The sequence below is a fragment of the Monodelphis domestica genome, chromosome 7, assembly GCF_027887165.1.
Source record: "Monodelphis domestica isolate mMonDom1 chromosome 7, mMonDom1.pri, whole genome shotgun sequence".
Lineage (NCBI taxonomy): Eukaryota > Metazoa > Chordata > Mammalia > Didelphimorphia > Didelphidae > Monodelphis > Monodelphis domestica.
Genome location: NC_077233.1, coordinates 285416971 through 285560006, shown reverse-complemented (window position 1 = coordinate 285560006; position 143036 = coordinate 285416971). Strand labels below are relative to the sequence as shown.

The 143036-nt window shown below is 38.3% G+C and overlaps 1 protein-coding gene and 2 long non-coding RNA genes across 3 annotated transcripts in view; 1 reads left to right on the top strand and 2 right to left on the bottom strand.

The window, feature by feature from the left end:
* Positions 1 to 21361: 21361 nt before the first annotated feature.
* DTWD2 (DTW domain containing 2) lies at positions 21362 to 117313 on the top strand. Its single transcript, XM_001378375.4, has 6 exons — positions 21362 to 22249; positions 47157 to 47247; positions 49906 to 50000; positions 63081 to 63273; positions 101946 to 102074; positions 115257 to 117313. The coding sequence occupies exons 1-6, from the start codon at positions 22014 to 22016 to the stop codon at positions 115425 to 115427; spliced, it is 915 nt and encodes a 304-aa protein (XP_001378412.1). The 5' UTR covers positions 21362 to 22013; the 3' UTR covers positions 115428 to 117313.
* Positions 111391 to 118357, bottom strand: LOC130455355 (uncharacterized). The gene is made up of 3 exons (XR_008913271.1): positions 117874 to 118357; positions 115034 to 115109; positions 111391 to 114306 (listed from the first exon to the last, which is right to left on the bottom strand). It is a non-coding gene; the product is annotated as an uncharacterized LOC130455355 (long non-coding RNA).
* Positions 118358 to 130096: 11739 nt separating this feature from the next.
* The window catches only part of LOC130455354 (uncharacterized), a 21063-nt gene continuing 8123 nt past the window's right edge, over positions 130097 to 143036 (bottom strand). Inside the window, exon 2 of the long non-coding RNA XR_008913270.1 lies at positions 130097 to 130326. This is a non-coding gene — a long non-coding RNA (uncharacterized LOC130455354). The remainder of the gene's footprint in view (positions 130327 to 143036) is intronic.

The following is a 143036-nucleotide window of genomic DNA, read 5'->3' as shown; positions in this document are numbered from 1 at the left end:
AAAATAATCACAGATTTGCCAAGTGCTTCCCTTGGGTTATGCTCACAGTAATATTATCATAGAATCACAGAATTCCAGAATTTTAATTTGAAGGTAACTCTAACATGAAGTAGGATATGAAAGTGCATAAAAGATGTTCCAAGTGCTCTGAGGGAGGAATTACTCTTTAGCAAGTGCAGTTCTGGGAAAGTTTAGAATAGAAAAGGTAGCATTTAAGCGAGCCTTGATGGATAGAAGAGACTTAAATCAATGGGGATCTAAGGGATAACAGGAGCACGAAGCCCAGAGGAAGGAAAGGGCTACTTGGGAATCGTCAATAATTCGAATTGGTTAGGGAAGAGAACTTCAAGAAAGGAAGTAATAGGGGAAAGACTGGAAGCAAAGATTGGATTTCGAATCTTAGTAGGCAATAAGTAACCATTGAGAGTTTTGAGCAGGGAAATGAAATGATTAGGAGAGAGAGAGAGGTCAGGGTTGAACATACAGATTTGGTGTTAATCTGCAAGAAAAAACAGTTGAATCCAAGGGAATGAATGAGTTTGCCAAGGGAGGTAAAAATATTAAAAAATATAAATCTAATAAATAAATAAAAATCTAATAAATAAATAATTTTAAAAAAGACCATTGGATCAAAGAGCATATTAGAAAGATGGCATGCTCCACAATTCTTTTTTATGGAGCCCCCCTGTCCTTAGTGCCCCCAGCCTTTCCAGCTTCTCCTTGGCTCTCACTGCACAATCTCTGAAAGCTTAGAGCCCTTTCTCTAGCTGCTGAATGGGCTGGACCAATCCACTTGCAATCTGACTACTTTGGCGGGCTAGTTTATATAGCATAGTCAACAACTTCCAGGGAATGTTGGCCTTGGCCTTTCTTTATCTTCCCAGGCAGCGTCCTGTAGCATCCACCAACCTCGTCCATCTTCCTGAGTGGGAGCCTGCTACCTGCTGGTCCCAAAGAAAGGACTCCCCATATCCTGATTTGCTCTCTGGCAACAGGTTGGCAGGCAAATAAGCTCCATCCAGTGATCTGACCCATATATATGGGGATCTTCCCTCAACTGAGTAAGGATGGGAGCCATGAAGCTCTGAGGCCATCTCGCCATCTTGTTCCAAATTGCCACGACTAGCAAATAGAGTCACGGCTCTCCAGCAAGAACTCTCTTGATTCAGGTTTGATATTAGGATGAACGGAGGCAATTGAGAGTCCATGAGCATTGACCAAAAGGAGGAGGTTTATTTTGCCCCAACATAAGAGGTCATAATGACATTTTGCTTCTCTAGATGTCTCCCGTTGGAAGCTGTATCCAGTCAGGAAGTGATCTGGTCATGGCACTGAGATGGCACAGGCACCTCCCCACTTGGAGAAGTCCCAAGGCCAGGATCTTTTATGCTCTCAGACCAGGAAGTGGCTTCATAGGAGCTGGAGTCTCTCAGATTACACAGAGGGGTGGGTGGGTGGGTGGAGGGAACAACCTGTGTCAGGGAAGTCATAGCAGGAAAATGCTGGTCCAATCCCAGCAACCCAATTGTGAGCTTGCCCCTTGTTCCAGTACACTGCTGCTGGATTCAAGCACTGTCAGCCAGCTGGAAAGACCTGTAGGCTGGGAGAAAACTCTGGACTTGCTGCCCTGGTCATTCTGCTGCAGGTTTCAGACAAGACTAGAGGCTGTGTCTGAGAGCAGCCCTGTTCCTAGGGTCCGAGCCCCTCAGCTGCTGCTGGCTGCTGAACCTGCTCTTTGCCTGCTGCTTAGCCCAGGGTCAGCAATAGCTCCTGGTCCTGGACTGCCCCCTGTTCTTTAGGTCCTTTCCTCAGTCCTCCTTGTATCTGTGAGCCAGCATTGTGGATGAGTGGCAGAGTTGAGAGCTGTTCCCTGCTCCAGCTTCCTGCACAGTCAAATCCTTGTTGCTGGGTCTGTGACCTCTCCTTGCTTTGTTTCACAGCCATCCTCAGTGTCTACAGACTATTTCCATCTCTATCTATGCTGATCAGGACTGGAGAAATGACTCACTGTCCTTTTGTCTTGGCTTTCCCTCATTAGGACTCAGTCTGGTGCATTTCCTAGATCATGGAAAGTAGTTGTCTGGCTACTTGAGCTATACTGTTTCCTCCTACTGCACCATCTTGACTGCATTCCTTCACTTCTACCATCAGCCTTCTTCAAACCTATGTAGTTGTGGCTGAAGAGAGTTGAAAAAAATCATAAAACTAAGTTAGCTCAGTCCACGCTAAGTTTTCTACATAATCACAGTTGAACCCTTGGCTATCCCACTCACTGCAAACTTTTTCATTCTTCCTCTAATGGCCATTACAACCTCTCTCTCCCCAGCAGAAGACATCAACCCATATTTCACTGGACAAGTTGAGGACATTCATAGGAGCTCCCTCTGTTCCCTTCCTCCTTTTCCTCGCCTCAAATCCTCAGGCATTTCCCCTCACTATCTCTTCCCTCATTTCTGTCTCTGATGAAAAGATGGCCCTTCTTCTTTCCAAGTCAAATTCAGCATGTGCCTTTGATCTCATTCTCTTCCTTCTCTTCCGTTTTCTCCTGCAGGTTGTCCCCCTAACATTGCTAATAGTTGCTAGTTTTCAGTCTCCATAGACTGCTCTTTCTCTCCTGCCTACAAACATGCCCATGTCTTCCTCATTCTTTTAAAACAACAACAACAACAACACCACATCCTCATTTTACCCAATCAGCTTTAACTAGCTTCCTAATTCTCTCCTTTTTTTCTGCTAAATTTGAGACAGTCAACCTCCTACAACAGGGAAACAGTAATGAGTCAATAAACATGTGTTAAGTGCTTCCTAAATTCTGGGCATTGGGTTACGCTCTGGGGGTGCAAATTACCCCCTTCCCCTCAAAAAAAGAATTCTAGCCCTCAAAACATTACAGCCTAATGGGGGAAGACAACATATGAAAGGAAGTTGCAGGGCATGATGGGGCCAAAAGAGGGCAGCCAGATGGGAAATAAAGATGGCCTGGGCACAATCCACAAACAGAAGTTCAGAGAGGAGCTCAGCTCTCCTCTCTAATCAAATGGGCACTAGTTACAGAGGGTCCTGAGGATGGTGATCTGAAAGATGGTGAGGTTCTTGAGAACATGGTACAAAAGCATGGAGTTAGGAGAAAAATTGCACAAGGTTTCTCCACAAATTCTCCCCTCTTTTGCTTCTAAACTCTGCAATTTGGCTTCCAATCTCAAGTGAAGCAGAAACTTTTCTTAAGTTACGAATAATTTCTTAAATGCCAAATTTAAAGGCTTTCCCCCCTCAATCCTTATCCATCTTGACTTCCTTATTGCCACTGTTGATTATATTCTCTTTCTGAAAATCCTCTCTCTAGGCTTTGAGATCCTAATCTTTCCCAGGTTTTCCTATAACTCCCACCACCCCTTCTCAGTGTCCTTTGCTTTTCTTTATCTGTATCACATCCACTAACCATGATTGTACTTCAAGGTTCTAGGACTCCTTTTCTCCTTTCTTCCTTACTTGGTGATCTCAGGAATTCCCATGGGTTCGATGATTGTGTCTATGCAGATGCTTCCCAGATATCTGATATCTAGCCCTAATTTCTCATCTGCACTAAAATTTCCAAATGTTTCTTTGACAAACTGAACTAGATGTCTACCATTGGTATGTCAAACACAGAATGCCCAAAGCAGAATTCATTATCTTTACCCCAAATCTTCTCTTCTTCCCAACTTCCTTATTGTCAAGGGTACCTCTGTCATTAAGACTTAGAATCATCACACTCTCGTCCTTATTTTCACTCATTCCACATATATAATCTGTTGTCCAATCTTTTTTTATCCTATCTTCCTATCTCATGCTTGCTTCCCCTTCCCACCATTCACACAGCCACAATCTCATTTGTTGTTCATTAGTTGTTTTCAGCTATGTCAGACTCTTTGGGATCCCATACTAGATACTAGAGTGGTTTGCCATTTCCTTTTCCAGTTTATTTTTCCAGATGAGGAAACTGAGGCAAACAGGATTAAATAATTTGTCCAGGATCATAGAGCTAGTGTCTGAGATTGGATTTGAACTCTGGTCTTCCTGATTCCAAGGCAAGTGCTCTATACATTGTGCCACCTAGCTGCCCAACCACCATATTGCAGGCTTTCGAGACCTCTTGTCTGCATTATGATAGTCTTCTAATTGCGTGCCTTGCCTCCAGCCTCTCCCCACTCAAATATACCATCCCTTCAACTACCAATGTGATTTCTAAAAGAAGTCCAGGCTTGACTATGTCATACCCCTCTTTAATTGCCTCCAATGGCCCTCTCTTACCTCCAGCACCAAATATAAATGGGCCATTTCCCACTTCACCTTCTCAGCTGGCCCTTCCTACGTTTCCAGTCTTGTTCTTCCTTTCCCGTACTGGAGATCCCCATCAGCCTTACTGTGTTTCACACAGTCTTCATCTCTTGACTGACCAACATGTCATTGTTACATTGTCATATTTTACACCAATTCCTCCGCTGCTCTGTTTGGATGCTGTCCTCACTGGAGTGGCCACTAGCACGGGCAGTGCCAAGGCAGGTCCAGTGTAGCCTTGGATCACTGTGATCTACAATGAAAGGGGCCTCTTCATGTTGTACTAACCAGCATACAGAAGTCTTTGGACAATTACTTTCCAGGGAGGCCCAAGGCAGGACATTGTTGGATCATGCCTTGCCTGTAGAGATACACTAGATGAAACATTTTGAACTCTGCTCAGGAAAAAACGTTGGCCATCCTTCAGCAGAACTCTCTGAAGGGGCCAAGAGTTTCCTTTCCTTCCTTTCCCCAAGCCTGGGGCGTTCTTAGGGTTGGCAAGCTGGGGGATAGCATGGAGCGGTGCCACAGGATGAGTTTAACCCTTGCCCTGGGATAGACTGAATAGAAGAGAATTAGGGGGGAAACTAAGACTCTGGTCACGAATGTCAGTTCTTGGTGGTCCAAGTACAAAAAGTCGGAGTTTGAGGAGTCAACATTTTCTTCCTCAGGCTTTTAAGGGGATGACCAGCACGATCAATGTAGAAGCAGAGAAACTGCCAATCAATGCTCTGTGCTGGCTGAAGGGTCTTTCCCTACTAGGACTAGATACATCATTTCTTCTACTAGTAAATGGTCAGCTGTGTCACGTTTTGTTCTAGTTTAAAATCTGAAGCACCTTCATCAGGCCCAACCTACAGAACAATACAGGCCTTTCCATAGATAAATGGTCAAGGGATGGGAACAAGTAGTTCTCAATATTTTTTAAATGCCTGAAATTGCTCATAGAAAATGCAAATAAAACAATTCTGAGATTCTGCCTCACATTCATCACTCATCATCAAAGATGAGGAAAGCAAAGATGACGATTTTTGGATAGGGATATTGGAGGATAGGAACAGCAGTAATGGGACTCTGAAAGGATGACAGCCATTTGGGAAGACGTTTCAGAACCATATTCCAAAAGCCACCCTAATAGGCTTATCTTTTGACATAGTAATACTACTACTACTACTACTAGACATAAAATCTGAAGAGGTCAAGGAAAGATGGAAAGGATGTCTACCCGCCAAAGTATGTACAGCATTAATTTTTATAGTATCAAAGAACTAAAACCAAAGTAGGTGCCCAAAATTGGGGTAAGGGTTGAACAAATTATCACAATGAACTATATTTGTGCCATAAGAAATGTTGAAAGAGATGGATCTAAAAGGGTTTGCATTGGGGACATCTGGGTAGCTCAGTGGATTGAGAGCCAGGCCTAAAGATGAGGGGGGGGGGAGGGTTCTAAGTTCAAATCTGGCCTCAGACACTTAACAGATGTGTGACACTGGACAAGTCACTTAACCCCCATTGCCTAACCCTTACCACTCTTCTGCCTTGGAACCAATACACATATTTATTCCAAGATGGAAGGTAAGGGTTAAAAATAAATAAATAAAAGGGCTTGCATGAATTGATAAGAAGAAGAATTACAACACTGCAAAAGAAAATAACTGTGAACAGCTTGAGAAATATGATCACTGAAATGACCAGTCCAGTGACTGATGCTTCCCTCCCCTTGGCTAAGAGTAGTACAGAATGAGACACGAGCCTTCAGAGATGGCAAATTTGTGGGTTAGTTTGCCTTACTGTACTCCTTTATTACAAGTGAAGGCTTATTTTTGATATATATTTGGACAGGCAGATTCATGGGGTGAGATGGGGAATTAATGACATTAATACAAAAAGGAAAAGAAAATGTCCATGAAACATTTAAAAATAGAGGAAAAAACAAAAGCCAGAAGGTAAGACAACCATATCAACGTTAGAAATACTGTGACATATTTAATATACATTTAAAGTTGTATGTAAGATTTACTATGTTAACTAATATTTTTCTTATTTGTAGATTTTGTCAAATTCATAATGAAAATGAAATTAAAAAATGAGAGAATTATTGAATCCTGTTAGTTTGACAGGTACAGTCACCTATTGGATGGGGGCTTAAACAGCTGATTTTGCACTGTTGTCATTTTGTGTCTATTTCACACCATAGTGTTAGCCTATTGGATAGGAAGCCACCTTAATGACCTTTCAGTTGAGAATGGGAGATTGTTAAAGTCTAGTAATGTGTGCCACCTGCTGGTCAAAAACTACACTACAGTCTTCCTCAGTTCAATATTGACTCTGATTTAAAGCAAGAAAGGATTTTGAAGGGCCTCTAGTCCAATTATCTTGCTTTTTAGACAGGCAACCTGAGACCTAGAGAGTTTTAAATACTTACTTGCTTAAGGTTAGAGTCGTGAGGAAGTGAGCGGAGTGGGATTCTAACTCAAATCTTGTTAGCCTCTATCCAGCACTCTTCCCCGTATCATCCTACCTCTCTCTCACGACAGCTTGCTCTTTTCTGGACTTAGCAGTGAGCAGAAGAACAAGCCAAGACTGGTTGCATTTATTACAAAGTGGAACGCTTTTTGTACCCCATGTAGCATCACCAAAAAACAGAGCCCACATTTAAATATAGAAGAAGTAGGGGGGAAAGTGTGTAGATTGACAATGAATTGCCTTCTTAAAGAGGTTAAAGTGTAGCTTCATGAATATTGTAGCTTCATTTTCACATGAAATATGATGAAGAAGATATGGCCAATTTTCCTTGCATGTCAACCTGCAAAATGGGTTAGTTAAGGCGTAAACATTGTTCCTCAGGTCAGTTAGGATGAGTAGTAGGTTGAGTCAAGTCTAAGACAAAAGTCCTCCCAGCAGATTTCCTTCTGGAGGCCAACTTCCTGGGAAGATTGCAGTTTCCTTCAAGTTACTCTTGCCACCATTACAGTGTAAAGGAATGAGTCAGGAAGAAATTGACATCCTACTCGAGGACATATGTGAGGTGGGATTGAGGGGTGGAAAGCATTCGATTCATTGGTGGCTAACCAACAACAGAAACAGCGGCAAGGAGAGAAGGTGGAGGAAGAAGAAGAAGATACTATAATGAATGGTGAGGAGTAGCAGAAGTGGGGAAGGAGACACTCTATTATCAGGGTAGGGAAAGAAAAGGAGCTACTTAGGTGGAGAAACTGTTTCTATTTGCAGCTGTCAGTCATAATAGGTAGCTTTTTGCACTCAGTAGGGAGAGCTAAGAATCCTGTCTCAGATAATTACTTTATGAAAATCACTTGAACTCTCTGAGCTTCCATTTTCTCTTTTGTTAAATGGAGAGACTACATCTACCTTCTGAGGATGGAATGAGATGATGGATCTAAAGTGCTCTATATGTGTAAGTTACTATTAGTAAAAAATTCTTGGAGGTGGTGACTTCTGGTTTATATTGTAGCACGGTATTCTTAGAGTATGAGTTGAGGTCCTTAGGAGAACATCATTTCGTTTTGCTTTGGAGGAGCCCAAACCCAAACTACCACTCCCAAAGTCCAATGACAAATTCTGGTAGATTTTGCATTTCACTTTCTAGCAGAACAGCAGGGCCTTTTCCAATGCTGAAATGCACTTCCTGGTTCCTTCCTTTTCTTAGTAAAACCGGAAAACAGAATTGTTCTCAGTTCCATAATTTGTAGGGCCCGTCTCTCCTTTTCATTTTGGGATTAATAATGCCACCAGTAAACAGAACTTGATCCATTCTTTGCACTAGCCTAACATATCCTTCATTGGTTGGTATTTTAATGATAGGCGTATCTCAATATAGAATGTATCCATCTCGAAGCATTAAGCATCTTTATTGTGGCAATTCTAATGAAATCAAACAGAATTTGATTTAGTACATTAAGGTGAAGAGTCGGCTTGGTTAGGGCTGCAGACACAGACGTGAATGACGGTGGCTTTGAAGTATCTCTTGTTCTGAGCCTCCTTTCTTCATCTGTAAATATAATAGAAATGAAATAATTCGTAAAGCCATTGATACAGGCTTCCTCTAGACACCTCCGAAGCCCAGATTGGGTCCCAGTCCGAGAGTACATAAGAGGCTCATTTTCTTCCTTGCATTCCTGCAGTGCTAAGAGAAGGTGACTTTGAGCTGAAAGGAATCCTCCCTCTGGCCTCTCTCCTCATTCTTGATGAGCACAGATGAGCACCTCCCCGCTTATTCTTGATAAACATCTCTTTAATATCCCAGATATCTGATTATTCCCTAAACTGAATAGTTCACCCCCTTTTGACGTTGAGGCCTAGGACATGGCCACAGGACCCATCTTGGGTTCCAGAGACCCAGGAACATGCCATCATCTTCCTTACTCCAGTCACATAGACCCTGTTTTGAAAAGGGTAAATAAAGCCCAGAACACATCTCCTCTAGGAGGCAGCATTCTACCCACTTTACCTCCCTCAGTCATTCCATTTGACTTACATTCAAAGCAGTAAATGTCATTTCCTTTTAAGCTAGCTGTTGGCGTCTGTCATTCTTGACAAGGGCAGCCTGTCCAGATCCAGAGTTTTATCTTCAAGATCTCCCTCTATCAACGCTAGCTCCTTCTACTCCTGTTAGTGCTCTGACTACTACTAGCCAAAGTACTTCACAGGACTCGTGCTAGGAAAGCATAATATAAATTTGAGCTGGTTTGATCTTTTCTTTTTTTGGACTTGACAGATTTAAGAATTCTCAAATAGTAGTAAAGTCAATAAATACATTTCTCTGCCTCCAGCCCACCAAGGATGTAAATTTACATCTTTATTTTTTTAGGCATAATATTGTCATCTTGATAAAACACAGAACAGCCAAAGCAGTGACAAAAAGCACAGTTTAAATCAGGACAAGAGAGACACTCACATTGTCACCCCCCCCCCCCCCCCCCCCACCACCACACTGAGCCACCCAGCTCAGAGGCTCTGGGAACAATGTTTGAGGAGGGAGGGAAGGCCAGGAATGGGAATTTCCCTGCAACTAAAGAACTTGGGGTTCTCTTTATACATGAGAGAAGATAACCAAAGAGAAACAACTGACCAGTTACAAGGGGCTAAGGAAAGAGATGGTAGCCTGAGGCTAGGGTTGCTAGGAGAAGCCTAAATACATAAGAGAAACTAAGAAAACAAAAAAGGGCACTTAAGACTTGACTCCCTCTACCTCTTCTATTCAGGGTGCTCAAAGGGTGGCTTGATGACCTGTTGTTCAGTCTGGGTCATAGGTGAGTCTGGGAGTTTCTCGAAAGCATCTTCCCATGGGACAAGAGTAAATTTAAGGTTTCATAAGACATCGTCACTATATTATCCATCATTAATATTCTTATGAATAAGTTGTTAACTGGGTTTTGGGGAGCCTCACATTTGCCTCTGTCCCTTGAGCAATTGCCTTGGGGGAAGTCCCAGACTGACCTAGTCTCAGACTAAACAAAAAACCTTGAAGTACTTAGTGATCCTAGTTTAGGTGGGACTAACAGATATAATCAAATCTTAAGTACCCTTTTTGTCTCAGAAGTTCCTCCCATTGTATCAGACACCTGTCCCAGATAGCCCAGCCTCTAGTAGTTTAGGACACTCCCTAACTCCTACAGCCTCTTTCCCAAGGCTGCTTGTAACAAGCAAGTGTATGTTTTCTGTCCTTAATTCCCCAAAAGGTACATAAGACCCCTGTGTTCATTATTCTTTGGAGAATCATCTTTGGAGGCGGGTTCTCCCAGGGACACTGTCCCCAGAGCCCCCGAGCTTTGGCTCTGTGTGGCAGCCCATTATTAAGGACCTTGTCTCTTATCCTAAGTAGAGATTTGGTTTTTATGACTACTTTAGTGGTTCTGTGTTTTTCCGAGTTGACAGAAATGGAGGCACCAGCAAGATTCAAAGTTAGGGCTGCCCGAGCCCCCTAACAGACTCCAGATGGGTGGTGCCCATAGGAACCTCCTGAGTTCCAGTCCAGACTCAACTCAGCAGCCCGGCTGGGTAAGTGGAAACTCTCAAATCTCCCTGGGGCCCAAAGCGAATAAAAAAGCATTTATTAAGTATATGGTGTGTGCAAAGCACTTAGCTAAGGAATGGGAATAAATGCAAAAAAGCAGATCCTGCCTCTTCTCTCAGGGAATTCCCATTCTAATAGAGGAGACAACATAGAGGAAGTTTCAGTTACAAATTAGAAGCTTCTGTGACTCTTGGGTACAGTGGCAAAGCAACTGGCAATATACCATTTCCACTGATAAAATCAGTTTCTGATGTTGAACTATTTGATAGTACCTAAGACTCTGATGTAAGGACTTGCTTTCTGGACCCTCGGCATCTGGGAGATACATTATCTGCAGGATTCCAGGGTGTTTTTCCAAAGGTATTTCCCAGGGCTGAGTTGGAAGCACTTTTTTTTTAAAAGCACTCGCTATGGTCCATGGGGATTTGGATTCGTAGGACTCTTGGATATACCTCCCCATCAGCAGCAGTTGGTCAGTTTTTGCTAGTGGTAAAGGTGGGCCCTTTTCCCACAGGGATTACTTTCTTTGAAGGTGGCCATGGTCAGGCTGGAAACAGAGCTATGATCTGGATGCTACAACTTTCCCCAGTTCTTGGTTTCTGAATCCTGGGCTCTTTCTGTGAGGGTCTTATTTTCACATTAGTTTAGGTATGTCCCTGAGAAGTTCTTTAAAGTTAACATCACCCCTTTAAAAATTCTCTGAGGATATATTAAGGGTTTTTTTTCATCTCAAGAAACTGAAAATTAACATTTCTTTTAGTAAGCTACCAGCATAGCAAATAGTGTGATAGGTCTGGAGTCAGGAAGACTAGAGTTCAAATCCAGGCTCAGACCCTTACTGGCTGTGGAGTCTAAACAAATCACTTAATGTCTACTTGCTTCAGTTTATTCAATTGCCAAATGGGGATAATAGAATTTATCTTGAAGATAGTCATCAGGATCAAATGAGATATTTGTTAAAGCACTTAGCCTGGTGTGTGGCACATTGTAGGCACTATAAAAATGGTTATTCCTCACCCAATCTTCCACAATTTACTTTTTCTCTAAATTTAAATTACTTAACACAATTAAAAATAATAATGACATTCTTTTTTTGGGGTGGAGGCTGAATAGATGATTTTAATTGGTCTCTTATAGGAAAACCTAAAGAAACTTCTTCCATGTAAGAAATAGCAGTGTGACTTCTCAAACAAGAAAATGATCTATGAAGGAAGAAGGAATGGGGAGGGACAATAAGAAGAAGCAAAGGAACAGCATTTAAAGATAGCTAGGAATAGCAATGAGACCAGAAGCTCACTGTATGAATGAAATTAATATTCTCTTCCCACCTCTGAGGGGGATTTGACAGCCATTTTCTGCACATGTAACTGTATGGAAATATGGAAGTACAGGTGATCACCCCAAGGGGATCTTAAGTAGAATTCTTCTGTGAAGACTGTACACTCCCAGTACTCAGTTCATGTAGAATGGAGGAGAGGCAATTCTGCATGTTGGGAATAGGATAAAAGACTGCTAAAATGAACACTTTGCACTCAGTCTTATTTGTGGATTCCCATTCTTGCAATGAAATAAAGCTTTCATCTGCATCTGTGAATCTGTCTTTTTGTAATTATCTTTTGTCTCTAACACTCCACAACATAAATCTGCAACTACATTTTAGATACGATTTGATTTTCTGTATAAGTTTTAGAGTTTCACAGTTAGTATTAGAAGTAGAAATTGAAAAACTAGGTCATCCTGAGTCACTGATGCTTCTTCCCATGTGTGAAGATTGGATTTAGCTATCTCCTTATTGTAACAATGAAGGTACTTAGCTCTTCTTTTATTGGGAAGATTGAATTGTAATCCACAATCTATTTTTAGATGTTAATCCCCAAAAGGTGGTAACTCAGTATTTGAAATATATCTACCCATTTTAACTGTAAAAAGGTGTTAACTAACTACAAAAGGTGACCTAACCAAAAAAGGTATTAAGTAACCAAAAAAGGTATAATCTAACCAAAGAAGGTGTGAACTAAAGAGTGGGCAGTCCTGGAGAGGAGCATCTGCTGTGATTGATAGATGTGAAAGTTAGGGAGGTGACACAAGAGAAAAAGATCTTTAAAAAGAGGACCAGAAGCCAGAAGATATTTTCGATTTGAGTTAGATCGAACTCTCACTCGGAGGAGAGACTGGAAGACAAGATACTCAGACTTGGAGTGAAGACATTTGGCTGTGGAACTGGACCCCTGGAGGAGCTCGTGCAGGAGACCTCAAACTGCTTTCCTTTTATATGGTCACCATTGGTGAGTAAAAGACTGACTCAGTAACCCTGCCTTTCTTGGAGGTATAAACCTCCCATCCCCTAGAGACTTTTTCCCCTGATTAGGGCCCTAGAATCTCTACCTGGCTCAGAGGAAGCCGGAATTCTCATTCTTGTTCTCTCTCTCTCTCTCTCTCTCTCTCTCTCTCTCTCTCTCTCTCTCTCTCTCTCTCTCTCTCTCTCTCTCTCATATCTTCCCTGTATTGTAAATAAACCTCCATAAATTCCATTTACTTTAGTAATTCATTTGGGATTTAGAAATTAAATCCCTGGTGACCACAATATATTTCAGTCCAACCACAAATAAATTTAACACATGGTATAGGGCTATGTATATGTACCCATAGCACAAATACATAAACATTTGATATATTATATATACCCATATAAATTCTATTCTGTTTTTTAAAATGACAAGAGCAAAGTGAAGAAAATTCTCAAGATATCTATTGTATAACATACCATTGGAGTATAGATGAACAGGATGGCAATTTTTTGGAATGTGGATAATAATAGAGGACTAAACTGGATAATATAGGGATTCTATGTTGCATTACTATCCATGATTTTGAATTTGGTCCAAATTATAGGCTATTTGTTTTCAAGGACCAATTTAAAGGTACAGGGAGGCTCATTATCATCAGGTAAATTTTTTTTCATTGTAACAACTCATAAAACAAAGAAAAATACAGAAAGGTCCTCAGTCTAAAGCAGTCCCCTTCTGTTTCTGCAGAGATTGTTGGTAGGGTATTCAAAGGCAGTACACAACATACTAACAATTGGAGTTTTGGGGCTGTCTAGAAATATTAACTTATTTGCTGGTATTCTAAATGATGGTTATTGTCCAATAAACAACAAAAGGACATAATATATGAAGAATTCTTCTATCAAAGCTTCACAGAATTACAGGTAGAAGGCACCTTGGATGTCATCTGGTTTAATTAATCTTTCATATATGAGAACCCAGTCCCAAAACAATTTGCTCAAGGACACACAGATAGTAAATGGCAGTCAAAAATTAAACCCAGATCCAATAGTGACATTTTTCATATAAGTGAAACTGGAAGATATAAAGAAGTAGCAGATGGGAAAATTCCCAAGGTTTTCTTGGAAAAGGAAAGGAATTTTCCAAGTTGATTTTATCTTGTTTATTCAAAGTCGAATGCTATTTCACAAGATACTAATATTATAGTACTCATATTATAAGCATAAGCAAAAAGACCACCATAAGATAACTGAAGAAGCTAGATTGACAATTTGTGAAATTGGGGCAGGCACATTTAATTCTTTGTACGTGCTGGGAAAGATAACTTGCAATAAAAATTAAGTATATGTTAAGCATAAGGGATATAGAGATAAAAAAGCACCTAAAGACGCAACTAGAAAAAGAGGTATAGAGGTGATTGGTATAGGAACTGGGGACGGGATGGTATAAGCAGGCAAGTGGCATGGGGCAGGGGAAAGCAGGGGTGTTGTGGGCGAGCTTAATAGTATTTGATTCAGAAGGGTGCCCATTTAAAGAATTACCAGGCTCTGATGAATCTTTAAAAACAGAAATTTGTTGAGCGAACGGCCTGGAGGCAGGTGCAGTTGAAGTCGGCTTCCCTGAAGAGAAAAGGTCCAGGATTTTTATACCTTAAAGGATCATAGACTATGTGATCCGGAAAGGAAGGAGGAGAGAGGGACAAACAAGGAGGATAAAGTGATATTCTTGTGTGATGTACCTTGGTTTCTGGGGTAGAAGCACAAGTATATATTGTTTATAACATATTAAACTCTGATCATAAAGGTAGGTGAATTGTGTATCTCAGAGAATCAAGTGATATTTGAGTTGCAAACAAAAGGTATACATCTGTGCTAAAGTTCTCATCATAAAACTAGGGAAAATATATCTAAAATAGAAGGCAATGTATCTCTCAGAGAATTCTTTGTTTATGTAGTTCTCTTTGGTTATACCAGAGCCAGCCTTCTTCTACCACCAGCATTCCTAGAGTCCAGGATTGAGGAATTCCTCATGTACTCTTTTTGACCTGAGATTCCTCTAGAGCAGTGATGATGAACCTATGGCATGGGTGCCAAAGATGGCATGCAGAACACTCTCTATGGGCATGTGGCTGCCCTCCTCCCTGCCCAGAGTTCATTACTAGACAGGCAGAGTGACTTTGGACAGAGTTCCTCCCCTTCCCCTCCCACCAAACCTGATGACAATTTTTCACATCAGCCACCCCTCTGCCCAGCAAACCAATGGGAGCTCTTTTTTCCTCCTGTGAAAGGGAATTTTTTATTCCTTTTGTCTATTTTAAGTTAATCAATTAAGAACCTAAAGTATCCCTACTTAATACTTAGTAAGTCTCTAACAAAGAAAGTTCATGCCCTAACAGGCCATAAGCTCTGTCCCACCCCACCCCCAGTAGTGCTATGCAAATTGAAAGGCAGTGAATGATTTCTGAGATGTGATGAGGAGAGCTGATGGGTGGAGAAAATTGTATATAAGTAGGAGCCTGAGAGAGATTCTCTCTTGATTCATGAGCTCTTCATTGCTTGGTGGATTCTTTGGCTCTTCATTCATGGTGGCCTTTAGCCTGGGGAGCATGAGCTCTGGTGCTATTCTTGGCAGACTTGGCCTTGTGTGTGCTGAAGTTTCTTGGCAGTTTTTTCAGTCTTTGGCTTTTCAGATTTTGGCTTCTTGATCTGGACTTTGGATTCTGATGAAATAAGAATCTGGATTTGCATTCAAGGTCTCAAGGCACTAGGATTAGGACTCAGGGTATTTTTTAACTAGGTGATATTTTTCTATCTCCTTCCTATATTTCCCACTTTAATATCTACACCTTACTCTTGTGCAAGGAAATTTCTTTATCTTAACTCAATCAAGTAGAAAGTTCCTCCCATTTAACTCAGTCAGAAATTTGTGAATCCTTTGATAAGAGTTTATACTCTCAGAGGACAAAGGTGGATCCCAAAGACACTGCCCCCCTGGGCAGTGCTAGGGAAATTGAGAGACTTTGATTGGTTTCTGTGAAGAGGGGGAGAGACAGGAAATGATGCAGAAAAAGGGTTATAAAAAGAGACCAATAGGATCTGGGACACCATTCCCTTCCTTGGTTTTTGAAGAGTCTGATTCCTTGGCTTTCTTTGCTGCCTTGGCTTGTGGAAAGACTGGTTCTGGAGATTCCTTCCTCAGTTTGTGGAGAGACTCTTTCCCTGGATTCTGCATTGGTTTGCTGGAGACTACCAGACTTTTAAGTGGAGATTGGGACTTGAGGAAGCCCTCGCCAGGGCGCTGATCCGGACTTCACTGGAGAAGCACTTAGGGCTAGGCCACTTTTACTTTCTCTACCTCATTATAAATAAAAGCTGCTAACAGTCATTTTGACTTAAGGGATAATATTTTATAAATGGTGACCACTTTTATAACTCTTATGTTGAGTGAAAATGCAATTCTATTTCTCACACTGTAAAGCCATTAACAGCCTACTGACTCATAGTTTAATTTTTATAAATGGTGACCACAACAATTCTTTTTTTTGTCAAACCAAAAATTTTAAACTATTACATTTGGCCAACCAATTTCAATTATTATACTCCCCTGTGTGGCACTCAGTGGGGAGGAAAGGCATGGACACACAGTCTGGGGGATGTAGGGGGTGGGCCTGGTACTCTGCCTCTAAAAGGTTTACTATAACTGCTCTAGAGACTTGGGGTCCCCTAGGGGAACACTGCATCCCCGTTCCATCTATCCCCTCTCCAAGTTCTAAGGAAAAAGGGCAGTGACCTAGCTTCTGTATAAGGGTGTGTTGAGTTGTCTACCAGGGAGAGAGTGGTTGTGAGCACAGTGGTCTTTAAGGCATGGCTTTGATTTAAGATTGGTCCTAGAAGCAGCCAGAGATCTGAAACGCCTGCCTTGGTGACTATTTCTCCTTAATTGCCAGGTGGAGTGCAGGTGGGATGGTTCAATCTCTAAGGCAGGAGGCCTTGTAGGAGAGGTAAGAACGTAAGCAAAAGACTGAAGCAACTGATATAAACGGAATAAATTAGTACAATAAGCAATTGATAATATTGACTAACATCAGGCTTCTTTGCATTTGAATAACTTGTGTTCAGTGCCACAAACTCCATTTCAGAAATCATCTTCTGACAGTCAAGGACAGGTCTCCTTGGTAGATTTGCTTCCTTTGTTCCAAGTTTTTGTAGAGAGCCTTGAAATGTCCTGCTAAAATCTTTTGCAAAGCAGATCTCAATTCAGATTAGTACAGCTTTTATTAACACATAAATAACAACAATCTTGCAAACAGATTTCTCTACCCTAGGTTTTGTAAGAAATACAGAAAGTTCTCAGCCATAATTCTGACCCTAAAATCCAAATTTCAATTGTGGTAATTTAAAGCTGTTTTGGCAGATGTTCCTTCAGGTCCTTGACAACAGAAAATGGATCCCTGATGAATGCAACCCTATATATTTTAAGTAGGTTAGCTAGCAGTGGATACATTCTAATCTTTAACTATTGATTGACTTGATTGTTTGGGATATGGAATGTTCACATCTTCATTTTACAATTTGCATTATGCTCATATCTTCCACTGAGCACTTGCTCTGATTATAGAAATTTGTCATAACAGGCAAAAAGCAGGGAACTGATTAAACACACATCAGCACTGGTTATAGAGTGAATTGACTCTGTTTGACTTCAGGTGTGAATCAGAGTTATCAGGCATTCATGCAGTAACCAGAGGTAGAAATCATCAGAATCAGGTGGGCTTGCCAAATTAGATCGATTCTATCAACTCTTCAACTTTTATGAGGACCTGCACCTGTAACCATTCACATTCCTCTAAGTCAGTGGTTCTCAACCTCTCAATTTGTAGCAAAGAGAATACCTAATGCATATCAGGTATTTATATTCCAAATCATAACTGTAACAAAATTACAGTTTTGAAGTAGCCACCAAAATAATTTTTTGGTTTGGGGTCACTGCAACATGAGGAACTGTATTGCAGGGTCACAGCATTAGAAAGGTTGAGAACCATTGCTCTAAGTGCATTATGGCTTTTCTTGACGATCCAACAATACTTTAATTAATTGAGATCCCAAGAGCTTTGACGTCAAACAGCAAATCTTACCAATCACAGCTTAGAGCTGAAAAGTTTACATTCTCAGTAATCCAGTTTCATTGTCTTGAAAATCCATAACCCAAAGAAACTTTTTTTTTTGCAGGGTTGGTGATTCTGCTAACTAGACCAACAAGTTAAAGGAAAATCAACAAGGTTTTTTCTTTTCATTTTTCCAGCCAGGGACTATATCACTATTATAGATCTATCTATGAGTTCTCAAGGGGCTTAGGCTTGTCTCACCTCATCTGTTAAAAAGTTGTAGATAAAATAGATAGGTGATATGTTTACTTTATAGAAATATTCACATTAAAACTAGTATTTTTTTATTTCCAAAAAATACTTTCTCCCTTTTTCACTGTCAGGGAAGGGTTAATAATACTGCAGAGAGTTTATCTTACATTACCTTAAACCTTTCTCTGTAGGATTAGTAGTGGCTTTATCTCCCACCTGCTTGCCATACTGGGAGAAGGTTCTTAGTTGCTTTAAATTCAGGTTAATACCTTTAACTTATTAGCATCAAAACATTCACATATTTACCTTAATTATTACTCAATAACCCCAAAATTCAGATTTTGCACATTTCAAACATTATATCTTAGCACACTAATTTGTCTAATTCATGTCAGACATTAGTCTGTAGTACAAATTGGTAAACTGAGATAACTTCTTATGATTAAACAAAATTCATGATACATACCAGTTGCATTAGATGCATGTTTACATATAAACAATGAAATCGTTATTCTAAAAGTATATATTTTAACAGCAATCCATATAGCATTTAGCCTTATTCCATATAGCATTTTACAGCATAGATGTTCCATCTCAAATTTACACATTTGGAACTTTTTCCTTTCTAATGCTGATATTTTAATTTGAGTACTTTTCCTAGATTGTGAAAAGTCTTAGTGCTTGAGCATCTCTTTCTTCTATAAAGATAGTCCTAAATTTCTGATGTTATTGAATTATTGCAAGCACCCAGTAATATGAGTTTCTCTCATCTTTTTACTGGCCTGTTAGCTGCTTTGTTGACCTTAAAACAAACTTTAGTCTCTCTGGGCTGATATATGGGAGAAGCAAAAATAATCACATAACCATGGATTAGAGTTGGGAGCACTGGGCAAAATGGACCAGACAGAGAATGAAGAGTGCTTTGTGGGGCAGGAGTGTGAGATTCATTTTTATAGGTTTGAAGGTTTTTTTTTGGAAGAAACAGACTCTTATCTGTGTCATCTTATTCATTAACATATCCAAATCATTTCAGAGTTGTTAATAAAACTGTAACGTTAACCTATCTATATTATCTTAAAATTATCAGCACTTTTGATGTTCTACAGATGTTTGGAACCTGTCTGAGATTTACATGTAATCTGATAATATAGGATATGATTTCTAAATGATGCTATTTTGATCTTTGGGAGAGTTTGTATGTGACTTCCAGGTTCCCTTTTTCAATCTTATTTCCTTACCCTTTGCCCCTTTCTACTGGCTACTTATAAATTTCCTTTACTAAAGACAAGTGGAGAGTGTTTAAGGAGACCAGAACAAGATACAATTTTAACAAACCTATGTGCTGACATCTATTGCAAAGAATGAAGAGGTAAAGTTCACAAAAACTTCAAAAAGACTCTCCAAATGAAATCAACATATACTTTAATACTTGGGGACGGTGCAAAATGGGCAGGGAGGTACATGGTTAAAAAGAATTGAAAAACTAAACATTGTAAACCAAGTAACATCCTTACACTTATATAACATGGATACTTTCTTCAAGAAGAGAATCAGGCTCTGAACAAAGTAAAATACCAAATGATACTAAGAAATGTGAAACTATGTCTTAATAATTAGGAAATGTTCCATTACAGCTATGGGGGCCATTTCTGAATCATTTGCCTGTATAGTCAGACTATGTAGGTGTTATAGGAAAACTATGTTCTATTGAAATCTGCAACGCACAAAGCAGCAGGGTAGTTAATAAAAGGCCAGGATCAGTCATGAAGACCTAGGTTCAAGCCTTGCCTTTAACACATAATTACTGTATTGCTCATGGCCAAGTCATTTAAATTCTGTGTCCCAGGCAGTTACAAGTCTGTACTGGCAGGAGTTTTCTTATCTGGTATTTCCTACATCAATGAAATCATAGTTAAGGTCTACACAATAAAAGTACCAGGAGTTTTAAAGGCCAAAATGAAAGATCTTGTTCTCAAGAAGCTTACCTTTTACTGTCAGAATTTTAAGATGTATTTTACTGATGTGGAAACCAGGCTTTCTTAATATACCAAATTCATAAGGAAGCAAATGTAGAAGTTGACAGGCAACTTCTAATTGGAAGGATATTGAGATTCTTATAATCAACATTATCTTTTATTTCAGCCCTGTCTCTAGCCCTAGTTAGAAGAAATGAGGATCATAGAAATACCCACATTGATAAAATCATGGGTTTATTTGAATATTGTAAGATAAGATCAGAGATTTAAGGTTGGAATTAACTTTAAAGTCATCAAGTCTAATTCCCTAATTTTACAGATGAGTTATACAGTGATCTGCCCTGGGTACAATTTGAAGCTATCTTTCTGATGCCAAGCCCAGAAATGTTTTCACTCATAAACCAAACAATTATTAAACACATGCTACTTTACTAGGTACTGGGCAAAAAAAGACTGCTCTCAAGTATACATTATTCCAGCTGGGGGTTAGGAGGAGACTGGTAAATAACTAGTTCTGAAGAAGTTTCATAGGGCTGACGGAAATAACATGAAAGGGAAGACATTATTAGCAGCTTGGGGGACTAAGAAAAGTCTCTCTGAAGAAAGTGTTATTTGAGATGTCTTGAAGAGAACCAGGTAAAACAAAAAAACAAACAAAAAAAAAGAGAGAGAAAAGGGAGGCAAAGCATTCCAGGCACAAAGAACTGGCAATTCAAAGGCAGAGATAGGGTGTAATGTTAGAAGAACTGCAACCAGACCAATATTGGGAGACTGTAAAGTGAGGAGGGGACTGAGAGAAGACTGGGAAGATTTTAAGAGGCCAAGATTATACGATGTTTAAAATGTCAAAGAGAGGTTAAAACAGAGTCATTGAAGCTGATGGGGAGAATCTAGAAGTTGAGAGACCAGTTGAAAGGCTATTGGAGTAGTTTTAAGTCTGGAGCTATAAAGATGAAATCTCTTTTCCCAGAGTTTACATTTTACTACTTTAAGAGATGATGAGGATCTAAGCTGTGGGACTGGTGAGAAGGGGACACTTGAAGAGATATTCTGACAGCAGAAAAGACAAGATTTGGCAAAGGTCTGTTTAAGTAGAGTGAGTGAGAAATTCAGGATGAAGGTGATTGGCGGGGAAATAGTAATAGAAGTTCAAAAGGAGAAAGTACTTTCAAACAAGAAAAGTTGTTTTGGACCTGTTGAGTAGAAGATAATTTGAGATGTGACTAGGTGACATAGTAGGGCTATTAAAAAAAAAATTGTGACGTTCTTTCAAATTTTCTGGGTGTGGAGTTACTTCCTTACTCATCCAGCACGGGTGGACAGGTCCTCTGGATTTTGAGCCCAGTCTTTCTTTTTCCCTCCACTATACCACTGGGCTCCGCCTGAAGTTGGTTCATTGAATGAATAGGTTACTGACAACTCCTTCCGAGATGATGGCTACCTGTTTCTGCGGAGCGGAGTACTGGATTTGGAGGCAGTGCCAAAGAAATGGAATTCGATCTTGACTATAAGCCTGTGTGACCTTTGGGGCATTAACTTCTGGGAGCCTCAGTTTCCTCCTGTGTAGAATATGAAGATGGGAACAGCGGATGGCTAAGCTCACGTCAGCTCTACATCTAGAGATAACCTTTCAGGGTTTTCTTGTTTCCTCGTTTATAGAAGGAGAGCTTTGGGCATCACTCCCTTTCCAACTCCTGACTAGTGACTCAGTAACCAGATGATCAGGAATTTGCAAACTCTCCTCCGAAGGCTGTGCTAGGACAAAGGGGCCACCAGCCCTACTCAGATTAGTCGGGTTTGCACGCGTCCAGGCAGCAAATCGCTCTCCCGGAATCAAGGCGTCAGCATCGGGGGCGCGCCTCCCGCTCGAGTCCGAGAGAGGCTGAGAGCCGAGCGCGGGCCTACGAAGGGCTGCCCAAAGAACCCGCCTCCCTTCGCCTGACGTGACTGAGCCCGCGCGGCAGAGCGCTTTCCCTGGCCCTCTGGCGCCATCTGCAGGTCCCAGCTCCTCGTCACCGCAGGCCGACTGCCTGGAGCGCGTCATGGAGAGGAAAGTGGCGGTTGGTGGCTCAGAGGAGGCTGCGTCGGTGGGGTCTGGTGCCGGGGCGCCGGAGCCCCTTAGGCCGTGGGAGACGGTCAGGGAAAGCGAAAGCACCGTGGAGTCAGCTTCGACGACACTCTCCCTCCCAGACCCAGGGAATGGCGGCGACAGCGCAGATGGGCTCTGGGAGCTGCCGGTAGAGCACGCCCTGAGGAGGCCGGAGTGCAACCGCTGCAGGTGACCCGGGGTAGCAAGCTGTATGAGGCGGGGCCTGAACGGTCGCGAGGGGAGGGCTCTGGGAAGGAGGTGCGCGCGCTACTTACTCCCCCCTCCCCCCAGGGAAAAGCGTGTTGCGGGCTACTAGTGCGTGATGGCTCAGGCCCAACCCCCTCTTCCTGCCCCTCCCACCGCGCCTGGGGAAGCGCTTCTATCGGAAGGGGCGTTTAGTCTCCTTCCCTCCTTCGCTACCTCCGTACTATGCCTGGGCTGCTTCCTTTTAAGTCCTATCGGTTCAGACCAACTGACTCCCTAACCCCGCCATTGAAGCGATGGAAAGAGGAGCCCAGGGTATTTAAGGGAGTTAGTCACAAGGTCACTCAGGTAGGACGTGCCGGAGGCGGGGCTTGTGCCCAGGCCCCTCCCCTGGGCTCTGCTCGCGTTCTTGTGCTTCCTGGAGCATCTTGTGAGCTTCATACATTTATAACTGGAAGAGACATTTATTTTACGTGGGAGGGAACATGGGGCCAAGAAAATGCATTAGGTGCAAGTTTTCCTTCTCCATTTTTTTAGACTCAGCACATGTAGTGTCCCAAGGCTTAGTGCGGGTTTAAAAACCGTTTGGACCGTCTTGGATCAGGCAGTAATTCGCAGAATCGGTTCCGACTTTAATTTTTAGGGAGAATTGCAATCACTTAATTAAGGTCGCCACTTCTCAATTTTAAAGTATTTTGAAATAAGCACATTAAATTATATATAATGTGATTGTAACGCTAACGAATGTTATTGGATTCAAATTCTCTGGATATTTGTAATCCTTAAAATAGTATACATGGCATGTTCTATGTGCATATGTATTTATATTCATTTGTTTATACATCTCCATGTATACATGCATCAAGGTGTGTACAGATTTATGCATAATCTAAGCATACATATGTATGTATGCCAGAAGAGCAAGCTTGGTTGCAGTTTGATAGTTTTAAAAATAGCTTGCTTTGTCAATGAAACCAGTGAAAATTGCTCCTTCCACCCATGTGGTAAGGGAGTACAGAATGGCAGCTCCCACATTGGTCCCTCCATCTTAAGTGATCTGGACATGTACCAAATCCCTATTATAACTGCTAATTATTAGTTGAATTCAAGTAGACAAATCCCTTATCCTTTTTGAGTCACAGTTTCCTCATCTCTAAAATGGATGTATAATTACATTTGTAACACCTTTACAGACAGGGTGCAAGGAGAGTACTTTATTTTTATTTTTTAAAAATTTATTTAGTCAATTTAGAACATTATTCCTTGGTTAGAAGAATGACATTATTTCCCTTCCTTCCCTCCCCTCACCCTTCACGTAACCTACACGCAATTTCATTGGGTATTACACGTGTCCTTGATCAGAACCCATTTCCATGTTGTTGATGTTTGCACTAGGATGTTCATTTAGAGTCTACATCCCCAACCATATCCCTTCGACCCATGTAATCAAGCAGTTGTTTTTCTTCTGTGTTTCTACTCCCACAGTTTTTCCTCTGAATGTGGATAGTGTTGTTTCTCCTAGAGTCCTCCAAGTTGTTCAGGAACATTGCATTCCACTAATGGAGAAGTCCATTACATTTGATTGTACCACAGTGTATGCGTCTCTGTGTACAATGTTCTCCTGGTTCTGCCCCTTTTGCTCTGCATCACTTCCTGGAGGCTCTTCCAGTTCCCATGGAGTTCCTCCACTTTATTATTCCTTTGAGCACAATAGTATTCCCTCACCAACATATACCCCAATTTGTTCAGCCATTCCCCAATTGAAGGGCATCCCCTCATTTTCCATTTTTTTGCCACCACAAAGAGCACAGCTATGAATGTTCTTGTACAAGTCTTTTTCCTTATTATCTCTTTGGGGTACAAGTCCAGCAGTGCTATGGCTGGATCAAAGGGCAGACAGTCTTTTATCGCCTTTGGGCATAGTTCCAAATTGCCCTCCAGAATGGTTGGATCAGTTCACAACTCCACCAGCAATGAATTAATGTCCCTACTTTGTCACATCCCCTCCAACATTCATTACTTTCCTTTGCTGTCATGCTAGCCAATCTGCTAGGTGTGAGGTGATACCTCAGAGTTGTTTTGATTTGCATTTCTCTGATTATAAGAAATTTAGAACATGTTTTCATGTGCTTATTAATAGTTTTTAATTCTTTGAAAATTGCCTATTCATGTCCCTTGCCCATTTATCAACTGGAGAATGGCTTGATTTTTTTGTACAATTGATTTAGTTCTTTATAAATTTGAGTAATTAGACCTTTGTCAGAGGTTTTTGTAATGAAGATTGTTTCCCAATTTGTTGCTTCCCTTCTAATTTTGGTTGCATTCGTTTTGTTTGTACAAAAACTTTTTAATTTGATGTAATAAAAATTATTGATTTTACATTTTGTGATTTTTTTTCTAGCTCTTGCTTGGTTTTAAAGTCTTTTCTTTCCCAAAGATCTGACAGGTATACTATTCTGTGTTCACCTAATTTGCTTAAAGTTTCCTTCTTTATGTTCAGGTCATTCACCCATTCTGAGTTTATCTTGGTGTAGGGTGTGAGGTGTTGATCCAAACCTAATCTCTCCTATACTGCCTTCCAATTTTCCCAGCAGTTTTTATCTAGGAGAGTACTTTGAAAACTAAAGTGAACTATAATTATCACTATTATAAAAATGAAAATATAATGAAAAATAAATACTGGGAAGCACCTATATGAGCCATACTAGCATTTATGGTAGAAAGTTGTAAACAAAATCTCAGGGTCCAGGCTTGATCCAGCTCTGCCAAAAGACCTATGTGTCAGTTGGTGTATAAAGAAAGTCAGATTACACAGACTCCTCTGCTCCTTAAAACAGGAGTAGTGTTCTGAATATCTTTTCTTAAGTGCCAAGATACTTCAGAGGATTCTACTTGCAATATGATTGATACATTCTCATATACAACTATTTAATCAGTGAATATTTGGGATTTACTGATTATCTAATAGGATCATATGCAGAGAATATACAGTTATAGTGAGGCACAAGATAGTGAATTATAAACTGAAGTTGCTTAATTAGATTATCTTTTACATGATTATGCAGGGTGGCTTACTGGATGGTCTGCTTGGAAACCAGGATAGGGAATGAAATTCTCTGAAAGCTATATTTTTAGTTTAAAATATTAATTTATTAGTCTTCTGCCCAAGAAAATCCAACTATCCAGTGGACTTGTGTCTGAATCACAGTCTGAATGAGAAAATGAGAGAGAAAGAGAAACAGGGAGAGTGTGAATAGAGGCAAACACAGGGGAAAGGAAGAAAGAATGTGAGAGAGAAGAAAGACCAGAAGTGGGGGCAAAAGCAAAAAGTAGGGACTAGGTTAAAAAAAAAAAGACTGACTTCCTGTCTCATAAGCCAATATATATCCCTTCTGACATTTTTCAGGCCCTCCCAAGGTCATCTCCAATTGGAGATCACTCACAGAGGAAGTGGAATCAGAGCAGAGCCCCTTCTTTACAGGAAAGGGTGTGTTCCAGGGATGCCAGGAGGTTTACTATGGAACTGGACAGTTCAGATGCTCCAGCATGGTGCATTTTTGCCTAATCAAGCCCTTGTTTACAGATAAATAGGGATTGGGCCTCCACCCCTGCCTGCTTGTTTTCACATCTAGATAAAAAAAAAGGACCTGACCAAGTTTTGTAGTCTGGAGGAGAGATGGCTTTGTAGTTTTTAAAATCAAACTGTTATTGGGGGCCAAAGGGAGAACTATTTCTCAAGAAGCATCCCAATTCAATATTAATTTTCCACACCAGGAAGACCACCGTTCCAGCCTGGTCCCTGACCTGACTGTCCGTCTCTCAGTCTCCTCAAAGGAGCTCTATGAGTATAAATTTCAGTGAAACTGTTGAGCTGCTTTGGTAGACTGAGTTTACTCACTCAAAAGTATACTAATAAGGTGATAGATCGAATCCCTGTAGCTATGGGGGGGGGGGGGGAGGGGGGGGAGAGGGGAAGGGCGTGTAGTAGGGAGAGGAATGGATTTAGAGGCAGATGATTTGAGTTAATTTCTGCAAATTTTTAGCTAATATGACCCGGGAAAGTCATTTTAATTCTGTTTTCATCTGGAAAATGAGGAAGTTGAATTAGATAGTATTTACGGTTTCTTCCAGCTCTTTGAACATAATTTCTTATATACCTGGGTTAGTGTTAAAGGTATTTTGGGCAAGGCACAAAGAAGTATTGGACAGTTTTCTTTATTGACCCTAACAATAGGCTAGCTACGTGCAAGAGGGTCATGACTTGTCAACCTCAATAAAACAGCATTACTAAAGTAGTCATAATAAAGGGTCTTTCCTCTGGACTCCTCACGGCACTGGAACCTTGGGGCACCTAAGATAGGCAGAGGGGAGCAGGCTTTTATAGAATCTGGACAGTGCCTGTTAGGCTGTTAGGGAGCTTCTAGAGGAAGAGCCTGGGAAGGGCAGCCATCAGCTGAGGAGGTAGGGAAGAGGCCTAGTTCTCAGCTAAGGCCTAGCTCTGGAAACGAAGGTAGTCTGCAGCTAAATGCCACCCAACATCACTACAGAATAACCCGACCCATATCTGTGCTGCGGTCCTTCGGTTCCTGGTACTGGCCCTGCTCCTCCTCACTACTTTATATCAGAGTAGCTAATGCTGACGTCCTTACAACACCCATCCCGTGAGAGATCCGGGGCCCACTCTTCTGGCGGGGAGGCAAAGACTAGGACTTCTGGTTTATAGTCTGGTCCTACATGCCTTCGGGGTACAGTAACACTTTTTGTCCTTTGTCTCTTCCAAATAGCCCTCCGCTCCCCCCACCCAAGGACTGTCTGTGTTGAGCTTCTCATATCCCCACGTTCAAGGTGCTCAATTAATAACTTTAAGATCATTTAAGTTTGGGAAGCTCCTCTAGAAGCTACCAAAGGGTGTGTTTGGGGGGGTTCGGTAGGGGGCCACAGAGCTCTGAGCTGAGGGGCAGGACCAAGCAGGGAGAGCACATGGACTGCAGAGTTGACAGAGGCGTTAGTTAGCAGTTAAAAGTCAGAGTGAGAACTGACTTGAGGCATTCCCTGGAAGTCCTAAATTTATCCCTCGTGGATAAGGGGAAACGACTGTACAACACAATACTGCAGACTATAATAGTACGGCATAATAATAGATAATGTACCTTATTATGAATACTGGTGATATATTAGGATGTGCTTAATTCATAATTAAATTTTACTTACTTATGTATGAGAAAATCCTGTTGTCGCTGGGGCCATCAGTTATAGGCTTAATCGTCATGGCTTTAGCCATCCATACAATTCCTGCCACACAGGCTTGGCAAGTTTTGTCCTAAAAGGCAGGGAAGTTGCTCCTAAGACTTGATTGCTTCGAGGGACACACCTTAGGCTTCTTGGTTGCCTCTTGTGTAAAAAGGGCCATTGAAACTACTCTCTTCAGGTACCAGACATCTCATAGCTGCTTCAGCCCTTGTTCTCGTGATTGATTCAGCCTTTGACATTGTGGATGACTCTCCTCCTCGATATTCCTTTTCTCTGAGGTTTCGGACGCCACTCTCGTCTGGTTTTCCCCGCCTAATATGACCTTTCCCTCACCGTCTGCCTTTGCTGGATCCTCCAGATCACGCCTTCTAAATTGCGGGTGTCTCAGAGTCCTGTCCCGAGTCCTCTTCCTCCTCTCCTATTATTTCACTTGGTTATTTCATTAGGTCCCATGGATTTCATTAGCCTCTCTAGGCTCATGATTCTCACATCTATCTTTCTTGCCTCAATCCCTGTGCTGACTGTGACTGTCTCCAGCTGCCTTCCTCACATCACAAAATGGAGGTCCAGTAGACATCTTGAACTCAGTGTCTGAACTAGACCCCACTATCTTTGCCCCTAAATCCTCCCCTACCCCCATTCCCTGCTCCCCTCAGAGAGCAGCACTGTCCTCCCAGGCCCTTGGGCTCGCAACCTAGAAGTCATCCTGGCTTCTTCACGGCTCTCACTTCCTGTATCCACGCTGTTTCCAAGGCCTGTTGATTTCATTTTTGCAACACGTCTCCTCGAACGCTGCTACTGCTCTAGTGCAGACCCTCATCACCCCGTGCCTTGATGATTACAGTAGTCTGCTGGTGGGTAGGCCTGCCTTAAGACCCTCCCCACTCCAATTCATTCTCCTTTTAACCACTCACATGATTTTCCTAAAATGCAGATCCATTTGTGTCTCTCCCCACTCCACAAATTCCAGGGATTTCCCATTGCCTCCAGTAGCAAGTAAAAAAATTCCTTCTCTGTCATTCAAAGCCCATCATGACCTAGTCCTTCCTATCTTTCCAACTGTTTTACATCGCAGCACATATTCTTTGTTTTAAAAAAATGTATTTATTTAGAATATTTTTCCATGGTTACATGATTCATGTTCTTTCCCTCCCCTCTTCCCTTCCCCCTCCCAGAGCTGATGAGCAATTCCACTGGGTTATACATGTGTTATTGTTCAAAACCTATTTCTATAGTATTAATATTTGCAGTAGAGTGATCATTTAAAGCCCAAACCCCCAATCATATACTCTTTGAACCATGTGATTGATCATGTTTTTCTTCTGGGTTTCTACTCTCACAGTTCTTTCTCATAATTGCTCAAGATTGTCCTGGGTTATTGCATGCTACTAGTAAAGAAGTCTATTACATTTGATTTATAGCACCTATTCTTTGATCCAGTGACACTAGATCTGTTCCGTGAACAAGACACTCCATTTCTTAGCTCCGTTTTTTTCCGACTATTCCACTTGCTTGGAACTCTCTCCTCTCTGCTGTCCTCCCTGGTTTCCTTTAAATCCCAACTAAAATCTCTTCTATAGGAAATCTTCTCTAACCCCTTTTAATTCCATTGCCTTCCTCTATTAATTATTTCTTATTTATCTTGCATATTACTTTGCATATATTTCTTTGCATGTTGTTTCCCACCCCCCACCCCCATCCCCATTAAATCATAAGCTGTTGAGAGCAGGGACTGTCTTTTGCTTCTTTATCTCCAGGGCTTAGCAAACTTCTCAGCACATAGTAGATATAAGTGTTTACTGATTTATATGGTTTCAGACACTAGCTCTGTGACCCAAGGCGTCATCTTAATCTCAATTTCTTTTTCTGCAAATGATGATGCTAATAGAACTGATCTCCCAGGATAAAATAAGATATTTGTCAAGTATATACAAAGTGTAAAGATTTTGCAAGCCAAGTATTTTATAAATGCTTGATATTGTTGTTATTTTTCTTAGTGATCTTGCCCCTTTTGAGTCAAAGGCTGATATTTAGTTGCCCCTTCCTTCTACTCTCATTGGAGGAGGAGCTTTTCATAAGAGTATCATCAACTGGTCCAGATCATCTGTTAGAGTGCTGACGTGCTGGTCACTGAACAGTCTCTCTGCTGCATTTTTGTTGCTGTTCAGTCATTCAGTCATGCCTGACTCTTTGTGGTCCCTTAGACTATAGCGTACCCAGGCCAAACCTCCACTGTCCCCAAAAGTCTGTCCAAGTTCATGCTCATGATACTATCAGTCTCTCCTTTTCTCCTTTATTTTTTATTTTCCTTCTTTCCTCAGCTGTTTGTAAAGCCTTGTCAGATAGCCATTTTGGTTTCTTTCTTGTCTTTTTCTTTGGGGTGTTTTTTGTTGCTGTCTGTACAGTATTGTGAACCCCTGTCCGTGGTTCTTCAGGAACTCAATCTACCAGATCTAATCCTTTAAACCTATTCATTACTTCCACTTCATAGTCATGAGGAATGCTATTTTAGTCATATCTGTATGGTCTTATGGTTTTTCCCATTTTCTTCAATTTAAGTATGAAATTCTCAATAGCAAATAATATTTTTTTGTGTGTGTATAATGATCCCTAGGTCAATAGAGGTGATGGACTTCTGCCCTTTTGTTATTGGTGATCCAAATGCTACAGATGAAAAAAAGGAAGTTATAGTCTAACAAGAGACACAAGGATAAACACGCAGACACATATTATGAGTGTACATATATACATACATACATATATGTACACATACATATGTCTTCAAATATTTGAAGGGCTTTCAAGTAGAAAATAAGATAAAAAGGTAACCCGACAAGATGAACTTGTTCTGCTTCTCCCAGAAACCAGAAGTAGGGAACATGGGTAGGAATGACAAATTACAAAGAAAGAAATTTTAAATTTATTAAAAAGAAAAAAATTTAGGTTTGAGGTAAGAAAAAACTTTCTAATAATTAGCTCCATCAAAAAGGGAATGAAGTTTATTGAGGCAGTTAGTAGGCTCCTTCTGGGAAATCCTTCTTTTTAAAACCCGTACTTTCCGTCTTAGAATAAATACTGTGTATTGGTTCAAACACAGAAGACTGATAAGGGCTAGGCAATGGGGTTTAAGTGACTTGCCCAGGGTCACATAGCTAGGAAGTGTCTGAGGCCACATTTAAACCTGGGACTTCCTGTCTCTGAGCCTTTTAATGTTGTCTGTGACTAATAATAATAATAATAATAATATTTGTATAGCTCCCACTCTTTTGTGTCTTTATTTGATCAGAGAAGACTTCTTTAGTAAAGAATAGTTTTTTTCCCCATTTCAAAATTAGAGAATTCATAATTATGTACTGCATCTTATGTTCTTCATATACCTTCCCATCACTTCTAGTTCACATCAGATTGCTGACTTAAAATGAAAACACTTTAAATTATTTCACTTAATCTCATGGAATTTGTAAGGATCAAATGAGATATTATGATTCATTGTTATTCAATTTTGGTAAGTTAGGGGTTCAAATCCTTCTTTTAACAGTTAATAGCATTGTGTTTCTGTTGTTGAACTATCAAAAGAGTCATAAATAATATATAATAATAGCTCAGTCCATCTAATAATGTGGTCAAGATTGTTTATAAGAATGATAATAATAATAGCTAACATTTATAAAGTGCCTGCTATATGCTAGGCACTGTGCTAAATAGTTTACAAATATTATCTTGTTTGATCCTCACACTAACCTTGGCACGTAGGTACTATTATTATTCCCATTTTATCAGTGAGCCAAACAGATGAATAAGTTACTTGCTGAGGGTCATACAGCTAGTGAGTGCGTGATACCAGATTTGAACTTAGTTCTTTCTAACTCCAGGTCCGGTGCTCTAACCACTGAACAACAGGTCTAGCAAATTAAAAGTAGTTTGTTATAATAATTAAATAGTTACTGAATTTAAAACTTTTCTCTTATTAAGCAGTGATTGTTTCTTGTTTCCTCTTCTAGTAATCATGATTTTGGAGCCATTTTTAAATTTACTTAGCATTCAGTGGCACAGAGATTTTTTTTAAACAAGGACAATTAGATTCATGTACTTAGATTTCAGAGCATTACATAGGCTTTCTTACTTATATAATACTTAAACATTATAGCAAAAGCTCTGAACTACAGAAATGTTTTAATTTAGTTTGTTTTATAATTTAATTTTGTATAAATGGAAATGTTATCTCGAATCTTGGAAATTATATGCTACCTAAATATTATTTTTATTCTGTGCTGCGGGTTGCATGTAAATGCATTTTAAGATAATTATAGAATCCTGTTGAACTAAATGAAAGGGAACTAACCATAGTGAAGAAAAGAAAGAAACCAGAACCAGACGCAAAAATCTGAATGATTTCTTGGCAGGTCCTCTGAAAAGAAACCATTTTATGAATTATTAATACATTTTGAATGAGTTGCCCTCTGTCTTTTTTCATCTTAAATTTTGATCTTGTCTATTGCATTTTTACTTCAGTAAGAAGGACTCCCTTAGGAAAGAATAGTTTTTGTTTTTTTTTCCATGGCAAGATGAAAGGATTTGTAATTAGACACTGTGTCGTGTATATCTTGTATAGCTTTCTTCTAACTCCTATTTCAGTTACCTACATTTAGGTGATACTCAATAAGTATAGATTGAGTGCTTGCTTAGAGCAAACATTTTGTTTAAATAGATGATAATTAGAAACTTCCATGATTTAAAGTCTTACTGCTTTCTCTGTTTAGGCCATGCAATTTTGGACAATTGCTATTTTTTCTTGGTTAAGTAGATCTAAGATATGATCTAAGACCTAAGATATGATTGGTTGAAAATGCCCCTATTTTTTGACATGGTCCTCTGGTCTTGAAAGAATTAAGGCTTACACTCACTGAGGTAAAAGGTGAATAAAAAATATTATATATATATTCCAAATTCCTATGTAGACATTTATATAGTAAACAGCTGGGAAATATATATTCTTTGTTTTGGAAGGGTCATCAACTAAACTTAACTCTAGTTCTTAATCTTTTTTACTCATTTGATTTTGAGGACTGATTTTCTCCCATTTTTTTCCTTAGTAGAAAAGTCCAGTGTATTAAAATTGCCACTTTGGGAGGGAGGATAAAATTACTGTGATGTTCAGTCATTTTCAGTTGTGTCTGACTATGATCCCATCGAGGTTTTCCTGGCAAAGATACTGGAGTGATTTGCCATTTTTCCTTCAGCTCATTTATAGGTGAGGAAACTGAGGCAAATAAAGGTAAATGACTCGCCCAGGTTCACACAGCTAATGTGTGTTTGAGGCAAGATTTGATCTCAGGAAGTTGAATCTTTCTGACTCCACCTACCTGATAAAACTTAAGAGACTCTGTAATATTATGGAGAAAAAGAGGACTCTAAGAGTCAAGCAAGTTTTAAGACATAATATAAAAAGGTTTTTTATGTAATGCATCTTATTCATAGCACCTCCATTCTAACTCCCTTTCTACCCCATCGAAGCACTCTTGCTTTCTGTGTCTTATTTAGCCTTTGTTATTGCCTCCCTACTGCCTACTGAATATATCTCCACACTGGAAATTAATCCTTGTTCCCAGGACCCTGTTTTTAGTTGAGAATTTTTATTTTCACTTTTTCTTATGTGACTTAAACTATCTTGAGATGGGTTTATGTAAATCTCTTTATGGTGAATTTGCGGGACAAAAAGAAGGTTTGTAAGTGTATTCCGTTCCCTTACTTGTTTTTATCTTCCTTTTTAGAAGCCGTACTCTAAGGGCTGGGCAATGGGGGTTAAGTGACATGCCCAGGGCCACACAGCTAGGAAGTGGCAGAGGCCAGGCTTGAACCCAGGAGTTCCATTTCCTTACTTCTGGCTATGTTTGTAGAATGTAGTGATCTAGACTGTCAACTCTTTGAAGGCCAAACCCTTTTCCTCATTGTTGGTTTGTCTTCCTCATACCTTATACCGTGCCTGGTACATAGTAGGCACTTAATCAATGAATATTGACTGACTGACTCCACCTTAAATTCAGTTATAAGATGAATGAAGGTAGCGTCAGCATGGAATCTAGAACCCCAAACGTGTGGCCTAGTGGGATCTGCTGAACCCCAAGTTTTAGGACTAGCTGATAGGTTGGAGACCCCAAAGCTTGTCCTTGTTCCCTGCTCCCATGAGAATCTACCCTGAAGGGAATCCCCGGCGGGCAGTTTCAGACTGAGTGGGGGACCCTCAGGGGACTGACAGTCCTAGTTGGGTGGGACTAAGGGTGTGCGAGGGCCCTTTTGGTCTTAGGCAGTCTCCCCCATTGTATCAGACCCTTTCCCAAGAAGATCCACACCAGGGCAGGAACCGTCCTTTACTATCCATTGGAAGCAGCCCCTTCTCTTAGACCCCAGCCTCTAGATTCTTTCCCAGCTTGATTGTGTCCTGGGGTGTACTTGAACATTTCCTTTGTAGCTCTAGTGATGCCAGTCATCTTTCCCTGCCCCTGGGTCCCCCCACATGGTCTAGAGGCTCCCCAAATCCTTTTGCTCCCTGGAGCCCATCTAGTGTGCTGGCCGTCCCAGGGGTCAGTGACCGGAGCGGCCAGAGTTCACTCCTCGGACTCTGTGCAGTCGCGTGTGGCGCAGCTCTGTGCCGGGGCCTCCTCGCGCCGAACCCCTTTTGCCCTTGATTAAAGAGTGATTTTGACTCTTTAATAGTTCTGTGTTTTTTCCCCAGTGGACAGTAGTAATGAACGGGTTTTCTTGAACATAATGGTTGGTACCTTTGGCCATTGTGTCACATATTGATGTTGTAGCGTGATTTTATCTCTCCATTTCTCAGAGATTAAATTTATTACTTCTAAGATTGAGACTTTCTTTGTGATTATGCAAAGCATTTGGGAAAATAATTTTATTTTTTGTTTTCATTTTATGTTTTAAATATTCTCAAACTAAAAGGCTTGGCTTTTTTATGTTATATAAGACAGTTAAAAAGCAACAATAGAGGGCGCTGTGGTATTTAGCTTTTCATATTTGGTTTCATTCTAGCCAAAAAATTATTGACATTTTTATGTATCATGTAATGTGGCTATTCAAACACCCCAGTAAAAAAATATGAAACTATTTCATTGTTCACTGCTTTTCCAAGATCTTAGGACCTAAAAAATTCTGTTGTGTACTAGGAAAGTTAAGATGGCTTATCTCTCTCAAACTCCCAATCATTTAGTGGAAAAATAAAATTATTTTTCATAATAGAAATACTTTAACATAAACAAACAATTCACTGATTTCTCAAGACAGTGTGAGCTTATTCATATTAAAAAAATTTCTGTGGGAAAAAATTTTCTAGGTATAAATACTTACCATTTTAGTGAATATTTTTTGCTCCCTAAAGTGTTAAAACATCTTGTTTAATTAAAAATACTATTTTATTAAGTTCTTGGTATCACCAACCTCATTTCATACATAATTTTGATTGCCTACATCCTGTCAACTATAGGTTGCTAAGACTGACATTATAAATTTGTGTCTTTCAGAAAATATTTGTATTTATTCTTATATCCTTAATGAGAAGTGAAAGAAGAAAAAAAAATTGCTTTCCAAGGAAATTTTGAGGTTTCATCTTTACTTTCAGAGTATAATTAAAATTGAATGTAAGATAGATTTAAAAAAAAAAACAAAAAACAAAAAACCCTTACCTTCCATCTTGGAATTAATACTGTGTATTAGTTCCAAGGCAGAAAGAAGAGTGGTAAGAGGCAGTGGGGTTTAAGTGACTTGCCCAGGGCCACACAGCTGGTTAGTGTGTAGGGTAGAATTTTGAAAAATCATCAATGAATAGGAATAAAGCATTTAACAGTCTGTAAGCACACATGTATTTAAGAGTAGCCCATTTCAGTATCACCTCACACCTAGCAGATTGGCTAACATGACAGTTATGGAAAGTAATGAATGCTGGAGGGGATGTGGCAAAGTCGGGACATTAATTTGTTGCTGGTAGAGTTGTGAACTGATCCAACCATTCTGGAGGGCAATTTGGAACTATGCCCAAAGGGCGATAAAAGACTGTCTGCCCTTTGATCCAGCCATAGCACTGCTGGGTTTGTGCCCCAAAGAGATAATGGACAAAAAGACTTGTACAAAAATATTCATAGCTGCGCTCTTTGTGGTGGCCAAAAATTGGAAAATGAGGGGATGCCCTTCAATTGTGGAATGGCTGAACAAATTGTGGTACATGTTGGTGATGGAATCCTATTGTGCTCAGAGGAATAATAAAGTGGAGGATTTCCATGTGAACTGGAACAACCTCCAGGAAGTGATGCAGAGCAAGAGAAGCAGAACCAGGAGAACATTGTACACAGAGACAAACACACTGTGGTATAATCGAACGTAATGGACTTCTCCATTAGTGGCGGTGTAATGTCCCTGAACAATCTGCAGGGATCCAGGAGAAAAAAACACTATCCATAAGCAGAGGACAAACTGAGGGAGTAGAAACACCGAGGAAAAGCAACTGCCTGACTACAATGGCTGAGGGGACATGACAGAGGAAAGACTCTGAGCGAACACTGATGCAAATCCTAACAACATGGCAATGGGTTCGAGTCAAGAGCACATGTGATACCAGTGGAATCACGCGTCGGCCACGGGGGGTGGGAGGGAGGAAAAGAAAATGATCTTTGTCTTTAATGAAAAATGCATGGAAATGATCAAATAAAATACTATAAAATAAAAAAAAAGAATAGAGGGGACTTTCCTAAAAATAATAAACAGTATATATCTAAAAAAAAAAAAGAATAGCCCATTTCTATGGTTATGCTATAATAAACTAGTAGAAAAATTTGCAGTCATATAATTTCTAAGTATTCCTAATACTTTCCAACAATTTATTAGTCCTACCTGAAAAACCTCTTTGGCCTTTACCATTTCCATGAGTGAGGAAAGATAAAACTTAGTGACATTCTCGAGTGACCCTTGCAGTACTTCTCAACTCACAGACCTGCTTTCAATAGACTAATTCCATCTTCTAGTGATTAAATAGTATTCTGACTAGCCTAATGATATTCTAGAAAGTTTTTATCTAAAAGTAATTTTAATGATTTCACCCATCAAAATATAGAGCTTAAATTATATATAATCATGCAATATAATGATATATAAATACATTTTATATATAAATTTGTTTATTATTGAATTTTTGTTCATTTTATATATATAATCAGGAAGTTGCTAACTTGGAAGTGACAGGCCTCTTTGAACTTGTGATCGAGGAGACGACAGCTGGCATTGGCCGGCATATGCCATGTATTAAAAAAAAGATTGATGCCTTAAAAAGCCCAGCCATTTCTGGAACTAACCCTTCTTCTCCTCCCCCCAAATTGAACATTTCCTTGTAACCAAGGAAGAATCAAGCAAGGCCGTTCCAGGGCGGAGGCCACATCTGACAGTGTCACAACACCCCGAACGTCTTCTCGCGCTCTATCACCGGACCCCGGACTTGCCAGTGACTCGGAGTCTCGCTGACTTCGGGCGGCTTCTTGTACTTGGCGGTGGGCCTGCCTCTGCTTTCCTTCGGCTGTAATTATGCTCCTTCGCCTTATGTCATATCAGCCTGCCCGCGTTCTCATCTTTGCCCTCCCGTGGTACCGACATGCTCTGTTCCGTGGATATTCCGCATGTTGTTCAGCCTGCAGAGAAGGAGAGGGTAGAAGCTCCCGCCAGTTCTTTGGGGGAACCTAGGCCAGGAGCCTCGGGACGTCTTCACGGATTAAATCCTGAAGACACACAAACAATTCCGCGAGGACATATTGAGAGACTGAGTGGGAGTGCTTGTGGATCAGTAGCAGGTGGTTGGAGACGCCAGCCACCTAGGAGGGCCCAAAGCGAAGAGCCCAGCTAAGTGTCTGCTGGGGCTCAGAAGCCGCTCTAAGCTGGACAGTGCTGTGGACAGAGTGCGCTCTTGAGCCAGGAAGACTTGGCTCTAAGTCGGGCCTCTCAGCTTTTTAGTCGGTTGGCTCTGTCACGCCCCCTCGTCTCTAAAGTGGGCCAACAACAGTGCGGGCACTCTGCAGGTGCTCTGACGACCAGATGCGATCATGCTTTGCACGCGCTAAGTTATGTACAAAGTAGGTTTCTCAGCTTGTGTGGATCCAGACCCAGGACCGAACCAGGATCAGTGTGGCACTGCTGGCTCTGGTGCTAGTTAGTGTGGATTTCCCTCTGTCTGCCTTCCTGCCCGCAGAGACAGCCTTGACCCCAGGGGCCGCCATCCCCAGGCCAGTGCAGGCACCTGTCGGCCTTGGGGCGGTCAGGAACACGCTGGGGAGGGGAGCCTCCCCATGAAGCCGCCCTCCGACTTCCCCAGAGATCCCAGTGGGTGGAGCAGTCAAAGGGAACCCGGCCTGAGTCTGAGGGAAGGAGCGCCCAAGGGAGAAGGAAGACCCCAAGACCGAGAAAGGGCCGACGTTGGGGTAACAGCAGCAGAGGGGGAGGGACAGGACGATCCACAGGTCTGGCAAATTCACACTACGAGGTCACCAGATGCCAGGTGGGCTCCTGAGGCCAAAAGTCTAGCCAGCGCCGGATCAGGAGTCCTTATGGCCTGTTTGATACAGATGTTCATTGATTGGTATTGGCAAGAGGGTAGCCTCTGGGATGGGTTAAGAATTGGACTGTGTTGATGTTTTAATTTAGCTCAAGTAAAAGATTATAGTAATTTGATATTTGATCCAGGGGGCAGCTGGGTGGTTCAGTGGATGGAGAGTCAGGCCTAGAGACAGGGGTCCTGGGTTCAAATCTGGCCTCAGACACTTCCCAGCTGGGTGACCCTGGGCAAGTCACTTGACCCCCATGGCCTAGCCCTTACCACTCTTCTGCCTTGGAAACAACACACAGTATTGACTCCAAGAAGGAAGGAGAGGGTTTAAAAAAAAAAGAAAAAATATCAGTCAGCTTTTTGAGCACTCCTAAATAGTATCAAGATTAATATATGCCTGAATTCCTACACCTAATGTAAGTGAAATAAAGATGTTCTAGCTGCCTACAGTGTCTGCCTCAGTTTCCCCAATTGTAAAATGTAGATAATAGCACCTACTTCAGATTGTCCTGAGTATCAAATGAAATAAGTGCTTCATATACCCAGATACACAGAAGGAGCTTAATAAATGTTTATGAACTGATTGAACACAATGGTCTTGAGTATTTCCACATCCCTGTGGCTTTTAACCTTATCTGCTCCATTAAAGCTCTTGAAAATTCTACCTCGTACATAAAAAAGAGGAAAAGAGATCATGATTTGTTAAGTATCTAGTACCAGGTTCTATGCTAAGCACTTTGCAAACATTGTCTCATTTGATTTTTATAATGATCCTGTGAAATAGGCGCTCGTATTATTTCCGTTTTACAGTTAAGGAAACAAACAGAAGTTAAGTGACTTGCCCAGGGTCACCTAGCTAATAACTATCCGAGGTCAGATTTGAACCTTCCTGCTCTGATCTGCCAAGGCCCTGGGTGCAATGCAACCTAGAAATCTGCCCTTTAAATTCCTAGTTGCTTGCCCCTCCCAGACTTCCTTTTTTTTTTTGTAATGTGCATAAACCTTACCTGTGACTACAATGAACAAGTTAAAAAAACCAATCTATAGTGCTGAAAAGAGGAGAGTCAAAGAAGGAATAGACCACTGCTTGGGAGAGGGATAGGAATGATAAAAGATTCTTATCTTGCTTCTGTCTCTCAGGGAGTGTGATTGTTGGACTAAAAAAGGACAGAATCAAAATGGCTAGTCGGGAATTGACATACATGAGAAGTCCTAAAATAGTAAGAGACTATGTAGCTCTCCTTGAGGGGCCACTGACCCAGATGGACTGCGGCCCTGGTCAGCTGCTGAAAGAAAGGATGGCCGCCACTTCTGGGTTCCTGTCAGTCGTGGAAAGACTTGGAGAATAGGTGTGGCATTACGGGTTTGACTTAAAAAGCCGGGAAATAACCTCTGCAGGTTATAGGCCGGTGTGCCGACATTACAGTCCCTGCGCATTTTTATCTGATTCCAGTCGTGCTACGTCTTCAGAATCCTGATCACAAGACGGGGTTGTTGTGAGGATCTAATAGATAATAAGCGTGCAGCACTTAGCACAGAGTCTGGCATGTAGAAAGAGCTATAGTATCGGTTAGCTGTTTTATCATTGATTATTACTTGTCATCTGCTCTCAGCCTTTCTGAACACCAGGACAATTGCAGATATGCTTTGGGAGAGGAAATTTCCTTAGCCCAAGTTCCCAATACCAATGAAATGCTAGATCAGAACGGGTTCCCGGTAGTTAGAATGAACATGCAATTCGTTCTTCTGATGATGCTTTTATTTACTTTGCATGATTTCACAGAGGTCTTTCCAGATTTCTTTACATTTTTATACTTGTCAATCTTAACTGGCTTCTGAGGAGTCTTAGATCTTATTTATTGGCAATTGCTAGCTTTGCTAATAAATTGTGTCCAAACTCTGTGCCTCAGTTTCTCTTAATCATGGATTTTTATTGTGACAATACATTGATGTACCATTGTTTATTTTATCCATTATTGTTGAACCTTTAGGCAGTTTCCAGTTTTTTACATGCTAGCTTTTTTGTTGTTGTTGTTTTTGATAATACTTTTGTGATATATTTAGAATAATTAAATTCTTGAGTTCAAGAAAAGAAGGTGGGAAGGTAGGATACAAGCAAGTAGGTCACATAGAAATGATTAATGTCTGAGGTTGGATTTGGACTGAAGTTTTCTTGACCTTAGGCCTACCACTCTAACAATTGATTATATCACCAAGTTGTCTATTGTACACTGCTAAATTTTTCTCCAAAGACATTTTCACAGATTTGTAATTCCACCAACAATGAATGGATTTACCCATTTTTCTAAAACCTCGGTAGCATTATCCTATAGATTTTTACATAAACAATCTGTAATGTTTATGCTAAATATTTTTTCTTACTCTGTTATTGAAAATTATTCCAGCTATACTATTCCTCATTTTTAATAATATTTAATAATGAAGGTATATGTCAAAATTCATTTAATTATACCTAATTTTCATAATTTTAAGTGCATACTCACATCAAGTACACATTAGACAGAATTTTTGCTACTAGATAGTATTATAAAATAGTCATTAAATCATAGTTACTCAGAATGAAAATAATTCCCAAATTCACTAATGTATTGTTGCTCTGTTTTTTAAAATTATATTTTAAAGTTATGATAGAAGAATAAATGATCAAGAATATAAAAAGTATTAATGAAAAAACCCATAAAAGAAGTCTAGCAATACCATATTTTAAATTGTATTATAAAGCAGTAATGATCAAAACCATCTGATACTGGCTAAGAAATAGAAAGATAGATCTGAGGAATAGAACAAATATACAACACATGGCAGTAAAAGATTATAGTAATTTGATATTTGACAAAACCATAGATCCAGGGGGTAGCTGGGTGGCTCAGTGGATTGAGAGCTAGGTCCAGAGACGGGAAAGTCCTGGCTTCAAATCTGGCCTCAGACACTTCCTAGCTGTATGACCCTGGGCAAGTCACTTGACCCCCATTGCCTAGCCCTTACCACTCTTCTGCCTTGGAACTAATACATAATATTGATTCTAAGGTGGAAGTTAAGGGTTTAAAAATAAATAAACAAAAAATGAAATAAAATATATAGTGAACTCTGTCAAATATATAAAAACAAGAGCCATGACCCAAATGATAAATGAGCAAAAGATATGAACGGATAATTGTCAGATTAAGATATCCATGCCATACATGGGTATTTGGGAAAATGTGCAAGATCACTACTGATTAGAGAAATGCAAACCAAAACAACTCTAAGATATCACCTGTTGAAAAGGGTATAAGTCCTTATTGGTTATTGGTATTGGTATTACCAGTAGTTGTCACTTATGTGTTCAGGCTCTTGAGTTTGACCATTGAAAAAATGGCTGCTCAAGTAGTTGAAGAAAACTACTGGTCCTGGTCAGGCCAGTTATATAAAATCTATTATAACTATTAAAATTTATATAAAAGGGAAAGTAAAATAAATATTGATAAGAAATATTCCTATAAACTAATAAATTCTATATAAATTTCCAACTCAATCTTTCCCACGAGGGAAGCCTTCTTGATCACCAAATGGCAATCCTCCATAAGCTATACTGTCTAACTAAAATATAAATTCTAACTTACTAAACTCATTTCCAAAAATTTATGAACTTAATGTTTATAGAGATCTGCCAAACTTCCTTTCTCTTCAGCCAAAGATCAAACTGTGAGTCTGAGTAACAAGCTGTTTTCTCAGTAGCTGCCTTTTGGCGCCACCAGAGGAGTTCTAAAGAACTGCTTAGTAACTTTCTTGCTCTCTGATGTGACAACTTTCCAACTTCTTCAAATCAAGATATTTCAAATCATCTACACACTCTCCAAGACTGATCAGAGGAAAGCCAGGAACAACCAACTTCTGGGTCTCTGACCTAACTGACATGCTCAAGGCACACTGCAAAATTCTCTTCCTCTGACCTCATCAGGGTTCAATGGTAATTCTTAAAGCAGCCCTAGGAAGTCTCAATCACTTTTATAAACCTTACATCTGACTACACTCTATTCTTAAGCTAATTATACCTACTTTACAATTATCATTACATACCTCACATCCATCAAACTGGCTAAAATGACAAAAGGGCAGAGTGACAAATGTTGGAGGGATGTGGAAGAACGGGGACACTAATATACTGTTGGTAGAGCTGTGAACTGATCCAACCATTTTGGAGAACGATTTGGAATTATACCCTGAAGGTTATAAAACTGTGTATGCTCTTAGACCCAGCAGTACTATTGCTGGATCTGTTTCCCAAGGAGTTCAGGGAAAGAAGATAAGAACCTATATATTCTAAAATATTTGTAGCAGCTCTCTTTGTGGTGGCAAAGAATTGAAAAGTGAGGGGATGCCCATCAGTTGGGGAATGGCTGAACAAATTGTAGTTTGTAATTATGATGGAATACTACTGTGACATAAGAAATGATGAACAAACTGATTTAAAAAAAATTTGGAAAGAAATACATGAGATAATGAACAGTGAAATGAGTAGAACCAGACGAACACTCACAGAACTAATGCTGGAAGAATAACTGTGAATGTTACCCTCAGAAAGTGAACAGAAAGGTGTGAAACATGAAAGATTTAATTTATATGAACATGTTGGTCTCCCTGATGATATCTTTTGAGATACAGGGAGGGAGGGGAGAGGCTAGGGCACTTGTATATGGTATTTATCATGTAGATATGAAGAAAAGTAAGTTAAACATATAGGGGATTTGTGATTTCATCTGTGTACCATTTTTTCTTTGCATATGGAAATGGCTTGTATTGTTTGGTTTTGTTAGTATTTGGAATAATAAAAAAATTAGGAAAAAAGGCTTTTGTTATTAATAAGAAATTTGTGCTGTTTTGTGAGCTTTCTCCCTCCTTTAACTCTCCATAGTGCTTTTTTCTTCAGATTTACAGTAAATACTAGGATTAAGTATTTTTTTTGAGGCAATCATGGTGCACTCTTACATCAAGTGTCTATGATTTCATCAGTGTGAGTATTCCATCTGTTCATACTTATTATGAAAATCCCTCTCTGCTTTTTAGTAGGTGATTTAATGAATTGATGTTTGAAAAAAATATTACTCATTGGCCAGCTCTGATAATGAACCTCTCTGAACTTTCCTAGGCTGATACTTGGATGACTGATGTAGTTTATTGGTTTTTATTTAAAATCTTGCTAGTTTGAAAGGACATGCCAGAATTTATCCTCCACCAACTGTGAATTTTAAAACTATTCCACCCTACTCAGACCATACTTTAGAAGATCTGATTTAGCTATTTCCTGATTAGTAACCAATGGAGATACTTGGTCTAACAGAATCAAGTCTTGGGAACTCTACATTTCTCCACCCTACTTAGTTTAACAAGGTCAGGAATGTCTGCACCATACTCAGGGATTAAGTATCTGAGAAAATGGCCTTCAACAGACATGCAGAAACAGCAGACAGTCCCCTGGGCTGTCCTAAGTCAAGCTAAGATAACATTGGTACAGATGAGACGCAGGAAAGTGACATAAAACTTTCTGTATAGGGCATGTCAGCATGTCACTTCCTCTCTTTGGCCTCTTTTCCTGGAGAGGCGTCTCTGGCTGGCAGTGTGCTAAGTGTTCTGACATCTTGGCGTGGTGGCAGCTATTTGTCTGGGTTTTGGTGGTGAGTTTTCCCTTGAGCTAATTCAGGTTCAGGCATCTTGGCTGAGTCCTCTTGGAGTTCAGGCTGATTCCTTCCTCTTTTTCTCTCCAAAACCTTACCTCTTGGAGCCTCTAATCTTCCTGCCTGGCACAAGCCATGCAGAAGAAATCCTACACTCTTTTCCTTCTCCCTTCTTCTTAAATTTCTTTCCACTATATTAATTAAATCACCATAAATTTCCAGACTGACTTGGGTAAATTTTTTTTTTGTTATTTGGGATATCCATGGTGGCCAATAATTAATATAATTTAGGTCACAACGCTAAAATTATCCTTTACACAGCATAAGCCTTTTGTGGAGGGAGTGTGATGGTTGTTCAATAAAATTGACTTGTGTGACAATTGTAACTCCATCTTCAATACATTTTAATGTCATTGACATTGTTACCGCAATACAATGCAGATCCCAACCTCTCTGTTTCTTAGATAATAATCTTCTAGAGTTGTTGCTGAAAAATTCAACTTGAAGAGGATGCTTTATGTGCTGGGCTTCAAAAATAGATAAGTGAGTCCATCCCCAGACCCAAAGATGTTCTATGTTGGTAGAACGTGTATTCTACTCACATGGCTTTTGTGAAACCGAAGTGATTTTTTCACCAGGATGAGTTCTTACAGTAGACCTTTAGAAGAGAATGTATGCATACAAACGTAATTACATACATATAGAACATATTCTTTGATTGAAATTTTATAGGTAATAGAGAGCCTGATATGTCTCATAACTCTGAATATGTCACACAAGAGTAAAATGCATTATTTATATAACATTTTAAGATATCGCTCATATGTTCTTCCAGATAGTGGCCTTAAAAGAGTCCAGTATTTTTTATAAAAGCCATGTTATTTATAAAGACCATAGAAACTACAAAAGTCTCTTATGAAAAAAAAAAATATAGATACCAAATATATAGTAGTAGTAGTAGTCGTGGTCTCTCGGTGACCGAGGATGACGATCGTCTTTGTGCGCCTTCATCTATGATAGATGAGTGCACCAAGACACTTGGGCGTGAAGGAGATTGAAGTGGAAGAGTCGATGCACAGAGACAGTCCCCCTCTCTGGGCGCTTAGCCTGGGTCCAGTGGCACGTCGTTACACCTGGAGACTTCCTCGGCTGCATTGGGTGGCCGGGTTGTCCTTTGTGAATTATTCCTCCAAAACATCCTTCATATCTGCTTCCTTCTCTCCATTCAAACAAACATCACCACCGAGACCTAGGGCACGCATGCCGACGGAGGTCCTCTCTGTGAGCCCCTCCCTCCCTCCCACCAGTTTGTTGCTAGAAAGCTGAGGGACTCCGGCAGAACTGTGCCCCTCCCCTCTCCACTGTGCCGAACATCTTTTCACATTCCCACCCTCTGTCCAGTAGCCAATGGGAATGCCCAGGGGGGGAGGGGAGTGGCTCACAGGCAGAAGAGCTGGAGGGGATCAGTGTTCAGGCCACTCCCCTTCCCCTCTCTACATTCACTCAGGACATTCCTCACTTCACCCACCCTCTGTCCAGCAGCCCACTGGGAGTGCTTTCTTCCTCCCCTGTATGGAGGAAGAGTGGGGTGGAAGTGTACCCAGCATGTGGGGGTGGAAGGGCGTGGCACAGGGTTGGGGGGAGGGGTCAGCACAGCACTTGGTCTGAGGGTTGGGATAGGGCTGGGGCCCAGCAGTCCCTCTCTAAAAGGTTAGCCATCACTGACTAAGGCTGTTATAATTGGTAATTAATTGGCCTTCCTGTTCTTTCCTTTCCTCTCTCTAATACATCCTACAGAACTGATGAATTAACTACTAAAGCACAAATGTCACCATATCATAGCTAGGTAGTACAGGTGAACACTGGACTTGGAGTCAGGAAGACCTGAGTTCAAATCCTATCTTAGACTCTTAATAGTTGTATGCCCTAGGTAAGTCACTTAATCTTTGCTTGCCTCAGTTTCCTTATCTGTGAAAGAGAATTATGAGATAATATTGTAAATCATTTTGCCAACCCCAAGTATATATATATATATATATATATATATATATATATATATATATAGTATTAAATATCATACCAAATGTAAGCGACAGGGACTTGGCCAGCCAGTGTCCTGCTGATTATAATATGTTATATTATTATATTAACATTAATATTTATATATCATTTTATTATTATATTTATATTATATTATAACTCTATGTAGTTATATTAATATTAATAATATAATATTAAAATTATAATATAATGCCTCCACAAGGAGGCAGTGAGAAGAATGAGAAGGATCAGGAGGACCGGGTTTGTGGATTTGCAAGCAAGGCACTTTATTAGAAGTAGTCAGCATTTTTATAGGGGTAGAGAATTAGACTAGGGTTGCTACCCAAACTTTCCCATACACATGGTAACGGGCAATAATTATATGGTACCAGGTCAGGGATTGGAGAATGAGGGGGTGTCCATAGGTTACATGATACATACATAAGAGTTTCCCTGGGATACATGATGCATACACAAAAGTTTGCCTGGGATATAGATGCCTTCAGGGGTTTCTAAGGATCTGGAATACAAACGTGTCCTAAATAGAGGAGAGAAGGATGGGGGAATGTGGCAGGGGATCTTCTGCTCTCTGGGCCCAAGGGTCTTTGGATCTTTGCTTGGGGGTCTCATCAACCAAATATACAAAAATATATTTTGTGATTTGCAAAGTGGATATTAATTTGGGAAACAAATTGTGGTGTATAATTGTAATAGAATGTCATTGTTCAGTAATAAATGATGAACAGAAAGAATTCAGAAAAATATAGTAACATAGATAAAATAAATATAGTAACAGATAAAAAATAAAAATATAGATATATAAGCTGAAATACATTGAAATAAGCAAGGCATTAAATATAATACATATAACAGGATAGATGAAAAAATTACTAAAACAAAGTTAAACTCTTGAGTAACTGAGAAATTATATATGTACAAGTGAACATATCTCCTTGTTTTTGGCAGAGATCTATGAAGGTTGACTTGTGATTGTTAGACAGATTGGTTTTGATGAACTGTGTTCCTTTTTTACAAGTTCCAGGTGGTGATTGGGTACCTGTGACGTATAGTCAGAAATGATTGATACAGAAACAGAAAACATCAATAAAATATTTTTCAACCAAAAAGTAAAATGGAAGATCTAAATTTTTTCAAAATGAAAATTCCAATTTGCTTTATGAAATCTTTACAAAGGAATATAACTCAGTATTCCCTGAATTAAATAATAGCCCTATATTTGCCAATTAGGATTCTGTAACTATTTGATTTCATTAAAATAACATTACATTTTCTTAATTTTTGACAGACTTTCTTTTTTTTCCTCATAATTCTGCAGCCGTCCCCAGAAGGTCTGTTTATGTCCATTTCTGCCAGCACATCGTCTAAATATTTCTACAAACCTCTATATAATCCAGCATCCAGCAGAGGTAAGTAAGGAAGTAATGGAAAAAAAATAATTATATTTTTAAAAAGGTAGGGAAAACAGTATTGTACAGGTGGATATTAGTTTATTAGCACTTTTGACACTAAGATGATGTTTTCTTTTTGGGGAAAATTGTTTTTCTATTTATAGTGTTTGGTTTTTTCTCATTTGTTAGCATTTTAAAGATGATATGTAGTGTAGTAATGATGCTCTTGGGTTAAGAACCATTTGATAACCTAAAGTTGTGGTCATCGGAACTTCAGTTGATTTTTGAATACATGTCACTGGTGAGAATTTTGAGCTTTTTTATAAATGAAGAGAAATATTGTTTTGATAGCTTAAAAACCTAATCTGTATCTGAATCTTAAACTGACGAATTGATTCTACCTGTTCCAAGTAGATAAGTACGTTTTTCCTCTTTAAAAAGGAAATAAAATTTTTCATTAGGTTTTTTAAATGATGGTTAAGTTTCTTCTTTCACATCTTCCACATCATTCCTCTCCAGTCACTCACCTGGAGATACTTTATTAAGAACAATGAGACCATTCAACATATCCTCTCTTTCCTCTTTTTCTTCAGCTCGAAGCTGCTGAACATCATTTTCACTCTCTTCTTTTCCCTTACTATGAGGTAGTCCTTCCCCTTGAGACAAACACAAAGGCACTGACCTTGGCTAGGGGATCTTATCCCCTACTGTCCCCTTCTGCAGATTTCTCCCTCAATGATTTCTACTCTCTCAAATCTACAGTAATTCCTTCACTAATGACTTCTAGACCTGGGCGTCTACATCAAATACCGGCTGGATGGCTCACTACTCGACCTTCGCCGCCTGACTGCAAAAACAAAGACAACAGAGAGACTCATCCTGGAAGCTCTCTTTGCAGATGACTGTGCTCTCATGGCCCACCAAGAACATCATCTCCAGACCATTGTGGACAGGTTCTCCACCGCAACAAAACTGTTTGGCCTGACTATCAGCCTCAGCAGAACAGAGGGGCTGTTCCAACCTGCACCAGGGAGGCCAACGAACCAGCCGTGCATTACAATCGACGGCACGCAGCTTTCTAACATCAACACCTTCAAGTACCTGGGCAGCACCATCGCCAACGACGGGTCCCTAGACCATGAGATCAATGCCAGGATCCAAAAGGCCAGCCAGGCACTGGGGCGGCTGCGCTCCAAAGTCCTCCAACACAGAGGTGTAAGCACTGCGACGAAGCTCAAAGTGTACAACGCAGGGTCCTCAGCTCGCTCCTGTACGGTGTGAGACATGGACACTGTGCCGGAAGCACATGAAACAGCCGGAGCAATTCCACCAACGCTCTCTCCGGTCAATCATGATCCGATGGCAGGACCGAATCACCCACCAGGAAGTCCTCGACAGAGCCAACTCCACCAGCATTGAAGTCCTGGTCCTCAAAGCCCAGCTACGATGGTCTGGACACGTCATCCGCATGTACCCACAGCGAATACCAAGACAGGTATTCTACGGTGAGCTGTCAGCTGGACTCAGGAAACAAGGCCGACCAAAGAGAAGATTCAAGGATCAGCTAAAGTCCAACTTGAAGTGGGCTGGCATGACACCAAAGCCACTAGAACTCGCTGCCTATGACAGAAGCAGCTGGCGAGCCCCCATTCACCAGGCCGCCGCCACCTTCGAAGATGAGCGACGTCGACGTCTTGCCGCTGCGCGTGAACGCCGACACCAGGCCACAACCGCACCTCCCGTAACAATGGGCGTCCCAGGCCCCGTGTGCCACAAACTGAGCCTCAGCCTTTGGACTCCAAAGCCACAGGAGGGTACATCAATAGATGATAATGCACAAAGACAATAGTCATTCAGATGTGCCCAATCCTCTCTAAACCTTACTAACACTTTTATTATTGTCCCCTAAAGCTATTCCTTTATATCTCTCCCTTATACAACCAAATTTTAATGAAGAGCTCTCTACATGAGATACTTCCACTTTCCTTTTCACTCACTCACTCCTCAGCCCTTTACAAGCCCACCTCAGCTTTCCCGGTAGCAGGAATGCACCACTCTGCTCAGCCAGATTGGTTTTCTTTTCTCTTTCTCATTACAACCCTCCGACCTGTTAGCACGTGGAAAAGAGAAAATTCTCTGTTTAGCTTTTAAAGTCTATTGTAGCCTGGAGCCAACTGCTCTTTCTGTCTTCGTTATATATATTATTCTCTTTCCTACACTGATGTCTGGCCTTAAAGCACTCTGTCTCTTTGTGTCGGGCATCTCTCTACCTGCAGTTTGCCTCATTCTCGTATCATAGATTCTGTTCTTCTTTCAAGATGCAGCTCAAATGCCACCTTCTGCATAAAGCCTTCCTTGGTTCACTCCGTTGCTAGTGAACTCTTTTAGTTACCATTTATTTATTCTCTTTATGGTTATTTGATACAATTATATATGTACTTGTTTTCCCCCCATATAGAATGTAAAATCCATAAGAGAAGAGATTGTTTCATTCTGGTTTTTTTTTTTGGTTACCTCAGATATTAAGCACCGTGCCTGGCTCATTGTAGGCATATATTAAATGCTTTTGATTGATTTTTTAATATGATAGCTTTTTAGGAAAAAAGTTATAAATATGTTAATAATTTAGAAAAGTATGCTTATCCATGTAAAATTGATTTGGCCTTTTAATTAAAGGAAAACAAAGTATTGCGGACAGTACCTCTGCTTGCTGCCTGCCTTCCTCAGGACAAGGTTAAGGTCAAGATTGGTCGACGCTTCAATGAGGAAAGGTAAATCCATCTTAAATTCAATTTCTATTTTATTGTTATATTTTTAGATATTTAAAAATTTGGGCCTGAATTTGTCCTCCAACTACTTCTCAGGGTGAGTGATCTGGTGTCTTATAAAGGTATATGATAGCCTATTTTAATTATATAATGAGATGTTTGTATTGGACTTAAAGATAGGCAAAACAAGTTATACAAGTTGATATTTTTAACTAGCCAAAAATTTTAGTAGCAGCAGTTCCTAAAATTAGTACTTTATACAATTGGTATAACTTTGTCCTTCATAACTCTGTATTGACTCAGTTAATCTACAGATGTTGATTTATACTTAAAAAGAATCAGTAGATGTCTTTTAACTCGGCTGATATTCTACCAGCCTTCCCAGAAATAATGCTGGTCTACACGTATAGGGGAGAGATATTATATTAGACAAAGTGATGGACTTGGAGTCAGGACTCGGGTTCACACGGGCAAGTCACTTAATCTCTTTGATCTCTCCACAACTTTTTGTGATTATCCAGAATTGATCAGTTCTGACCTTAATTGGAGCAGCGCATTCCTAATGCGCAATTAGCACACCAGTGAACTGTGAGCAATCCATTTGCTGACCAAGCCAGCATATCGCCTGTAGAAGTCCCCTCAATAACCGAAAGAGCTCAAAGGTTACTTAGGCAGATCTACAAATGTAGTTTTGAGAGCTCTTTATTCAGACTCTCTCTTGAACATTCCAAGACATTTCTAATTAGTAAAGAGCTAATGAGGAGGTGGTCTCTCAAACTCTCTAAACCACTCCCCGACGGCCAGAGGTGACGGGGGTCACGTAGGTAGGAAGAGAATCCTTGTCTCCCTTGCTCACTAATTTCTTGGAATTCCTCAGAACAAAGGAGATACAACATTGAACAGAGAGTCCTTGATCCAGGACCGGATACTGGAAATAACCCAGAACATTACAGAAAATTCCCACAACACCAACATCTGCTGCTTCCTCTTGTTGAGGAGGTCTTCCTGTATTCTTGAAGGCAGTTTTGGTGAGGAGTCAGCATTGGCAGGCTCTGACAAGCTAGAAAGGCTTTGAGCCGAATCCCAGGGATAATCGGGATCTGTTACACAACCATGAAGTGGCCTCTCAGCAAATGTTGGCCACGATGGGAGGAATTATGTGGCCGTAGCAACCTATGAAAAAAGGAAAAATGCAAAATGGTTCTCGGCGCTTGGTGGGCCCCTTCTGCTTCTGCAGTGCTGCCGGCGTATTCATAGACATAGGGGACAGAATGCACTCAGAATCATGGTAGACTGCCTGGAAATGCGCATAATATGTACCCTGTGTGAAATCTTTGCATCGTTATTGGAAGAACTGAATGACATCCATATTAATAAATAGATGTCAATATCTACATGTGACAGGTTAAACAAGGTAGCATTCTTTGTTAAGAAGACATACTTGGGGGCAGCTGGGTAGCTCAGTGGATGGACAGCCAGGCCTAGAGACGGGAGGTCCTGGGTTCAAGTCTGGCCCCAGACACTTCCCAGCTGTGTGATCCTGGACAAGTCACTTGACCCCCATGGCCTAGCCCTGACCACTCTTCTGCCTTGGAGCCAATACACAGTATTGACTCCAAGACGGAAGGTGAGGGTTGTAAACCTCAAAATTCCTTAGACTTATAAATGTTGGAAATTTCACCATTGGGATATTTCATACTTGGAAAATTTCTTACTGATAGTCTATTGGAATGGGAACCCCATTGGCATGGGAGGTTCCTTCTCTTCCCTTCTTAAGATTACTTTAGGACAGAAACCTTTTGCTGAACAATGGAAAGGACTTTGACCTATGCTTAAGCATAGAACAGGAAGTTCTTTGAGTCATGATTGATTTTAGAATTGATACAATGGAGATACTTGGAATCAATCTCCACCCTATTCAGTCCTAACAGGATTGAGTAAGGGCTGCAGCCTAGATCAAAATTTAATTATTCCAATCTCTACCCTACTCAGGTTAACAGGATTTAGAAAGGGCTGTAGCAAAGGAGCAAAGATTTAATCATTTGAAAATATGACCTTCAACAGACATGTGCAAAGCCTCTGGGTGGTCCTGGGTTAAGCTAGAGCCTCCATTGGCACAGGGAAATTGATGGACAGTGATTGGTAGATGTGAGAACTGAGGGGAGGCAACTTGGATGGGTTCCTTAAAGATCAGGGGGGTCTGAAGACTCGAGGTGGGTTGGAGGAGTTGGTCGGAGTGGTGGCAGTGTACTCTGAGAAGCTTGCTCTGAAGGAAGCTGAAGGTGGGGGCCCCTGAGACTGTTTCTCCATTTTGGTCACGTGAGTAATAGGGACTGATCTCCTTTCTTTGCCCCAGCTATCTAAGGGCTTGGGCCTTTTGGCCCAGCCTAAACAGAAGGGGTATTTAAGCCCTATTCCCTTCTCTCCCTTTTTCTCTCTCTCTATCTCTAATTCCTTTCTTCCTCCTATTGTAATAAAACTCCATAAAAGGTTGACTGCTGACTTGAGTTTTTCATTTAGGAATTACATAGCTGAATTCCTTGGCGACCTTAAATTAATATAGATCAGTCTTTTAAAGTGATTCCCTTGTAACAGGGTTAAAAAAAAAAAAGAAAGAAGAAGAAGACATACTCACGTGAGAAAACACTACAGGGGAGAAACTTGTTGCATTATTTGAGTAATGTTGATTAGAGGCCAAAATAGAAGCAACATTATCACTAGTATATACTACAGGCCATCTGAACAGAAACAAAAAATAGATGAAGAGTGTGGTAAATAGATTGCAAACCTAGCTCAGAAGCATGACATTTCAGTGATGGGAGATGTATATGATCCAGACTTCTTCCAGGACTTGCTATGATCTAAAAGCAGAGCAGCTACTAATTTCCTTTTTTAAAAGTGTTTTATTGATTATTTTGTTTGTTGAAAAATCTCTGAGATTTCACCTTCTATCCTTGTCTCTTTCCTGTCCCAAGGAGCCATTCATTAGAACAAAGACTTCTTTAAAAAAGTAAAAAAGGAAAGAGGAAGAAGAGGGGAAAAAATGAGTAAAACAAATCAATGTGTCAGTAAGATTTGGGATTATATGTAGTATTCTATACTTGTGGATCAAACCTCTTCAAAGCACGAGAAAGAAAATGCCTTTTCATATCTATTCTTTGGGGCAATTGTAATTCAGTTCCATTTGTTTTGTGGTTTCTGTTCTTTCCATTTATACTCTTTTCCTGGCTCTGTTTAACTTGCTTTTTATCAGTTCACATAAGTTTTTACCATTTTTCTCCATAATCTTCTTTGTTATTTCTTACAGTAGAGTAAGCCTTTTCCCAACTGATGTGTATCAACTTTGTTTCCAGTTCTTTGCTACTATAAAAAACACTGTTATAAATATGTGTTGGCATTTATGGACCATTTCTTTTTATCAAAACCTTTATTTTTGAAATTTGATAACAAGATTCTCCTCTCCCCCCAATTCATTTGCTTCCTTCTTCATGTGTTAATTTTATTTGTAAAGTAGCAATTTTATATAGTCTAAATTGTCTATTTTATCTTTTGCAATTCTCTCTATTCCTTTCTTGGTTAGGAATGTATCCCCTACCCGTTGATTTGCTTCCCCCCTCCTCATTTTTTAATATACCAGGATAGTTAATATTTGGGCCTCGTATTCAGTTTATTGTGGAATATGGTGTAAGTCTTTGATCTAAACCAAATTCTTCCCAAACTGCTTTTCAGGAGCTTTTTTTAAAATAAAAAAAAAGAGTTCTTTCCTAATTTCTGTGATTTTTAATTATCCTCTTTCTAGTCCATTCCATTTATCTTATCTTCTTAATCACAACCAAATGGTTTTCATCACTCTTACTTTATAAATATAGTGTAAAGTCTACAAATACTTTTAACTTTTATATTTCATTTCTACCTTTTATAATTGTTTCTCATAATATGCTATATTTTTTGTTCCTCCAAAAGAATTTTATTATTATTTTATAGTGTTCTGTAAAGTGTCCTTTGATGGTTTGATTGGTATACCATAAAAATGGTAAATTAACTTAGGCATTACTGAAATTTTATTATTCTGAATATTCCTCCATTTATTAAAGTTCTTTATTTCTTTAAGAAGAACTTTGTAATTGAAACTATTCAAATACTGGGAGTATTTTGGTAGATTCAGAAATACTTCATGCATTTTTGAATAGAAGATGCCATTATATTATTTTCTCATAGATATTATATAGAAAAATTGTTGATTTTTGTGTATTTATTTTGGGCCTTGCAAGTTTTCTGAAGTTAGTTTTCTTAGTTTAATTTGCTGATATTCTATCATGATTCTATTCTAAATTCATCTAGACCAGGAGGTTCACCTCCCTCCTCACTTTGGTGTCTCCATTTAAAAAAAAAATTGAATTTATCTATTTTGTATGTTAAAATATGCCTTCTTAATTCCCTCTTCTCTCCCTCCATTAGAGAAGGTGGAAACATATGGCAAAAAGATATATATGTAAAACTATGTCTTATTTCTATTTATCAGTTCTTTATCTAGAGGTGGACATACAGAAGTTATTCTTCAAACAATATTTCTGATGCTGTATATAATGTTCTTTTGGTTCTGCTCATTTCACTCTTCATAATTTCATATAGGTCTTTCCATGTTTCTCCAAAATTGACCTGCTGGTCATTTTTTACAGCACAATAATTTTCATCACAATCATATGCCACAACTTGTTTAGCCATTCTCCAGTTGATGAGCATTCCTTCAGTTTTTAGTTCTTTGCCAACAGAGAAAGCTGCTACATATATCTATAAATATTATAGATACATATTAGAACATAGGGTTTCTTTCCCTTTTCCCTGAACACTTTAGGAAACAAATTAGTGGTGTTGCTGAGACAAAAGGTGTATACAATTTTGTAACTCTTATGGATTTTATGAACATGTTTTTTAAAAATATTTTGACAACTATTTCAACATAAAACTTTCCTTTGTAGTCTTATGTATTTTAATTTAGCATTTAATGACATTTTCCTAAAAATGGGGCAGTAGGTTTCATCTTATTGCCGAAGGAATCTGTAATAGGAAAGAGATTAGAAACTCTATTTTATGCCAAGTTATGCTTCCTTTTCTGAAGATTTAAGATCTCTCATTTTGTCATCATTGTCTTTCATACAATTATGAATTGTTTCAGTGTTTTACTTACTTCTTTCATCTAGTGAGTAGGATTCCATTTTGATTGCGTCTTCCATTGGCTTAGTATATTTTCTTACACTCCTTCAAGTGATTACTAATTTTTGTCATAATTGAGTCCTTAAACGGTGATGATCAAAAGTTCTGAGAGACTAGATTCTGGGTAAGAAAATCAATTTGTTGATCAGATTGCAATCACCAATAAATTAATTAGTCAACGATCTCTCTGTGTGATCCTTCAATCACAATGAAACACAGCAGCTTGAGTCATTAAATATAATTTTGGAAGCCTTCCCCTATATATCTCTAATGATGAATATGTAATGAGGAGAAGGAATAATTTTTTTACATTCCCTCCCTTACTCCTTCCTGATGATGGAGAATCACATTCTTGGTCCTCAGATTCCAATGCCTAGATGAAGAAATCAGATTATGCCTGGTTACGAGCAATTGGCCATTCATCCCAGTGCAAGACTACTGCTAGCAGTCCACAGATACACTTGACCTAAACTAGATTTTGTTTATCAGGCAAGATGGAGCCCACAGTCTTCAATTTCAGTCAACCCAACTCTGAAGATTCTCTAGGGTAGGGATGTGAAAAGCATTTCTTAGCTCTATTAGGAGCAAAGCAACGAGGAAAGAGGCTTGAAGGACAGACCCAACTCTCAATCTAAAACTTAGGAATAATATATTAGAACTAAATCTTGTCAAAAGGTTAAGTATTGTTTTGCCTTTTAAATTGTATTTGCTATACCTCTGTGTCCTAATATGGGCTCAGTTTTTGTAAAAGCTCCCTGTGATTCTGAGACACGTGTTATCCTTAATGATCTTATTTAGAAGATATCATGTTTTTTAGCCGTAATTCCTATAGCAATGTGTTCAATTCTATATTCTATATTTCTCTGTTAGATTTGACCAACTTTGAATGATGGATATTAGTTCCTATTGTGTGAGATGAGATTCAGTGTAGAATTCTCAGAGTAGTAATTGGCTTGTAACTCCAATTCTCAAGACCCCTTAGTGTTACTGCTCTGTAGACTCAAACTGCCTGCCCCCCCAACACCCCACAACACTTCTAGTTTTCCTGACCTATTTTAAAAAACCTTGAGAAGAGTCTATCTGTACCCTGGAGCAGGGAAAGTCCAGTGAGTTTCAAAAGTATCATTATGAATATAATCATTATCATCTTGGCAATCCCATGATAGTCACAGGTTTTTCTGGATCATGGGGGTCTTTAAGGGTACATAATGTTGAAAATTATGTGCTCAAGACTGTAAACATCACAACCCCCCCTAACCCCCCATGAGATTGGACAGAGGGGAGGAGAAGAATCTTGCATCAGGACTATTATAAAAGTCTGTATCCTTAGAGTGATTTTGGGGTGCATGAGGCCCCCCCAATTTCACTCCACACACTATTATTGTGCCCCATCTACATCTTACATTTCAATTAATTTTTCCTTTTATAAATTTAAATACTATCACATTTGGAACATATGAATGTAATATCGATATTGACTTGTTATCTTTGGTTCCTTTTTAGAAAACTTCAATTTTCTTGTTTTTCTCTCTATTGTGAATTTCTCTTTTTTTTTTGTCTGATAGTATGATTGTAATCACTACTTTGAAAATTTTTTTAAATTTAATTCTTTTATTTTCACACATCACAACATATTTTCAAGTGTCCCATTGCTTTCTCTCCCAGAGAGCCATTCTATATAAGAAGTAATACTTTAAGAAAAAGAAAAAGAAAAATAGGAAGAGTAAAAAAAAATCAGTAAAATTAGTCCTTAGACTTGTTTAATGTCATACATTCTCCTTGGTCCCCAAACTCTCCTCTCTTTTTATTTACCTTCCCATTATGCAGCTTAGTCCTACAAAAATACATTGATTTACCCACAAGGAGAGTTGCAAGGTTTAAATCATGATGTTTGAGGTTGTTTCCTACATTATCATTTCTCTAAATTCTTTATCTCTTTATAAAGAAATCTCATAATGGTGCCTTTGATATTGTTGTTATTGATCCAAAATCCGGAGATATTTTCTCTTTTTATTTTTTCTTTTAGTAGTTTGCAAAGATAGGAGTAATTTCTTTTATTACTTGTGATTTCCTTGTATAGTTGTGGATTATTTTTACTTTTTTTTTCCTATTGTTTGTAAGTTTAATAATTTGCTCATGATTTTTTTCAAGAATACTTATTTTTCTTGTTTTTCAGTAATGATTACATTCAGTTTTATAGAGTATATCCTTTTGGATTGCATCTTGGGCTTCTTTTGATTTTCAGAGCATTTTATTTCATGCCTTTCTATGATTTCTGGTGTTGCAGAATAGTCTTTCAATCCTTTTCTTTAAATGTATTAACCTTACTCCTGGTTGCCTGCAAAATTTTTTTTTGTCATTAAAATTATTAAATCTCATCTGTCTTGGAGTTTGAAGTATAGGAGGACCCTGCCCCCCCACCCCCAAGACAATCAGTAGATTCTTTTGATATTTATTTTTTGTGTTGGGAAATTCTGGGAAATTTTTGTGGATTATTTCTTGTTGTGGTGGTTGTTGAGACATTTTCATTCATGTCCAACTCTTCACAACCCCATTTGGGGTTTTCTTGGCAAAGATACTGGAGTGGTTTACCATTTTCTTCTCTAGCTTATTTTACTGATGAGGAAAATGAAGCAAACTGGTTTAAGTGACTTGCCCAGGGTCACACACCTAGTAAGTCTCTAAGGCCAAACTTGAACTTGGAAAGATGAATCTTTATGACTTCAGTTCTAACACTGTATTCATTGTGCCACCTAGCTGCCCCATTGTTTCTTATATTATAGTATTAAAGTTTTTTTTTTAATTTTTAATGTTCTTTTAGGAGGTCTATGATCCTTAAGTTGCTCTGTTTATTTTTTTCTTTGAGATGACTGTGTTTAGCTTGTAAAGAGATCATGTGTTTTTATAATATTATTTATGTTAATTTCTCTTCTTCTAGATGGTCCTTCACTTATTTATATTCCGTTTCTGTTGTTCTCTCCTTTGCTTCTTTGTAGAGACTTGACATGGTGGATTCATGTTTGTCTATTCTGCTAATTATTATTTTGTAGAGAGATCAAACATTTTGCTATTTGCTTCTGTCTACATTATTCTTTCATGGTTATTTTTTCTCTCAAACCATTCTGGAATATCTTGCTTCAGTTTCATATTCATTTGGGAGTCCATAAGATTCTGTGTTTTATCAGGTGTTGATTTAATATTCCTTTTCTTGCATTATTTATTGAGACATTTGCAATTTTTAGAAGTTTTGTTTCTTATCTTCCCTTCTAGTTTACTGTCTTTCCTATTGGATTTATCTGCCTGTGATCTACATTTCAAATAAATTTTTAGTGTTTTTCTTTGTATTCCCTGTTTTAACTTTTTAATTCCTTTCTCATTTATTATGCATTTACTCATAGGGCTGGACCTCAAAATTGTTGTAGACTTCTCTCACATTGGTGAATTTATTTTTCACTATTTCTGGTATTAAGCAGTTTCTTAGGGGACAGGACTGATCCCACTTCAATGCTGATTCTTTTTCCTTTAAGTCTGAAGTAGTCCCACACTCAGTCCCTCTTTCTCAGTGCCCTCTATAAGTTATTCTTGATTTTAAGTCTTTTTCTTTTACCTTTTGGAATATTATATTATAAGATTTTATTTTTCTTTATCAGAGTTGCATCATAGTCTTATAAGATCTTGAATATAATTCCTTGGTAACTTACGGGTACTTATTTACTTGGTACTTAATTTCTTTCTGGCTGCTTACGGTATTTTTTCCTCTGAGCTGGACAATGCTAGAATTTGGGAGTTTGCTTTTTTTTTTTTTATGGTGTAATCATTTGATTCATTCTGTTACTATTTTGTACTTTGATTCTAATAGTTCTGGCAGTTTTTTTTTTTTAAACCCGTACCTTCCGTCTTGGAGTCAATACTGTGTATTGGCTCCAAGGCAGAAGAGGGGTAAGGGATAGGCAATGAGGGTCAAATGACTTGCCCAGGGTCACACAGCTGGGAAGTATCTGAGGCCAGATTTGAACCTAGGACCTCCCATCTCTAGGCCTGGCTCTCAATCCACTGAGCTACCCAGCTGCCCCCTGGCAGTTTTTATTAATGAACTTTTGAAATAGAGTATTCATGGGTTTGTTTTGGTTTTTGAGGGTTTTTTGGTCATTGTTTTTAGAGTCTGATTATTATTAGATTATCTTTTTTTCTACCTATTTTTTCCAATTTTCTATTTTTTCTATTCCTTTTCAGTTATTTTTGATTCTGTGTATTTTCTTTTATAAACTTTTGATTTCGTTCTACTACTTCTTGTTCTAATTGAGCCATTCTGTTTTTCAAAGAGTTCATTACTTGAGGATTTTTTTTGCAGTCTTTTCTAAATTATTATTTTTCTTACAAATTTTTCCTCCAGAACATTTATTTCAATTCCGATTTCCTTACTTAACTTTTGCTTCATTTCTTATAGCTATTCTTCTGTAAGACTTTTTAAAAAAATAGAAAATAATACTTTTTAAATTCATGACTCTCTTTTGCTTGTGGAGTTACTTTTAAAAAATAACTGATTGTATTTCAGGTTTTTCTTAATCCAAATGATTTCTTAATTTTGTTTCATTTTTCCTTTCTTTCTTACCATTGAACAGATAAAGAAATCAGGTCTTAGAAGGGTTACATGAGTTTGTATGGTCACATAGCTAGTAATGGTCAGAAGCAAGTTTCAAGCCCAGCTCTTTCTCACACTAACTTTGGCACTTTTTTCTTTAAGCTGTGCTACTTCAAGCTACATGAAATACTACAATGTGAAATTAGACTGGAAAGGTAGATTGAAACCAAATTGCTTTGGGTCTCCTCTTGTTAAAAACATCAGGGACTCCCTATTGCTTAGCATTTTAAATTTAGACTTCTTTGTTTGGTATTTAAAGCCATCCATAGTTTTTTTTTTTAAACCCTTACCTTCCGTCTTGGAGTCAATACTGTGTATTGGCTCCAAGGCAGAAGAGTGGTAAGGGCTAGGCAATGGGGGTCAAGTGACTTGCCCAGGGTCACACGGCTAGGAAGTGGCTGAGGCCAGATTTGAACCTAGGACCTCCTGTTTCTAGGCCTGGCTCTCAATCCACTGAGCTACCTAGCTGCCCCCCATCCATAGTTTTTTACAAATTTATACCTTTTTGTCTTTTCTAATAAGATTTCCCTCTATGCACTTTAGGTTCTAGTTGAACTAAATAACTTTGGTTCCCATATACCTACTTTGGTGTTCTGACTTGCTCACACTGTTCTCTATGCTTTGAGTGTCTTCTATCTGCTTTTTTTACCTCTTGAATTCCCATTCATTGTTTTAAGGCCCGATGTCAAATACTGCCTCCTCCTTGAAGTCTTCTCTGAGCCCCCTATAGTAATTATGACCTTCCATAAATCTTACATAGCACTTAGTTTCACATTTCTCTTATGTTTCGTTACTTGTAGGATGTTTCTGAATTTATTCTGGGGATGACCTAATTCCCAAGAGAGTAGTCAGTCTTTTCTTATCTTTCTAGCTTGTTTTGTACTCATCCTGGAGATGGTGTTTTATGAATTATGTACTATGAAATTTCAATCTTATGCTGTCATCCACCATATTTTGAAATCATTTTTTCTAGATCCTCAATTCCTATTCCCAATTCCTAGTTAGCTAATATGTACTTAGGAATCTCAAACCTATATTTTATATTAGCCTGAGAAAGACATAATCAAAAAATGTCTCTTTGAAAGAAATCTTATGATTCATTCTAGATTAAAATGTATGGGAATTTTATATATATACATACACAATATTATAGACTTCTGTCAATTCTAATAGTGGAGAATGAACTGATTAATTTACGTATGTACTTACTTTAAAACACTTTACTTATATTCATTTTTTCAGCACCTTAGGAAAAACTGGTAAAAAAACATCTTGACCTGATACTTGACATCATAGCTGGTTTAGTAGTTCCAGGGCCATGAATTGTTGACTTCTCAGATGGTAGTCTTTTATTGTGCCCATTTTTGCATGAAATGATCCCTTGTTATCTCTGATTTTCTTTTCTTTTCTTTTTTCTTAAACCCTTACCTTTTGTCTTAGAATCAATATTGTGTACTGGTTCCAAGACAGAAGAGCAGTAAGGGCTAGGCAATAGGGGGTTAAGTGACTTGCCCAGGGTCACACAACTAGGAAGTGTCTGCAGCCAAATTTGAACCCAGGACCTTCCTGTCTCTGGGCCTGGCTCTCATTCCACTTAAGTCACTGAACTGTCCCCATATCTGATTTTCTTGAAGAGATCTCTTGTCTTTTCCATTCTATTATTTTCTTCTATTTCTTTGCATTGTTCATTTAAGAAAATCTTCTTTTCTCTCCTTGCTATTCTTTGGGTATATATTTCCCTTTCTCCTTTCCCTTTTGCTTTCCTGCTTTCCTTCTTTCCTTCGCTATTTGCAAAGCTTCATCAGATAGCCATTTTGCATTCTTGATTTTCTTTTTCTATGGGATGTTTTTTGTTGCTGCCTCCTGTACAGTCTTGTGAAACTGTTCATAGTTCTTCAGGCACTCTATCTTCTAGATCTAATCCCTTAAATCTATTTGTCACTTCCAATTGTTTAGATCATACATATATGATCTGATGATTTTTTCCTCCTTTCTTTAAGTCTGAATTTTGCAATAAGAAGCTCATGTTCTGAGCCCTAGTCAGCTCCAGGTCTTGTTTTTGACTCCAAATTTCTCCAGAGATGCCACTTTGTCCTCAGAGGTCTGTATAATCAAAGTTATGGTTTTTTCAGTAGCTGTGGTCAATTGGATTATAAGGAAAGCTGAGCACTGCAGAATAGATGCTTTTGAATTGTGGTGCTGGAGAAGACTTTTGAGAGTTCCTTGGACAGAAAGGAAATCAAATCAGTCAATACTTAAAGAAATTTATTCAGTGTTACTGAAAGGTCAAATAGTGAAGCTGAAACTTAAATACTTTGGCCACATAATGAGAAGACAGAAATCATTGGAAAAGACCCTGATTTTGAAAAAGATTGAAGGTAAAGGAATAGGGGACAGTAGAATATGAGATGAATAGTCAGTATCATGGAAATAACAAACATAATCTTGGACAGCCTGAGAGATAATGGAAGATTGAAGGTTTGGTCCATGAGGTCATGAAGAATTGGACACAACTAAACAACAACATGCCAATCTATTCCAGAATGGAGCTAGAAGGAGACTGAGATTCTTGTCTATCTATAACCCCGGTGGCTCAACCTATATTGGGCTCTTCTCTCATTAAAATGCGGTTGTCTGTGGGATAGAGTGGAATCAGTAGTGTCATATGCTTGATTGTAGCTTTAGTATAGTCTTTTCATAGCTGGAGTAAGGGTTTCTTATTGTGAAGAGTAATCATTCTTGATTTGAGTTATAACCAAAGTATTAATAGCTTCTGGGAGAGAGGTGCCACCAAAAAGGAGATAATGGTAGAGATGAGAAATATCATAGAGCCATGTTGGCAAACTTATGGCTGTTCTCCTCTTCTATGTGTGCCTGATGACATTTCTTACATTAACTGCTCCTCTGCCCAGCAGCCAATGGGAGCATTTCCTCCCTCCCCTGTCTGGGGTAAGGCAGGGTGCTCACATGTGGCGTGAGGGTTGCAGTTTGGGCATTCAGTCTCTAAAAGGTTTGCCATCACTGCCATAGCATGACTAACGGATAGATATTGATTGGGGAATACACAGTATTGAGGTTTTTGACTTGCAATTGCTTTTTTCCCCCATTTTTAATAAATAGATCCATGAATGGGGAGATAGGGAAATTTAACACAGTACAAACTGTTTCTTCAAGTCACTAAAGAACTTTTCTCTCTCTCTCTCTCTCTCTTTTTTTTTTCATTCTAGAGATCCTGAACTTTCAGCTATTTGCCGAAATCCTAGCACTTTAATTTTATATCCTGGTGCTGAAGCAATTAATTTGGAAGAATTGGTATCAAATTCTCCTAATAATCTTTCCACTATTATCATCATTGATGGGACATGGAGCCAGGCTAAAGATATTTTCTACAAGAATTCCCTGTTCCGACTTCCTAGACAGGTAAATGAGTGCTTCCCTAGAATTATATTTGCATATGTATATGTGTTATATATTTGTATATGTATATGGATGAGTTTGTATATATATGTATATATATGAGTTTGTATATATAATGTATATATACTAAATATATATTCATGTATATATTTATCTCTGGTTTTGTGTGAATATCTATTTATCTATCTATCTATCTATCTATGAACCATATATTGTGTGACATATCTTTCAATGAAGAGACTAGTATTTTAATATGAAGTTATGGTATTTTTATTCTATTTCAAATGGACTAACTTATTATAACTTAAATGAAATCTATATAAAATTCACCCCATATCCTTTTGGTATACCATTCAAACAAACAGAAATACAAGATGGACTTTTGTAAGTATTGCTAACAACATTTTCAATGAATGATTTTTTATTACTTTAAATTTATAGATATATGGTAACATTATTTTCTGCTAAATACTTTTTATCAGTTATTCTTAATATAAGGTATGGGGACTAATTTTTCCCTCTAATCATGAGTTACTTCAATTATTGATAATTAGAGAGTGGTACTTATACAAGGCATGCCTCGGAGATATTTTGGGTTCAGTTCCAGACCACTACCATGAAGCTAGTTACATGAATTTTTTTGTTTCCAAGCATATGTTTACCCTATACTATATTCTATTAACTGTGCAATAGTATTTTGACTAAAAACAATGTATAGACCTTAATTAAAAATACTCTATTGTTAAAAAAATGCCAACCATTATCTGAGTCTTTAGTGAATCATACTATTTTTTGCTGGTGACAGATCTTGCTTCAGGGTTGATGGCTACTGCCTGATCAGAATATTGTTGCTGAATGTTGGGTAGCTTTGACTCTTCCTGTCATATCAACACTTAGAGGCCATTCTAGGATTATTAATTGGGATGGCACTGAATAATTTGGGTAGGATTGTCATTTTTATGACATTAGCTCATCCTACCCAGGAGCAGTTAATATTTTTCCAATTGTTTAGATCTGTTTTTAATTGTATGAAAAGTGTTTTGTAGTTGTGTTCATATAATTCTTGTGTTTGCCTTGTCAGATAGGTTCCTAAATATCTTATATTGTCTAGAGTGATTTTAAATGGAGTCTCTCTTTCTAACTCCTGCTGCTGAGTTGTATTGGAAATATATAGAAATGTGATGATTTATGTGGATTAATCTTGTACCCTGCAACTTTGCTGAAGTTGTTCATTGTCCACTAGTCTTTTAATTGGTTTTCTGGGGCACTTTAAGTATACCATCATATCATCTGCAAAGAGTGATAATTTAGTTTCCTTGTTGCCTATTTTAAACCCTTCAATTTCTTTTTTCTTCTCTAATTCCTATTGCAAGCATTTCTAGAACAATATTTCTGAACAATATTAAATAATAGAGGTGATAATGGGCATCCTTGCTTCACTCCTGATCTTATTGGGAAGGCTTCTACTTGTTCCCATTGCATATGATACTTGCTGATGGTTTTAAATAAATACAGTTTATTGTTTTGAGGAATGGCCCTTCTATTCCTATACTTTCTAGTGTTTTCAATAGGAATGAATATTGTATTTTGTCAAAGGCTTTTTCTGCATCTATTGAGATAATCATATTGTTTCTGTTGGTTTGGTCATAGCTTATCCCTAAGGTCAACAAAACTCCATTTCAGACCTCACATGTTCTGTGTATTTATTTGAGTTCCAAAGAACATCATTCCTCTGATAGTTAGGGATAGGTCTCTAGCATACTTGCTTCTTTGGTTCCATATTGCTTGCAGAGATTCTTCAAATGTTCTTGTTAAAATCTTTTACAAAATATATCTTAATACAGATTAGTATAGCTTTCTTGAACACGTAAATGACAGTATTCTTGTAGATAGATTTCTCCACCCCTTGTTCAGTGATTACACAAATGAATTAACTTATAAGAGATAATTGTACTCCAATTGAAGCAAAAACTTGGGGTGGGGTACAGATACTTAGGAACATATTTGATTGCTATGCACATTAAAATTTCAGGGGCTTCAATTACCAATTCACTTGGTTGTTTGGGATATGGAATGACATAAGACAGAAAACTGTAATTTGCTTTATGTTCATATCTTCCTTTGACCACTTGCTTTGATTAAAGAAATTTGCTATGAAAGGAAACATCAGGGAAAGGATTATAACACAGTTTGAATTCAGGTAAGAGTCAGTTATGCAGTAATAATTGGACTTCACAGCTGAACTCAGGAATAATCAGGTGGGATTCACATTAGTTGGAAGGGATCCCAACTCAGCTATGCTGAAATTGTCCCCTCAATTTTTCCATATAGGTACCTCCATCTATGATAATTCAGGATCACACTAGATCTTTTGTGTTTTTCTCTTGAATGGTGGATTACCAATATACTGATCATTTATGCATCAGACAACTATACCTCAGTTCAAAACTCAAAATGATATTAGTTGCTGTCTCAAAAGCTTTTACCTCAAATGGCAAATCTAACCAATTGCAGTTTGGAACTGAAAATTTCCCAGGATTCACACACACAATGAAGAGATTTGATTTCAAAACTTTTACTTGATTCTCTTCTCCTTAAGTTATAACTCATCCTGGTATAAAGACCAATTATTAGAAATATTACTGTATTATAAACAGACTTGTGCATTCTCAGTAATCTAATTTGATTGTTTAGAAATTCCATAATTCAGACCAGCTTTTTCTTTTGCAGAGCTAGTGACTGCTCACATACACCAAAAGTTACAACTAAAGGAAAATGTGCAAGGTTTTTTTTTTCTCCCAGATAATGATTACCAATTTTCCTTCCCAATATTTTTCTAGTCCTTTCTGAGTCAACACTCAATAGTGGACCTAACTGTTAGGTTCTCCCCTCTCTCCCCAATACCACTACATTGCTTAAACTATCTGAGAATTCATTCCAATTCATACACCTTCTTCCCTTTTCACTGAGACAGGAAAAGGGTTAATAATTTTTCAGGGAGTTAAATTTCCACTAACATTACCTTGATTAATGATAGCTTCAACTCCCACTTTTTTCTGTACTGAGAGATGAAGAAAATGTTTAGTTGGCTTCTCTTAGTTTTAGCTTCAAAACATTCACACTTTTTACCTTCAAATGCTTTGCTTAATGTTATTATAACTTTTTAAAACTCTTTATGTTCCTACTTGCTTCATAATCCCAATAAACTTCACTCTGATAGATATTGTCTGAAGTTTACAGTTTCAAAAGTTTTTCCTTTTTAATGCTAGTATCTTAGATATGTAAAAGGAGCTTATGAGTACTTTTCCTTGACTGTAAAAAATCTTAGTTCTTAATTGCTTCTCACTCACTTGTTGATTTCTTGCTGATTTCAGAACAAACTTTTCACTCTCTGCTGATCATAGCTTGGTGCTAGATTTATGGCTTTAAGCAGCAGGTTGATTATTTCTCAAATTGCCAACCTCAGAATGTCAAAATTTGCAAACAGAATCTGGCTAGATAACAATAATACACACAGCATATGCTGAATTCTGATGTCATATTTAGAAACTAAGTTCGGCACAATTAAGAATTAAGATGTCATGTCCAAAACAGCATATATATATATATATATATATATATATATATATATATATATATATACACTTTCTAATTTTGAGATAGACACAATTTAGAAAATTCAATTGAGAAATTAAACATGTGAGCCCAAATCTGCAGTATAGAGGCAAAGTCTGCTCTGCTGATGACCCTTTGTCCCCGCTATTTGATGCTGAGAAGGTTTTGTGAGACCAGAGAATTAGGGAAGGAAAAAGTAAGTAGCCCCCACATCAACAAGGAAATTTATGCTCTTACCTGCCACCTTAGGTTTGGCCTTTGCTATGGAAAAAATGGGGGCCTGGTCAGGCTCTGGACACTATCACTATGAGTCATAGGACTTGAGTGCTGGGAGCTGAGATACTGGACAGTTCTTAGGGCATTCACTGTTCTAATGCCCCTTCTCCCCACAGGAGGGACAAGGGCCTGGTGGCAAACCCTATTTGTCACAGTTCTCAGGGCACCTATGAGACCAATGGCTCTATTTCCCACAATGAAAGCAGGTTGCTGGCCTCAACTCCAGGAGCAGAAACTCTGGGGCAATCCCATTTTGTATGGCTTCTTAAAAGGAGGGTCTCTGTTGGACATGGCAGCTGCAATAAAGAGTGCATGTTCCTTGCAAAGGGCACAAACCTTACGGTCCTTTTCCTCAGCCGGTTCAGGGTTCTGTTGTTAAATACCTTAAAGGGAGCATCAAGTAGTTTGGAAGTGGGAGTTTGGGAGCCAAATTCTAATTTCCATAGCTTCCTTCTAATATTAGGAGTTGATTGACTGATGAAATGCATATTTTTTTGAAATTTTTATTTAATTAATTTAGAACATTTTTCCATGGTTACAAGATTTATGCTCTTTGCTAACCCTACCTCAACCCTTCCTCCCATAGCCAATGTGCAGTTCCTCTGGTTTTATATGTGTCATTTATCATGATCCATTTCCATACCATTGATATTTGCACTAGGGTGATCATTTAGAGTCTACTTTCCTAGTCATATCCCCATTGACCCTTGTGATCGAGCAGTTATTTTTCTTCTTGTGCTTCTATTCCCACAGTTCTTCCTCTGAATGTAGACAGCATTCTTTCTCATAAGTCCCTCAGAATTGTCCTTGATCATTGCATTGCTGCTAGTAGAGAAGTCCATTATATTATATTGATTTTACATTTTGTGATTTTTTTCTAGCTCTTGCTTGGTTTTGAAGTCTTTCCTTTCCCAAAGATCTGACATGTATTCTATTCTGTGTTCACCTAATTTACTCATAGTTTCCTTCTTTATATTCAGGTCATTCACCCATTCTGAGTTTATCTTGGTGTAGGGTGTGAGATGTTGATCCAAACCTAATCTCTCCCATACTGTCTTCCAATTTTGGTCATCAAAACAATTTAGTACTGGCTAAGAGACAGAAAGGAGTATCAGTGGAATAGACTTGGGGTAAATGATCTTAGCAAGACAGTCTATAATAAGCCCAAAGATCCCAACTTTTGGGACCAAAACCCACTATTTGATAAAAACTCAAGGCAATTTTCTTGAATAATTTCATGTAATATGATATCTAGACTTTTTCTTTAATTTTAATCATGATTTTCAGATAGTCCAACGATTCTTAAATTGTCTCCCCTAGATCTCTTCTCCAGGTCAGTTGTTTTCTCAATGAGGTGTCTCATATTATCTTCAATTTTTTCATTCTTTTTATTTCATTTTAAAATGTTTTGGTGTTCTTGTGAGGTCATTAGTTTCTAATTGCCCAGTTCTAATTTTTAAAGACTGAATTTCTTCCATGACCTTTTTATTCTACTTTTCCTTTTGGTCCATTCTTCCTTTCAAGTCATTCTTCTCTTCTGATTTTTTTGTGTCATTTTCCAGCAATTCTGGCGTTCAATGCCTGTGTCTCTATTTCCAGATGACCTATTTTGCTTTTCAGGCTACAATTTTCCTTTGCCATTTTTATTCAGTTTGCTTATTTGATTTTTAAATTCTTTTTTGATCTTCTCCATAGTCTGCATCCAATTCCCTGTTGGTTTGTTTTTTTTGAGCCTTTGCTTGATGTTTCCCAGATCTCATCCTCATTCATTTGTTCTGTTCTTTGGTCCTTATCCCCATAGAAGCTTTCAATTGTAGTTTTTTTCCCTTTTGTTTACTCATTTTATTGCCTTTTTCCTTTGCTCTATGGACTATATATAGACTTGCCCCTCTATTGATTTACTGAACCAGAGTGTTTGAGCTGTTATTTCCCGAGGCCAAATCTTCCTTTTACTTGATCCTCTGCTGATATATTGGATTTAGCCAGTTGAGCTAACCTGCTGAGCTGGCCTGCCCTGGGGCAAATTTTTCACCATAGCCAGTGGACTGAGGATGTCCAGCCAGGTGGTCCCCCTCTAGTTCCTCCCTGTTAGTCCTCATGAGAGCCCTGAACCACATGTGGTAGGTCAGGGACGAACCCTTGAGACCATAATCTCTGCCTGGGTCTCATCCAAACAGCCTGGTCTTTTTGCAGGTCTTGGCATGGTGGGTGGGGGAGGGTGGCCCGCCTAAAGTATGCCACCACCCCCATGTTCCTCCCTGCCAGCTGTTATCAGAGCCCTGGGCCACATGAGGTGGGTCAGAGATTAACCCTTGCAGCTATAGTCTCTGCCTGGGGCTCACACAATCAGTCTAGTCTCAGCGCTGGGTTAGGGAGGGTATCTCTCCCTTTTCCCGTAAAAATAGACACATTGTGCCTACTTTCCAAGTTATTTTCAGAAAGAGAGTCTCATGATTTCTTGTTGGCTTTGGATTTCTGTTTAATTTGAAGCACAATATAAATATTGGTTTGGAAAGATTGTTGGAGAGGTTTGGACTTCAGGTGCTCCTAAGCCTCCATTTTGGCTCTGCCTTCGCAAGATCCAAAAAGACCCTCTTATTTGCAAAGCAGTGCGATACATACTGAAGATATATACTGTGATACATAAAAGGAACTTACAGTATTGACTATTTAGTACAATTTAGTAAATACAAAGTGATTTGAGAAGGGAGAGACTATACCTGGATGTGGGGTTGGGTTACAGATATCAGACTTTTCAGAAGAAATGCTGTCTAGTTTTAGTCTTGAGGGAAAGCGAGAGGTTTTAAATATGGTGAAAAGGAAAGAGTGAAGGGTTAGGGTTAGGGAGAAAGCCAATGAATTTGGTTACTGGTATGTTTAGTTTTGTGTGCCACAAGTACATTCAACTAGAGATGTCGAGCAGGCAATTGGAGTCCTGGAATTAAAATTAGGGAAACTATTTATCAAAATGACAAGACAAAAAGAGCCTAGGAACTGATTCAGCCAGTAAACATTTGACCCCTTGTTAAGGTGAGAGATTTGGCAGCCCTGAGGACAACGTTGGTTTAGATAATAAATTTATTTGTAAAATCTTAAAATGGAGGAAGCTAGAAGTGTAGGAACAGTTTTACTCATAAAACCATAGGAAGCTAAAGGAGAAAATGAATTTGAAGAAAGTTTGATAACAGATATAACAAAGCAAAGTCATCTGTTGAGCATTTAAAGATCAAAATGAAAGGAGAACAAGAGACAAAAAATTGAAGTTCTGTAAAGATTTTTTCGATAACAAATCTATTTCACCATCACCACTAAGGTCAGTGGAGCCACGCTGGAATTATAATATTATAGTGCCATATTTTATATGACCTAAGGCTATGTAAAAAACTTAGAGGAAAGACCTTATTGGGATGGTGATCTTAGTCCCTAGCATTGGACCACCTGATTTAAGGCTGGGTACCCTGGGCAAGGGCTATTCAGCTCTCAAAATGAAACTTATGAAACTTGTAAAACAACCTTTCTTCATCTGCCTATGACCAAACACTATGATCAGCACACACATAGCATATTCTGAGACACACTCTGAAAAAAGGCCCTAAGTAAAAAATGAAATTTCAAAAGCTCCATTTCCAATCAAATAGAATTGGAATTTAGCTTTTCTAGCCTTACAAAATCCAAACAAATCATTCATTCATTTACCTTGCCTTCATTTGTTTAATTTAAATAAAAAAGGAGTAAATGCAGCCCCGAGTAGTGAGAATAGGCCCCAGTAAAATCACAGCCATAACCTAGAAGTAGTCAGACACGTAGCTCCTTGCCTCCCCACCCCACCCCCTATGAGAACCTAATCCAGTTTCCTCCCCAAGATAATGATTCTTAAGTTGTCTCTCCTGGAATGATTTTCTAAATCTTCTGTTTTGTGAATGAGATGCTTCATATTTTCCTCAATTTTTTCATTCTTTTGATTTTGTTTTATAGTGTCCTGCTGCCTTGTGAAGTCACTTGATTCTAGTTGTATTCTGGTTCTTAAAGTCTGGATTTCATCCTTGGCTTTTTGGTCATCCTTCTCCTTCTGGTCTGATTTTTTTTGGAGGTCACCTTTCATCCTTTTTACTTCATCTTTCATCTCCTTTGCCTCATCTTTCATCTTCTTTGCCTCATCTTTCATCTCCTTTGCCTCATTTTCAAGCTGGTTGATTTTGGCTTTCAAGACACTATTTTATTGTTTTAGTTCAAGTGCCTCTGTTTTCAGATGACTTATCTTAGTTTTTAAGTTCATTTCCCAATTGTCTTCAGCCTCTCTTAATTGTGTTTTTTTTTCTTCTCAAGACTTCTCTTTTTTATTGTTTGAATTAATTTATTTAGTCAATTTAGATCATTATTCCTTGGTTACAATAATTACATTATTACCCTCCCTCCCCTCTATCCACCCTTCCCACAGCTGATGTACAATTTCATTGGGTATTACTTGTCTCTTTGATCAGAACCTATTTCCATATTGATGTTTGCACTAGAATGTTCATTTAGAGTCTCCATCCCCAATCATATCCCCTTGACCCATGTATTCAAGCAGTTGTTTTTCTTGTGTTTCTACTCCCACAGTTTTCTCGTAGATTCCTTCAGGTTGTTCAGGATCACTGTATTGCCACTAATGGAGAAGTCCATTACATTCGATTGTGCCACAATGTATCAGTCTCTGTGTATAATGTTCTCCTGGTTCTGTTCCTCTCATTCTGTATCACTTCCTGGAGGTTGTTCCAGTCTCCATGGAATTTCTCCACTTTATTATTCCTTTGAGCACTATAGTATTCCATCACCAATAGATACCACAATTTGTTCATCCATTCCCCAATGGAAGGGCATCCCCTCATTTTCCAATTTTTTGCTACCACAAAGAGAGCAGCTATGAATATTCTTGTACATGTCTTTTTCCTTATTTTCTCTTTGGGGTACAAACCCAGCAGTGCTATGACTGAATCAAAGGGCAGACAGTCTTTTAGCACCCTTTGGGCATAATTTCAAATTGCCCTCCAGAATGTTGGATCAAATCACAATTCCACCAGCAATGCATTAATGTCCCAACTTTGCCACATCCCCTCCAGCATTCATTACTTTCCTTTGCTGTCATGTTAGCCAGTCTTCTCTCTTAACTGTGTTTTGAATTGTATTTTGAGTTCTTCCAAAGCCTGTATCCAATTCGCTGGGTTTTCTGTTTTATTGCTTGGTGTTCCCTCCTCTGTTTCATTTGCTCTTTATTCATTGCCTGTAGAGAAGCTGTCAATTGTAATTTCTTTTTTCTTTTTCTGTTGTTTGCTCATATTTACCCCTTCTTTACTCCCTGAAGTTGTCTGTGCTCTTGCTCCCCCCCCCCCATTTTTTTATTTTGGGCTTTTCTGTCAGTCTTCCCTCTTGGAGTTTTGTCAGCAAATCTCTCAGTGCAGTCTGTAGGGGAGGGGTATTGGAGCTTTTGCTTCCCTGCCTTCTGGAGGCTTTGATTGGAATAAAGTCCAGCAGTCTGTGGGGGAGAGGCTGGGATTCCCTGACCTCTGAAGACTTTTGATGGTATTAAGTCCAGCTGGGATGGACTGGATGTGCCCTGAGGCCAAAACCCACTGGAAGGGGGGAGCAATATGGAGTGTCTCTGCTGTTGCAACTATGCTGCCTGTTCTGTGCTCCTTCTCTAATTCCTTCCCCACCGCCTGTGTTCAATGCTCTGAGCCTGGAACAGCTTTGCTCACAAGGTGCTCCCTCCAGACCAGCGCCTTTGCCCACCCAGAAGTTCCAGCTACTGCTGGAGGCTTATCGCTCTAGGTGGGGGAGGAGTCCCGGGACCTTCCTTCTTCCTTCCCCTTAAACCCGAGTGTTCTCAAATTCCCACTTTTGGGTGGTGTACCTTTTAAGTTGAGTCCAGCAGGAGTCTCTGTCTTGTTATTAGGTTTGATTTTCAGTTGCCTAAGAGCATTTAGTTTATAATCAGTAAGGAAGGGTTTTCAGAGGTCTGAACTTTCGCTGTCTCTGTGCCCCCATCTTGACTCCACTTCTCCTCCCCAAGATAATACCAGATGTCCTGCCAGGAAATTACTGGTGGGAGAATTCCATGAAAAACCCAAGTAGAGAGTGACACATTGACAGATTTATCTATGCCTTATAGAAAACTCCTGTTGAGAACCACTGAGATAATTTACAACCATTGTCCTTATCTTGTAAATCATTACTAACCATTGTCTCTGTAAGAAGCTTATCTAATCCCATCATTTTCCCTATAAAGTGTGTATTCCAACTCATTAAACTTTGTCACTGCTCAGTAAGGGGTCTTCTCTGTGTCTCTTCTATCAGTCTTGACCCTCCTGTAATCCCAGAAACCATTTTTCTTACCCTGATGTGGCAACCCATGAGCTGTCTGCTGAGCTAGCAATTGGCATATGAGAAAATGTAAATAATGCTAAAGAAAAGAAAGATGAAAGAGTTGATGGACTAGAGCAAGTGTGTATACAGAGAGAAGTTCATACTGGAGGTATCTTTTATTTTTGAAGGGGTTCAGGGACCAGATCTCAAAATGTCTGAAAGAGAGAAGCATAACAAAGATGTGGAAGAAATATTGGATCTTATTGTTATAAAAAAAATGCAGTTGAAAAATAATAATTGCTGACTTATGCATGTACTTTATTATTTCTACAAAATTTTCAAAAGATAAATTTATTCATTAAAGATATCCTAAATGAAGTTATGAGAAAAGGTTTTAATAACTCTCATGCTATAGCATGGCACAACTTTAGAGCCATACAGTTGATTGAAGTGTGTAGAGATTATAAGATTCAACTGAACTTGTTTATTGAGGATAAAAAAAATCCATTTGATTTCATAGAATAAAGTATAATCTCTATAGTTGTATTCCAACCAGAGTATAGATAATCTGGATTCAACAATACTTGAGGAGGAAATTCTTACTGGTTCAAAAAAAAAACAAGAAAAAAGAAAAAGATAATAGAGGTAGTGAACAATGTAAAGCTTCCTCTCTGGAAAAAAAAAGAGGAGACTATGGAAGAGAATGAAAACCAGAAATCCCAGGATTTCCAACCCATCAGATTTTTAGGATCTAGTTCATGTGATGTGTAATGCCAAATCTTTGCAGGTTACAGTGGATCTCCTAATGTAGAGCAATTACAATGAGGAGGAACAAGCATTAGGAAGATCAGAGTCATAGTGCAGTCACTATGTTAATATTAATATAATATTATTATTATATATAAATTATATAATATATTAATATAATGTATAATATAAAATAATAAATTATAGTATAATATCAATACATTAACATTAACATAATATTAAAATAAATATTATGTTAATATTCATCAAGAATCTGCACTGTCTCTAATAAAGTGATTGATTTAATTTCATTCTCTGTTCTGGAAGGTCAATGCTGAGACCTTCTCAGTACCAACATCTGTTTGATTTTTTCCAGCTCAGCAGCCAGAACTTCCCCTTCCTTTGGAGCTCTATAGGGTACAAGTAGAGGTGGGGTGGAATACACAATGTTTGCCCATTTTAGAGACCTCTTCTGGGAGACTGCTACCGTCTTCCACAGGGGATAGGTCAGTGATGGTGAACCTATGGCATGGGTCCCAAAGATGGCACTCAGAATGTTCTCTGTGGGCATGTAGCCCCCCTCTCCCTCCCTTAGAATTGATTACTAGAAAGATAGAGGGACTTGGGAGGAATTGCTCCCCTCTCCCTCTCCACTGTCCTAAAGACATTTGTTCACATCACCTGCCCCTCTGCCTAGCAGCCCAGTGGGAGTGCATAGGGGATAAGGTGGGTAGCTCACAGGCAACAGAGCTTGAGAGGAGTGGATCATTTGAACCCTTACCCCTCTCCACAACACCTGAGGACATTCCTCACTTCCCTGGCCCTTCACCCAGCAGCCGATTGGGAGCACTTTCTCCCTCTCCTATGTAGGGTAAGGGGGGCATGCCCAGCACTTGGTGGGGGGCAGGGGCATGGCACCCAGTCTAGGAGGGAGTGAGGTGGGGGCAGAGCCTGGCATTATATCTCTTAAAAGGTTTACCATCACTGGAATAGGTAGTTATAGACACTTTATCTTTCTCCACTTTTATTAAAAAGCAGTGTGCCACCCACTCATTTCACCCCCCTTTTCTCTAGCTTTCCTCGAATACTATACTGGCAGCAATGGGAAGGCTTTTTTTTTTATCAGTTCCAAGTTATTATATTATAATATTATTATATTAAGCAAAAGAATACAATAGGCTGGCTTTTACTGCTGCCCATTCTGGGGTCTGTGTCTTTGGAGACCGTGACACTGACTCCTTTTCTGGTACCCATTCATCTCTACCATTTCCTTTGTTAGAGCAGCATTGTGTTGCCCTATTTTCTTTCTTTTTTAAATAAACATTATTTTATTTGGTCATTTCCAAACATTATTCATTGGAAACAAAAATCATTTTCTTTTCCTCCCCCACCCCCCACCTCTCCCATAGCCGATGCGCAATTCCACTGGGTATCACATGTGTTCTTGACTCGAATCCATTTCTGTGTTGTTGGCATTTGCATTAGAGTGTTCATTCAGAGTCTCTCCTCAGTCATATCCCCTCCACCCCTAAAGTCAAGCAGTTGCTTTTCATCGGTGTTTTTACTCCCACAGTTTGTCCTCTGCTTGTGGATAGTGTTTTTCTTCTAGATGCCAGCAGATTGTTCAGGGACATTACACCGCCACTAATGGAGAAGTCCATTACGTTCGATTATACCACAGTGTATCAGTCTCTGTGTACAATGTTCTCCTGGTTCTGCTCCTCTCGCTCTGCATCACTTCCTGGAGGTCGTTCCAGTTCACATGGAATCCCTCCAGTTCATTATTCCTTTGAGTACAACAATATGCCACCATCATCATCGTATACCACAGTGTGTTCAGCCATTCCCCAATTAAAGGGCAGCCCCTCATTTTCCAATTTTTGGCCACCACAAAGAGCGCAGCTATGAATGTTCTTCTACAAGTCTTTTTCCTTATGATCTCTTTGGTGTTGCCCTATTTTCTATGGTTTCAATGTTGTCCTCCTTTGCCAGTGCCCATGTACTATTCCAGGCCCTGCCTGGACATATTGACAAGGCTAGGAATCACCACTTGGGCAATACCAAAGGATTTTAGCTAGCCAGTTTCTGGTCAGAAATCAGGCTAATACATGAGCTTCAGCTATCATGTATGAGCAATTCTTGTTTCTGCTGATATGGGGGAGGACACCAAAGGGTGGTTATAGGACCCAGCTCCTAATCTTCACTGGATAGGGTTGGCAAAGAGTCAGAAAGAGAAAGACAGAAAGAGGCAATGTGGGGTGTGTGTGTGTGTGTGTGTGTGTGTGTGTGTGTGTGTGTGTGTGTGAGAGAGAGAGAGAGAGAGAGAGAGAGAGAGAGAGAGAAGAGAGAGAGAGAGAGAGAGAGAATGAACAGGTCCCATGTTTTTTAGTAAGAGTGGAAACTATCTCTGTTTCAAAATAAACACTACACTTAACCATTCCTCCCTACCTGAAGAACTCCTTTCCCCTCATCCTCAAAGTTAACTGGGAACTGGAAGGGGATTAGATTTAGCACATATCCTCATTTCTGTAAAGTGCTCTAAACTTCCGAGTACCTTCAATATTGTCTTTTCCTAGTGTCTTGTACTAAAAAAAATCCATGTGGCAGAATAAAGTTCTTTTCAATCCTTAAAGCAATAATAATAATATTATTAATAATAAAAATAACTTTTTTCACAAAACAAATAAAGCAAATATTAAAAGGGAAATAACTGGGAAAAATAAGTTTTATAGCAAATATATTATTTTCCTAGTTTTCCTTACTTCATGCAACATCAATTCACACAAATCTGCTTTCGCTTAATCCTATTTGTTATTTTTATGGCATAATAACATTCCATTACATCCAGATAACACAATTTGTTTAGCCATTCAGTAGACACCTATGCTGCTTTTAGTTATTCGCTCCCATAAAGAGTATTGAAAAAACATTTTGGTATAGATGGAGCCTTTCTTTTTTTCTTTGATCAGAACAGGGGAAGAAGGACCTTCAGGTAAGAGGTTAGTGTTGTATTAGTTTCAAATGGAGACTGTTTCAACTCTTCTTCCAAAACAACATGGCATGTTCTTTCTCTCTCTCTCTTCTTCAGAGTTCATCAGTTCTCTCTCTGGAGGTGGATAGCATTTTTCATCAGGGGTCCACTGAAACTGTCTTGGATCCTATTCTTGATCAGAGTAGCTAAGTAAGCATTCACAGTTGATTGTCCTTATAATATTGCTGTTACTGTATTCAATGTTCTCCTGGTTCTGCTCGCTTCACTATGCTTCTGTTAATATATCTCCCCAGAATTTTCTGCTCATGATTTCTTGTAGCACAATAGTATTTCTATCACAATCATATATCATAACTTGTTCAGCCATTCCCCAAATGATGGGCATCCTCTAAATTTCCAATTCTTTACCATCGTAAAAAGAGCTGCTATAAATATTTTCCCTCTTTTTCTTTGATCTCTTTGTTATATAGACCTAATAGTGGTATTGTTATATCAGAAAGTATGCACAATTTTTTAGCCCTTTAGGCATTGTTCCAAATTTTTCTTTAGAATGACTGGACCAGTTTACACTCCACTGACAGTGCATTAGTGTCCCAATTTTTCCTTGGCCCCTCCAGCATTTGTCATTTTCTTTTTCTTTCACTTTAGTCAATCTGATAGGTGTTAGATGGTACTTCAGAGTTTTTTAAAATATGCATTTCTCTAGTATTAGTGATTTAGAGTATTTTCCATTTCATTGTTGATAGCTTTGTTTTTTTCTTCTGAAAACTACTTGTTCATATCCTTTGGCCACTTATCAATTGGGAAATGGTTCTTATTTTTTTTATAAATTTGGCTCCATTTTCTATATGTTTGTGAAATGAGGCCTTCATCAGAGAAACTTCTTATAATTTTTTCCACCAGTTTTCCTATTTTTCTTCTAATTTTGGTTGCATTGTTTTTGTTTGTGAAAAAACTTTTAAATTTCATTTATTACGTTTTCATTATTCAATTATTCATTTTACTTCCTATGATCCTCTTTATTTCTTTTTTGCTTGTAAACTCTTCCCTTATCCAAAGATCTGACAATTAAAATTTTCTGTTTCCCTAATTTATTAATGATCTCACTCTTTATAGCTAAATCATCTTCCCATTTTGAACTTCTCTTGTATTGTCCTATGCCTAGTTTTTGCCAAACTTCTTTCTAGTTTTCCCGGTAGTTTTTGTCAGGTGGTAAGTTCTTGAACCAAAAGCTTGAATCTTTGGGTTTGTCAATAGTAGATTAGATTACTATGGTAATTTACTACTATATATCATGTACCTAATCTATTCCACTGATCTACTGCTCTATTTCTTAGCCAGTACCAGATTATTTTGATGACTACAATTGTGTAATATAGTTTAAAATATGGTACTATTAGACTGATTTCCTTTATTTTTTTAATTGATTCTCTTGCTATCTTATCCTTTTATTCTTCCACATGAACTTTGTTATTATTTTTTTCTAGCTCTATGAAATAATTTTTTTGGTAATTTGATTAGTATGGAATGAAATAAGTAAATTAGTTTTATTATATTGGTTTGGTCTACTCATGAGCATTTAATATTTCTTCAGTTGTTTAGATCTGTCTTTGTTTGAAAACTGTTTCATAATTAAGTTCATATGATTCCTGGATTTTTCTTGGCAGATAGAGTCCCAAGAGTTTTATGCAGTTATTTTAAATAGCCTTTCTCTTTCTTACTATTAGGTTGTGTGGGTAAATATATAAAATGATAATGATTTATGTAGGTTTATTTTACTTTGTTATAACTTTGTTAAAGCTGTAAATTCTTTCAACTAATTTTTATTTGATTCTCTAGGTTTCTTCAATTATACCATCATATTATCTTCAAAAAATTACTGTCTTGTTCCTCGTTGCCTATTTTTATTCTTTTGTAAAGTTCTTTTCTAATTATATTGCTCTAGCATTTCTAATGCTAATTGAATAATATAACTTCCTTGAAATCCTTTAGTAATAAACATTCTTGTTTCACCCCATGTCTCATTGTGAAGTCTTCTAATTCCTCTCTATTACAGATAATACTTGCTCTTGGTTTTAGATAGATACTAATTATAGTTTATTATTTCAAGGAAAGGTTCCACTGATTCTCTGCTTTTTAGTGTTGTTGTTATGAGAAGAATGGGTATTGTGCTTTGTCAGAAGTTTTTTATTTAGCAATAAGACATAAAAAAGAAATTTAAACAAGAAAAAGTAAAATGATATTTTTTCAAAGGTATGGTGTACCTAGAGAATTTGAGAAAATCAACTAAAAATAATTGAAACAATAGCTTCAGCAAAGTTTTGTTTTAAAAAATAAATCTACACAAATCACCAGATTTTCTTCATAATACCAGTTAAACCCATCAGGGAGAGATAAAAAGAGAAATTTCATTTAAAATAAATATGGAAAATTTATATTTTACTTGGGAGTCTACCTAACATGAAACACTTAGGAACTACACATCTCTAAACACTTTTTATATAAAAACATTTAAATAATTAGATAATATAACATCATCTAATTTAATATACTTATCTAGTGCCATAATAATCAAAAGATGACTTTATAGAACTGGAAAAAAATAATGATACTGATCTACAGGAATAAAAAGTCCAGAATCTCAAGAGAAATTATTTTAAAAAATGAGAAAGATATGGACCTGGCAATATCAGATCTCAAACTATACTATAAAATTTTATTATACTATAAAATTGTTCTTAAAATAATTTGGTACTGGTTAAGAAATAAGTCACTCTGTGGAACAGATTAAACATACCGTATTAACCCGAATATAGTGGGATCCCAAGTATTTTGAAGGGTAATTCAGAAAAAGGAACACCCATTTTATTTTCTCCTTTTAAATTACAGCTTTCTCTTAACTCATGAATAATGTGGGCACTTTATACACAAAGTTTTTTCAAGGTCCTGAAAACAAGTTAAAGAAGTTTTAATGCCACTATTTTTATTAAATATGGATTACTTTTATAGATACTTGTGAGAAATCATCTTCCAATATTTAATCGTTTTCCTTCCTCTTCTATTTCTTCATCTCCAGAAGTAGAAACATCATTCAAGTCATCCCCACAGCCTCTTCTTCCCACAAAACACCATCTTCACTACCATCCATACTGTTTGACATACAACATTTTTAAAATCCAAGCACAATGGAGTGGGTGGAGATTTTGTCCTAAGAAATTTTGATCCAGTTCTGTAGTTCTGTGACTGATGATTTCTTTATTTTTCCTGATGGAGTAAATTCAGTTTCTGGCCAACACCCACACATTATATTCTTTCCTCAAATGATCTTTGAATGGCTTATTAATTATAATGACTACATCTAACACTTGTAATTGTGACGTCATTCCTTCAGGAATAACAATGAAGTTCGTGCACATTTCAGCAGTACTCTTCTTCACATTTTTAGTCAGGTGACCCTTGAACATGGAATGCAAGCATTCCTCTCTGACAGTAATGCCCCAGACCACATTCAACCAATCGAACCCAAATTCTTCATTCATCCATCCCTTTTCCTGCACACAAAAGATCACTCCTGATGCTAACTTTCCTTTAGTTAATATTTTACACCTTAAAATTACACAAGTCAGTTTTCACCAGTCAGCCGTGACTACAAGCATCGCGACCATTCTAGTTTTCTCATTTCCAGTAGTTTTAATCAACACTGATTTGGCACCTTTTGTATTAACAGTGACAGTTGATGGAATATCAAAACAAACAGGCGTTTAGTCAGCATTTCCCGTCTGTCCCAGGAGATAGTGTGCTGAGGTGCACAATACACAGCTTATGGTTTCAAAGCTGGAAGTGCTTGAATATAGTGCAAATGTAGAGTACATATTAGGGAAAAAAGGTCACACTCTATTTGGGCTAATACAGTATGACATGCAGAAGCAAACAAATCTTGTAGCCTGGAGTTCCAAATGGAATCTGAATTACATGTAAAAGGTCACATCATATACAAATTAGAACAATGAAGAAATTTGCTTTTCAGATCTATGGATTGGGTTAATGTTTATAACTAAATAAGGGATAGAGAAGATCACAGAAGATGAACAATTGTGGATACATAATATTAAACATTTTTTGCAAAAGGAAATTCAATAATCAAGATTAGAAGGGAAACTGTTAACTTGGAAAAAAATTGCAGCAAGTTTCTCTGATAATGTGTCTCATTTCCAGCATATATAAGGACCTGATTCAAATTTATGAGAACCATTCTTTTAAAATGCTCTAATGATATACTCACAGTATGTAAAGAAAATGCTTCAACTAACTGAGTTAGAAAGACACAAATTAAAGCTTTTTGTACTGCATGCCCACCAGATTGGCAAAGGTGACAAATGATAAATGTTGCAGAAACTGCAGGAAAAAAGTTGCATTGATATACTGTGTAGAATTTTAAAACCGTCAAACCATTCTGGAAAGCAATATGGAAGTGAATGTAAAAATGTAGTAAAACATGTATACATACCCTTTGACTTACTGATATCCCTACTAGGTATGTACCCTGAAGAGATCAAAGAAAGAGGGAAAAGTTTTAAAATATTTAAATAGTAAAAATATTTATTGAAGTTCTTTTTTGAAGTGGCAAAGAACTGAAAGCAAAGGGGTGCCTATCAGTTAAGGAACAGCAGATCAAATTAAGGCATTTACATTTAATGGAATACTGTGGTACCATAAGAAATGAAAAGAAAGTTTCAGAAAAAATTTAGAAAGACTTGTATAACTTGTGCATTGTTAATAGAACTATTTATACTTAACACCAATATTGTAAGTGAATAATACCGAAAGGCTTAAAAACTCTGATCAATATTTGTAGTCACACATGATTCCAAGACACTAATGTTGAAGAACTCTATGTACCTCACAACAGAGCAATGATAGCAGAATAAGAAACTCAACACTAATCTATTGACATTAAGTCTTCTAGCAGTTGTCTGTCGTTAGGATTATAGCTTTTGTTGAATGGGAATGTTTAGCTTGGAGAAAATAAATTTATGATTTATCCAACACTTTGCATGCACCACATATCATCCTCACCACTCTCACATCCTGTCTCTTCTCTTTACAGATACCAATGTTTGATGCCTTCAAATAATATTATTATTTTCAGGTTTTGAAATTTTTGGATCCAATGCTACACTTTAAAAAAAGATATTTTGGTATATTTTTATTCAAGTTTGATGTTTTTTATTTTTTATTGTTTAAAAAGTTGATGTTACTGAGACTTATATTTTTCTAAATGTGACCCTCTCTTATTTAGAATTTTTGATACTTGAGGTTTAGCAGTTTTATAAATATTTAGTTTTGCAATTCAGGTGAAATATTTCTTGCTGGTGTCTTCTATATTACTTGTATATCTACTTAGGATCACAGAATCATAGATTTAGAAGATATTCTGTTTCAGTCATGGAACATGTGACTCATTTGTAGAGAAGGAACCTATCATTCCCATCACCACCAATATAAACTGCCTTTGTTGATCAAAACAAATTAGCTTACCTAAACACCCAAGGGAGAGAGAGGAGACAGTATGTGCAAGGCAGATCAAGTCATCTTGACTACCCTCAGATCTTGGTACAGATGGCCTAGGACCCATAAATAGTAGCTCTCCACCAAGACTACCAGCTTTCAGCCTAACCATGGTAGCCATAGTTCAGGAAACTTCTTTTTCAGTAAAAGCCACACCCACAAAAGACACAGAAAAGAAATTTCTTTAACACCAAAATTCTAGCCACTCTCAAATGGTTCTGAAGAAGCCAATATAATTTAATTGTAGAAATTATTTTTTTTATGACATTAAATCAATTCGGGGAATAGCTAACAAATTGTGATCTATGATTGTAATACTATTGTATCATAAAAATAACAAGATGACCTCAAAAAGACCTGGAAAAATTTATATACAGTGATACAAAGTGAAGCGAGCAGAATCAAGAGAATGCTATACACAGTAACAACAATAATGGTATAATGATCAACTGTGAATGACTTAACTGTTTTCAGCAAGGCAAGAATCCAGGACAACTCTGAAGGATTCTTGATGAAAAAGGCTAACCACTACCATAGAAGGAACAGGTGGAGTTCAAATGCAGATTGAGACATATTCTTTACTTTATTTCGTCCATGAATTTTTCTCTAGGGTAAGCAATATGCATCTTATTTCACAACATGACAAACAGGGAAATATGTATTAAATGATAATATATGTAAAACCTGCCTTATTGATGGGAGGGTGAGGATGGGAAGGTGGAAAAGAAAGAAGGAGGCAAAGATTTTTGGACATAGCTAATGTGAGAATTTGTTTCTCTTGTTATATATAAAAAGAAATATCTATGCTTTCAAAAGATGATATCAAAAAACATGCATGATGGTCTGCTTTACTGTTATACCTTAAGGAGCAATGGGCCTTTCTGGGACTTGCAGCTAAAATCTCTTACAATCTTTCTCTTTTTAGAGTGTGAGCTTCTTGAGAGCAGGGACTGTCTTGCTCTTCTGGTTTTTATTAATTTTTTATTTCTTAATCGTAAACTGCCTTAGAATCAATACTATGTATTGGTTCCAGTGCAGAAGAGTGATAAGGACTAGGCAATGGGGATTAAGTGACTTGCCCAGGGTCACAAAGATGGGAAGGGGCTGAGGTCAGATTTGAACCTAGGACCTCCAGTCTCTAGGCCTAGCTCTCAATCCACTGAGCTACCCAGCTGCCCCCCCCTTCTGTTTTTATACTCAGTACTTAGCATAGTGCTTTGCATATTATAAGAACTTAAATTCTTTTTTATTTATCTGTTTGTTCATTATATGCATATAATTTTCCCCACTAGAGTGTTTTCCCCTTTCTAAATCCTTATTTATAGATTGACTACCTTTCTTCCTGAATATAATAAAACTAGGAAGTATTTACATATGACATCTCATTTAATTGTCATAATAACACAGTGAGACAGACATTATTATTACCCTCATTTGAAAGAGAAAATTGAGACAAAGCAGGTTTAAGTGAGACAGGATTTGAACTCAGGTCTTCCTGATTCTAAGGCCATTTTGAACTCAGGTTTTCCTGATTCTAAGGTAACTACTATACTGGTAACAGCGAACACTTTAGGAACCACGTGCTGTGCTATGTCCCCACACCAAGTGCCAGGTACACATCCTGCCTTCACCTAACCCCACAAAGGAGAGGGAAAAAGCTCTCCCACTGGGCAGAGGGGCAGGCAATGTGAAAAAATGTTGTCAGGCATGGTGGAGAAGGGGAAGGGAGCAGCTCCACCTGAGGCCCTCAGTCTTTCTAGTAATGAACTCAGTGTGTGTGTGTGTGTGTGTGTGTGCGCGCACGCATGCACTTTGCGTATATTCCTTAGATTTGCCATCACTGCACTACTATATCATCTAGAGAGATTTTATGGCACTGCTTTTTCTCTGTTTTCCTCCTACTTTCACTCTGCAGGGTCCTTTGTTGGATCATCATCCCCTAATAATCCCTCACTTTACAAATCCAATTAGTTGCTCTATCTTCTCATTTCGATTTTTGCAACATTTCTAGTATCTTGCCACTTCTCTCTACTTTCAGTTCTCGCCCTTTTCCTCCACACTCACCACTTTAGTCCTGGTTCTTATCTCTTTTTGTTTTTCTCCAACCTTTCATCCTTACCCTATGAGTGTCTACACCTGCTTCATGTGTGTTTCTTGTAGACAATATATAGTAGGATTTTGGTTTCTAATCCACTCTGCTATTTGCTTTCGTTTTATGGAAGAGTTCATCCCATTCACATTCAAAGTTATGATTGCCACTTGTGTATTCCCCAGCATTTTGATATCCTCTCCTAATTCTGTCCTTTCTTCTTTTGCTATATCCTTTTAAATCAGTGGTTTGCTTTTGACCAGTCCCCTTAATCCCCACCCTTAATAAACTTCCCTTTCTGCCCCCTCCCTTTTTGTTTCCTTCTTATTTTTTTAGGGTCTGTTAAGTTCCCTTCCCCTTCTCTTTCCCTTCCTTTTTGTACTCCCCACCCCACCTTTCCCCCTTGTTTTTTCTCTTCTCACTTTCCCTGTAGGGTAAGATAGAATTCGATACCCTAGTGCATCTAGATGCTCTTCCCTCTCAGAATTGATTCCACTGAGAGTAAGGTTTAAGTATTACCTATTAGCACTCTTTTCCTCTCCTTCTTATAATAGTGTTCTTCACCTCCACCTCCCATGCACCTCTTTGTGTGATATAGATTATCCTATTTATCTTATTCCTTCAAGTTTCTCTTGGTGCCATCTTCTATTCCACCCTCCCTTTTTCTTTTTTTGCATATTATCTTAGACTACTTATTACTATCTCTACTTATGAATGATTCTTCTAATTACTATAATAGTGAATATAATTTTTGAGAATAACATTTTTCCATATATTAACATAAACAATTTGATCTTATTGAAGCCCTTAAGGAAGAAAATTTAAATAAAATTTTTTTTTCCCATTCCTCTTTCTTATTTACCTTTTCATGTTTCTCTTGATTTTTCTGTTTGGATATCAAACTTTCCACTTAGTTCTGGTCTTTTCTTTACAAATACTTAGAAATCTATTTTGTTGAATGCCCATACTTTCCCCTAGAAGTATATAGTCAGTTTTGATGAGTATGTGATCCTTGGTTGAAGACTCAATTCTCTTGCCTTTCTGACTATCATATTCCAACCTTTGTGATGCTTTAGTGTGGAAGCTTCCAGATCTTGTGTAATCCTGATTGGTGTTCCTTGATATCTGAATTTTCTCCTTTTGGCTTTATCTGAATTGTCTCTTTTTGACTTCTTGTAAATTTTTCTCCTTAGCTTGGAAGCTCTTGAATTGGGTAATTACATTCCTGGGGGTTGTCTTTTTGAGGATTTAGTGTAGAGGGTGTTCTATGAACTCTTTCAATCTCTATTTTGCCCCCTTGTTCAAGAACATCAGGGTAGTTTTCTTGGATAATTTCTTTTCTTTTTTTTTTTTTAAACCCTTACCTTTTGTCTTGGAGTCAATACTATGTATTGGCTCCAAGGCAGAAGAGTGGTAAGGGCTAGGCAATGGGGGTCAAGTGACTTGCCCAGGGTCACATAGCTGGGAAGTGGCTGAGGCCAGATTTGAACCTACGGCCTCCCATCTCTAGGTCTGGCTCTTAATCCACTGAGCTACCCAGCTGCCCCCCTGGATAATTTCTTGTAGCATAATGTCAGGATTTTTGTTTATTTCTGGGTTTTCAGGTAGACCAATGATTCTCAAATTGTCTCGTGATGAGTTTTCCCTATTCCTCATCTTGTCAGTGAGATATTTTATGTTTCTTCTATTTTTTCAGTCTGTTGACTTTGCTTTATTAATTCTTGCTGTTTTCGGGGTTATTGACTTCCAATTGCCTAATTCTTGTCTTTAAAGACTGATTTTCCACTATAATCCTTTGATTTTCCTTTTCAGTTTGGTCTATCCTGCTTTTCATGGCTTCCAGCTGTTTCATTTTGGTCTCCAATTAGGAGTTCCTTTTGGAGAGCCGTCCAGCAGTCTCTCTGAGGGTCCGGAGTCCACTCTGTCCAGGTGTGATGATTTTGGTTGAATAATGGAGTGAGAATCACTACGTGTTCGGTCCCACATGTCTACGTATCACATAGTGTTCTGCCATGGCATGGAGGTTGGTTTATTATATAGGCTTAGTGAGTACATACTTTTTTGGCATACAATCAATTTTTTACATACTTGATCTTCTACATTTAATTGGATATGTCACACATTAACAAATCACATAATCAACATTCTTGTGATGTTGCTACAACAAAGGATTCTGTGATCATTTACTATGTTGCTGTAACAGAGAAATTTGTGATTGATATAAATGACATAGATAGGGTAATCTGGAGGTTAGTTCCTCTTGACCTGCTAAGAGAATCAGTGTGCTTTTGATCAGCTATCACAATCAATCACAATTACTTAGCAGATGAATAACAAACCATTTCATACCTAAATACAGGGTTAAAAGGTAACTTAAAGCAGACCAGATTTGGGGTTTTCCTCAATTTACAAGTTCTATTTTTCTTGTATTATTTTAAAGTACCTGGCAATGTTGCCTGGTTTCTGTCCACCAATAAATTGGAGTGTGTTTACTGTGAGGAAAGATTTATTAAGTGTTCATGAATTTGGCCAGTGTTGAGTGTGGGGCCTTGAAGCATGTCTCTGCTTGAGAGAGAAAGGAGGGGTAATGGGTAGTGATCTTTAGGTTTTAACTCTGTGAGTGTAATCTTTTAGGGTAATAATCTAGGGGGATTAAAGTGGGATATATGTGTGTTAACCCTATTTGTATTTGCTCTCATATTATTTCTCTTGTATTGGGGAGAGAACGATAATCACAACAGATCCATTAGTAAGGGAAGTTGAAGAGAGAGAGAAGTCACAGAGGGGGATCAGTGGCGGGCCTCATTTTCAGGGGACTGCCTTGTAGCCTCCATCTCCTACACTTTGTCAGCTAGTGGGGATTTGTCAGCTTCTAGCAGTTCCTTTCTTTTAAACTGTTATTTTCTTTTTTTTAACTATTTCCTACTTTCCTTACCAAAATTCCTTCATCTTTTTCATAAGCTCCAATTTAAATTCTTCAAGAGCTTGTGGCCAATTTCCATTTTTGGGAAGATTTGGATGCATTTATTTGTATGTTCTCTTATGCTATTTTCTCTGTAGTCTGGATTTTTCTTCCATAAAAATTAGCCAGGACCAATGCCTTCTTCTTGTTTTTCTTGGTGTTGGGAAATTGTTTTTCCTGGGCATTGTTTGCCATCATTATGCCAGTTTTTCTTTCCCTTTCCAGTCAGAAGTCTGAGTGAGGGGGGTAGGCTCTCTGTGTATGGAGCTAAGGAGTGGAGGCCACCTCTGCTGTTTGCTGCCCTTCTCTGCCCTGTCTCTGCGCATGCCGAATTTTTGAGCTCTTCAGCCTGCTGCGATCTTAGGTCTAGCTGCTCTCAGGGGTAGGTCTTTGGTAGTCTTAGTCAGCTGCCAAGGACCTAGAGGTACCACTCGCTCTAGGGGTGCCCCTTGCTTGCTCACTGATTCTAGCACACTGGCTCTGACTCTAGGGCACTGGCTCCATGTGTGTGGGGTGGGGGACGGTTGATCAGCTCATGTTTTGGTGGAAGCTATTTCACTCCCTAATAGTGTGGAATTGCCAAAATCCCACATACCTTCAATGCTGCATTCTACTGCGGAGTCCCTTTGTTCATATGAATTTGGTTTTTTGGCCTTTTGAGGTAGTCTATATCTGTAGGTGATGAGGAGAGAAAAGTCTACCTCTCTTTTTGTTTTGATTACTGTAGCAGCCTCCTAAATGATTAGCATTGCTTCACCTCCTCCCACTCCATTTCATCCTACATGCTTTTGGCTAACTAATTTTTCTTTGGCACAGTTCTGAATATTTAATTCCCCATCTCAATCAATTCCAGTGACTTCCTTTTGCCTTTGGATAAGATGTATGTTTAGCATAGTGCTCGGCATAGAGTAGGCATTTAATAAAGCCTTGTTGATTGATTAGTTCACATTTTAGGGATATTATTAACTTGTCCCTAGTCTTCTCTCTGGTACCAGTTTATTTTACTTTTTTTTTTAAATTTCTCTGGCTGTGTCTGATGGTGATAATTTTTATCAAAAAAATTAAATGGTAATTTCCATTCAAAATATTATTTATTTACATTCTTGCCTATGTTTTAAATATTATTTGTCTTATAAAGTGTTTTCCATTTTAAATAAACCTTAAATCTCTGATTTCCTTGGTCTTAAGAATGTATATTTGCATAAGGTATTTTACTTGCTTATTAAATAGTAATAATTTGTTTCATTGATAGTCTTGAGTTTCAAGAATTTCTGTAAACAAGAATGTAAGTAAAAAAACAGCAAAATAATTGTATCTGCACATAAGACAAAGTAAGGTGACTTTTCTAGTGAGCAATATGATTATGCTGATTCTATGTAGACTTCTTATTGTGCTAACACTAAATTAGAAAAACACATTATTCAGAGAGGTTTTGCATAGCCATGTTTGAAGGAAGACCATAAGTGATTGTGAATGCACGACAGCCTTTTATACTACAGCTGTCATAGTTGGCAAAGGTGATACTAGAGAAATACTGCATTAAGTTAGCCCCATGGATGCAATTAGTTCATAAAAAAGCACAGCAAGCATGCTCAGCACTGTTAGGCAGCTGGTACGTTTGTATGAAGCAATCAAAGAGCACAGTGGGCAAAACTGCCGCTGTTTATGAACTGATGTGTGTGACATGGTGGGAACAGATGGCTAAGAAACACTTGACCTTCTAATACATCGCTTTGCTAATATTTTTTTTTGAAAGTTACAGAAGAGTTTTTAAAAAAATAGATTTGGAACCTAACTGGAATATAAATGGGAAAAAATGGCCCAAATAGAGAGAAATAAAATAACCCATTTGAAGTAATTGCCACTGCAAGTAGAAATTTTTATTGTTGACTAAAATGTTATTAAATATACAGTAAATGTTTATTTCTTGCTATTTCACATTTTAACTACATTTCTCTTTTTTACCCATTTGGTCTAGTTTATTAATAGAGATCGGATTTTCCTTCCTATTGATTTGTATTCATTTAATTGTATTAATTTGGTGAACAAAGTTGATAGCAAATTGATAGAAACCAGCACATTTTCAGTCAAAATTTTACCTTATTAAAACAGTTTTTATCTATTCTGTCTATTCCCATTAGGTAGATATATTTTAATTTTATCAGTAGCCCTTTGAAAACGTGACAAATAAAACTAAATAATGTTTCTCAGAAGTGATATATCCAGTATTACCGTTATGGGTAGATGTCAATAGTTACCGCTGACAGAGAGCTTCAGTTGATGACAGTTGATCTCACTAGCAGGAGACAAATGACTAAACCCTATTTATTGAACTAGTTCATCAAGCAGGGACAGGAAAAGGAAAATAGAAAGGCAGGATGTATTGATTATTGATCTTTTACCCTAACTCCAATATATGAATCGAAAACCCGGATCCCAAATCTGTCTCTAAAGACTTCTTCCCTGATAAATTAGGGTTAACTTAACTAGTCTATCTGTCTAAATATAAAAATCGATCTTACTAAAGCTATTCTGTATTATATTTACACTTAAACTCCTTTCTTTAATGCTTCTGAGATTCAATATAACGCTATCTGTCTCTTCTCCAGACTAAGAGGACACTGTGACAGGTTCACAGGTGCTGCTGAGTCTCTTGCTCTCTACTGCCACCTCTGGTGATTCAGGGGACAGCCTGAGCTTCTCTCACTCTCAGTTGAAAATCACTCTCTAATTCTTATCCATTGTCAAGATGGTTTTCCAGGCTAACTCTCCAAAATCTTCCACGATTTACAGAGCCAAAATCTAGAGTGACCAATAATACAACTGCCTCTTATTAGGGGGATACATTTAGGGTTGAGTACTGAATATATTAGTGGTCGCCAGGGATTTAAATTCACTCCTAATGAAATACTCAAGTCAGTATGGGATTTTATGGTGGTTTATTTACAATAGAAGGAAGAAATTAAGAAGAAGAAGAGGGAGAGGGTAGAAGCTCTGCCCTGCCTGGCCTAAGCCAGGAGTTCAGAGGCCTTAGCCAAAGGGCCTTCTCAGAAGATTCAATCTAGCTCAGCTTCCATTCATGAGGCCTCCTCCAAGATGAGGGGCTTCCTCAGAGGATAGTGCCTGTAGGTCAAGGAAAAGGGAAGTCAGCCTTTTCACTCACCAAGGTCCTTCAGGGAAGCTGCCTCACCTACACCACACTATAGAGCTCCTCCCAGTAGACTCCAATGCCAAGTTCACCAAAGCCAGAGCACGCCAAACAAAAGTTCCCACTGCAGCCAAGCGACTCTCAGAGGAAGTTACGCAAAATATATAGCCAGTTCTTTACATCTCACATGTACCAATGGTGGCTTAAACATGGCTTAGGGCAGCCCAGGGGATCAGTCAGTTGTTTCTGATTTGTCACTTGCTAGCACATGCTGGTCATAGGCCATCCTCCCCTACAGTTAATCCTTAAATGGGGGTATATACATTCCTGGTTGCTAGAATTCTAAAGACTAAGCAGGGTGGAGTAAATCTACAATTCACACTCTCCTAGGGGGAACTGGGAATTCTCTACCCTTGACCCTCTGAAAATTCTCTTGCTTGTTAAAGGAGCTGAGGTAAAAAAAAAACAAAAACTTTCTTAGCCTAAAATCCTTTTCTACCTAGGACTTATTCTTTAATGAAGCTAATTAGCTGATTAATATTTTAATTATATAACCTTCATATGGACCATATGTTCATTTATTCAACTCAAGTTTCTAGTACTTTTTTGACTGATATAATGATAAATTCAGAATTGACTAAAATGCTCAGATATTTTTCATAGGAGCTCCTTTCAAGCCAGTTTTCCCTTATCATATGTTTGAATTTTCTAATAAAGTATCACAGATTTATTTTTATCTTTCTTATCTGTTTCACCAATTGTCATAATCTGTAGAAAGTATTTTAATTTAATTTCAGCAAACATATAGTATGTACAAGTGTAACAGGTACCATAGGAGAATAAAAGTATGAATAATACTTGATACTGATTTTTAGCTTATGGTTTATTAGTAAAAATATGAGCAGCAGATGGTGCAATGCACAGAGCTTTGGGCCTGGCATCAAGAAGGTTTAATTTCAGATCCAGTCTCAGATACTTGGCAGCCAAGTCATTTAACCTCTGCCTCAGTTGTTGAATTTTTTTCATATTATTGAAGGGTTTATTATGTTGATTGTTAAATTTATGGTTGGACTAAATATATTTAATTGGTCACCAAGGATTTAATTACTAAATCCCCAAAATGAATTATTAAAGTCAGAATGGAATTTATGGTAGTTTATTTTACAATAGAGGGAAAATATTAAGGAGGGAGGAGAGAGAGAGAGAGAGAGAGAGAGAGAGAGAGAGAGAGAGAGAGAGAGAGAGAGAGAGAGAGAAACAGAGAGAGAAACAGAGAGAGAGTTGTTTTGTCATTTCTATTTTGAATCCAGACAATAACAATATTTATGGAAAAATCTCATATTAAGTTATGTTATGTTTTAGTATGTTATTTGGGAACAAGTAGCCTTTGTTTTATAGTAGTTTATAGAAGTATACTCATTTGGGATACTTATGTTTCTGAGGGAATTAGTTAAAGATTTGTTTTATAATTTCTTTTTGCATGTTTTTCTAAACATAATCCTCTGGAACAACTCCTAATTCTTTTCAGCGGAAGTACTTAATGTGTTTAATGAGTAATAAAAACCAATGAAAACAAAGGTAATTCTAGATTTCAAAGTATGTCAGTTCACAGATATTTCTTTGACATGAAATGTTTTCATTTCCTTTTTTTTATTTTTCAATTTTAAATATTTATATATAATTAGAATTAAATGGTCCTGGCAATAATAATTAAATTTTTGTTCCTTGACCTTATTCTCCAGGATTATTTTATCCACTAAATTTTCATAGAAGTTTTCTTCTTAATTATTAAAAGAATGCTGCTTCATGAAATATTGATGTATTAGATATTCCTTTCTAAAATGTAAGTTGAACAAGAGGTAATATTAGGAACATTATATTTAAATTTTTTTTCCCTTTTTCCCCCCAAATGTTATCCAGACAAGGATTTTTCTACATTAAAAAGTATAATAGAGAAACTAGTGCAGGTAGGGTTTTTGGAGAATCTGAATGTCTGTTTTGAGGAGAATGTGATGTCATTCAAGGAAAGTGTCTTGAAGATAATATTGTTGCAACAGCATAGACATTCTTTAATTGGTGCTAGTGTTCTAATTATTTTTTTTTTTAAAGGAAGCTGTTTGACTTACTGAGGCATTTAAAAAAGCCTGTCTGCTTCAGCTACTGTTTCTTTGCCTTATGATCTTCTGTAGGATGTTGGTGACAGCTTGTGGAGTTTGGCGATTGCAGTGGAGTCTTCAATCTTGGAAATTTTGAAAGATTGTGATAGTAAATTGTAGGAATCCAGGTTAAGTGATACAACTGGCCCAGCCTTGATGTCTGGGTGAATAAGGAGTGATTTGGGGGGAAACCTTTGTGTCCCACCCAGTGGAAGCCGAGACTCATCTATTAGAGATGCTGTGTTAGGATGCAAACATTTTGGGACCAATACTATGTAGTTATTGAGCTAAGTTAGGCTGATGTGTCCTTCTCGCACCACCGTCACCTCTCCCATCACTCTTGTCTCCCAGACCAAGGAATTATAAGGGAGATTATGTCCAGACCTAGAAACATAGGATGAAACTTTTATGTTTTAATTATTTCTTCTTCTATGTTTAATTGCTTCTTTGACTTGCATGTCTAAGCTATTCTACTGATCTAACTAAACAAATCCTTGTTTTTATCTTACAATTGATACATACTATGGAAATAGGTTTTGAACAATGATACATGTACAACCCAGTGGAATTGCTTATAAGTTCTGGGAAGAGGGGAGGGAAGAGGGGTGGGAAAAAAATCATGAATCATGTAACCATGGAAAAATATTCAAAGTTAACAAAAAAAAAAAAAGAATTGATACAAAGTAAGGACTAAGCAATTGGGGTTAATTGACTTGCTGGGGGTCACACAGCTCAGATGTATCTGAGGTCATATTTGAACCCAGGATGTACGTGGTTTTCTATTTATTGAGCCACCTAGCTGCTCCTCTTTTCTTTTCTTTAACTATTATTAGATAGTTTGAATGATTACAGCTTTATCTAGCATAGTTTGAGATCTGATACTGCTAGGGCCCCTTCTTATTTTATCTCATTCCTTAAGGGCAAAATCTTCATCCTTCCTGTAAATTATCAACAAAACCAGAAGAAAGAGACAGAAAAAATAATGCCAGAAATCTGTGAGATCATCTACAAAGACACATAGAGGAATTGTATGACTACATCCATTGATGACTATTTAATTTTGAATTCCTTCTTCAAAAGTCCTTTATTGATTATTATTTTTGCTGTTTGTAAAGGATAGATTTACTATTTCTTTTTTAAAATTATTTAATTAATTTAGAATATTTTTCTATGGTTAGATGATTCATATTCTTTTCCTACCCTGCTCCCTCCCCACTCCCATAGCCAATGAGCAATTCAACTGAATTTTACAAGTATCACTGATCAAGACCTATTTCCATATTATTAATATTTGCAATAGAGTGATCATTTAGAGTCCAAGTCCCCAGGCATATTCCCATTGAACCATGTGATCAAAAACCTTTTTTCTTCTGTACTTCTACTCCTACAGTTCTTTCTCTGGATGTGGATAGTGTTCTTTCTCTTAAGTTCTTCAGAATTGTCCTATATCATTCCATTGCTGCTAGTAGGGAAGTCCATTATGTTTGATTGTGCCACAGTGTATCAGTCTCTGTGTACAATGTTCTCCTGGTTCTGCTCCTTTTACTCTGCATCAGTTCCTGGAGGTCGTTCCAGTTCACATGGAATTCCTCCAGTTCATTATTCCTTTTAGCAGATTTAATATTTCTAATCAAGTCTTCGTTTTTGTGATTTGTGTTGAACCATATGGCTAATTTTTGTGAAAGTGTCAAGCCAGTCTATAAAATATGTGCATATATGTGTATTCATAGAAATATATGAGAAATTAATAGAAAAAATATCTTTATATACATATATATTCCTTTTAATTACAAAATTCTCTTCAAGTTTTATCTACTTTCTCATACATTTTAAAAATTATATTTGTTCAGATTGAAAGAAGGCCCATTGAAGTATCTAGCTATTATAGTTTGGCTTTCTGTTTCTCCCTAAAATTAGATCAAGCTTTCCTTTCCTCCCCTCTTTTTTCTTTATCAATTACATGTAATAACATATTTCCACATAAGTTTGCCTAAGGTATATGATCAAACTTATCTCCCTTCCTCCCTTTCCTCCCCACTCCCAGTGCGGGTAGGTTAAATTTTTAATCAAGTATTTAAATGTTATTCTATTCAGTGCATATAAGTAATAAGTAGCATTTATAAATGCTGGGGGCTTGGATCAACTGAGCTTGTGGCTCCAGGGGTCCTTGGTAGGTGGAATGGCTAGGTGTAAATGAGTGATGGAAGATAGCTGTGTGTGTGTGTATCGGCTTGGGGCCAGGCTCTGCATGGAATGGCTGCTTCGCCATGCCCAGGTTTAGCTTTTATTTTTATACACATTTTCTTGGCACACAGCTACATTATTCAAATAGAGATAATTGGATAAATGATACATTAACTTTTAACAAATATTTTATTACCATTCTGAAATCATTCTATACAATTGTATTGTTACTATTGATTCTGACAGGATGCACAAAGGTTCTACAAAAGATAAGTGATTTCATCAGAGGTGACTAATTTTCTCATTAACCTGTGAGGTGCTTGAGCTTGCAGACAATCAAAGAAAATCATGTTACTTTTAATAAAAATAGATAATCAGAAGTTCTAGAGACAATCAAGAACACAGTGGCCAAGTTAAGGGATCAAAGGGATAATAGAGGCATACCTAGTATTAGTATTAAACCGATCATTTTTCAGAGTATCATTGGGGAGTTTTGGTTGGTAAATCAAATCACTGAGGCATGATGTACTAAGGCATATTGTGCCAGCCTTTCTCTATGGTGATTGATGTGCTGTCTTTAGGAGAATTTGTTCTGAGCCTGTGAGTGGGTAATTTCCAAGCACAGCTTTGTTGGGAAGTTACAGAAGTTAACCCATGATAGTCTTTTGGGTTTGTTCTTTTAGTGGTAATCTGGGGGAATAATGTGCAAGCATTTTGCTCTTAAGTTATTCCTTCTGAGACTAGGGGGAGAACAATAATCATATCAATTCCATTAGTAACAGGTATTGATGAGAGAAGTCACATAGAGGGGGATGAGTGGGTGATTCCATACTGCCAAGGAGCCACCTTGTGACCTCCTGGCTTCCACAAGTGATCCGTGTCAAGACTTCGTGGCCTGATGGCTTCCAGCATATAAAGTGCTGATACTGTGTCATTATTGATAGTGCTTTTAGTATACTGTACTTTCCCTGATTATGTCTTTGAACTATGCCTGTCTACTATCACCTTGTCTGAAATCACAATTTCTGTGTTTGCATTTTGCTTTTTAAAATATATTTGTTTTACTTTTTCAAAAATTCACTTTAATTTAAAAACATATATTAAAACAACTCTTTAGTCAAAATCTCCTAATTTATTATTATAATTAGAAAAGGTTCTTGCTTTAATCATTTCTTAACAGATATTCACTCTAATTCATTAATATGGGGGGAAACATTTTGTAGCCCATAAAATTTATTACAGTTTCAAAATATTTTTTGTTGTTATCCCAAGATCCTTATGGTCTAGTAAATGCTCACTTTTATCCACTTAAAATTGAATTGATATATTTTGTTTTTCCCTCATCTTTTTTTTTCTTTCTGAATACATTCATCCTTTGTTCCTGGCATAGGGAGCCGTCCTTTAACACAAACAATATTTAAAAAGATTCAATGGGGCAGCTAGGTAGTTCAGTGTATTAACACAATAACATCACAAAACTGTAGTCAACATTGAATACTGACAGCAACACAGGTGTGTGGAAGACTGAAGGTATTGCTTTGCTTGTAGATGACAAATGGACTTGTGTAACAGAGAGGTTTATATAAAGAAGAATTTGGTAAGTGTTCAGCATTGGAAACTTAAAATGATTAGTAACATATACAACTCACTTATAATTTTCAATACTACATAACTCAGTAATTAAATTTCATGGTAATTAACTAAATAGGGGTTAATCAACTTATAATAGAAGTATTGCAAGAGGTATGAAGATTATAGGGTAAAATTTTCTCTCAAAAGAACATTTCTTTTATTCCTATGAGGTAACAGCAAAGGGAGTCTATATAGTCTATATATATTAAAGGAAACCTTCAAGGTTTCTATACCCACTTCAAGGGGGATTTTATATAGGCGATTTAAAAGGGATTTGTACATAGCATGTAAATAGCATGTAGATTTGTACATATGTATAATAGGTTTCTTACAAGAGTTTTAGGTTTCTGTTTTTGTTTTTTAGCATTGAAGGTTAATTTTGAATTTTACCTGTAGATAGTTCTTGTTTTCCTGTTTTAGCATCGTGTATAGCATAGTTAAAATGTTTGGTTTGAATTTTTTTCCATAGTAGTGGATTGTTCAATAAAGAGTTTGCAACTTTCCTAAAGTATACTTAAGTATGGGTGGAGTAGAGTTCTCACATTCCTGATCAAGTACCTTCATTGTTTAAAATGGGGAATGGTCTTAACCAAATCTTCTGAAGTCGGGTCTGAGAATTTTTAAGATTCACAAGATGCAGTTTGAATTATTTTACATAGGGTTTTGTATTAGATAAGACTTTTGCTTTCTGTAGTAGCATAGGCTACAGTTTGTTATTATGTTACTGCAAATGTTTGCATTTTTGAATTTCTGTAATTGTAATGTTTGCACTTACAAGTTTGCAAGTATTTTCCTTGATTTCTTTTATCTGTTTCTTGAAATTCTCTTTAGCATAGTTTAGTTTAGAATAGGCCTAGAATAGAGACCTGGGGTCAGGAGGACTTGAGTTCAAATTTAGTCTCAGACCAAATCTTTAATCAGGAAAGAGACAGGTCCCGAATACTTGGCCACCACAGAGCCAAAACTCCGGGGCTGTGGGGACAGTGTCTCTGAGAGAATCGTCAGTGCCAAATGATTCTCTAAAGAACAATAGAACGTGGACACTTAAACACCTTTTGAGGAATTCAGTATAGCAAACATGCAGTGAAAGTTTACAAGCAGGCTTGGGAAAGAGGCTATAGCTAGAAGCCGAGGTATTGGGAGGGACCTAATTTACAAGGGTTACCAAAGGGATGGTTCCCGCACTGGTGTGGGTCTTCTTTGGAATGGATCTCTGATACAGTGGTGGAAACTTCTAAGACAAAAGGGGTGATTGACAATTTGAGAATTTCTATTACTCCTATTCAGAACACTCAGTGGACAAAGTCAATTTGGGACTTCCCTTAAAGGCAAGTTCCCAAGAGAAATGGGCAAACTTGGGACATCCAGAATTCACTTTGACAGGAACTTTATTTTTATTTTTTTAAAACCTTACCTTTCATCTTGGAGTCAATACTGTGTATTGGCTCCAAGGCAGAAGAGTGGTAAAGGCTAGGCAATGGGGGTCAAGTGACTTGCCCAGGGTCACACAGCTGGGAAGTGTCTGAGGTCAGATTTGAACCCAGGACCTCCCATCTCTAGGTCTGGCTCTCAATCCACTGTGCTACCCAGCTGCCCCCAGTAACTAGCTTTCTTTGTTGTTTAATTCATCCAATTTTTATCTCATTAGGTTTCTTGATGTTTTAGGCTGGTGCCAGTTAAATTTGTTTTATTTCTAGTATGAAATTTCTATTTTGGAGAGTTTTGAGATGTAAGGATCAGAGAAAGTGTCTAGTTCTCCATTTTGTTGGTCACATTGTTATGGGCATCGATGTATACCCCTGGGGTTTCCCTCTTTCTTCTGGGCGCCAAAATGTTATGGGCGGAAAGGATACCTTTGGGGTTCAGGAAGGAGCCCTCTTGCAAGAATGCAAGACTCCAAAACTTGGCTTTAAAACAAAAAGAGAAATTTATTAATTTAGAAAGTAATGTTGAGAATGGCCAGGAGGATAGCAAGGTGGGACAGCAAGATGGGGAGCAGTTCCTGGGAGGACAGCATGAATGGAAAGGCTGTCCCCCAGATGACATCCATTCCGGGGTTTATATACTCTTTAGATGCTATGTCCTGGTGTGGATGTGGCCCAGAGTATTATTAGTCCCTCAGGCATTTGGTGGGGTGAGGTGGTCATCTGACTGGGGTCTGCCTGGAGGCATAAAGATTCATCTCTTTGTCCATCTTAAATCTAGAGGACAACCAAGGAGGATAAACATCTCAGGACCCTGGGGGGTGAGGTGGGGGGGGTCATTGGGGGTTTCTAGGTTAAGAGTCACAAGGATGCAAAGGCAAGGGAGTTTCCCTGATAATAGTTTGCCTGGGTTTCTGGGGGCACAGTGCCAACATGACATAAATTATTTTATAATTGTATCCCTATCTTTTGTCTGTCCCTGCTCCGAGCTGTTAACATCTGTAGCGGTCATCTTATTTTGCAGTTCTTGTCACACCATTGCTCTGCTCAAAAACCTTCTTTGGTTTTCATCTATCCATTTAGCCAGCTATGTGCAAGGTAATACTATGCTATAGACTGGGGGCCTAAAAGTGTAGCACTACAGTTAATAATAATATATGAAATTTGCTGCATTGAAGTTTAGAAAGTCCTTTATGTACATTAAGTTATTTGGCTTTCAAATGAACCTATGAAGTAGCTACTACAAGTACTTTTATCCCTATTTTGCCAAAGAGGAAATTAAGGCTTAGATTAAATGAATTGCCCCTGGCATTTCTATTAAGTGCCAGAAATGGGATTTAAACCTGTCTCTTTTCATATGTAAAATATAGATTTTTCTTTCAAGGAATTTATAATCTAGTATGAAAAAACCAAACATGCACACTAGGAAGTATGGCTTAAGAGACAAATACTGAGATGGTTACAAAGGAAAAGTCTAGAACTATGACATCTTTGGAAAGAAATCACTCTCATTTGTCAAAGCAGACTTGATTCTGCATCCCTCTGGACAACTTAATTAGTGTCTCACTGTATGCTGTCTCGAATGGTGATCTAGCATAAACTCAAATCTGTCTAGTAGGCCTTAGATCAACCCACTGAGGGAGGCCGGAAAATGGCCAAACTTGAGAAAACAGGAAGGCCTAACAAGCTGACCTGCCAGAACCGTAAATATGCCAAATCCTAGCAGGAAGGCCTAATGAGCTGGTCAGCCTTGAGAAACTTGTCAGAACCATAAATATGCCAAACCGCCAGCTGCAGTAGGTACCAGATAAAGGCCAGGAGGACCCCAATAAATATGTCAAACAACAGGCCAGGAAGACCCCAACAATATAGAATTGTCAAAGCTCCAAGAATAGGAGGAAGCCGATAAGAGCCATACATGCAGGCAAAATTCCAAGGATGGTGCCTACAGAAAAGTATAAAAAGCCCAGCCTGTCAGAAGCAACTCGGAACTCTGATGATAGAGGTTCCCACTGATGCGCGGATCAGTTCAAGAAATGGCCTTTCTCTGCCTGCTTGCATTGTTCGTGGACTTCCATGGTGGTGGGTGAAATCCCGGACCTTAACACCACCAGGCCGTGCTTCATATCCCAGTTAGTTTTCAACCCTAGTACCTCACTCTCCACTCTGCTATGGCCCTTCTTCTCTCAAGGCAAGATATCATCTCTAGAGTGACCAGAAATAAGTACCGCTGGTCCTTGGAAGGGTTATTAATACTTTTGGCTAAAGGAACTCCTGAAAGAGTGAATGAGTGAGCATGAATCCACTAGCCATCCTGCCGACTTCTCTGTGGCCCTCTGCGTACTCTCCCATACTGCCTCATTCTGGATTCAGTGATGGAACTGGGACTGGTTCCTGGAAAGGCTGTGGCAGGGGACTGAAAGGATTTGCCATCCCGCAGATTCTGTCTTCTCTGGCTACCGTTCTCTGTGAAGATGTTGCTTTTTCATTTAGAATCTAAGCTCCTTGAGGGCAGGCCCTATCATTTGTGTGCTTTTAGGCCCTTCAGCGAACACAGCGCCTCACTTGGTAAGAACTTAATAATTGCTCCTTCCTTCCTTCTTTCTATCCTTGGTCCAACAAATAAAAACCATTATCCTTGAGCTTAAGGCATTCTCCAATCTACTTCAGCTTCCCCTTTTCAGTCTTATCTCCTAAAACTTTGGGTCATAATTCCTTTGTTTCTGCCAAATAAGCTAGTTGCTATAATACCTCCAACATCTCCAGAATTTTGTCTGCCTTTTAAAACCCAAGACTGGTGCTGCTCTCTCCTAACTTTTGTGACTCCTTTCTAGCCCCCCCCCCCCCCCATTGGGGGAACTTTGTCTCATGACACCCATCCAAACTTTGTACATTGTAATTTGTATTAAAGTTATGTGCATCCTGATCTTGCTTCTTCCAAACACGTTGACTTTGAGGTCAAAGACAATGGCTTATCTGTCTTTCGGTCCCCAGTGTTCAATACAATGTCTTGTCTAAGAAATCTTTATAGGGAGCAGGTAGGTGGCTTGGATGGGCTTAGATCCAGGCCTAGCTGCAGGAGTTCTAGGGTTCGAACTGGAGAAGTCTCCAAATTCTTGTTGCCTATCCCTTATCGTTCTGCCTTAGTTCTAGGCAGAAGGTCAGGGTTTAAAAAGAAAAAAAAAGAAATCATTATAGCCTTAATAATTAGTTATTGAATTAAAACAAAATCTTGATGGATCTCTATATTTGAGATAGATGGCTGAAATTGAATACAGAGGTGAATGATACACATTTCATAACAGTATTTCAATTACGTGTATTTAGAAGCATTCAACGTCATCCGTGTATTGGAAATATACTAAATGAACACAAAGTATTTTTGATATTATCATATAACTAAAGTTGTGAAAATTCTCATGTTATATGAATGACTGGGCCGCCAGGACAAACCTATCTTAGTGGAATGGTGAATAACACACCAAAATGGCTATTTTAAAAGTATGTGATTTTAAACTTCCTTTGTTTTTTTGCTTGCAGGTACAATTAAAAACCAGTGTTTCTAGTCAATATGTGATTCGGACACAACCAACCAATAGGTGCCTCTCTACACTAGAATGCGCAGCTGTTGCACTTGCCATCTTGGAGAAAAATGATCACATTCAAGAGGTAACTTTGAAGAAAATTATTCTTTGATTAAAGAACGCACATTTGAGTAGGAAAATAATTTTTTTTGGTGAAAATGTAGAAATAACACCCATCACACTTATGAGTAATAGATGAGATAATAACATATTTTTATTGTTCTCTGTATCTCATAAAACCATTCACTCTTAACAACTTGTGAGATAGAAATATAAATAGGATTATTTCATTTAAATTGAGTCTCTAAGAGGTTACTTGCCTAGTCTCATAGCTAATAAGCGGCAATGCTTAGGACTGGAATGCTTATCTTTGGACTCAGAGTCTAGGCCTCTTTCTACTGCATGCTTTTTGATATAGAGTAGAAATATAGATATCCCTATCTTCTGTAAACTTTCCTTGATTTTGTAATTACTTTATACTAAGCTATTCAAACAGTTCTTACAGCACACTAAAATATCTCAAATAGCAAAATGCTATGAGCCTTTTGTGAAGTTTTTGCTTGTGCGTGTTGGCATTTTTCAAGTTTGCTCAAGTCTATTTTCTGTCAGTCTCTTTTAAGAATTATGACATCTTCCAATAAAAGTATATTTCATTTTTATTTTTTATTTGAGTATTTTATAGGTAAGAGTATAGAAAAGAAAGACTGATAAGGCTTTAGAGTTAGTGGTAACCTAGAGAAATGCTTTGAAAATGCCAAGATTAAAACATGTAATCATCCTTTAATTTTCATACATCCAGAAATTTTGATGACCATCTAGATAGTATTTATCAGCACTGAATGATGTTCCACTAAGTTTATTGAGATCTAAATATAATGCATACTTTTTATTTTTTTATTTTCAAATTTAATTTTTAAAAAGCTATTTTATGTTAGCACAATATTTTTTGATTCCTGAAAATTATTGTAAACATATTTCAAGAAGATAAAGGAAGTGTAAGCATACTTAAAAGGTATAAAAGAGAGAAAATGGAATCTTTAAAAGTCTATTATGAAATATGGCTATTTTTCTTTACTGCTACACTGAATAAAGATTTTAATACATCATTTTTACTATATTTTTTACAATTAGATGCATCTTGTTTTAACTTGTATTTTAATGGATCATATTAGCTGTGTACATTATACTATTTGAGGAATATGTGTCTGATAATATAATAAGAATTTTAACATCATTTGTCAAATATAGGGGGCAGCTGGGTGACTCAGTGGATGGAGAGCCAGGCCTAGATACAGGAGGTCCTGGGTTCAAATCTGGCCTCAGACACTTCCCAGCTGTGTGACCCTGGGCAAGTCACTTAATCCCCATTGCCTAGCCCTGACCACTCTTCTGCCTTGGAGCCAATACACAGTATTGAATCCAAGATGGAAGGTAAGGGTTTAAAAAAAATTATCAAGTATAAATTGAGAAGGAATTCATTCAAAACACATTCTACAATTATGAATTCAGATTACCTTTATTTCGTTTCTGAGTTTTGTCAGTACATTTTCATTTTTGTTCTCTCTTTGGGACTCATCAATACTGTGCTGCTGGAAATAATTACTTGATTTTTAAAAACTATCATTGAATTTTGCTCACTTTCCAATACTCAGAGATCCCCTGATTAAAAAAAAAAGGAGACAATCAAAATATTCACTTTGAAAAGACTATCAGGCTTGGTTCTGTCATCTGTACAATATGAGATGACAGAAGCTGAGGGACTTAGCCATACAAATTGCCAGTGAAGAAGGTAAATCGTATCGGCTGACATCGTCAGGAGCTGAATTCAGTTGTTATGCCAATTGCAGTGGCTCTTCATGACCTTGCCGATGTAGTGGATGAAGGGCAACACGGTGGCACAGGGGATAGAGTGCCAGACCTGGCCTCAATGACCTGAATTCATATCCAGCTTCAGATACTTACGGCTGTGACTCTACTGAAGTCACTTCACCTCTGTCTGCCTCATTTTCTTTAACTGTAAAATGGGTATAATAATAGCATCCACCTCACAGGGTTGTTTTGGGGATCAAAAGAAGTAATATCTGTAAAAATGTTTAGCAGAGTACCTAGGACGTACTAGGTGCTTATTAACCCTTCTCCTCAAGGATTGTGTATTCTGATTAAAGTCTCTTTCTGTTTTTCACACCCAAGACACCTGGCCATTTGGCAGCAAGGCACAACGCACAAGACTTCCCATGGGAATATTGATTACCAATTAAAGAGATCACAAATGCTGAAACAGACCTGAACTTCCTCAATAGCAGTTTCCTGTAGCTCTACTGCAGAAAGGCCCTACCTCTTGAGCACTCCCTAGCTCTTTCCCTTTCTCCCTTTTTCCTTCGCCTTTATGTTTCCTCTCCTGTCACGCAGGGGGGCAAACTTAACACTACTGGTCTGATTGAGCATTCTCCAACAGCAACAGAGAAGCCCTGCTCCCTCAGTTTGAAGTGAGGGCTGCAAGCAGAGCTAGTTTGAGTGTGATGCTGCTCTCACTTTCAGCCCAAATACGCTGCCTGCCTTTGAGAAAAACCAAAACCAAAACAGAACAAAAACAATCATCACAAAACAGCCAAAACACAGACAGCTTCATATAACATCAGTTTTATGTTTCTAGTTTATGTTTCTTGGATTATCATATCTGTAGAAGTAGAATATTGAAACCCTTTTGTGCAGACATTTAAATATTTTCCCAACTTTGAAGAATCTGATGAGTGACATGTAGTATCACCACAATCTACTCTGAATGAGCAGAGTGACAGTTTCTAGTTGAGGTTTTCCACATCTATATGAATCACTCTTGTCATTCTTCAAAGTAATCTTGTTTTGCTCTTTCAGAAATAATTATAACTTTAAGTGCATCCTAAATGAATATCTCAGAAAATGTTTTTCAATTTGTATAGTCTGTTTAGATGGAGGTTGTTGTTTTTTTTGATATCTGAAAAGTTCCAAATTCATTGTTGATGGCACATTAAGTAAAATTGGAGATATTATGCACTCCTGTCTTCCAAAAAGTTGCTAAAAAGCATGACTGTATACATACTTTAAAATTTTTAATGCATATTTCTGGATAATCCAACTTGCAAAGTGGCTGCCAAATCAGCTGACAATTTTACTTTTTTTTTCAGATTTATTGGAACTTTTCTTAAATTTGCTCTTTTTCCTATATCTCATTAAAATTTTCAGTTTTCTGGTTTTAGATTAGTGATTTATCATTTATAAAGCTCTGCTTAAGTAGAAATAATCTTTTAATGAAATATGACATATTCTAATAGCCATATAGAATTTCCTATTTAGAATGGCCAGTTTTGCTGTATAAATGGGAGTAATTTTTTATCTAATTTAATTGACTCATACCTATTCTACAAATTTGCATTATTAAAAATTTTATTGATTATATTGTTTAAATTGTTAAAATGTCCTTTGGAAGGAAGGAAAGAAGAAAGGAGGCATTTATTAAGCTCTTACTATGCACCAGGCACTGTGCTAAATCTTTTTTTTTTTTAATTTTATTTTTTGGTTACAATACTCACTTTATTTCCCTCCCTCCCCTCCACCTACCCTTCCCACAGCCAACACACAATTTCATTGGGTATCACTTGTGTCCTTGATCAGAACCTATTTCCATGTTGTTGATGTTTGCACTAGGATGTTCATTTACAGTCTTACATCCCCAATCATATCCTCTTGACCCATGTAATCAAGCAGTTGTTTTTCTTCTGTGTTTCTACTCCCACAGTTTTTCCTCTGAATGTGGATATTATTTTTTCTCATTGATCCCTCCAAGTTGTTCAGGATCACTGCATTGCCACTAATGGAGAAGTTCATTATATTCAATTGTACCACAGTGTATCAGTCTCTGTGTACAATGTTCTCCTGGTTCTGCTCCTCTCGCTCTGCATCACTTCCTGGAAGTTGTTCCTGTCTCCATGGAATTCCTCCACTTTATTAGTCCTTTGAGCACAATAGTATTCCATCACCAACATATACCACAATTTGTTCAGCCATTCCCCAACTGAAGGGCATCCCCTCATTTTCCAATCTTTTGCCACCACAAAGAGCGCAGCTATGAATATTCTTGTACAAGTCTTTTTCTTTATTTTCTCTTTGGGGTACAAACCCAGCAGTGCTATGACTGGTTCAAGGGCAGACAGTCTTTTTACCACCCTTTGGGAGTAGTTCCAAATTGCCCTCCAGAATGGTTGGATCAATTCACAATTCCACCAGCAATGCATTAATGTCCTGACTTTGCCACATCCCTTCCAGCATTCATTACTTTCCTTTGCTATCATGTTAGCCAACCTGCTAGGTGTGAGGTTGTTTTGATGTGCATTTCTCTGATTATAAGAGATTTAGAGCACTTTTTCATGTGCTTATTAATAGTTTTGATTTAACTGAAATTTGCCTATTCATGTCCCTTACCCATTTATCAATTGGAGAATGGCTTGATTTTTTGTACAATTGGTTTAGGTCTTTATAAATTTGAGTAATTAGACCTTTGTCAGAGGTTTTTGTAATGAAGATTGTTTCCCAGTTTGTTGCTTCCCTTCTAATTTTGGGTGCATTAGTTTTATTTGTACAAAAACTTTTTAATTTGATGTAATCAAAATTATTGATTTTACATTTTGTGATTTTTTTTCTAGATCTTGCTTGGTTTTAAAGTCTTTCCTTTCCCAAAGATCTGACAAGTATACTATTCTGTGTTTGCCTAATTTTCTTATAGTTTTCTTCTTTATATTCAGGTCATTCACCCATTTGGAGTTTATCTTGGTGTAGGGTGTGAGATGTTGATCCAAACCTAATCTCTCCCATACAGTCTTCCAATTTTCCCAGCAGTTTTTATCAAATAGTGGGTGTGGGTCCCAAAACTGGGATCTTTGGGCTTATCATAGACTGTCTTGCTGAGGTCACTTACCCCAAGTCTATTTCACTGATCCTCCTTTCTGTCTCTTAGCCAGTATGAAATTGTTTCAATGACCACTGCTTTATAGTATAGTTTGAGATCTGGGACTACAAGTCCTCCTTCCTTTGCATTTTTTTTCCCATGATTTCCCTGGATATCCTTGATCTTTTGGTCCTCCAAATGAACTTTGTTATGGTTTTTTTCTAAATCAGTAAAAAAGTTTTTTGGTAGTTCAATGGGTATTGTAAAAGTTAATATAATTTCTAGTAAAAAAAGAGTTATATTTTATGAGGTTTATTAACGATTATTAGAAATCAAGGATACAAAATAATAAGCCACGTGCCTAGGGCACAATTAGCCAATTCACAGCCTACTTACAACATGTGGCAGTCTCCGAGTAGAGGACGAGAGCTCTTGAGAGGCAGAGAGCCCTTTAAATAATAAATTGTGATCTCGTCCAGGGGGAGACTCAGGTGAGATTATAGGGAATTCTGGGAAGTACCAAGGACTTCTGGGGATTGAAGTCTGAGGTTCAAATCTCCATTTTTACCGTATGGCACTAAATAAGTAAGTTAATTTGGGCAGGATTGTCATTTTTATTATGTTAGCTTGTCCTACCCATGAGCAATCAATATTTTTCCAATTGTTTAGATCTAGTTTTAATTGTGTGGAGAGTGTTTTGTTGTTGTATACATATAGTTCCTGTGTTTGTCTCGGCAGATAGATTCCTAAATATTTTATATTGTATAGGATGATTTTAAATGAAATTTCTCTTTCTAATTCTTGCTGCTGAAATGTGTTGGAGATATATAGAAATGCTGATGACTTATATGGGTTTATTTTGTATCCTGTGACTTTGCTAAAGTTGTTGATTATTTCTACTAGCTTTTTGGTTGATTCCCTGGGGTTCTTTAAGTAGACCATCATATCATCTGCAAACAGTGATAGCTTGGTCTCTTCATTGCCAATTTTAATACCTTAAATTTCTTTTTCTTCTCTAATTGCTACAGCTAGTATTTCTAGTACAATGTTAAATTATAGAGGTGATAATGGGCATCCTTGTTTCACTCCTCATCTTATTGGGGAGGCTTCTAGTTTATCCCCATTGCAGATGATGTTTGCTGATGGTTTTAGATATATATACTGTTCATTATTTTTAGGAAAGGCCCTTCTATTCCTATACTTTCAAGTGTTTTCAATAGGAATGGGTGTTGTATTTTGTCAAAGGCTTTTTCTGCATGTATTGAGATAATCATGTGATTTTTGTTGGTTTGCTTGTTGATGTGGTCAAATATGTGGATGGTTTTCCTAATATTGAACCAGCCCTGCATCCCTGGTATAAATCCTACCTGGTCATAGTGAATCACTTGCTTGTGATCACTTGCTGGAGTCTTTTCGCTAGTATCCTATTTAAGATTTTTGCATCTATGAATATTAATGAATATTAGGGCGATTGGTCTATAGTTTTCTTTCTCTGTTTTTGACCTGCCTGGTTTTGGGATCAGTACCATATTTGTGTTGTAAAATGAATTTGGTAGAACTCCTTTTTTACTTATTCTGTCAAATAGTTTGTATAATATTGGGATTAGTTGTTCTTTGAATATTTGATAGAATTCATTTGTGAATCCATCTGGACTTGGGGATTTTTTCTTAGGGAGTTCTTTGATGGTTTGTTCAATTTCTTTTTTTGTTATGGGGTTGTTTAGGTTATCTATTTCTTCCTCTGTTAGTCTAGGCAATTTATATTTTTGTAAGTATTCATCCATTTCACCTAGATTGCCAAATTTGTTGTCATATAATTGGGCATAATAATTTTTAATGATTGCCTTAATTTCCTCTTCATTAGAGATGAGGTCTCCTTTTTCATTTTGGATACTGTCAATTTGGTTTTCTTCTTTCCTTTTTTAAATTAGATTGACCAGTACTTTGTCTATTTTATTTGTTTTTTTCAAAGTACCAGCTTCTGGTCTTATTTATTAAATCAATAGTTCTTTGACTTTCAATTTTATTCACTGTGCTAAATATTGAGAATACAAGCACAAGCAAAAAAGAAAGAAGCTGCCTTTGAGGAGCTACATGCTGAAAAGCAGAGGGAATTGGTTTGAGGTGGGGATTGGAATGAAAGTATATGGTTTTGACATCTGAAAAGTCAGGAACAAAGCCTGGAGAATAATAAAGGCCAGCGTCTTTACACAAAATGGAGGCTTCAAGAGGAATTCTCCATTTGGAGACAGGGACCAGCCTGATGTAGAGGTATTCCTGTGTGAGAAGACCACAGGGATAGTTGTATATTTCTGGAAGAGGAGAACCCAGAAACTGAGGGAAATTCTAGAATGAGACAGCAACAGGGGCTTAGTTCTGAAGTCCAGAAAATCAGAAGAAGAGTTTGGAAGGTTCAGACAGGAGTGATTATTGTGAAATCCTTAACTGAAAAACAAAGAAGGCAAACTCTTTACCAAAACTATATGATAAATATTTCAAAATTGATTCAGTAAAAGATTAAATGGATCTAAAGAAACATCATTTTGATTTTTAAAAATCTTATTTAGCTTATTGTTATCATTAGCTCTTGGAAGTATAGATCATAATGTGTTTTCTGCCAGGCTGTGGTGGAGAGAAATGCCTGGTTTAGCCAAAATTACATGCAGATGCAGCTAGAAAATGGACCAACCTGAGGCAGCTAGGTAGCTCAGTGGATGGAGAGCCAGGCCTAGAGATGGGAGGTCCTGGGTTCAAATCTGACCTCAGACACTTCCCAGCTATGTGACCCTGGGCAAGTCACTTGACCCCCATGGCCTAGCCCTTACCACTCTTCTGCCTTGGAGCCAATATACAGTATTGACTCCAAGACGGAAGGTGAGGGTTTAAAAAAAAAAAAAGAAAAATGCACCAACCTAAAGCTACACTATGCTGCAGACTGCGTATGTTTACAGCAAAATAGTTTCCAGTCGTTGCACTTACAACAAGATTTTGTATGAAAAGTCCTTCTAATGGGCATGTAAAATGGACACATATGCCCCAGAGACCCTTGGCTAAGTAAATTTAGGGATTTCTTCCTTACCCCAAACTTAGCCATTTCACCTTTTTAGTTTTGTGAAAGGCATTTCCTCCTCCATAATTCATTATCTATTCAATATCTAGTGTGAGGCACCGTGCTAGGCCCTAGTGAGATGAGTATAAAAACAGAACAGTTTCTGCCTTCTCCGAAGGGCCAGGAGGGCATGTTATGTGTGTCTTTCATGCCTACCTACATGCATATAAATAAAAGAGGTATATATAACACAAGTCATTTCAAGAGGGAGAGAGAGAACAAACCTGGCGGCTTGAGCGGTACTTAAGTTGTGCTTTGTGAAACCGAGAGATTCCAGCTGAGGTGAGGAGAGAGTGCAAAGACATGGGAGTAGCGCATTGAATATTGTCAATAGGGACTCTCTAGCTGGCTGGTATGACAGAACGAATGGGGTAACAGGAAGTCATAGCCAGATGTTGGAGGGTTCACGTATCCGAGGGAGGACTCTGTGATTGATCCCAGTGGAAGGCAGTGATGACTGTGGGGTGCATAGTCAGTTGGGTGTTTCTGGAGTACCGATTTGACTACTGTGTGGGAAACAGATTGGAAAGACAGGCAGATCAGTTAGATGGCTATGACAAAGGTAATAGGGAGCGTTTGTTGATGACAATGCTTGATACACACCAGGGACTTCATAAATGGTGCTGATTCAAGGATAGACATGGTGTAAGTAGAAAGAAGGGTGCAGGGGAAAACGTTAGGGTAACAGAATAGACGAAACTCGCCCATTGACTGGATAAGAAGGCAAGGCAAGAGTTAAAGGTGACTTTGGGTTTCTAACCAGGATGACTAGTGTCTTCATGGAACCTAGAAACCCCAAACTTGTAGCCTAGAAAGATCTGACGAACCCCACGTTTTAGGACTAGCTTGTACGTTGGAGACCCCAAAGCTTGTACCTGTTCCCGTGAGAATCCACCCCGAAGGGGATCTCCGGCTAATGGACCCCAAGGTAAAGACAATCCACTTGAGGTAGAGGCTAAGCCCAAGCCCAGTGACGCCGTAGTGCAATCTCCCAAGATGAAGGCAAGCTGAAGGTCAATCCTTGGAAGTAGGGTATGATATACTGGAAGAGGCTTCTGGAGACAAGAAGGTATAGAAATCCCCCAAATGGTTTTGTTCCTCTGAGCTGCCCTCTCAAACAGTGATACTCCCAAGGATACTGTCCCCTGTGAAAGATTTTGGCCCTGGGCTCTGGCGGTGGGGAAACATCGGGCGTATCCCTTTCCTGATTGAAGACTTTGGTTCTTCTAACTACTTTAGTGTTTTTTCCAAGTGTTGCCTGGGAAAAATCGGAACTATTAAATAGTCAGAAAAACCTCTCTTTAATTAAGGGAAGGGTTTCAGTGCTAAATTAGGCCTTCCCACAGAGCTGGGGGCTGCACACTCAGAGTTCTGAGGATTGAAACTCTGGTCCCTGACCCCTGGGAGAGCCAGCTGAGCTAGACTGACAACTCCAAAGAGCCATTAAAGTGGGGAAGTTTAAATACCTTTCTTGGGGAACCTGGGATTGAGGATGAGAGGGATAGTTAATTGGCTTTACAATGGTAAAAGTGGAAAACTAGGAGTCCCATATAGGCATAACAGTGAGGGCCTGATGCTTTACAATGGACACAAGATCCAACCAAGGGCTGGGCCACCTTGGTAAAGGACTTTGACCTAAAGGGAGAAACCAGAGGGGCAAAAGAGAGACTTGGCATCTGATGGGATTGGCCCTCCCCACTTTAACTACTTCAAGATCTATTGGACTTTTCCTCAGGGAGAAACTCTCATGTGACAAGGTCACACTTGAGGCTTTCAGCTTCAAGCTAACTAAACTGGGGATCATCAGATCTCAGCAGGCTCCGAGTTTGGGGCTTCCAGATGCCAAGGTGACAGCCAGTTAGCACTACGGCTATACCATGCATACATGGAGAGGGTGGCACCTGTTCTGAGAGCGAAAAGAAGTTGGGGAGGCGAGGAGAGGGCATTTCAGACATGGGAGCTCGCGGTGTCCAGGCACAGACATGGCAGAAGAGGGCCACGGGTGAAGAAACATCAAGACCAGTTTGACCGGCCTCCAGTGTTCAAGAAGTGGAGCACAAGACCACGAGAAAGCTGCAATGGGGCTTGTTACCGCCTGGACTTCTGCTTGCTGCTGGAGTAATAGGGTACCCCTCGAATTTATTAGGTGTGGCAGTGACATTGTGAGGCCTATCTTGAGGGAAAATCATCACTTCAGCTGCTGTGTGGAGGACAGATTAGCGTGGAGACCAGACTTAGTCAAGAAGGGGCCGCTGAGAGGTCTAAGCCTCGAGGCTCGGTGCTGGGTTCAGATGGGACTCAGATACATGTGACCACGAGCAAATCACTGGACCTGAACTGCCTCGTCCTTATTACTCCTCTGCCTTGGAACCAATACTTAGTATCGATTTTAAGACAGAAGGTAAGTTTAAAAGCAAAAGATTTAGGCAAGAAAACCAAATAGGAGACCATTGTGGCCATCTAGGTAAGGAGTAATTAGAGCCTGAACTAGAAGACTGTCTGTGGGAGTGGACAGAAGGGAGATATATATGGGAGAAGGAATTGCCAAAAAGGACCAGAACTAGGAGAGAGGAGTGAAAACCCAGAAAGAACATTTGGGAAGCCACTTTCTCAGTGCTCACAAGATTCAGGTCTATGTATTGGAACTTTCCCCTGAGGAGTCCCTTTTCCCAGCCTTCTCTTCCTCTCCCTGCTCATCTTCTCCTTCTCCCTTTCGCCTCTTCTCTTTTTCTCTTCCTACATCTTCCTCTCTTACCTATTTTTTTCTCAGCTATGGGTTAAATAGAAGAATTGACATCTCCCTCTCTTGAGTTTTCTTCATTGATGTTTCATCTGATGTTGCCTTCATAAATTTATTGGTTTGGGTATGGGAGAATTGGGCCCCTCCACCATCTTTCACATAGCCGTCTTTACCAGAAATCTAACCTGAACTCTGCTGTTAACAGTCTCTGTGGAGGTTGTTTCAGGCCGGAGGTCAGGGGTGCCATTTCATAGGAGTCAGGGATTGAAAGAAGGCTTACTTCACCCCCCCCCCTCGGGGCAGGGGAAGGATTCAGGAAGTGAAAAGTAAGACCTCACAGCAACACTCTCTCTGTCTCTGTTTCTGTCTGTCTGTCTCGATATGTATATATGTATGCATATATGCACACACGTCATATGTATATAAAACTCCTAATTTTTAAAAATGGCCTTTAAAATTCAGGTTGCCCGTCCATTTTGAAGGTAATTTGATATGATAGATTAGATTTTGTTCTAGACCCAATTTCTGCCAGACTACTTTCCAATTTTCTCAGCCTTTCTCTTCAGTAGAGAATTTGTTTTCAGGTTTATCAGTTGGGTTTAATAATAATGGTGATGATGAGATGATGATGATGACAATGGATAGCTAACATGTATCTAGTGCTTACTGTATGCAGGTCCTGTGCTTTTAATTACTGTCTCATTTAATCCTCATAACAACTGCTCTTCCTTGTTTGATGTCCCATTGATCTACTTTTAAAATGTATAACTAGTGACAAATTACTTTGATAATTACTATTTTGTAGTATAATTTAAGACCTTCGAGTCCTAATCCCCTTCTTTCTTTATTTCCCTTACAATTTGGGGTCTTTGGTAGTTTAAATAGTATAATACTATATGTGCATATTAATTTTTGAAGAATGATGGCTTTGATTTGCAGCACTTCTCTCTTGGCTACTCCCCCCACTTCACCTTGCAGAAATATAGCTTGGGTCGGTCCTGAGACGTTTGGGGCTACCTTGTAGTCTAGGATATATACTCTTCCTTTCCTGGTTATTCCCCTAAATTGAACTTGTCCTGCCGAGTGACTCTAGGAGTAGCTTTGTGGGATTCCCCTTCCAAAACTACGATTCATAAAGTCTCACCAATGAAAGAATGTTAACAGTCATTCCAGAAGACATCATGGCATCCTCACCAGACCTAGGGCACACTCCCACATTATAGACTATGTCCATGGGTAGAGTGAGCCCAAAGGCCAAGGAGTCACCTCAGACTGTAGGGCCTCAGATTCACCGCTGGGCGAGTCACCCAGGACAGGACTCCTCGCCAGCACATGTGCTCCTGGACAGGGTCAATCCACTCAGCCCCTGGGCTGGACCTGAGATCGAGACCTCCACTCTGCATCACCTCCAGCTGCGGTTGTGCTGGTCTAAAACTGGCAGATCTCGTTCCCTCGACCCTCAACTCCGGGGCAGGAGTTTGTATATAGGGCGCGGTTTGCCATTCCTGTCTTCAGGCTCTCCTTACTGCAGGCTGGGTCCAGGCACACTAAATGATAAGGAACATCCACCATTCAGTATCAACTGACTTTGGAGTTCCGGGTTCTCCAGTTTGATTTTAAGGTTCTCAAGTGCAATCAACAAACTAAATGGACAAGCATCGATTAATTATCTGCTCTGGAGCCAGGCACTGTCTGAAGGCCTAGGAAGGCAAAGAAAGGCCACCCCCCCCCCCCCCCCCACTCCAAACAGTCCTTGCCTCCAAGAAGCTCATCATCTAACGGGGGAGACTCCATGCCAATATGTTGGAGGCCACCCTAAAAGGAAGGTTCTAGCACTGGGAAAGACTTCTTATAGAAAGCAGGATATTGGTTGTTTTTCAGTTTTGTCTGACTCTACTTGACCCTGCGGACCCCGCTGTCCATGAGGCTTTCTTGGCGTAGATCCTGGAATGGCTTGCCATTTCCTTTTCTAGTGGATCAAGGCAAACAGAGGTTGTCACATTCCCAGGATCGCATAGCTAATCAATAAACGTCTGAGGCTGGATTTGGATTTAGGGCTTCCTGACTCCAGGACCGGTGCTTTATAATACACCGAGCCATCTGCTTGCTTCTAAAGTCTTGAGATAATATTCTGAATCCATTCAGTATTTGGCTTCAATTGCTCCACTCCCTTTAATATTTGATTGTCGAGACAAGTGGATTAGGAATGACTTGAGAACATTTGTTCCCTTCTTGTCTAGAATACCAGGTGAAAGTAAATTTAAAGTCTAGTACCTTTAGGAGACTCCTATGTTCTTCTTGTGACATAATCTCAGACTCTTCCTTAGTGATACATAGGGAACAAATGTTCCTATAAATTATTAAAGCAAATAAAAAATATATTGTCAGATTTAGTACTAGAATTATGAGAAAAATTAATAACAATATAAAAGGGTAAGAATGACTTTTTAAAATCTACATATTTAATGAATTTTAAATTTTTTTCCCTCTCCACCAGACATTGCTTCGTCCTCTTCAAGCTTTGTGTTCTTTCCAGCTTCAGCATGGTGCTCAGATTCGGCTCAGCAAGGAACACCTCTTGAAAAATGGTCTCTATCCTAAGCCCATGCCAAAGAATAAACGCAAACTAAGGAAAATGGAGCTCCTAATGAATAGTGTTAAAATTTAGGGAAATTAGCCTTGTTGTTTTCAGTATACCTATTCAATTGCAATTACAATACCAAACTCATTTTTAAGTCTACTGAGAGCGCCGTGAGTTACTGACTGACTCAACAAAAGAACCAAGAGAAATAAAAACAAAGTCTTGCCCAGAGTAGGGAAATGAAACAAAGAGTTCTTTTTTTTAAAAGGAAAATTATAACAAAATTAAAAGATATGAATTTATTCTTCAAAAATATCTAGTAATTTTGCAACTCTTGTAATGAAATTATAACAGAATAAGGAAAACTCATTTTCCTGCTAAACTTGAACACCATAGTGGTCTTTAAGTACTTTCTTAATGAAAAAAATATAATTTCGTATTTTAGGGGTTGCATATAATTTTGAAAACTAATGTATATTTTAGTTGTAGTCATTGCCATTGAGAGAGTTTCTGTTTTTCATAGTTCTTGTATGGATTTGTTGATTGACAATAAGCCTTGTTTTGTTGAAATTTTCATAAGTAACAAAAGTAGAATAAAAACAAAGTACTGCCTGTGCTATTTTTATGAAATAACATGACTATCACTAGGATGAATGAAAAACAGCTTATTGCTACTCCAGATTTCCAGTGTCTTTCAAAGAATTATCTTTTGTAAAGAGAGGGAAATTGCTATGCCTAACTAGGACAATATTGTTTAGATAATATATGATATTTGGTGAAGATTCTGCAATAGAGCAGGCCTGCATCAATTTTCTGGTTTTCCACAGGAACTTTATAGGTTGGTCAGTAGCTAAAACAAACAAACAAAATCAAGTAACTTACAGCATACTAAAACCTGGGCATTTTTATTTTAGTAAAAATTATAACAGAATAAGGAAAACTCATTTCCCTGCTAAACTTGAACACAATAGTGGTCTTTAAGTACTTTCTTAATGAAAAAAATTATAATTTCGTATTTTAGGGGTTGCATATAATTTTGAAAACTAATGTATATTTTTAGTTGTAGTCATTGCCATTGAGAGAGTTTCTGTTTTTCATGGTTCTTGTACAGATTTGTTGATTGACAATAAGCCTTGTTTTGTTGAAATTTTCATAAGTAACAAAAGTAGAATAAAAACAAAGTACTGCCTGTGCTATTTTTATGGAATAACATGACTATCACTAGGATCATTGAAATACAAGGGTATCAGAATTTTAAAAATCTAAGAGAAAACTCTCAATGTAAAAAGAAGTAAATTCTACCACTTTGGGAAACATTTATGAAGTTTTACCATGTTGGAACTACATGTTTTGTGAATTAAAGATATCCCTTATGTTAAAATAAGCCATTAGAAGAAATGTTTATGTGCATCTTTATATTTAACTTAAATCATAAAGTGGAGGTATGTGAATTTTGACAATAAAATAACATTGCGTTTCCTTATTTTTGCAAGTTACAAATAAGCTTGATGGTCAGTGCTTGAGTCCATAAAATTGCTTTGCTATTTGTAGATTTTCCAATAGCCCTTCCTTTAAATGGCCATTTAAATTAATAGAACTCTAGGATGATATTCTTTATTATAAAAGCATACAAAATGTAAAGTATATGAAATATATTTTATTGACATTCATGTATTTGAAGGGTTTGTTTTGGCATATCTATTACTTTATTTTTAATTACCTTTTCTGTATCACATCATTGTCATCATTTGTTATTGAATATTTATAGTCATATTTTGATATGCCATCATAGAAAAAAATGGAATAGATTTATGCTTTCTGAAGATTACTGTATTATTTTACTTGGTTTCTGATAACATACTAAAGGGTTACAAATCTTTACATTATTAAAAAAAAATGCTAGAGAAGATGGACTTATCCACTATAGAACTTTCTGGGAATTGTTAAATGAATTAAAATGTTTAAGTAATTTATACTCTCATGTTCATTTCTATAGGTTTTTAGCATAAGATGAAGTAAAGACATTTTAAAAATCCATAATAAATTGAAATGCCACTTAGGAAAAAATACTAGAATGCCAGAGTTTATGATATTGTGTGTACTCCATCATATAGGACAGTATAGCTACTTGTTTGGCTGGCTATAGAAGTATTTTTAAAAATATAAATAGTCACTGAGATCCCTTTCAATTTTGAAATTCCGAGTTAGTGAAATATATTTAAACATGAAAGACATTATATTTCCAGAGTTTAGTTTTCTTAATCATTGTTAAAAACTTTAAATGATCAGGAACCTTAAAGATTTCAGCATGATCTCACATTTTTACCTAGTGTAATGTCTTCCTCTGAGGTTCATTCATCTTATATAAATTTATCACCCATTCTAGATCCTACCAATCCCCAAAGAATCCCCGTTTCCCCCCCCTCAAATGTGACTCAGTTCTTTCCTTCACACTAAAGGATTTCAGCGAAAATATTTTTATTTCTTCAAATACCCAAACTTTTCAGATCCGCAAACTGTTAACTACCATTACCTGGACAGTCAAACCTTTGATCTTGCCTTCCAACCAGTTATCTTCTACTTCTGTGTTGAAGGAATTCAACATTACTTTCTTATCATAAACTGCCATTCTCCCTATACTTTACTACTCCTAAATCCATCGTGCACAATGTCCCACTCCCCCTCAGTATTTTCTCAGGCCATCATTCTTGTTGTCAGCCCATTACCCTCCCATCCAGCCTTTTCAACTGAATTCTTTCCTTCCTGCTTCATGGAAACAGAGGCTTTTTGCTGTGAGCTGTTCTCTTTATCCCACAATTCCTCTGACCTAATTTTCCGCTGTCTCTTTCACTCTAGTCAGAAAAAGAGGTGGCCTATTTTGCCCCAAACAACCCTTTTCTGGTATCATTTATATGATCCCTTCTAGTCTCCAGCATATTTCTCCCAATACCATCCCTTCTCCATATCCTTCAGTCTGTTCCTGTTTACGACCCAGTTGCTTACCAACATGGCCAAATTTTACTATACCTAAAACATCCTCCCTGGCTCTGCTCTCTCTATTAACTGTTCAGTACGTTTGTCCTGTCCTCAGCTGGCCTCCTTGGGGGGAACCAAACTCCTCCCGGGGGTCTCCGTGTTGCTTCCTCTCCTCCTCCTGCACCCGTGGCCTGCTTCTCGCGCCACCACTCAACCGCAGCTGCTCTCTCCGGAATGAGCCATCCCGTGGCCTGTGTCAGCCTTGACTCTCGGCTCCCTCCTGCATCCTCTGCCCTCTCCGAGTGTCTGACGGGCAGGCGTTCTGCCTCTTCCTGGCGCTGCTCTCGCCCGAGTGCCTGGGCAGCAGCTGGGTGATGCGGTCGGTGAAGGCCGGCCCTGGAGTCAGCCCAATCCCAGAGCCCGTCTGCCCCGACCTGGGCAGGGCGCTTGGCCTCCGAGCCCTCCGCTGGAAGATGGGGATGGCACGTGGTCGCTCTGAGGGTCCCAAGTTAGCGTCCATCAAGAGCCGAGAACAGCACCTGGCAGGTGGCGAGTCCTATAGCCATGGTTGTGCCGACTGGACGAGTGGGCCGAGGCTCCCGCTTCCCGCGGGCTCCCGCTTCCCGTGGCTTCCGGCACTCTCCGTCTGGCGGCGTCTCCCTCCGGAGCTCCTCTCCACACCACCAACGCCCCGCCGGACACTTTGAGCGGCGTCCCTTCCTGCACTTACCTAGCAAAGGCAGAACAGAACCCGCCCTCTCTTCGGGCCTTGCCACTTTCCAGGCCCAGTCCGTGGCCTCGTCCCAGATGCCAGCCATTTCCCAGCCACCCGCCCGGCCATGTGCCTCGGTGCGCCCATGACCCCTGGGTCAAAGGTAGACGCCTCTGTTTGGCGCCTACGTCGGTCACGGCCCCCCCTCCCTCTGCCCTCCACAGGGCCTAGGCCAAACACCCCCCCCCCCCCCCCCCCCCCCCGACTCAGCCAGGGCCACCCGGCTGGGAAGTGCCTGACACTGGCTTGAAAGCCAGGACTTCCGGTTCCGATTTGGCGCTTTATCCACAGCGCTACTAACTCCCCTGAACGTATCTTTTCTACGCTCCGCGTGTGAAGTCCTTGAGAACACGGACCATTTTCACTCTCCTCTGGTGCCACTAAGCGCAAATCAGTGCGGTTAGGAAAGCTTTCACGTTTTGTAGGGGACAAACGCCATCCAGGCCGCTTCGAGACCATGCTCCACGCCCAGATGAGGGACGCCCCAGGCTCTCTCCATTTGGAGCGCGCTCTGCAGTCCTTTGTGCGGCCTTCCTCACAAGGCACCAGCACCGGCCTTCCGGAGTCGGGAGGAGCGCAGCGCCCCCGCCCGGCGAGCCCTTAAAGGCCTGGCCTGTTCCCCGACACGGTGCTTAACCATCTAGTGATGGCTGGCTGGCTCCAGATAGCTTCTTTCTAGAGCGGCGTCGCCAGACTAGAAGAAGGCCCTTTTTTCCTGGTGCTTTAAATCCAACTGAAGGAAGATTTTAGCCCCAGCCTCCTAACAGTTCATTAATCAACCATTCGGGATGCCTGCGGTGTGCCGAGCCTTATCCTAAGGCCTTGATAAGATTAATGTCGTATTGGCGGGATGAAGGGGTGACCGGCAAATCCAGCCATTCTCTCTTGTTTCCTGAAGTCCAGATAGCAGGGCAGTGTTAGGAAAGAAGCAGTCACTATTGTGTTAAGAATACAAATAGAAGCAAAAAGAAAGAGTGGGGAGCGCACCATTGAACGGAAGAAGACAACGCATGGAAGTTAACTGGAAGAGGCTGAGGGAATCCTGAAGGTAGGCGAACGCTTTTCCAGTATACTCTCCCCCCCCCCCCCCCCCCCCCCCCCCCGGGAAGTTGTGACAAAACTATCTAAATCTCACAGAGTCAGAACTCTGGCAAAATACCTGTGTAAAATTTCTTCTCTAGGGATGCTCCACTCCATTGCGCCCTCCATCTCCTAACCCATACTAGCAAATACCTTGGGTTAAAATTGTTTATAAAGGCAACGAACCTTACAACAAAGAGAGGTAAACAAAATTCTAAGATGAGACTCTCCCAGGTGAGTCTAGATCCTAGAGGGAGAAAATGGTAGAAGGCTGCCTTGGAGTCTGTAATTTTGCAGGGTTTCAGCAGTACAATCATTTCTACATTCCTTCTGTTCAAATCTGTTGACACAGCTTTTGCCAAAGTATGATTGAACTTTTTTCAAAAAGAGCAAAGACCCTTCTTTGCCCTAGAATTATCAGAAATCTTCTCAACTTTGTTTCTTTAGGGATGTGCCTCTGATGACTACCATTACCCAGGCAAGAGACAAGAGTACTTGGTTATTTTGGGAAGCTAGTTCCCATTATGCTTATCCTTTCATTTTGATACCTCTTCTTGGTATAGGGCAAAGTTTCTTCTGCAGAGACCTTATTCTAATCTTTATTTTTAAAAAAAACTTTTTCTCTATAGGTTGTCTAGAGCCAGGCAATGGCCATTTGCCTTCTAATCACCAAACAGGACTTAAAACAAGAAACAAAACTATACGAGCTTTTCCAGTTGGTCTGTGCAAATGATTGGGCAGGGAAAAGGCATAGAGACAATCTATGCCCTAGTGCAGTGATGGTGAGCCTTTTAGAGATGGAGTGTTATGCCTCTCTCCCAACATGGGAGAGAGAAAGCCCTTCCATTGGCTGCTGGGCAGATGGGCAGGGGAAGTGAGGAATGTCAGGTGCAAGGAGAGGGGGAGGGGACCAGCTCTACCCCAAGTCCCTTTGGCTTTCTAGTAACAAACTCTGGTGGGCAACTGCAGGTGTGCCCTCAGAGAGGGCTCTGCATGCCCCTTTTTGCATGTATGCCATAGGTTCGCCATCATAGTCCTGGTGAGTAAGTCCTACATCTCTGCTAGAGGCTCAGCTGCTTGCCTAGACTTCTCATAAACAAGAGAATTACTTAAAAGTGTACATCCTTTGTAAGGAGGAAATTAGCGTGTTTACATTCTTTACAAGGTATGGCATCCACTTACATCATAAGTAGACTTACCTTTACATAGTTAAAATACAGTCTAATTTGCTACCCTTTCACAGAATGTGTTCAGGCTCCTTTGTGCAGGTTTGAAGTATATACTTTCCTATAGACACCTGACCGGGAGAAACAAAACTTCCTACACAGAATTGCTATAAGGTTACAACCAAATAAGAAAGTATTTGCACTCATTTCCTAAACTAGAAAGCTTCAGCCCGTCCTCTGGAGTGTCAGGTTCTTGGTTAAGGGAGGTCATTCTTGTGACCCTGATCTGCATTACTGTCCTAAACAATACAGAGCTCCATCTAATTGCCGCAGCTCATTGCAAATTCCAAAGACGTCCCCATTGATGGCTAATATGATTCTATTCTGAGCCTATATATCCTTGCAATAAAACTTGCATAAAACTATGGCCATGAACATTTTGTGAACCCCCACCTAGGCTTGAACCAGAATATTCTAAGAACCATCTTAGAATAGCAAAGACTTTGGACCAGCTGCAGAATGAATTCTTAATGGGATGTTGTGAAAGGTTAAATAGGAAAGAGTGAGGGAAAATCCAGTTTCAGATTTGAAGGGTGCCTGAGTGTTTTTTAGCTCTGCTAAACTTGCTGTGATAGAGGCAAGACCCTACACAAGGGAAGACAAATGTGAGCAGGAAATGGGGACATAATATGACTAGTGTTGGGCAGCAGATTGTGCTGAATTTAGGACAGCTTCAAGAAGGAGTAGACAGAATAGTATCAGAGGAGAGAGAAAATGAAAAGATCAAATTTCTCATTCTCGTTCCATACGTGCCTTCATTATTTAGATATGCTTACTTTATGAAATCAGTTATTGGCTTCTTTTTTTTCTCTTTTGTAATAACAAATTAATCTGTTCAGATTTATAGCTATGATTTTTAGGGCTCTATTTTGCTCCATTTATTTTCTTTGAATTTTTAAAAAAACCTTCCCTTCTGTATTAGAATTGACACTAAGCATTAATTCCAAGGCAGAAAAGGGCGTTAAATGACTTGCTCAGGGTCATACAGCTAGGAAGTGGCTGAGGCTACTTTGGAATCTAGGACTTCCTGTCTCCAGGCCTAGCTTTCTATCTCCTGAGCCACCTAACTGCCTTTTGTATTTTGTTTAAAAAAAAAAATCTCTTCTAGAATTACCTTTCCCTAAGATTAATTTAGCTTTTACTATGTTGATAATAATTTATTTTCCCATTGTCAGAATTTTAAAATTTACTTATTGTCATTATTCTTTTATTTATCTATTCTTTCCTTTTTGTTCCTTCTCTTTATTCACCCAATAAAGCAAGTGGTTTAAAATCTTTCCTCCCTTACAAACTCTTATTTTCTGTAGCTGTTATTGCACCTTCTTCTGTTTTGGTTATTTTATCTTTGTTCAGTTAATTATTTCTCTACTTTTCTAGCATATTCTGAATTGGGCATGTTCCTTCTTTATGCATGCATTCTTTATTTTCTTTGTTTTCTTCATGGAGTTAAAGCTTCTGAAAAATATAATATGTTCACTTTTCTATAAAATTTCTATTATTGCCTTCATGGATTTTGCTCCAGCTTCCTCACCCACTCCCCACCCCCAAGACTGTTCCTTAATCTTACTCTTAGGAATATTGATTTTTTGGGGGGGAGAACAATATGAAACATAAACAAAGCTTCACTGTAGTTGTTTCAAAATTTTTTGGCATGGGCCCCACCCCAATTCTATATGGAATCTGTTATAAGGAAAGAGGATTTGAGCAGGATCTACAAAGGTCGGAGAGGCAGGGAAAAGTTCTAGAATTCTGCAGAAGTGACTGGGCCGTTTTCTAACAGACAGTCAAGGAGAGAGTCGTCATTTGGCTCCTAGGGTGGACCCAGGAACTTCTGTGGGTGTCCTGCTACATACCAACTTGTTCCTGTGTTATCCTGCTAGCTGAGAGACACACCAACATCATCTGTCAGTGAGAACTTTTCCCTAAGCCTTGGTCCTGTTCAGCTTCCACCCTAATTTCCTCTATTCCTATCCAAGTGAATTTGGGTTAGTGGAGTATGTTTATATATTAGGGATTGGGACTTCAGGTAGAGAGGTAAATGATAGAATAGTTAAAATCTTTCTCAGAAGATTTCCCAGGAGGGAACTACTATAGATTGGTTGGGAGGGTTAGATAAATACTATAGATTAGATTTATCCTCATTCCCTTCCATACTTTCCTTTGCCTAAATAAACCATCCCTGTGTTTCTAAACTGCTTATTTGTTATCTTGTCGCCTATACACCGTTGGCCTTCCCCAAACCCTGTGTCTTCTGATACTGGCTCCCCACTGTCATCTAGTGAGCCTACAAACATCCCGATACCACCCTGGTTTATTCTTGTCACTTATTTCAAGTCCAACCCCAAGGCCAAATACATAGTCCCATCTCTGGATTTGTTTTTCCCTCACTGTTGTGGAAAAGTGGGTTCCCACCTAAAGAATAACCAGGCCAGGACAAACTTTCAGAAAATAGAGATTTATTGGGCGGGAAAGCCAAATGGCCAGGAGGCAAGATAGAGGTCGCTTCTCTCTGGGATAGGAGAGTTGAGTTTTTATATGCTTTTACAGGCAAAAATGACTACATGATATGTGACAGACAAGGACAGAAAACTGAGAAGGGGGCCGGTGCCTGAGATTGGGAATATTGTCTGTCAGTGAGATATGCACATCTCAAAAGTATGGAACTTGCAGGCTCCTCATCTACCTACCAGTATTTATCAGGCACATTGTGCTTCAGCTACATGGCATTCCCAGGGTCAGAAGCTGAGGAGTTCTTTGTGTCCCCTAGGATTTCCAGGTCTCCTCTATCCCCCTCCACCACTACTCTGGCCACTGATAGAAACATTCGTATCTCTACAACAATATCTCAGAAAAGGGACCTTTCGATGGATGAACTTTCCCCAGATTAAACTGACCATAAAACTCCTTATATCCCACCACAGGTTCATATCTGCTTCTTCACTTCCTTCCATAACTCCTTCTCTCACCCTTGCCATTAGACAATAAAAATGACCATTCCATTTAGTATTCAGTTATGAACAGGGTACATCTCCCAGTGTCTTCTATTTTCTCCTTGCCTTCTGTCCATTAATAAAACATTTAAGACAAATTATTTATGTGACTTATTTATTTTCTTCTTAATCCTTATACTTTGTGATTTTTCTCATGTCTTTTCTCAGCAACAGGTCCTTGCTATTTCCCACTGCCTTAGTGAAAAGCCTGGTTACACTTGTAAAACAGTATAGATGCTTCTTTTTTGAGGCAGAGATGCCTGAAAGAAATCTTTTTTCATTGTTGTTAAATTTCTTTTTTTCACAAATAATTTTAATATATTATTTTGGGTTGTAGTTTGAGTTCTATTGCCTTTTGGAATAGGTTATTTCTCTTCTCTAATTTCTTATAACTTCAGAATGATTCCTTATTATTCAAATTTCTTTTTCTTCATATTTAAAAGTTTCTCCCCTGGCCACTTTCGAAATTAACTATTTGCCATTGAAATTGGTAAAGTAATCTGGAGTTTGAGGTGAGGGATTTTGTTCTGGCAGCAATTTGTGGATTTTCACAATTAGGACTTTGAGATCTATATTCAAAAGTTCTGGATGGTTTTCTTATATTATTCCTTGTGTCATAGTATATTATTTTTTTCCAAATTCATTATGCTTTTCTGGGAGACCTCTGATTTTTAAAAAAAGTTTTATTTAATTAATTTAGAATATTTTTCCATGGTTACATGATTCATGTTTTTTCCCTCCTCTCCTCCCATCCCTTCCCATAGCTAATGAGCAATTCCACTGGGTTTTACATGTGTCATTGATCAAGACCAATTTCCATATTATTAATATTTGCACTGGGGTGATCATTTACAATCTACACCCCCAATCATATCCCCATCAAACCATGTGATCAAGCAGTTGTTTCTCTTTTGTGTTTTTATCCCCACAGTTCTTTCACTAGATGTGGATAGCATTCTTCCTTATAAGTTCCTCAGAATTGTCCTGGATCATTGCATTGCTATTAGTAGAGAAGTCTATTATATTCAATTGTGCCACAGTGTATCCATCTCTGTGTACAATGTTCTCCTGGTTCTGCTCCTTTCAATCGCTGCTGGTGAACCTCCATGTCTGAGAGGTGTGTCTGCAACCGCGCTCCTAGTTACAGAGGCTGCTGATTTAATGTTGGGATGGATGTCCACTTACTATTATGTGCCCACATGAAGTAGAAACTTTGCTTTTAAGACTCCATGCAGGCATTCTCAGAACAAAGACTGACTAGATATGAAATCACTTTGCTAGAAATGAAAATATTACATTGAAATGCTGCATGACACTTAATCCAACTATACTGTTATCTGATCCACCACCATATAGAGAACCTCCAAATGATTGTGAAAGAATAGTAAATATTGCAGAAAAGCCCTGTGACAATTTATCAGATATACCTTTAGAAAATGAAGAAATAGTATTATTTACTCATGGGTCCCCATGTATGAGAGATGGCATAAGGTATACAGGTGCAGCTGTAGTTACTGAATTTCAAACGATATGGTCAGTCTCACTACCAAATAATCTAAGTTCACAAGCTGCTGAACTAATAAACTAAACCATTCCTGTAATAAAATTATTTTATTCATTATCATGTATTCATGAGAAATGCCATGCTATTTCCAGATTGGGACACAAGGAATAAATCTTCCATTTCCAACATAGCAATTAAGCACCTATTTTGAACCAGGCACTATTCTAAATGCTTTAAAATATCATCTCATTAGAACTCAACAACCCTGGGAAGTTAGCATTATTATTATTATCTATCATATTTTAATAAATTAGAATGGTTAAACAGTATAACCCCACATGGTTGGACTTTGACTATCTTCTCAATGAGTTTTTAACAAAAAGGGAAAAGGAGAAGGTGATTAATGTAGCTAATCAAGATTGGGCAGGATGGCTGCAGAAGGATTCAGAATGACACATAAATGACTCTTTACATTTTGAAAGATTGTGCCAGGCCAGGGATGCTGTATTAAAAGCAATGAGGCAATGCTATGACAGGCTGGGGACCTGGAATAAGTTAGAAAAGCTGAGGCAAGATGTAGGTGAAAATCCCTCAAAATTCATGGATAGGTTAATGGAGTTTGGAGAACACTTTAGACATTACAAAAGAAAGTGACGTGTGCCATCTTGGGAAGCAGTTCATGAAGAACTCATGCACTGTAGTTAAAAGTTATTTAAAGACAAATTGCTCTGACTGGTCTAGTATGGATATTGATAAATTCAGAAGGACTGCAATGTACATTTAATATGTAGATAAAGAGAAACGAGATGATGAAAACACCGAATTAGTGGCAGAGTTAAAAAGGGAGCTAAAAGAATTGAAAAGCAAACTTGATAAGGATGAAAAAGGGGATAAAGCTGTTAAATTAGCTGCTATCAGAGATCAAAGGGAATTTAGTAATCACAGACAATATAATAACCAACCAACAACTTGCTATATGTGTAGTAGAAAGGGATATCTAATTTGTCAATGTAGATCCTGGAACAAAAATCTTTAGGAATTTCAGGACTATTGGGGCCAACTTTAGGGGAAATAATAATTTTTGGAACAGTGACTTTAAGAACTATAACAACTGAGGCAGGTTTAAAAATAATTATTATGACAACTATGAGAAATACAACAATAACAAGTATAACAACAGAGGCAGGTTCAGAAATAATTATGACAACTATGAGAGAGAGAAACAATACCCACTATCAAGCACATGAATTATTAAATTATAATAGAAGTGGTGCATGTCCAAAACATACCCAAAGTCAAAATGCTTACAATTACTATTGAAAAAAACTTGCAACAAAACATCTTATCTCCCCCTGAAGTTACCTTTTAGGAAGATATAAAATCTCCCTAGAGGTAGATATAAATCTCCTATATTAATAATACTCAATTTAAACCAAAAATCACAACAAAACACTCACCTATTCCCTGTCTAATACAAACCTTTAAGTACAAAATAAAATCTTTCACAAAAATAAAATCTTTCTTTTAAATGCAAAGTTCCGTGTCCTTGGAAAAAATTGTAATAATAGCAGGCAGTCTTTTAAAACTCTTTGGGAATAGTTCCAAATTGCCTTCCAGAATGGTTGGATCAATTCACAACTCCACCAGCAATGCATTAATGTCCCAACTTTGCCACATACCCTCCAACATTTATTACTTTCCTTTCCTGTCATATTCGCCAATTTGCAAATTGTTTTGATTTGCATTTCTCTATAAGGGATTTAGAACACTTTTTCACGTGCTTATTGATAGTTCTGATTTGTTAACATATGAACTGAGGGATATAAATTTTTCCCTGAGTACTCCTTTGGCTTCATCCTATAGATTTTGATAGGAAGCCTCCTCATTGTCATTGTCTTCAATGAAATTATTGTTTCTGTGATTTGTTCTTTAACCAACCAATTTTGGAGAATCATTATTTAACTTCCAATTAAGTTTTGATTGACCTTTCCACATACCCTTACTAATTATTATTATTATTTTTTTATTATTATTCTTTTTCTCAGTTGATGCCCAATAGATTTTGCTCCAGTCTACCAAATCTACCAAATGGTAGGATTTTGGTTTCTAATCCACTTTGCTATTTGCTTCCATTTTATGAATGTAATGGTTAGAAATGTGAGGGTTTATTATAAAAAGTTGGACTGGATTATTTAAGAATAGAGTCGCCAGGAATTTAATTCCAGAGATTTATTTTAACTATTTATAAAATATAGAAAGAGTGAAAATAAGAAAATCATAGAGAGAATAGGGTAAGATATCTAGGCTACACACTAAGTATTTTTCTCCGACCCTTGGCTCAACCCAGTGAGGGCTAATTAGTCCTTAGCAAGAGGGGCCTCAGCCCTGAGCCAAGGACCTGGGGAGATCTCAAGCCAGAGCTCCTCCAAAGTCAAGTCGAAGACCCCAGAGAAGAGAGCCTCACAGGAAGAGCTTAGCATTTTTAAAGATCATTTCTTTTCTTCACTTCCTGTGACTTCCCTCCACTTTATATGTACCAATTACAGTTAAAACTTTGCTTAGGACTGCCCAGAGGGCAGTCAGTCGATCCTGATTTGTCATTTACTATCACACACGTGGATCACAGGATTCCCCCACTCAATTGTGAGTGGGGTGTATACACTTTTAGTGATTAAATCTAAAAATGGGACCCACGATGGCTTCAGGTTTTTTCCACAGTCAATTACTGGCTTATCAGCAGTTTTTCTTCCCAACAGACAGGACACATGATAAGGACTCAGGAACACGGTTAAATGACAAATCGAAAGACAGAGTTGATAGGATCTCAATACCAGGGTACTAGGACAATAGGACAAGTAGTTTTGGCTCCATAGGGAAAAGGTCGTCCAATTCCCACTTGGCTCACACAGAAGCTAGCCACAGGAAGTTACTGGTTCAATCTCCCAGGGACAGGAACCAGAAGCCTCCAACTGTCCCAGTGTGTCTCTCTGATATCTTCTCCACACGCTAGAATAAGGTCCTTGTAGTTCTGTGACATGCAGCAAGTTCCTCTTTGCAAACTCCTGTCTACTCTCTGTTTGCAAACCCATTTAATTCTTTTCCTTCCTACAGTAAGTGGTCGTTGGTTGAGGACCCAATTCTCTTGCCTTTTGGAATATTACATTCCAAGTCTGGTGGTCCTTTAGTGTGGAGGATGCCAGATCCTGTGTAATCCTGATTGGTGCTCCTTGATATCTGAATTGTCTCTTTCTGGCTTCTTGCAATATTTTCTCCTTAGCTTGGAAGCTCTTGAATTTGGCAGTTACATTCCAAGGGGTTGTCTTTTGAGGATTTAATGTAGAGGGTGATCTATGGACTCTTTCAATGACTATTTTGCCCTCTTGTTCAAGAACATCAGGGCAGTTTTCTTGGATAATTTCTTGAAGTATGATGTCAGTTTCTATTTATGTCTAGGTTTTTAGGTAGACCTATGATTCTCAAATTGTCTCTCCTGGACCTATTTTCCAAATCTGTCACTTTCTCAATGAGATATTTCTTGTTTCCTTCTATTTTGTCATTCTTTTGACTTTGTTTTATTAATTCTTGCTGTCTTGTGAGATCATTAGCTTCTACTTGCCCAATTCTAGTCTTTAAAGTCTGGTTTTCGGCTATGATCTTTTGATTTTCTTTTTTGGTTTGGTCTAGCCTGCTTTTCATGGCTTCCAGCAGATCAGTTCTGGTCTCCAATTTGCTTATCATTTCATTTGCTTTCTGGACTTCTTTTTCCAAGTGGGAGATTCTGTCTTTTAAACTGTTATTTTCTTTTTGAACTATTTCCCACTTTTCTTGCCAAGTTTTCACTATCTTTCTTGGTTCTCAAACTCCAATTTGAGTTCCTGGAGAGCTTGAAATCAATTTCAATTTTTTTTTGTAAAGTTTGAATATGTTTGCTTGTTTGTCACCTTCTGCTATCTCCTCTGTAGTCTACTATTTTTCTCCATAGAAATTATACAGGGTGAGTTTTTTCTTTTTTCTGGTAGTTGTAGACTATAGTTCTTGGGTATTGGTGGCCATTGCTATGTTAGTTCTCTGTTAATCTGTTTTTTACTTCACTAGAGAGATTCTCCATTATAGGTTCAACCCTTCTAGCTTACTTAGTGTTCTTTAATGTTTTCAGTGATTAGTTTTCTTCATTGGAAAAACTTTAATTTCACACCTAAATTAACTACTGATTTTTTCCTATATGGATTTTATTTCCATTTTGATATATTCTGAAAAATTCTGAGGTTTTCACTAAAATTCTTGTGAGAGTCTCTGCCCTGAGTAATCAGTCAGTGACATATGGATCCCATATGAAATAACAGTCCTGTTTCTCTTAGTCCCTCTGGAGTTTCAATTCATCAGTTTTCCTTTTTGATTTCTTCCTTTCCTTCACATGTCAGTGTAGAGATTGATGTTTCTAGAGGAAGGGGGAGAGTACAAAAGGGCATTTGGTTACAGTCCCTCCAACAGCAGTTCCTATCCTAGGACTAGGCTCTGGCCAAGGCTAGGTACTGCTGTCCTGAATTCAGAACCCTTGGAATTTGAGTGTTTTAAACCTCTTAATTCTCTCAATATTAATTCTTATAATTTTTATCCTTCTGTTTTTTTTTTCTTATCTCACAGATTTAGCTCTAATTACTATATATCTGGTAAATAATTCCTTTCTTTGGAGATGTTTACAGATTATTAAAAAACCCTCATAATGTTGAGATTTTTATTGAAACACTTTAGTTCTTGTAAATAATTTTATTTTTAATTTCTATGAAACAAAATTCAGGGTGTAAATTCACACACATTACTTAAATGTACATAAAATTTGTACATATTTTTATGTACATATTTAATTCCATATTTCTCTCATTGCTATAATCCTTATTCCCAGTTAAAGAAAAGCAAAAGCAAGGTTTGTTGATTCATCAAATTGGAATATTTAATTAGGCTAGAGTGAGTCTCAGGGATTTAAATTCTACTAATGACTACTTAGTCTCTGCTGTTTTAAGTTATGTATGAATAACAAATTGCATTGTGCAAATTCTATACCATTAACTAGTTAATAACAGTATAACAGATACCATCAGCAATTAAGAATTGTCTATTAAAGAAGGGAAATTCATTTGCTAAAATGTGGAAAAGTACAGATTAACATAAATAAGTTTATCTTCAATGTCAATTCCATTTGAAATGAGAATAATCCCGTTAAATGGTTGGGGATGAAGGGAGAGGAGGAAGTACTTTTTCATTTGATTAAATTTTAGGTAAAATTATAGCATGACTTTTGCTTTTTCATTTGGTTGTAATGAAATCATTCAGCAAAGGAGAATTACTAGTCATTTTAAATTAGAATATATTATAAATGTCTTTCATAATTGAAGAGAGTAGTAGTTAATAGTATAAAATTAAACATTTGTAATATTTAATACTGATTTCCCATCATAAATTATTCTACTTATCAATGAAATTTTAAGGTTCCATTTGAAAAGAGATAATATTACAAAATGCTGATGATGGTAAAATGTAGACAATTGTTTTAATTTTCAATGAGAAGCTACTTGTAAGAAAACAATTGTTTTAGAGCCAGAGGACCCAGTTTTCAATTCTAGCACTGCCACTATATAACTTTGGGTAAGCCACTTTCCTTCTCTGACTTTCAGTTTTCTTATCTATAAGATGAGAGAGTCTTACTACATTCAGGGAGTTAGAGAAGCCCTCATGTCATATACAGCACAATAAATATATGAAGAAGACCCCAGATAGGACAATGATAAAGACAAAAAGAAACAGAGTTAAGCTCCTCTAAGTCTATTCCAGAAGTCAGTAGGGAGATGGGTGATATCAGAGTATATAGCTCAAACCCTGATTAAATTGAACTAATGTATGCAAATGCTGGGAAAAAGTGCCAAGAAAAACACAAGGGACCAACAATCATAAAGAAGAAATTCTATGACCTAATACTATTCTTCCCGAGAGGTAAGCCCACACAAAGAGAATTATTCCACAATGAGTACACATATAGTCACAAAAGAAAAATGACATGGCAATAGCAGTTAAAAGAATGGTTTTAAGAAGTGAAGCAAGGGATTTAAAACATGGAATTAGAATTGAAATAGGAGCTCTGAAAGAGTAATGTAGCAGGAGAATAAATGACTTAGAACAGATCATGGAAACTTTAATTAAGTAATAGATTCCCTAAAAAACCAGAATGGAGCAATCAGAATTCAATGACTTTATGAGATAACAAGAAATATTAGGACAAAAGAAAAGAATTTTAAAAATAGGATAAAATGTAAGGTATCTACAATTAACAATTGACTTGGAAGACAGGTCAAGAAGAGACAATCCAAGAAGCCTCAGATTCTCTGAAAAACTATGACCAAACAAAAATACAACCAGATTAGCCAGTTTCAAGAAATCATACATGAAAATTGTCCAGATCCCTTAGAACTGAAGGTTAAAATTCACATAGAAAGAATCCATTAATCACTTCCAGAAAAACCTCAAACTCTTCTTAATTCTAGTCCCTTCTTTTAGTTATTATTTATCTTGAATATAGCTTCTTTATACATATTTATTTGCTTGTTTTGTCCTCTAGTAGATTGGGAGCTTTTTGAGGGTAGAGACTATCTTTTTCCTTCTTTTTGTGTGTAATATGGTGACTGGCACATTGGAAGTGCTTAATAAATATTTATTAACTGAACCCTTAGTGAAGAAGAGACACTTTGCCCTATTAAACCAGGACTGAGGATACATAAAAAAAGCATTAAGTAACAAAATCATCTTATTTTTCCTTGTTGGAGGTTGAGGGATGTATGAAGGGAACCCCCTTCCCAGGATTACGTCCTGGGGTCCTGACTGTGTCCTGGTGTATGTCATGTGAGTGCGCTCCAGCATGGGTCACGGGACATGGACTTTGGCTCAGGACCCAGATAGGATGAGGTTAGGATCCAGGGGTAAAGGAGAAGATATAAAAGAGGGTATTCCAGGAAGTTCAGATTCCCTTGGGTACAGTGGCAAAAGGAAGATGGAGGAGAGAGCCACGTGAAGAAGCACCCACGTGGCTAGTTAGAAATAGGTTCTCTCTCTAATTGTCTGCTTCTTTTACTCAAATAAATATTAATAAACTCTATGGAAATTAAGGACTGAAATTTAATTTAATCTTAACAGGTATGTGTGTGTTGATGTGAGAGAGTGAATATTAATATTAATCTATATTCCCTACTGAGGGCAGTAAGTATAGAGGCAATATGTCTCTTTGAATTGAGGTGATTTATGGGACAACTTCGATTATGGAGGAAAGATTAACTTAACTCAGAGACAAAGAAACATGGCTTAGGTAAATTTGCAACATATTGAGTATGATACAGAATCGAATCAATTATAGATAGTATCAGTTTGATTTTCTCAGCAGTTAACTGCCCTCTAGAGACCAGATTTACCAGCACATGTGAGAACTGAGGTGAGACTTGCCCAATTTGTACAATCACTACACTTGAAACATAAAGATTCACACAGAATTGAAATAAGGGACCAAGGCAAAATCTATTATGGTTCAAGTGAGTTTTTAAAAAGTAGGTTAATAATCAAGGCAACAGTAAAATTGATATGTTTTAAACAAATAGGGAAAGGACATTCTTCTTAAAGGCATCAGAGATAATAAATGAGCTCAGTACTGTATATGTTATGAACCAAATGGTAGCACAGGTTAAGTACTTATGTAAGAATTAATCAAATTAAGGAATTTTTATGCCTTAAATTTTTATGGTTTTGGTACTTTCAAACCTAGACAAAATCACAACAAATAAAGGTGATATAAATGAAGGTATCAGAAATTATCTCATCATGTATCTTCCAATAATATTGACAATTTAGATTAAATAGATGAATATTTAAAAATTACAAAAGATATACATTAATGGCACAATAGAGAATGTAAATAACCAAATTTCTTTATTATTTAATTAAAAAAAAAAACCTCCTTCCTTTCCATCTTAGAATCAGTACTGTGTATTGGTTCTAAGGCAAAAGAGTGGTAAGGGCTAGGCAATGGGGGTTAAGTGGCTTGCCCAGAGTCACACAAGCTAGGAAGTGTCTGAGGTCACATTTGAACCCAGGACCTCCCCTCTCTAGGACTGGCTTTCAATCCACTGAGCCACCTATCTTCCCCCTAACCAAATCTCTTTTAAAAAAATGACAGAATCATAAATGAAAACTGAGTCTTTTTTTAAATAAAGGATCCGATTGATTTAAAAATTATTTTTATCAAACATTCAAAAGAATGACATTATTTGCAAAAAGAGAAAGAAGGAATCCCTCCTAGATTCCTTCTATGAGACAAATATAGTCCTAAAGTCTAAACCAGAGAGATATATGAAGGAAAGAATGAATATTATAAAGCAATATTTCCAGTGAATATTAGTATAAAATAATATATAAAATATTAGTCAAAAAGCTATAAATAAACATCTTTTAAAATTTTTTGGAAAATCTTTTGACAAAGTAAAAGTGGTTTTTAAAAATCTGAGAAGAAGAATAGATGCGCTTTCTCTTAATATGCTAAATATTATCTGTCTAAAAGAGCCAACATTGTACGTAATAGATAAATGCTAGAGACCTATCCAGTAAAATAAAGGGCAAAACAAGTTATTTCCATTATCATCACTATTATTTTATATAGAGGCAGAAATGCCAGGTACATGTATAACAACAAGACTAGAAAATCAAATTCTGGCAGAAATCATAGGTAAAATTCAAAACTTTTGCCTTATGCCAATTACATTACGATTTATTTAGAAAATCCTAGAAATTCAAATAAAATCAATCGGAACAATTATATTGCTTCTACAAAATAGCAGCATATGAATTAAAACCACAAAATAGCAGGATATGAATTAAGTCCACATAAGTATATGATCAACAAAACCTACAATGTGTAATTAGAAAATCTTGAACCCTTAGACTCCATCTCCCAGAATTCTTTTCTTGTCCCAAGAATCCTTTTCCCTTCATTATGTTAACAGTGTTATTTTAGTGTTTTTAAGCTGTGTGTAACTCCTAACTCTCTCTTTTTCCCACCTGTGCAGTTGGGTGGGTTCTTCTCTTTTTCTCTAGCCTTTTCTTTTTCCTTTTTGCCTCAAGTTATTATTAATAAATCTTATTAAATGTAATAGTAGTATTTTGGATATTAATTTTTAATCTACATATTTGGCATATCATGAAAGGATACAAATTTTCAGAGTTTTCTCTACTCAGCCCTGTGTTTTTCCTTCCCTGGGTGGCTGCAGCCACCCCAGCTATGCCCATCCCCATTGTCTCAAGCAGTTGCTACTGTGAGCAGCCCACCTACCTCACCTACCCCATCATGGCCTCCACAGCAGCTGTCCCTGCTGGTGGGGTGGGGCAGTGCTTGCCTCTTCTGCTGTGCCCAAGCTATTTTGGTTTGCCCTGTAGCTCCCCTTGCTCTGCTGCCACTCTCACACACAGCCCACCCACCCCCAGGTGGCCTCCCTGTTTCTTCCCATACTGGTTCTGCCTCAGTGCCTCCTGGTGAGTTTTAAACTCCTTCCTCAGCCCCAGCACAGCATGGGGGAGAAGTCCCTTTCTCTTACCGGGCAGTTGGTCACCTCCTAACCCCAGGCTGCTTCCGGGAACTCCCTCCCTGCCTTGCCTCAACCTGTCTTTCTCCCACCTCTCCCTCTGGAGTGATTTTGCTTTTGGGACAAACATAAACCCCAAACTCTCCCAGTTTTGTGGTCATATCCTCCATTTTGGTTTATGCTAGACAGGACCACCCTAATCATGCCCTTTACTCCCACCCCCACCCTAACCATGTCCCTTACCCCTCCCTATTGTAGTGCTGCCTCTTGACCACTAGAAGTCAGTATTGAGTACTCAACTTTTTCTTTCTCTGCTGCATTGCTGTGACTGTTTTCTTATGCCAGAGGGCAGCAATAATAAAAATAAATTAAAAAAATTGCAAAACCCTTTTTGCAAATAAAATCCAATAAAATCACATAACACCATAAAATAAAATAAGATAGAATACTCCTACCCCTTATCCAACCCCCACTCCTAATAATAAAAAAATTTTTTTTAATTTTAAAAAAACATCAAAAATTATTTCCTTTTCCCCTTTCATTTACCCTTCTGATTACAATGTTTTGCAGCATGAATGCTACTCTGCAAGAAAGCCTTCTGGCTTCCGCCCAATTAGGAACCTTTAAAGTTTCAGATTGCCTCCTTCTCCTGTCCCTTCTCCCACCCCATGACCAGTGCCAGCCTGGAGGAAATCTCATCCTCCTACTACACCTGTTCCTACCCATGATGCCTTGATATCTCCACAATCAACTATGAAACCACGACCATTGACTGATTCCTATGAATTTCTTTTCCTCTTAAGGGAAGTGGCTGCAATAGGACTCAATGGGGATGTGGTAAACCTAACACACCATACACCTTTCACACCCCAAGATACAAAGGAATTGAAATGTAGTGCCCCTAATTATGAAGAAGAACCAATTGTCATAAAAAAGATGACTGACATATTTTTTCAATATATTCATTTTATAAAGTTGAAAATCTGATCCAGACTTTTCTAACAGAATGTGAGAAAAATAAGATCATTTCTCATGTTAATAAAGTCTGAGAGCACAATGCAGCACACTGGCCATCTCAGGATCCTGAATGGGATTATAACAATCCCCAGGATTATTTGCAATTATATTGTTCTAGGGAGGCCATTCTAAAAGCAATGTGAGAATGCTCCAAAAGGCTGAATGCATGGACCAAATTTGAAAGCCTTAAACAATCCGATGATGAGACACCCTCCAAATTCATGGATAGGCTCATTGAGTTTGGGGGTAGATATCTGAACGTTTCTATCTTTCTAGAGAAAGATATATTAGACAAATAAGGCAACACTTTGTCAACAAAAGTTGCAAAGTGGTCCAGGATTACTTCAAATGCATCCTGAGATGGATCTTGATGAATTGAGGGGAACTTCTATTTCTGTTTTTTTTTAAACCCTTACCTTCTGTCTTGGAGTAAATACTGTGTATTGGCTTCAAGGCAGAAGAGTGGTAAGGGTTAGGCAATGGGGGTCAAGTGACTTGCCCAGAGTCACACAGCTAGGAAGTGTCTGAGACCAGATTTGAACCAGGACCTCCCATCTCTAGGACTGGATCTCAATCCACTGAGCTACCCAGCTGCCCTCTGTTTTTAAAGGGTATAAAGAAAAACAGGAAGAGACTAATAATTTACTGGACACAATTCAGAAGAAAATAGACTTTTTAAGTGATAGAATTGATAAACAAGAAAAAGGGTATGCCCCTCTCCAATAATCTAACTATTGGTCCCTTACCTACCACTTCTGTGGAAAGAAGGGCCACATAATGATGAACTCTAGGATTTTGTTCCTAGAAATAATATCCATTGGAAAAATAATAATTATGGAAATAATTATAGAAATAATAATTGGAATAATGATTTTAGGAATCACAACTTTATGACTGATAACAGTTCTAGGAATATAAATCAGGCAATTGATAATTCAAACCAAATGACTCGCAACAGTATATCTTAAGTGGAGCTTGTCCCCGAACTACTCAGGGTGCTAATGCCCTCAGAGGGGAACTCAAGGAACTACCCAAAGATTATAAAAGTGTCTGGGTTGGGGTGGTGGCTGGGGCACAGGAATCAGAGGATTCAACCTTTGATTTTCCAGACCCTGATGTCTTACTGCCCATTGTCCCTATCCACTGACCCCCCTCCCCATACTGATGAGCCGCACATAATATTAAAACTTGGTAAGGCCTATTATGATTGTCTTTTAGACACTGGAGCCTCCAGGTCTATAGTGAATAGTACACCTAATTCAGATTGCAATTCTATCAGGTCAATAAATGTAGTGGAGGGCATTGGGGGGAACCCCTAAAGGTTCCAAAGCTTTCCCCTAGAATGGTGTCTATAGACCCCTGGAAGTAGAACATTCCTTCCTCTTGATGCCTGGATCCCCTATAAATTTGCTGAGGAGAGATCTTTTATGCAAGCTTAGAGCCACAATAACTTGTTCTCCAGATGGCTCCATGTTACTGGAATTACCTGAGGAATCCTTTTCCCCCTATACTTCTTTCAGACAATTATGAGATGAAGGAGTCTCCCACTTTTGAAATCCCAACTGATATACCTGAGCCTCTCTGGGCCACATCATCTTCTGATGTTGGGCTACTTAAATTGGCTGTCCCTGTCCAAATTAAATCAAAATCTAGCCCACCTCCTTCCATTCTTCAGTACCCTCTTTTGAAGGAGGCAATTGAGGGCATTACCCCAGTAATAAATTCACTAATTGACCAAGGAATCATAATTCCCTGTAAATATGAATATAATATGCCCATACTTCCTGTTAAAAAGTCAAAATTGGGGACTGATGGTAAGCATCTCTGTTGATTCAGCCATGATTTGGGAGCTATGAACAATCACATTATAAAGAGACACTCCATAGTTTCCAATATAAACATTATTATTTCCTCTATTCCTAGCACAGCTATATACTTTATAGTAGTAAACTTGTGCTCAGCTTTCTTTTCTATAGATGAGGATTCCAGGCATATCTTTGCTTTCACCTGGAAAGGTTCTTAGTGAATTTGGCCCCTGTTTGCCTCAAAGGTTCATGGATAGCCCTACTTTGTTTACACAATTCTTAACTGCTGATAAAGATGCCATTAAATTTAAATACAGCTGTTTAATTCAATATATGATTTGCTCTTGGCTTCACCAAATGCTGAAGCATGCCACAAGGATAGCAAGCATCTCCTTTTGGATCTACATAAGAGAGGTCATAATTTCTCCAAAGACAAAGTTCAGTGGTATCTCCCCAAAGAACAATATTTAGGCTTCATGTTAACTGGTGGGTCCATTTTATTTCTCCTAAGTGTATCGAAAATATTCAAAAATTAAGGGCTCCACCACTAAAAAGCAATTGCGGGCAATTCTTAGAACAATGGGATTTTGTCAGCAATGGATCCCTTGCTATGGGGAAATCACTAAACCCCTTGTACCACTCAAAAAAATTCAGTCCCTGAACCACTTAAATTGGAAATGGAATACCCAACAGCTCTTTCAAATTTAAAACAGGTTACTCTGTCTGCCCCTGCTCTAGGCATCCCACATTATGATAAACCATTTAACTTATATACCCACGAACAGAAAGAGGTAGCTTCGGGTGTTCTAATTCAACTTTTGGGACCTGTTCAATGCCTGGTAGCCTATTATTTGGCCCCACTGGATCCAGTAGCTTCAAGAGCTTCACCATGCCTTAGAGGAGTAGCTGTCACAGCTTTATTAGTAACCAAATCTGCTGATCTAGTATTGGGATGCCTTCTGACCATAATGTGCCCACATGAGGTTGAGGCATTGTTATTAAGACACAGGACACAGGCATGATCAAAGGATTATGAGATATGAGATAACCCTATTGAATAATGAACATATCATGTTAAAACTCTATGGAGTTCTTAATCTTGCAACCTTGCTCCCCGATGTGCCAACTTCCAGAGAACCTTTACATGATTGGTCATCTTTAGTGTCCATTGCTGATAAACCTCGTAATGATTTACTGGACACCCCTTTGGATAATTTGAATTTAATATTATTTAGAGATACAAGAAGGGGTTGAGGCCTAATTTTTTTCTGCTGACAATTATTTTGAAATACTAGGCATCAACAGTTGGATAAGACTGATATTTGCATCCAAGAGTAGCCTTCTGCCTTCCTTCTAACTGTCTTGAGCTTACACCCCAAATCAGCCCTCCACCTTCTTATTGACTGTCTTGAGCTTAGACCCCAAAGCTACCCTCCACCTCCTTTTGGTCAAAGTTTGCACCCAAGAGCAGCCCTCCACCTCCCTTTGGCTGTTGTTGTCATACACAGAGTAGGGTGTGATGGGCTTAGTGGAAACTCTTGGGTTATAGGCTTAAGATCAAAATGCCTGTAAACAAGATTTGATACCACCCTAAACTGGTATTATTTGACTATTAAGTCAAGACTAATGATTATGTTATTAAAATAATTATCAAGGCTAACACTATTATAATCATAAAAGGGGATTGGGGGTTTCACACTCACAATAGTCCCACCTACTGTGTTAAGATCACACTATTTAATAGAGCAGTTAGGAAAAATGTGAAAATAATTTTGCCAAAATCAAGCTTAGGCCAATGCTTCACACAATAATCTACAATAAATGTCAAATGGCTATATGATTTAGAAAAAACAAATTAGAGGAAGAAGGAAGGAGAAACTTTTGACTGCTATGGATAGGGAAATAATGCCTAACAACAAGGAATTGAAAGGATGTGAAGATTAAATTTAACTCTTCTCTGATTGTGAAAATGAAATTAATTAACTCTCCCCTGATTTAAATTAACTCCCCTGCCCATTTTTAGTTTTAGTCACCAAAAGTGTAAACATGTTACTTAAAAGTTGAGTGGGGAAATCTGCCCATTTTTAGATTTAATCACCAAAGGTGTAAATACCCCATTAACACTTGAGTGCGACCCACATGTGAAATAGTGGATGATGAATCAGAATTAAACTAATTTTCCCATGGCAGTCTTAAAGCAAAGCTTCAACTGTAATTGGTAGATAAAATTAGGGGAAGGCTCAGGAAGTGACACAAAAGAAAATGTCTTTAAAAGGGAGTTACAACTTACTGAGTGGAGTTCTACTTGGGTTTTTTACTTGGAGTTCTGAGTTCAAGTTGAGACAGGAGAAGAATCTGCTGACTGGACCTGAGACCCTTTTCCTAGTGAGGCTGTTCTTAGATCTCTTCCCTTGGGACTGACACGTGGTGAGTGAAAAGCTGACTCTTAACTGCTGGATTTTTCTGAAGAGACTAGCCTCAGGAGAGACCTATCCTTTTGAGAGAGGCTCCCTGTATCTCCAGGTTCTCGGCTCTAAGGGCCGAGGCCAGCTAAGGACTAACTCTCCCTGCCCAGGTTGAGCCAGGGACTGGGAGTAAATTACTTAGTGCTTAGGCTAGATATCTTTCCCTATCTTCTCTCTGATTTTCTTACTTCACTCTTTCTATATTTTGTAAATAAATTGTAAATAAATCTCTTTGAAATTAATATGAATTCCTGGTGACCCTATTCTTAAATAATCCAGTCCAACCTTTTTTTATAAATTAACCCCTTTTTACTCTCACAGAATCTAAGAAGATAAAAAGGTCATTTTTGACTATTTAAAATTAAAAAGCTTTAGCACAAATAAAAACAACACAGATAAAATTAGGATGGAAAGAGTTAACTATGAACAAATGTTTCTGATAAATGACATCCAAGATATATAGTGAACTAATTCAAATATATAGGAAATATTGTCACTGATTAATGATATCCTATATATATACACATATATAATGAACAAATTCAAATAAAGAGGAGACATTCTCCAATACATAAATGGTCAAAGGATATGAATGGTTAGTTTTTAAGTAAAGAGAACTTTACTATACCCAACCACATAAAATTCTAAATCACTAATAATGAAACAAATTTAAATTAAAACAACTCATTATAATGGGATATTGTTGTGTGACATTACAAAAGGGACAGACTCAAAGTTAGAGTCCAAGGATCTTGGGAAGACTTGTAATAACTGATGCAAAATTAAGCGAGTAGAATCAGAACCTTACATTATGATTGCAACATTAGTAAGAAAAAATAACTTTGAAAGACTGAAGAATTCTGTGCAATGCCAATGATCTATCATTATGCTAGAAGACTGGGGATGTTAGTTATGTGGTCAACAGTCAATGAGCAGTTGTTAGGCATTTAATTTGTTACAGAAACCAAGTTAAGCATGGGAATACAATTATAATCAAAAAGAAAAATAACACCTGCCCTCAGGAGCTTAAATTCTAATGGGAGAAGACAACACATTAAAGGGTGTTGAAAAAGGTGGATGAAAGTACCTAACAGGATTGCAGCTTGGTGCAAGATTAAGAGATGGATGGCTTCAGTTCCCTTCTCAAATGGACGTTCTGGGAAGTCATCCAATAAAAGGAGAAGGCAACTGAGGGGAAGATACTTTGAGATGTGAATTCCAGGACCCAAGTTATCTTCTACAGTGAAGAGATTTTTGGGGGGCATGCATGGCGGAGAAGTCTGGATATATCCATATGAGAAATTATGTAGCATGTTTCCCACGCTGGACAAAAAGGAAATGGACTAGAGGTACAGAAGATGAAAAGACTGGCAAAAGGACAAGTCTGTTAATTTGTTTTGCTTGACTATACTTATTCTTTAAGAAGTGAGGACATTACAGAGGTTGGAGGAGAGGATAATGGAAGAGAGAGGAAGATTAATCATAGTTATACAAAATCAAAAAGAAAAAGAAGTGTCTGGGGGGGGGGAAGGCCCCTATCCCCTTATACTTGAATGGATTTTAGTGACAGTGACAAGTTTAAGACAATCAGTATTGTGATTCTAAAGTGTTTAGTATAAATTCCATTATAATCTTAATACAATCAGTAGAATTCATGATTTTTACAAGGATTTCTAACTAAAGCATAAAAACGGTTTCTAAAGGGATGTCTAACCCCTCCCTAAGTGTGTACTTCCCTGTATCACAAGATGCTGACTGTCTGAATCTCATGTCCCAATATGGCGCAAACATCCCGCACCCTTCCCTGTTTGAAAATAGCCATCCTTCCCCCCAGATCAGATGAGAGAGAGGCAATGGTCATCTGACTTGACCTTTAGACTAATACGGGCTTTCCAAAATGAACTCACCAATCAGCTTTGTAATTGGGTAACTTTTTCTAAAATAAGGTCTATATGATGTTATGTCTTGTGATATGTCATTTTGTTATATAAACCAGGTCTCAGGCTCTGGGCGTTGTCTCTTGCCGGAGTCCAACAATGTAATAAATGCAAGAGAATACTTTTATTGGAGGACTTGGCCCTCTTCCAATAAAATCTAACTTTCTACCTTGACTTGGAGAAATTTGACTTTTTGACTCTGTTTACCTAAATTGTCTATATGGAATCTGTGGGTTTCTATTTCACAACAGAAGAAACGTTTTAATGGGGAGAGCGTTTGAAGTAGAATGTGGGACTTACATGCTAAATAGGA

Bases quoted from the DNA above. Each gene is read 5' to 3' on its own strand.
- DTWD2 (XM_001378375.4), top strand. From the start codon at position 22,014: ATGGAGAGGAAAGTGGCGGTTGGTGGCTCAGAGGAGGCTGCGTCGGTG. The intron at 47,248-49,905 runs GTAAGTAAGGAA...TTTTAATTAAAG, and splicing joins TAATCCAGCATCCAGCAGAG to GAAAACAAAGTATTGCGGAC. The intron at 102,075-115,256 runs GTAACTTTGAAG...CCTCTCCACCAG, and splicing joins AAAATGATCACATTCAAGAG to ACATTGCTTCGTCCTCTTCA.